At 29.8% G+C, this 144179-nt stretch overlaps 6 protein-coding genes across 6 annotated transcripts; 4 read left to right on the top strand and 2 right to left on the bottom strand.

The window, feature by feature from the left end:
- The first annotated feature begins 39622 nt into the window (after positions 1–39622).
- Moe (Moesin) lies at positions 39623–59367 on the top strand. The gene is made up of 6 exons (XM_065510461.1): positions 39623–39737; positions 51298–51477; positions 53579–54345; positions 54409–54796; positions 57363–57575; positions 57650–59367. Exons 1-6 carry the CDS (start codon positions 39723–39725, stop codon positions 57812–57814), a joined length of 1728 nt encoding a protein of 575 aa, XP_065366533.1. The 5' UTR covers positions 39623–39722; the 3' UTR covers positions 57815–59367.
- Positions 59368–61970: 2603 nt separating this feature from the next.
- Positions 61971–63301, top strand: Uros1 (Uroporphyrinogen III synthase 1). The gene has a single exon (XM_065508502.1). It carries the CDS (start codon positions 62218–62220, stop codon positions 63025–63027), a length of 810 nt encoding a protein of 269 aa, XP_065364574.1. The 5' UTR covers positions 61971–62217; the 3' UTR covers positions 63028–63301.
- A 3195-nt stretch (positions 63302–66496) lies between these two features.
- LOC135957937 (uncharacterized) lies at positions 66497–70193 on the bottom strand. The gene is made up of 4 exons (XM_065508784.1): positions 69974–70193; positions 69507–69842; positions 68224–68869; positions 66497–68070 (listed from the first exon to the last, which is right to left on the bottom strand). The coding sequence occupies exons 1-4, from the start codon at positions 70075–70077 to the stop codon at positions 66754–66756; spliced, it is 2403 nt and encodes an 800-aa protein (XP_065364856.1). The 5' UTR covers positions 70078–70193; the 3' UTR covers positions 66497–66753.
- Positions 70194–71970: 1777 nt separating this feature from the next.
- On the top strand, positions 71971–76390 carry Rbm13 (RNA-binding motif protein 13). The gene is made up of 4 exons (XM_065509067.1): positions 71971–72107; positions 72178–72224; positions 72305–73088; positions 75898–76390. Exons 1-4 carry the CDS (start codon positions 72093–72095, stop codon positions 76114–76116), a joined length of 1065 nt encoding a protein of 354 aa, XP_065365139.1. The 5' UTR covers positions 71971–72092; the 3' UTR covers positions 76117–76390.
- A 7199-nt stretch (positions 76391–83589) lies between these two features.
- e(r) (enhancer of rudimentary) lies at positions 83590–84817 on the bottom strand. Its single transcript, XM_065509145.1, has 2 exons — positions 84674–84817; positions 83590–84607 (listed from the first exon to the last, which is right to left on the bottom strand). The coding sequence occupies exon 2, from the start codon at positions 84471–84473 to the stop codon at positions 84162–84164; it is 312 nt and encodes a 103-aa protein (XP_065365217.1). The 5' UTR covers positions 84474–84607; positions 84674–84817; the 3' UTR covers positions 83590–84161.
- Positions 84818–87664: 2847 nt separating this feature from the next.
- On the top strand, positions 87665–117359 carry LOC135959065 (uncharacterized). The gene is made up of 3 exons (XM_065510067.1): positions 87665–87807; positions 89642–89871; positions 117240–117359. Exons 1-3 carry the CDS (start codon positions 87754–87756, stop codon positions 117247–117249), a joined length of 294 nt encoding a protein of 97 aa, XP_065366139.1. The 5' UTR covers positions 87665–87753; the 3' UTR covers positions 117250–117359.
- The last annotated feature ends 26820 nt before the right edge of the window (positions 117360–144179 follow it).

Here is a 144179-nt window from a genome sequence, read left to right on the forward strand (position 1 = left end):
ATATCTAATGATAGATATTTCAAAGACATTTGCAACGCCGTATATAAGACCATAGTAAGTTGGACCTACAATGGGTCAAAATCGGGAAAAAAATGTTTAACCCGAATTTTTTTTTTCAAAAACAAAAAAAATTTAAAAACAAAAAAAAAATTTTTTTTTTAAATTTAAAAAAAAAATTTAAAATAACAATCAAAAAATTTTTTTCCAAAAAATTAAAAAAACAACTGGAAAAAAAATTAAATTTTGTTTACCTAAAAATATTTAAAATTTTGAAGTATAATTTGGTGAAGGGTATATAAGATTCGGCACAACCGAATATAACACTCTTACTTGTTTTAATTTATCATAGTTTGAAATAGAAAAATAATAAGATGCTAAATCTATAGAATATGGTAGATTTCGCAGCAATTAATCCAATTATCTCTTGCATAGAAGAATAAAGTAGAAATGCATTATCGTGACACAGCATTACGTGATACATTTAACTTTATCTTGAACATATGATGGGGATATTTAACTTTCTCTTGAACATATGACGGGGATATTTTGTAACTTTGTCTCAGCCTAGTAGAAATTTGAAGTTAATTTCAATTTAATTTTTAAACATAGAAATTTTATCCATCGAACTCGAATCGACGCAACATTTCTTGTAAGGATCTTTACATTAAGTTGCAATGTGATTGATCTCATGCTGGACTGATCTGGTGAACTTGTGTAGTAGAAATGTTTATTGAAATTTGCTGAACTCCGTGGCGAAATCACGGAAAGGGTTATATTGTTCGAAAATGTTTCCTTTTTAATATATTTACTGAGTAAAACTGCAAATTATACAACTAGTTTTCACCTTAGTTGCTCAGATTATATTCTAACCGGGACAGAGTAGAAACTCTAGCAGGACTCGATCCTGGCGGCGTACAACCAATGGCAAATGTGTGCGACATTTGATGGTTTGTTGACCCCTATATTCCAACCTTAGCGTGTGGGCCAGAATCCACATTACAAATTGCTAAATAGTAATAGAAATGTGTTGATATTAATACAAACAAGCTGAATAGATTGTTAGATTATAAGAACTGTGACTTGAGTACAGGCGATTCTATGTTGTTGTATATGGTCTGCTCTCTCTCCATCCTAATAAGATTTCTCAAAAAAACGAGGAAAGCCTTCAGAGACGCAGTATGTTCTTAAGGTACAAAAAAAAAAATGAAGAAGATGGAAGTACTGGGTGCTATGTTGTAATCTATGGTCTGTTAAATATTTGTATCTTAGAAAAGAAGGATCATAATTTTGACATCTTGTTAATTTTTTATTAAGCAACCAGAGATAATTTGCACTGCTTTTCAGACCTACTAAAGTTGTAGCAATCATAAAATTAGTGCAGTCTTCATAGGCAGATGTGTATATGACTACATAGATTAATATATAAGCACCTTGTTAAAGAGGTCCGGCTATCTAATCTCTACCATCCATATCTAGTCAATCAGCCAAGCCTTGGAAAATTTTCGAAACTGCAGCGTACGGCTAGACAATCCCGTCCGATATGTAATCTGCGACTTCAAAGACTCCCAGCCGATATAAGTCAGACAATTGACTTCTAACAATAGCCAAGCCCCACAACCAATATGACACGAACATCACCACCACAATGCATTTCTCAATTGTTTTTGCAATAGCTCTGTTGTTTCAGCAAAATAACCTAATAAGATTTGTTTGATTGTCCAATATTTGGCACCAGCACAAACATCACTTAACTAACAATCTTCGTCCCGCTGTGGGTTTCAAAATTCAGCCACTGTGAACTCCTTGATGAACCAGACAGTAGAAATCAACTAGTCAACTAGTTCTCCACAATTCCAGACAACTCTCTCGTTAGCTGTGAGTACCAGATTTAGGTTCCGTACAACACCAATGTGTGGGACATCACCAAGGTAAAACATTACACGTCTTCATTGGCTACGTGTCTAAGATTAACTTGGATAACTTCCTCGAAGGCCTAAACTCACGGTGGTCTTAACACCAGATAGAATCAATGCGTATTCACCGCCATTGTTTTACTTGCAAGGAACTATCAATTGGCAACTTTTCGCATATTGGCTGCATAGATCAATATGCAAGCACCTTGCTCGAGAGCTCGGGTTATCTAGTCCCTGCCATCGTAGCAGTGTAAACCAGTTCGATATATTATTTCTGATTTCAAAAGCTCCCGGTCGATAAAAGTCAAAGTGTGTGGTTCGGACTCCACACACAATAAACCTCGACCGAGAACCAGACAGGACAAAGTCTCTGTCTGGATCCCCGCTTTACTAGATGAGTCTCTAGTCAGTCGAATTTAAATTAAACTATTAGTCCCATATTTACCTTTGGAACATAACATCAAGGTGTGAGTATTCACCAAGATGTACAACCATGCCCCAAATGTGTGACAACGGTTTTGAAACTATCACTTTGAAGACTTTGGATAAAATGTATAGATTGATGTCGCTGTTGAAACCCGCCACATCACACATTATTAAACGACATTGCCCGTCATGGTTTAGCTCATTACTTGAAACAATAAATGCCATAGTCAAGCCGAAAAATCTGCGGTCGATAAGTTATCGCACTCTTGTCGCATTCTCTCTAAGAGAGCTTTCAGAGTATGTACCTTCCTCAAATATAACCGTGAAGTGAAAAAGGCAGCAGAGAGTAAAGTCTGAAGCTGTCAAATTCGGTGATCTATACGGCCACTGCAAATGGCCAATACGAAACATTACCATTAAAACATCATTCAAGATATCCGTGGAAATCGAGTTCCTTCTCGTTCTGAATAAGTTCTCCCACTATTGTTGGATATTCTCAGAGCTTTCATAGTCTGTATCTTTCTCACATATGGCCGTGGAGTGAAAAAAGAATAAGGTCAAATTAGTCAATTTTTCGGTCCACTGCAAGTGGCCAATACGAGACATTAGAAGACCCGAAAATCAATTCAGATTTTGCGGCACAACCATCTCTTGTCTGTATTGGCCAGTATACATTAATGATTCAGTTGGCCTAACACTTCGAGACGACTTAGCTGAGATGCATTTGATGAATGTATATTTACAGGGTAGGTCGATCTGGCAGAACTTCCACATATTCAAAAGTCCGGTCAAATCTGGTTCTCTACTAATAGAGAATTAAAGCAATATCATAACTTCGACCTCCAGAGGTACTTTGTTTAAATTTTGATATTCATCAAATATTTTACACTTCACTGTAAGCTTACAGCAAATATAGAATATACAATGATCACTATGAGAAAATTATCCACATTAAGCTCACTCTCTCTCTTGCTCTCTCTGATGTCACAACTACACTACTATTATTGTGTTTGTACAAAATCTTCATTATTATTATCATCATTATAATTTTATATTAAGTGCACAATCAATGATGGATATTGTAAGTATCTATGTGAGTGAGTACAACAACAACACAGATGATGAGAAGAGTAAATATTAAAAATTAAAGTAAGAAGAAGAAAACAAATTGGGAAAAATAACAAGTTGCGTGTAATTTTGTTGGGTGTTGCATACAATTCATTTTGTATTTAACTTTCGTTACGAGCAGACAGACGACGGTACCCCAAAACGTTTAATGTGCTGCTCTGCTGCTGCTGGTCGTGATAATTTTCATGTCATTGTTAATTTTTATTTCGTTTAATCAAAAAGAAACACGGTGTGTTTAAAAAATACAACAACAACAACAAAAAAACAATAAAAAAATAAATTGTTATTAAGTTGCAAAACACAGACATTAAAGTTTGTGTAAATCTGTTTTATTTAGTTTTATTTTTCGTGTGAGTTCTAAAGAAAAACGTACAACTTACAATTTAATTTAACAATATTACATACATTTGTGTTAAAAAATAATGTTAGATGTTTAAATTAAAATCTACTGCAAAGAAAAAAAATGAAAAACGATCTTGTTTAATTTAGCTGTCATTTTGTATTTTTTTCGTTTTAACTACTCATGTGTTATGTGTGTGTGTCAGTCAGTGAGTGAGTTTTCTATGTTTGACTAGAGAGTTTTCATAATTTCCGGTTTGTCATAAAAAAAACAGAGTTACACTTTATTAGTGTTGACAATTATCCGTTTTTTTTAGAGTTTAATCTATACGTGTCTTCAAAAGCAAGTACATAATTTTTAATTTGTGTTTGATTTTTTTTTAATTTCAGTGTGATTTATATGTTTCAAACTTTTTTATTAAAAATTGTTGTTGATTAATTCAACTGTGATAAATGACGAAATAGTTGTTATTAAATTAAATTTTACACTATAAAATTCATAAAATATTTAAATAAAATCACCTCAAGTGTTCCCCGATCTAAATAATCATATCCTCTTTTTAAAAAAAGTAAGTTATTTATTTAATTCTTTATTTAATTCTTAAGCTAATATTCAAACTTATTCAAAAAATTTAACAAGGTTGGATACCTTTACCGCTAAGCTATCGTTAGCCCTGAAATACCATTTCAGCTTAACTACTGTTACCGCTAAGCTACCATTACCAATATTCTATAAATAATTTGAATTATCTTAATTAAAATTTTTGATTTCAATAATTGAGTGTATTGAAATCTACAAAATTTAAGATATGCATTGGTGTATGACTAAAAAATTCGGCATTTTTTAAAAATTTTAACTTTTATTTTGAAACATTTGTACACAGAGAAAACAGATTCGTGATAGCAACCGAATTTGTTGCCAATCGAATGATTCTATCTTAGTGACCGAATTTTACAATTGTAGCTACAAAAATTTAGAAGTGGTAACAATATTTTGGTTGCTTTAAGCGAAATTCTTCATTAACAACTGACTTTCTGTTGACAGAACCGAAAAATTCTATGTGTGCAACCTAATCATTCTATTGGCAACAAATTCGGTTGCTACTACGAATCTGTATTCTCTGTGTACAATATAAATTAATTCAATACAATGGCTAATACCATTGTTAGCTACGACCTTTTCCCATCTTTCTTGCAACATATGCGTTCCGAGCCAAAAGAACTAACTGCTCATCTTTTGAGGCCAAACACGAATCAAGCCTATTCAAAGGAAGAGTATCCCACAGAGTGCATTCTGCGTCGATCGAAGGAAATAATAGTCGGAAGGGGCAAGGTATGGACTATAAAGCAAAGGTGAGGTAAAACTTTCCAACCAATTCTTTCTAAATAGTTTTTAACAGGTATTGCACCATGTGGTCCAGCGTTGTCATGATGGAATATTACGGTTTCATGTCTTGCTGCATATTCTGGGCGTTTTTCGGTCAATACTCTCTTCAAACGAATCAGTTGCGTTCATCACTGATTCCCTGTGATGATCTGTTCAGATTTCAGCAGCTCATAATAGATAGGACCCTTTTGCTCCCACCAAAAACAGAGCATTACCTTAACGCCATGGATATTTGGCTTTGGTGTTGCTTTACGGTCAATGGAGATTGTTACCGCTCCACGATCAATGATCTTTTGTTTGAATATATGGATCACATTAATCACTGGCTTATGCAGATATACCAGCAACAATTGACGCCTTGAAGGCCAACATTGTTCGTGTTATTCGTGACGTACAGCCAGCAATGGTCAAAAAATTGGCCCAAAATTGGACGTCCAGAATGCACTTCGTCAAGAACAGCCGCGAAATCATTTTCAAATGTTAATGCCATGATGCATTGATCTTTCGAATAAAAAATTGGTTTTTATTAAATTTTTTTATGTTATTTTTTAAAATTTCAAGTTCTATCGGACTTAAAAAACATCCTTTATATCGCTTTTTCAACTTAAAACAAGTAAGAGAGCTATATTCGGCTGTGCCGAATTTTATATACCCTTCACCAAAATATCCTTTAAAATAAAAATTTTAAATATTTTTAGGTAAACAAAATTTAATTTTTTTCCAGTTGTTTTTTCGAAATTGTTTTTTAAAACATTTTTTATTTTTTTTTTAAATTTAAATTTTTTTAATTTAAAAATTTTTTTTTTTAGTTTTAAATTTTTTTTTTAATATTTAGTGAAAAAAAATTTTGGTGAAAAAAAAAATTTGGGTTAAAAAATATTTTTCCGATTTTGACCCATTGTAGGTCCAACTTACTATGGTCTTATATACGTCGTTGCACAGGTCTTTGAAATATCTATCATTAGATATTAATGATTTAGTAATCCAGTTATGGGTCAAAAATAGGTCAAAAATCGAGGTTGTCCTGGTTTTTTCCTTATATCTCAGCCATTTGTGGACCGATTTTCTCAATTTTAAATAGCAACCGAGCCGGAAGAATTTCGGAGATATTGATGTATCTATCATTCGTGTATGTAAGTTATTTGGGGGCTTCAGAAAGTTGATTTCAACACACAGACGGACATGGCTATATCTATGGGGTCGCAAATGAAAAATGTAGAAATTACAAACGGAATGACAAACTTATATATACCCTTGCCACTCATGGTGAAGGGTATAAAAAAACAATTGGGTTAGGTTGAGTAGAGTGGCGGTTAAATGAAACATACCAGTTTCAGATATACAAATATTCGGCATGTTGTGCGCTCTTAGGAAAGTGTTATTTTTCATATCTAAAAGCCTATGAATCAAGTCCTCTCGATATAGTTTATCAGTGAATTCCAATTTGAATTCATAAGATATCTTTTTTTTCTTAGTTTCCATAAAAAAACACTATTATTTCAAATCAATATTTTTTTTCTTATTCTGAAATTATTTCAGATATTGCTGATATAAATTTGTTTATTACAATTGAAGTATTATGACTGTTAAGTGATTAAGTTAAGTTCTCTGTTAACTGCAAAATGGACTGTGCTAAAAAATGTGGTTTATGTCTGTGCTAGTGCTAAATTTAAAGTTATTTTCACACGTGGCATAATTATCTGCATTTTCATTTTAAAATTTCAATAATGTTTGTATTTCGCAAGAAATATCTATGTGTAAACAAATCATTAAGTAATTGTTATCGAAATAGTCAAACAATAACAGGGGAGTAATTAAAAAATGTTTAAAATATTATTTTACAACCAAAAAAAAACATATTAACGGAATGTGAACTGATAAATAAAATTATTAGTGAATAAAAGATAAAAATACAATATGAAAACTATAACAATTTGAGTGAAATCAACACAAAACTCGATGGCATAATTAAAAAAATGTAACGTTTTTTTTAATTGTTTGTATACATTCATACACTCTGAGTAATCGAATATCCACCACAAAACTATATATTCAAATTTAACGATATTTTGCAAGCAAAAAAAAAACACAAATAAATATTTACTTTGAAGGTTAAGAAAAGAAAAATGATATGAATTAATAGAAGAAGAAAAATAATAAAATAAAACTACAAAGATTAGATATGTATGTAGGCAGGTAGAATCCGAAATTGTGTATTTGAAGTTGTACAAGTATTGGGTCGACATAATTTAATGATTAAACACACAAAATGCTAAAGCTAACTTATAAAAAAAAACGTTACGTAGTGTATTTTTTGTTAGCTTTTATTATTCCCCGAACAGGATGATGATGATGACGAAGATATATAAAAATAAACAAAACTTATAAAATGTATGCATATAAATTTTACGGGGCCACATTAAGTAATCAAGGTGTTATTAGTAGATGGGGAAGAAGAGATAAAAAAAACTAAGTAAAATTTAAATAAATATTAATAAATAAATAACGAAAAAAAAAATAACGCTGTTCAAATAAAGAGAAACTATTATGAATAAGAAAACAAAATGACGTAAAATTATAAAAATTTGTTAGCTGAGCCACAAATTATGAAGAAAATTAAATGAAATACAAGCATTGCTTAAGTCTGAAAATATTGCTGGTTTATGTGTTTGATATTCTGTAAGATTGCTTGATTTTTAATTTGAATAGTTAATGCCTGAGAATCCCACAATATTTTTTTCTGTAAAAAATTTGCCACATTTTTTTTTAACAGCTGAGTAATTTGACTGTTCCATAGGGGTCTATACAGGCCTATCACACATTTTGTTCGAAATGGTTCCAATTCTTCAGATTAGGTTTAGGTTCTTCAGATTCCGTGTAATTTATTAATTCCAAAAATATTTAATAATTCTATATTTCTGATTTAAATTTGACAGCGTTTTTTATATTCACCCCTATCGTGAAAAACATGTGAAATTTATGTTCCCATGAAATATCCATTTCCCTCGAAGGGAAAATTGCTATCGTGATATTCCCCTAAACTTTTCATTCACAATAGTTGATTTTGTTCGTAGCAGCTGTTTATTGTTTACAAAATTTCATCTAAAAATTTCACAACATGGGAAATTTTTTCACATGAACAAAGTTTATGAACGAAAAATGGGAAATGGGAATATATTTCATGTGAAATAATGATTCGCGATAAGGGTGATTAAAACAAAAAAGGGGGGAAGCTTTTGTCAGAAATTGGTTAAACATTTTAGAAAAACAAATAATTACAAAGAAATAAATATCAATTCCATTTTGAAAACTGAAAGTGGTTTCATTCCGAAAGATATTTTCGTTTTACTTTTTCTGAAGAAGCAACCTACGAAATTAATTCCACTTTCGATCGGAATGGAATTCTGTGACAGGCCTGATAGTTGAAACAAAAAGTTTACCTTTTGAATTTCGAGTTTTAAAAAGTCGACTTTCCGACTTTTTTAAATAGTCGACTTTTTGACTTTTGCTAAGTCAATTTTATCGATTTTTTTCTACTACAGGGTGGCGAAGAATGAGCTAGACATATGGTTTAAGTGGTTTATAACTTTTTTTTATTTATGCGATTATTATTAAATACAGTATATTATTGGGAACGTTTTTTCGATTAGCTTTGAAGTGATGACCATTTTCTGCTTTGCAAATACTTCCTCTTTTTAACATATTTTCCATAACTTTTCACAAAATTTCGGGTGTAATAGCCATGATTTCATTTGTAATTGTAGTTTTTAGTTGGTTAATACATCTTGGCTTGTTAAAATACACTCTATCTTTCAAATATCCCCAAAGAAAACTGTCAGGATCTAATGAATCTGGTGAACGTGGAGGCCAGTTAAAATCGATTGTTCGTTCGCCGAATATGTCCCTTACCAAAGCCATTGAGGCACCTGCAGTATGTTCTGTGGCTTCATCTTGTTGAAACCACTAGTTTTGATGGTTTTCCACAGCTGGCCTAACAACATTTTTCAACATCGTCCGATATGCACCGGTATTGACAGAAATTGAAACACCAATGTCATTTCCAAAAAAATATGGGCCAGTTATCCTTTCGGACGATACACCGCAACAAACAAACAGTACACTAAAGTGGGTGTAATTGTCGCTGATCAACTGGTCTTGGATTCTCCGTAGCCCAAATCCACGCAGTTTTGCGAATCCACCATCTGCTGCCTCAAAATAACTTCCAAAACTTTCGAGAATACTGGGAGAATACTTACTGTTCGTATCCTTAATCTGACGTATCCTTTGGATATTTAACTTTGGAAATTGTTATAACTCTATTAACTTTCCAAATGTCAGGTCTTGATATTGCGCGGGAATATTAACTTAAACAATTTAAGAGAAATTCCATCTGCCCCAATTCATTCTTAGTAACATTACTGAAGGAAAAGCAAACCTTCAACGTTGTGCTGAGTCATATAGGAAAAGTCATTGAAATCATCCTACTTCTTTCTATTTAGAGTAATTTTTGGAGTAAACAACTGGAAGTTTTGCTTTACTTCTTTAATTTGAACAAAAATGTGCCGCTAAGTACACCGATCGCTTTCCAATGCTTATGGTAAATGTGTTCTACCTGATTCAACGTGCAAGAGGTGGTTTTTGAGGTTCAGAAGTGGTGATTTTGACACGGAACACAAATATCGCCCAGGTCAGCCAAAAAGTTTGAAGACCAAGTATTGGAGGCAGATTGAAGATTGTTGTCACGCTCAACAAAACCTTGCAAAATCATTGGGAACTACACAATCAGCAAGCAGCAGGATTTATCCAAAAGCAGGGAAATTGGGTACCATACGAATTAAAGCTGAGTGGATCCATTTTTCACCGCAAGTAATGATTCGGTGCAGAATTTTTTATTATTTTTTTTATACCCTTCGCCATGAGTGGCATGGAGTCGTATATATAAGTTTGTAATTTCTACATTTTTCATTTGCGACCCCACAAAGTATGTGTATATAATCTGGATCGTTTAGATAGCGGAGTCGATTAAGCCATGTCCGTCTGTATGTTGAAATCAACTTTCCGTAGCCCCTAAATAACTTACATACATGATTCATACATCAATATGTCTTCCAGCTCGGTTGCTATTTAAAATCGGCCCACACTGAGATATAAGGAAAAAACCGGGAAAACCTCGATTTTTGGCATATTTTTGATCTATATCTGGATTATTAAGTCATTAATATAGACAATATGGATATTTTAAAGTCCATTACAACGACGTACTATATAAAGCTATAGTAAGTTGGACCTACAATGGGTCAACATCGGGAACAATATTTTTTAACCCGAATTTTTTTTTTTCATCAAAAATTTTTTTTGTTATACATTTTTTTTCCAAAAAAAATTTAAAAAAACCTTTTTATAAAAAAAATTAAATTTTGTTTACCTAAAAATATTTTAAAAAAAAATATTTTTAAGTATAATTTGGTGATCTAAGATTCGGCACAGACGAATATAGCTCTCTTACGTGTTTTCATTAGTTTTTCAATAAAATCGTATCACCTTAACCGGCAACAATGCCATGAGGCACTCTTCACCTTTTTGCAGCTGGTTCTTAAACTTAATTTGCACCTTAGTTTCTGATGGTTTATTGTTTATTGGGTCATAATTACCCTAAAAAAGATTATTCGACTACTTTTTTTTAGCTTTTTAAAGTTTGCGGGTTAGAGGGTTAAAAAAAACACAAACACATCTGGCAAGGCTGATGAGTATAGAGAGATGGGAGAAAGAGAGAATGTAAATAAATATCTGTGTTAATAATAATTGTACTATATTTTAACTATTTATTATACATATGATATGCGTTTATATCGCTTCATAAGTAAGCGATATTTATACACATTTTTTTTACACTTATTTATTTTTTTGCAATCATATGTATTCAATATAAACTTTTTGCCGATTGTGAACAGCGGCAGCAACACTGATGTTTGTTTGGTAGCAGCAACCTCAGCTACAAATATTGCCGTTGACGATAAAGCGACTGGCGATGATGTTTATTATTGTTGTTTTTGTGCTATTGTAGTTACTGTGGAATGTTTTAGTAGGTACCATACATACAGACAAACGCAAGTACATATAACAATAACAACAACAACTCAACTCCTCTTCTCTATTTACCTACTACTACTTTATTCAGTACATCCATACATATATCGGGTATGTGTGTTACTGGTTAAAGCTCAATGTTGTTGGGCCAGCTAGCTAGTCAGTCAGCCAGCCAGCCATACCCGATCAACAGTAACAACAACAACAGAGGCATTAAAATACACAATACTACGACAATCTAACTTTTTTTTTACGAGCAGCAGCAGCAACAAGCAGTTAGTAAAACGACCGTCATTGTGTCAGGCTGGCAGAGGGAGGGTGTGAGGCAGACACAGACGGCAATAAAGTCACAATTTTAGCGGCAGTAACTTTGAATTTTAAAATATTTTGCCATTTAGTTGGCAGAGAACTTGCTTTCGCGTATGATCGTCAACCATAAAGTACGGGCGGTATAAAAACATATTGAAAGCGTCGTTAACTTTAGAGAAAATAAAACTCGGTCAACAATTTCGGTGCAATTTTGACAACGACGGGTTGTGATTATTTTCGCAAACTAGAAAAAAGTGGAAAATTTAATAATAAAAAAGGTGTGTGTGTGCTAGTGGTTTAAAACAGTTTTATTAAATTTTATATTCCAAAAAACTTCACCTTAAACTAAATCTTATTGTCAATTCATTTAATATTTCATGGAATTATTATTTTGTTTACCTCGCCTTTCGGCCCTTCCCCCGGTCATATTTATTTTGGTGTGCTAAATTTATTAAGGTTTCAAATGATGATTGAATGAAGAGGTTGGGAATTCTTTTTTCCTATTAAATTTCCGGCAAAATTTCTTGGGAATTTTTAATTTTTATTAAAATTCCGGGAACAAATACATACTTAATGATCAAAGATTAGCTTTAAAAATAAATAGATTATTGGAGAGTCTTTAAAATTTTGAATTAGTTTTTTTTAAATAGAATTTGACGGCACAGAGAAAACACCGATCGGAAGTTTGGTGACCAGTGGTGTTGCCAGTTTGGTGGATTTTCCCCGATATTTGGATTTGCTAAATCTACTTGAGATTTTAAGGCAATTGAATAAATATAAACGTTTAGAACGATCACAATAGAACAAAAATCATTACCATTTATGCAATTTTCTTGTATGTAGCTGCTAATTATTCTAAAACTTTTAATCAAAAAATACAAAAACTTTTTTATTAACACAAGCGAACTTCAAAAATAATTAAAATAAAAGATGTTTAAAAAGTGGTGCCTTTCTAACCCTTTGATAGCATATTTTCGGGGTTTGAAAATAATACATTATTAAAGGGTAAATAAAGGCAGAATAAAGGCACCATTTATGCCAGAAAAGAAAAATTGAGAAAAGGGAAAAAACTCCCAGGGAATATTTTTTTCATAATTGAGCTGTAAATAACCGATATATATAAAAAAACGGTTTTAAAAACATCTGAGATTTAGGCTTTAGTGACATTTTTCAACAAAAACTTGCATTACAAACTAGTGATTTAAAATGCTAATATAATTACTCTTGACTAATTATACATTGACAGTTTTAACACAATAATTACATTGAAGGTAAATACTTACCACAAACGCTTATAAATAAGCGGACATGGAAATAAGTCATTCCATGTCCGCTTATAAATAGGGACTTAAATATTTTATTCCTATGGAATCTATTACAAATTATTCTCATTTATTTTCATACCGATATTTTATTTTATATTTTTCTCGATTTTGACCTATTGTAGGTCCGACTTACTATCGCCTTGTATATGTCGCAAAAGGCTTTGAAATATCTATCATTAGATATCCATATTGCCTATATTAATGACTTAGTAATCCAGATATAGATCCAAAATCCAGGTTGTCTTGAATTTCTCCTTATATCTCAGCCATTTGTGGGCCGATTTTCTGGATTTTAAGTAGCAACCGAACCGGGTCTATAGTGGATATACTGATGTATGAATCATGTATATATGTAAGTTATTTGGGGGCTATGGAAAGGTGATGAAATGAAATGACAAACTTTCAGTCATGGGAAAGGGTATAAAATATTTCAAATCAATTTGGTTTAGATTTGACTTAACAAAAAAATAATCATTCAAAGATTCAATAAATTTTATTACGATTTAATTCTAAATTTAGTAAGCAAGTAATTTATATATCAGATTATAAGATAACCATTACCAAACTACTCCTAAGTAACGATGTAATGAAGTAATCATTGATATATAAGTTGAGTTGCTGGTTTATTATATGGCATTTTAAATTGTAACTTAAATAAAGGCCGCACTACAAAATGTTTGCCTATATCTCGGATAGTAAGTTCTGTATATATGTAGATAATTGGGGTATTCACACGGTGTGCTATCAAGTCATATTGTCATAAAGTACTAAAGTTTTATAATTGTTTTAAAAAACTTTTGTGTTTATTGTTTTGTTATAACTAAACAGTGTAAATCTAAGTCGACTACCATAGTAAGTCGGACCTACAATGAGTCAAAATCGGAAAATTATTTTTTAAATTTTTCACCAAAATAATTTTTATACCCTTCACCATGAGTGGCAAGGGTATGGGCCTTTTCGGAAATGCATCACTGCGCTGCATTTAATGCGCATCTGTGATTAGTTTGCGATGCTCATGCAAATCAGCTGATGCTGATGCGCAGACAATGCATCAGCCATTTTTGTGATGCTTGTTTGATGGGTTTTTGCGCATCATATGTTTCACTGTTGCTTTTTAGAACTCATGACATTTGCAGTGTTGGCAACTTATGCATTTTAGAATGTACTGCGCATCAGATGCAGCGCAGTGATGCATTTCCGAAAAGGCCCTATATATAAGTTTGTCATTCCGTTTGTAATTTCTACATTTTTCATTTGCGACCCCACAAAGTATATACATATATTCTGAATCGTTATATATAGCGGAGTCGATATAGCCATGTCCGTCTGTGTGTTGAAATTAACTTTCTGAAGCCCCCAAATAACTTACATACACGAATGATACATCAATATCTCCGAAATTCTTCCGGCTCAGTTGCTATTTAATATAGACAATATGGATATCTAATGATAGATATTTCAAAGACCTGTGCAACGACTTTTATAAGACCATAGTAAGTTGGACCTACAATGGGTCAAAATCGGAAAAAATATTTTTTAACCCGAATTTTTTTTTTCACCAAAATTTTTTTTCACTAAATATTAAAAAAAAAATTTAAAAACTAAAAAAAAAATTTTAAAATTAAAAAAAAAATTATTAAATTTAAAAAAAAAAATTATTAAATTAAAAAAAAAAAAATTATTAAATTTAAAAAAAAAAATTTAAAATTTAAAAAAAAAATTAAAAAAAAATTTTAAAAAACAATTTCAAAAAAACAACTGGAAAAAAAATTAAATTTTGTTTACCTAAAAATATTTAAAAATTTTATTTTAAACTATATTTTGGTGAAGGGTATATAAAATTCGGCATAGCCGAATATAGCTCTCTTACTTTTTTATTAAAATTAAAAAAAATCTTTTTAAAGATTTAGAATTTTTTAAATTTAGATAAAAAAAATTATATTTCTGGAAAAATATTTGTAAAGTCGAAATTCTGAAAAACCTATATCGACAAATCTAGATAAAGGCAGTGTATAGCCAGCATTTGCTCAAATTCAAGAGATATTAGCCGATTTTTTTACAAAAAACTGCACTATTTTGCTTTCACATTAAATCTGGGTCACCAGATATTTTTAAGAAAAATGTGTAGCTAATTTATTTTTATTAAGGTGAAGAATATGTAAGATTCGGATCAACGACATAAAGCAATCTGACATGTTTAAATTTAAAAAGGGTGATGTCCTTATATGAAAACCCTGTAGTAAAATCTTTATGTTTGTATGCACAAATTTAACTTTATTATCTTCAGATCAAGATTAGGTTTGGCTATCGATTTATAATACATTAAAAAATATTTTTATTATCACCTTATGGCCATGCAACCATAAAAAACGTCACTTGCTCTAATTTTTTTTTTTTTTTTGAATTTTATAAATTTATCTTGATTATTCAATGTTTATGAAGGGGCGGTAATTTCAAAGTGCATAGTTTTTTTTATGTAATTTGAATAAATAAACCAAAGTTCTTAATAAATACGAGGGTAAAACAATAATAATGAAAAAATAATACATGCAGCAAATTATGTTTAATTAATTTCACTGGAACTTATATTTTACATTATTCTCAATTATTTATTATTTTAAAGAGAGATTTATGTGCTGTTTTTCTATAGCGAATGAGCGTTTTGAGTGGACGTTTTACATGTGTTTTGTTATTGTAACAAAAACAAAATACATGTAAAACGTCCACTCAAAGCACTCGTTCGCTATAGAAAAACAGCACATTAATTTAGAAAATAAACTTGTTGGCATCCCTTCTCTTTTGTCATCCTATGTCCTATGCATGATACATCATGATAAACGTCAAAATGGTTGTCAAGATAAAAAAATTATCAGGTATAGTCTCCATTTATTAGAATTATTGCTACGTTATGAGTAAATTGTTAGTGCTTTTGCTCAGACAACTTTGTCTTGACAACAAACGTCATTAATTGTTATGATAAATATTTGTCAAGTATAGACAGGTGGTAAGGCAATGATGCCAAACATAACCTAACCTAGTTTTTTTTACAGAAAATTCATGAAATATCATCTTATGCTTCAAATTATTTATAACTTATGGTTTCACCCTCGTATACACATTTTTTAACTATAAATAGCAACCAGCTTTAATTGCAACAAATATTTAAGATTTTCTTGAAATCAATGATGCGTCCGTCATCGTTTTCAATACTTTGTGATTTTTATTTTGTTTTTTTTATTAAAACAAGATGAGACAACATTAATGCCAATAATATTAATAATAATAAAAAAAAACTAAAATAAAAATAGACTTTGTTTAATAAACGGTTACTTTATAGTTTCATTGTTGACTTGTGCAATTGCACTTTGTATTTTTGTTGCTGCTTTGTTGTTCTCTCTCTTTTTGTTTTTCCTTTTATATTTTTATTCACATTTTTGTTGTTGTTCTTTTGTTTTTTTTTTCATACCAACATGACATACTTTCTCAGTAATCTTTTTTTTTTTTCTTCAACAGAATATCTACAAACATACATAGTTTGTAAATATTTCTTAGTTTTAATTTTATTTTTTTTTTTTCATTATATTGTACAATACATACATTCTACATTTATTAATGTACTATTTACTGGTTTACTATATACATTTTGTTGTATATAGTTAAGACATGTTGTTTTTTTTTTTTGCTTTCATAGAGAAATAAAACAACAAACTAACTTGTCTCAAAGTTAGAACTTGATGGTGTTTCGGTTCTTATAGAGAGTTGGTGTTAGAAAAGCAACAGCAACAACTATTACTAGTGGAACCATCAAACTAAACAACAATTCAAACTCAACTTATTAGAACTATGTATGTTTTTCTTCTTAAAACACGTATATTTACATCCAATGAATGTTCGCACAACTGATCAGGGCTGCCTTATAATTGGGGGGAAATATGACATTCGATTATTATGACGCTTGAGATCGTATTCTAAAAATTGGAATTAAATCGAATATCTGAAATTTGTAAATGTATTCACAAGGCCCAAAATGTTTATTTAAATATTATAAATTCTTACTTATTCACCAAATTATACTTTAAAATACAAATTTTAAATATTTTTAGGTAAACAAAATTTAAAATTTTTTTGTTTTCATTTTTATACCCTTCAACTTCATGAGAAGGGGCCCAAATAACTTACATACATACACAATATCATACATCAATATCTCCGGAATTCTTCCGGCTCGAGAAAATCGGTCTACAAGTGGCTGAGATATAAGGAAAAAACCAGGAAAACCTAGTTTTTTTACCTATTTTTTGACCTATATCTGGATTACTAAGTCATTAATATAGACAATATGTATATTTAATGATAGATATTTCAAAGACCTTTGCAACGACGTATATAAGACCAGAGTAAGTTGGACCTACAATTGGTCAAAATCGAAAAAAATATTTTTTAACCCGAATTTTTTTCACAAAATTTTTTTTTTCGCTAAAGACTATTTAAAAACACTGAAAAAACAAACAAATAATTTAAAAAAAGAAAATTTTTAAAATTTAAAAAATTCGAAAAATTGGTTTTTCAAAAAAAATTGGATAAAAAATAAATTTTGTTTAACTAAAAATATTTAAAATTTTTATTTTGAAGTATAATTTGGTGAAGGATATATAAGATTTTTTTTAAATTTTTTTATTGAAAAAAATGTTAGGCAAAAAAAATTTTATTGAAAAAAATATTTGGTTAAAAAATATTTTTCCCGATTTTGACCCATTGTAGGTCCATTTACTATGGCGTTTTACAATGTCTTTAAAATATCTATCATTAGATATCCATATTGTCTATATTAATGACTTAGTTATCCAGATATAGGTTAAAAATTGAGGTTGTCCTGGTTTTTCATATATTTCAGCCATATGTGGGACGATTTTCTCGATTTTAAATAGCAACCGAATCGGGTCTATAGCGGATATCTTGATGTATGAATCATTGACATGGCTATATCGACTCCGCTATCTATAACGATCCAGCAGATGTATACTTTGTGGGGTCGCAAATGAAAAATATAGAAATTACAAACGGAATGACAATTCTAATGGTGAATGGTATAATTTATCATGTTTTACTTTTACTTCAGTATTTATTTTATTTCAAATTTTTTTTTAAATATAGTTTAAGAAATTCCCAAAAAAATACTCCCCGAGAGGCTATCAATAATATAAAATTGGAAATTAGTTCTCGATGGGCAAATGAGGATCGCTCCGCAAATAAACCTATTCGCCCTTAACGGCAATAACATGCGACATTTATGTTTCCATGAAATATCCATTTCCCTAGAAAGGACAATTGCTATCGTGATATACCCATGAACTTTTCATTCACAATAGTTGATTTGGTTCGTAACAGCTGTTTATTGTTTACAAAATTCCATCTAAAAATTTCACAACATCAGGCATTTTTTTTGCGATTGGTGAAAAACCGTACTGCTCGTCTACAATTGTCAAAGAAATAAATTATTGTTGTATTTTCGGATGAATCCAAAGACAATTGAGAGAACATTTGTAAGACTCCCAAGACTGGCAAAGAGACTGCACGTTTAACGATATCAATATTATAGTATACAGATCCATACCCCTTGTTTGGAGATTCCAGCTCGACAATGATCTTAAACATACCTCTAGTATTGTAATCGAGTGGTTTCAATTCAATAAGTTACGTATTTTGAAGTGCCCTGCCCAATCGCCAGATCTCAATCACATAGAGAATCTCTCGGAAATTGTAGATCGGAAAATACTGTCACAAAATTATACCACGACGGAAGCTTTATCATATGCGGTCATAAGAGAATGGCAAAATATTTAAAAGGAGACAATAGATTGTTTAATTAGTCCAATTCATGGTCTCTGTAAAGCAGTAATAAAAAACAAGGGATATCCATAACATTTTTGTAAAAAGTTTCTATTGTTTTGTCAAATACCATAATAATGAATACTTTTTAGTTGGTTTTCTATTTTCCAAATTGAATTAATTATTTTATTATTTTTTGTTGTTAATATAAGTAAATAATGGTATATATAAATAACATATTAAACAAATAAAAAATCCTTAAGAATTTTTTGGATTGTGGCTCATTATTTAATATTTGAAAAAGTTTACATTTCTCTATTTATTTGTTTACTTTTAAGTTAATGGTTACCACTAGGCAGAACTACCGGATTTATAATCTGGCATCTCTAATTCTGTTACCAAAACAGAGAGCCTCATTTTTCTTCTTCTACTTAATCTTGTTGTTGTTTTTTTTGGGAAAACAGAGACGTCATTGTATGCCATCTTATATATTTATATGAGTTTGTATGTATGAATGTTTTTTGTGTTCATGAATGTTGCTTTGGGAGATCGCATGTCATATTATAACAACAACAACAATATCAACATTCATTTAATTCACACACTGGAAGAAAAAAACTAGTAGTCATCATCATATGGCTAAAATAATGACTAAACCAGTTGAATACAACAAGTGGTTCCCAGTTTTTTGTGTTACTTCTTTGTAAACTTGACAAAAAAAAAAAAACAACAATGAAATTTAACATAGTTTTTTTGTATTTTTTTTGTTTGTTGGTGATTTTCTTTTAAAGTGATCATATGTTGGTTGGCTTTTAATTTTTTTCTTAACGTTATTTGAGTTTAAACTCAAAAAGTGTTTAGTTTTTTTTTTTATTTTTTTTTTTTTGTTTGTTGTATATTCTCTTTTTAACCAACTTTACCGGTTTACTTAAATGAAAATTTTTCCAAAAACAAAATGTGTCAACTTAATTTATTGTTTTAATTTCAAAGAAATTTTTTTTTTATTTTGGTAACAGGATTTTGGTGTTAAGAACTAACAAGGTTACAAATGTGAAAACAAACGGTAGAATGTTATTTCAAAAGTAAAATATTTCGTAAGAACTAAGCTGGGTAAATGTTTGAAAGAATGAAATGTATAAAAATAATAAAAGGAAACATATTTTCTTTAAATTGAATACATAAATTATTTATTATATTCATTTCTAAATCAACATTCAAATTAATTATTATTTTTTAATTATTTATTTAGCAAACTTAAAATATGATATTTTCTATTAATGAGTTAATTATAAAATAAACTTAACTTTACCAATCAACTGTCATAATTAACACAGTTAACAAATGAAATTAATAAAAACAAATAGTACAGAATTACTCCATAATTTATGTACACTTGAAAAACACACGGACATTTTTTAAAACATTAACAATTTAAAATAACTTTACTTAAAAGTGTCTTTGCACCTTCTCTTGAAATATAATACATTAATTTGCCAACAGCCATCTTTAAACAAATTTCTCTCAGTGTTTCTCTGCTGCTGTACTCGCATGTGAAGTTGACAATCCATATGAAAAAGTACATTTAATAATAACTAAATAAGTAAATAAATATTTCTGGACTTGTGTTGTCGTGTTTGTTAAAAAAAAAACGTTGTCTAAAGTTCAAGGCATGATAAAATTTTTATTTAAAAAAAAAACATTATTTTTAAGATATGATTTTATTTGTATGTACATCAAAAAAGAAAACACATGTCTATTTGTACAATTATGATGAAACTTAAGAAAATAATAAAATTATTATTTTACTATTATTGTATATTCGTGTTTTTTTTCTATTTATATGTTTTCTATAAATTTAAAATAACATTGCGTGTCTTGAACGTTTTTTACATTAACTATTTTTAAACTCTTATTTTTTAACTACTATTTCTTTTCTACATAACAATTAATAAACAATAATCATTATCATTATTGTTTTATAAAATTTATAAATTGCATTTGAAAAACCTTTGGTTTCATATTAAAATGTATTTATTTATATTATTTCTATAAATGCAATGAATTCTCGTGGTTTTACCCAGGAAAATTTAAAACATTTGTTGAATATAAACTAAATAAAGTGTTTCGAGGTTAGATGGAGCAATAAGTTGTAAATAATATGAGCAATTGTTAGTATTCTATAAAATTTGACAAGAAAATTAGAAATGTCATAATTAAGCTTGTGATGCATTTGCTTACCCCTGTCCATACTTGACAAATATTTATCATAACAATGAATGACTTTTAACAGTAATGCCAAGTTTTAAATTTATGTAAACAAATGTTAATGCAACACTGCAAAAAATGCATTTAGAGTTATTGCTCACACAACTTTGTCTTGACAACAAACGTCATTAATTGTTATGATAAATATTTGTCAAGTATAGACATATAGAGTTAGAATCCCTGTTGTCTTGAGTAATTCATCATTTGAAATTGCCCACTTGCCGGCTTTTTATTATTTCAAATAGTTTTTTTTTTTAATTATTTATTTGTTTTTAGTTATTTCAACAAATGAAACACACAAACATGAATTTAATTAAGCAAACAAATTAACCACATTTATTCAAGGTAGCAATTTTTGTCGGTGTGTCGGTTTTATTATATTTCCAATGAATCACATTTTAACGGGCAATAGCTGTTGCTGCTCCAACTACTTATTCAATAAACTTTGATTTTTTTTTATAAAATTTAAGTAAATATTTTATTTTTTTATTCAAAGTCAAAATTGCATTTTCATACGTTTTTTGTTTTAATTTATTAACTTTGCGCACGTCTTTTTTTGCGCTTTCTGAGAATTTATGTTATTTTTAAATATACGTCAAGCTATTTTTTTAAACGGTTTAACACGTTTTCAAAATAGTTAAATTTATTATAATTGTCATAACTTGGCGGCAGCTTATTTAAACAATATTTTTTGTTTGTTAATATTTTCATAAATAAATTTGTTTTAATAATAGTTATAGTGTCATGCTTTTGTTACAATTTTAAATAAATACCCATTCCCCCTAGAAAAAAAAAACCTAGTAATGGGACACGTATATTAGTTTGTAATATAAATACTTTAATTTTTAATGACGTGGGAAGCTAAATTTATTTTGACTTTGTTTTAGGGAAAAATACCAAATTTCTTCAATTAGTTTTATAAATATAATAAATATTGTTTATTTAAAGAATTTTATTTAATTGAGCCTTTCAACGTAGGCTAAATTAAATAAATTAAAAAGAAACTAACCTATAAATTACTAAATTTTGATGTTATGCTTATGCACAAAAAAAGCCTAGTAATTCAGTTGTTGCAACCGAATTTTTCGAATTACCGTATTCGGTATTGAGAAAAATTTATCGTAATTTTCTTATTCGATCGATTAAGAAATTTATTTAATTTTTCACTCATTCGAATTTTAAATTTTTCATCACGATAAAAACATGAAATTTTAAGTTTTTATGGTAAATGTTTTTCTGAAAATTGGTAGGATTCATTATTGTCTTTCAAAATGTTAATCCTCTATTCCATAGAATTTCAATAATACCAAATATTTGTATATAATGCTTATATATATTATTTAGGAGACTCACAAACCTGCTTTCTTAGTTTTTAACCAATTTACGTCTTAACCTCAAACTTCAGCACACCCTTTGCGTGTGGTAACTCTGTAAACAGGGTTGTATGTAAACAATAGTGCTGCCAAGTCTTATTAACAATGATGCCATATTAATGATGACAAAAATAAAGTTAAGAACTAGAAAATATTGCAATTTTGTTCGTGGAATATAAACATTTTGCTTTTGCTTTACTGGCTTGTGAAATACTTATAATTCAACGAAAATACAATAATTTATTTATTATTTAGTAATTTATTCTCTATTTAATGAAATTATACTAATATATTTTTATTTATTTCTTTTCAGGTATGTTTTGTTTTGAACATTTTCACATATTACATAAGGTATTTATAAAAAGTAACTGCAATTAAGAATTAAACTGGATATCTTATTAAATTTTCATTAAAATTTTTAATTTTGTAAAACAGTAATCAAGAGAACATAATGTAGTTTTAATTGGAATAGAACAGAATATATATAGGAAGCTAGGGTGGTTAAATTGCTTGAGTATGTAGCTTTCTAATAAGGTATCATTGAAGTATAACCTAGATAAATACAATTATATGGGAACTATTTCGAAAAATGACCTAAAATTACCTAACTTTTCAACTCCCGCAATTCCAAAAGCCCTAAGACAACTGGATCTTAGATATTGTATAGCTTGATTATATAATATAGCTTTCTAATAAGGTATATTTGAAGTGTGTACGAAAAATTCCCTTAAAATTTACAATTCTTTGCTAAATTAAGACACGTGCCTCGCAATTTCATTATTTTATCATTTGAATTTATTTAATAATTGCTATTTTTATTTAACCTTATTTTTTCTGCTCTGATTTAATTTATATAGTTTTTCATCATTTTCTACTACAACTAGTTTTTTTTCAGTTTTAATGAATTCATAATGATGACACAGCTTGAATTGTTTATTTTATTTTGGCATTTTTGACATGTATTTGACATTTGCTTGTTAATTGCTTTAGTAAATTGATAGTTTTTTCTATTAGTAAATTGTTAGTTAGTCAGTCAGTTAGTTTGTTTTTTCATTTAAAGGGCGAGAATTATTTGCTACTAGTTTTTTTTTTTAGTTTTTGAAAATTTATGAAAATTTTCCATTATCAAAGCTAAATAGACATTTAAATAAGTGATTTGTTTAAATTAGAAATTTAGATATTTCTATAAACTATTTTTCTGGGAAATTTGAAGAGCTAAATTGAAATGAAACTCCTTATTCGGAACTTTAAACATTGATAAAATTATAACAAAATTGAAAATTATAATAGAATTTGAAGTACAAAGGAGTTAAGCCAATGAATTAATTTATAATGAACGGAATTAACGAAAATGTAATTAAGAATTAATTTTTTCGAACCTTTGGTTAGGAGTCCTTTTCATCTGGTATTATAAAAGCTACATATTTAATATTTCTATGAATTCTCGTGGTTTTATCCATTAAAATTTAAAACATTTCTTGAATATAAACTATTTAAAGAGTTTTTCTAATAATGCGAGGTTAAGTGGAACAATAAGTTGTAAATAATATGAACAATTGTTAGTATTTTTAATTAAGCTTGTGATGCATTTACTTACCCCATGTCTATACTTGACAAATATTTATCATAACATTTAATGACGTTTAACAGTACTGCCAAGTTTTAAATTTATGTAAACAAATGTTAATGCAACACTGCAAATAATACAGTTAGTGTTATTGTTCATACAACTTTGTCTTGACAACAAACTTTATTAAATGTTATGATAAATAGTTGTCAAGTATAGACATAGGATTATAATCTGCCCTCTTGGCTTGCCTTCCCGGATTTTTATTCTTATTTCAAATAGTTTTTTAAATATTATTTATTTGTTTTTAGTTATTTCAACAAATGAAATTCTAAAAATGCTGGTGGTTTCTAACTGACATTTAAAACTAAGAGGGCACAAGCCAAAGTTAATAAAACTGTCCCCCTCGACTGCTTTTATGCTTTTATTGTGTGAACCCAAACAAAAAAACAGTATAAAAAAAAAACTTCAAAGAAAAAAGACTACAAACTCATAATTGTAGTTAATGGTTTTTAAGTATTTAACAAATATTTAAAGCATTTAACCATAAAATAAAACAATAGAAGTAACAAAACTAAATAGACAATAGAATAAAGTAGATTACTATTTGGTTAATAAAATAAAAACAATTTACAAACAAAAGCAAGAAAAACAAGATTGCCTAATGAAGGTTTTCATTAACGCTTCGAAATAACTAAAATTACAGAAAATGTTTATTAATAAAGCACGCACGTGCATGTTATTTGAGTGGTTTAATTTAATGGATAAATTAAATCTTAATTAAAATATGAAAATACTTAAATAGCCCAATTATGAATAAAAAATTCCCCTGGAGTTTTTCCCCATTGAATTTGAATAGGAATAAAAATGGGGAAAGGGAAAAAACTGCCGGGGAATTTGTATTCATAATGGGGCTGAAAGAGATTTGAGAAATTGTATAAATAACAATTCGTGATGGCTTTAAAATGGTTCTATCTCCAAATTGTTAATTTAACGAAAAGCTCTTGTTCAACTCGTAACAAGTTTGACCATCAGTCAAAACACTGCTGTCAAAATTTCAGTTAAAAACCCTCCTATTCATCATCTATCTCAAGGGCCTGCCTGAAAATTAATTTAATTTGTAGCAAAATTTTGATTAGTTAAAACAAATTTTCCTTTATATATTAATTGTTTAAAAAAAAAGTGAAATTAATCATGTTTTTTTCAGAATTTGCCACATAAACACTTTTATGCAGAAGTATTTTTATTGTGTGTTTTTTTATAAACAGTTTATTTCAACATACTTATGTACTAGAAATAAAGACAAATTATTTCATACATTCACGATAATTGTTTCCTGATAAGATAAACTCAAACTCTAGTTTTATTTATAGTTCGGCAAATACATACACTCACAATACTTTTATAGAAAAAAAAATACGAAATTGTTTATGTATTTAAAAACAATAATGACAACTTAGTGTTTGTTTTTTTTTTGAAACACAAAAACAAAAACAACTGAAAAATTACGAAATCTTAAATTTAGGATTTTCAAAAATGTTTTACATATGAAAATCTTGAGCTAATTTTGTTTTATTTCAATATTTTGTTTTTAATCTATTTAATACTTTAAATTTAATGTAATTTCCAGACATTTACCCATTTTTTTAAATCAATTTCCGCGTTTTACTTTAAACTGATTGTTATCACTATTGACTAGATAAAATATACATTTATGTATAAGAAGTGTCATTTAAGTGTCACAACATAATAATACAACCAAAACAACAAAACGTCAAAAATATCTGCATGCATGTATGTACATAGGTATGTATGTGTTTAACATTTTTGCACGTTTTTCAAGGTTTGTGTGTTTTTTGTCGTTGTTTATTGTTTTGACAAATATGTGAGAATAAACAATGTTTTTCTTCTTCATGTTTATTTTATAGAAAAAAAGAAACCACAAGAATTTATTTAATATTAATTTTTCGTATAATTTATGTTTGTTTTTCTTTTATTTATAAATTCATTGTTGTAGAAAACTAGAGCAAAGTAATTTAGAAATAATTTACTTTTATACGAGTAATAAATAATTAATTTTTGGCCACTTTTTTTATCGCTTTTTCCCCATTGCATAATTTTTGACCAGTCAGTAGTCGCCAGTTATCAGTTAAATTATTTATATTTAGATAAGTTTTATTACATACAATATTTGAAGCATTTTAAAGAATTTAACTTTGTATTTAATAATATAATTTAAAAACTATAAACATTTTAACCAAAAATTTAAAGAGAATGAAAATGAATTTTCACTCTCTGAATGTAACTATCTATTTGTCAGGTTTTATAACGTTTTTTAGCAGATTGTGACAAACATTGTCAATACAATGGAAACTTTATATAAAACTATTGGGTGTATGATTTTTTAGCTTTTGTTTTGAAAAAATTGTACAATATAAATTTATTCAAAGTATTGACCATTGTTAGCTATGACCTTTTCCCATCTTTCTGGCAACATAATGATTCCGGGCCAAAAGAACTGATCATCTTTTGAGGCCAAGAATGAATCAAGCCAACTTCTGGTCTAAGGTGAAGCGTATCCCATGTCTGGCTGCATATTTCAGCAGCTCATGATAGAACCCTTTTGGTCCCACCAAATACAGAGAATTACCTTAGCGTCAAGTTTTCAATAATAAAGTGAGAATAAATAAATATAAGTTATTAAAAACAAACAAACGCGTTCAAAATCCCGCATTTTGAAGTCATACACTCAATATAAATATAAAATTCGAAGGACTTTAACAGAAATACTTTAAAACAAAATAAATAAAAATAAAATTCTGATTAATAAAAAAAATCCCAAAAATTTGCGAATAATGAATAAATCTCAATTAAATTTCATAAGACAAATTGAAAAAAATATTCATTGATTTTAATCAAAACACGTAAATGTGTCAAGTTCATGTTATAGAAGAAGAGCATGACAATAAGAGACAAACAAAAGAGAGAGAGCAAGAAAAAAACCCATAAAATTAAAGTTATAAACAAATCACTTGTCTAAGCTGCAGTAAGGTTTTTTGTTGATAAAGCTAACGTAATAGATTAATAATAAATTTAACACAACACATTTAATTAATGATTAAATTTTAAAGAATTTCCCATTTATATTAATTTCTCACACGCATTTGCTATTTAACTGGAATTAATTATGAAGAAATTATTAAAAATAAATAACTGTTAACTTTCTAAGATAAAATTGTGATCTCATAATTGTTGGTAAAGTAAAAAATAGAGCCCAATTGAAAGGGAGAGAGAGAGAGTGTTAGAGATAAGAGAAAGACAGTTAGGGAGTAGCATAAGTATAAATAAATAAACCCCAAATGATTTTTTTTTTCTTACGTTTGCACTTATAGTACGTTTTTTTTCTTTAAATATTTTTTTATATTTTTATTTAATTTTATATTAAGTGTGTGTGTGCTTAAGTGAGTGTCGGTGTTTGTTGAGCAAAATAATAAATAAAAAAAAACAGTAAAACTTAATGAAAAAGCGATAATATTTACTTTTTTTTTATTCAGAATCCATTGAAATGACATCATTTGAGTTTCATTTTTAAATGTTAACATTTATTTTTGAAATTTGGTTAGAAAATTTTTTGATAAATTGTGTAAAGGATAAAAACCATAATTTGGAATTAATTGAAGTGAATCATTTTTATTTTTTTTTTTATAAATACTTATGATAAAATTAAAGAATAATAAAAAAATTGCTACTATGGATTTAATATAAATAAGTTCAGCAGCATTAGTGTTTTTATTATAATTATAGGCATAACATAAGTAACGTCAGTGAGGTTTTTGCCATTTTCATGACACTCTTCTATGAAAGTTATCGCTATAACTTCCAAAATCGTTGCCGTTAGCTTTTACTGCAAGGCACTCGTAGCTATAATAGAAATATCCAAATCCAAATGTTTTTTTTTTTGATTGATTGAATATGATTGATTTTCTTACTTACTTTATTATCAAAATCATTATGTCTTGTTATTCTGTCCTACTGCTCAGAGAGTGCTTCAACCAATATCATCACTCTGGCAACGCCTTGTAATTTGACATTGTTTTGGCAACTCTTGCAGCGATGCCAACCAACTTTTTGGCAGCAAGCAAATCGTGCACAATGAAATGCAAGCTTTAACATGAAAACAAGCTTAAATTTCAAATCAATGTATGAAAATAAATCAATTCGCATAGTTTTTAAACCATATTAAGCTCTTCTTTTAATCCTCTATGGAAATGCCAAAAGATTTCATTTACTATTTATTATTTATATCCACATATTAAAAAGTTAAATAAAAACTTCTAATAAACTAATTCTTCATTCCATTTTTAAAATCAAAATAAATATTATCTCTTAACCAATGCTTTAATGAATTCATTATGAATTAATTCATTGACTTAATTCCATTGTACGTCAAATGTATTCAATTGATTCCCTTGATAATTCATTCTTTGTAGAATTAATTCCTTATTGAATCATTATAATTTTTCTTGTAATCAAATCCATTACAAAATAGCTTTAAGTTCAAATCAATTACAAAATAGTCGATTATTTTTTTCAATACATTTTGTAACCGAATAAAAGCAAAAGAAAAACAAAACTGAATAAAGTGAAAATATTTTAATTCAATTTGTATTAGATTTAAATTAACAAAAAAATAATCATTTAATATTTCGGTAGCTCGTGAACGATTTTACACAGTCAGAGCTGAAGTGTTTCTGAGTTCATTCGGGAATAAACAGTTAAAAAAATCACAAACAATTCGGTTCTTATCCGAATATCAAGATAGTACTTGAAATGTCTACAAAAATAGGGGTTATGTCTTTTAGTTTAAGAGATATTTAGGTTGAGAAATTTTTTTTTTATTTTTTTAGGGTTTTTTTATGTGATTTTTTTTAAAACTATCGGTTATATTTCTGAAAAAATTTCAAATAAAATAGAAAAAGTTCGATACAGATATCTGTTTTGCTCCGTTTTAGGAATTTCATAACTGTCAAAAGTTATCAACACATTGATTAAAAGATCAATCGATCTTTATCCGTTATTTATATTTATCAAAACTATTTTATATCTAACTTTCCGGAGACTCACTAACCCAGCCTTCTTTTGAAATTTTTAGGCGTAAAAATTGTCTAAATTAGCCTAGTATATAAATTACACAAATAAAAGCTTTTTCTTACAAGTTCAATAATATTTATGTATGTATGATCATTTTATTTTAAAAAATATAAAATTTTAATTTATTTGAATAAAAATGTTTTTAAAGGCAACCATTTGATACTACATTTCACATAAAAACAAACAAAATGGCAACAACAACATCCATCAAAACAAAAGCTCTGACAAATTACCGTAATACGTCAATTGAAATGTAAATGATGGGAAGAAATAGAAACATCTTACTCTCCTCCCTTTCTATCTCTCGCTATAATTTGTATTTTCCTTTTAATATTTACTAAAAAAAAGGGGGCCTTTTCATGTCATAAAATGATATATTCAAAATAGTCAATTGTTTCGAAAAACAAATTAAAATTTATTATAAAAAGCAACAGAAAATTACAAGCAGTTGATTTTTTTGTTGTTTTAATTGCTGTAGTAGGAGGGGGAGTGAGGAGCAGAGGGTTGAGTAACAAAACAATTATGAATGAAACAAAACTAAAATATACAAAACAAAACTTTGATAAATAAACAAAAATTGAAAAGAGAAAATGAATAAATAAACTATTAATAAAATATGGCAATGACCAAAATAGACACATCATCTGGTTTATGCATTTTAAGTGGTTTTTGGAAACATGTCATAAAATTTATAAATTTATTTTGAAAACCTACTTTAGAAAACAAAAATTTGTAATAGAAATATTGTGCATTTTGCAAGTGATTGATTCAGAAAATATATAAATAACTTACAGACTTTTAAAGAACCATTAGATAATTATAAATTTAGTAAAATGGAAACTTTTTTCAAATATTCTGGCCTGACTCAGTATTTTTTTTATTACTGCTTCACATCAATGCTGCATTGAACCAATTAAAGATTCAATCGTCACCTTTGAAATATTTTGCCATTCCCTTATAACAACAACTGATAGAGCTTCTTTATTTTGCGATCTATAATTTCCCATAGGTTTTATATGGAATTGAGATGTGACGAGTGGGCAAGCCACGTACCTCATTGGATTGTTGCAACCCTAATAGTTTGTTTGGGGTCATGGTCATGCTGGATTCTCCATGCTAGTGGCGACGTTTCTAAATTTATTCGTTAAATTTTATTTAATGCATTTATCAATTTTTCTTTCTAACACCCACTTTACGGTATTTTTGCGAAAAAAAATTCTGATAAAAAATGATAAAATATTGAAATTTTGACAACCTTAACATTGCGTGTGTTTATTTCTTTTATTATTTAAAAACCAATTAATAGAGGTATTTTTATTAAACACTTGTTATGCAAAATATTAAATACATACAAAATTGTTTATTACGAAACCTACAATTATTTGTTTTTTTGTATGATCATAAAAAATTTTGTGTATAACAAACTAATGTATGTACATGATAATGTCTATGTGCTGTTAAATTATCCGTAAGTTTGTAGTGTTTTTTTATTATTTATATGAATATTAGAATTAACCCATTTTGGGCTACAATAAGTATATAAAATAAAGCTTTTTAAACCTTTATAAGAGGTAAATAAATAATGGTTTAGAGCATAGCTGTAACTTGTGAATAAAATACAAAATATAAATATTTTTTATATTATTTTAGTTTTTGTTTCCAATTATAAATATTTATATTCCAAATTATTTATTAGTTAAATAAAGTATTTGTCTAATTTATTAATAATATTTACAGTTAAATTTAGCCATATTTATATTTTTTAAAACCAAATAAATTATAAATATAATCATTTTATATTAGTTTAATTAAATTATATTGATATTTTTTTAGAAAATAGTAAAATTTTATATATTCAAATAAAACAAAGTTGAATAAAATATAAATTTATTTTATTTAGATACAAAAAAATCAACTAATTTCTTTGGAATATTTATTCAAACAAAACACAAAAAACTAAAATTATTCAAACAAAAAATGATTGAATAGAAATACTTCTTATAAAACTTTAGAAATATTTTTATTTCTCACAAATTTGAAACAAATAAATTTATTTTTCCAAAAATTACTGAATAGAAATAATTCTAATAAATGTTAAAGAATATTTTTATTTCACAATACTACTGATGTAAAATGTCTTCTGATTGCATTCTGAGTTGAAAAAGTTATTTTCAAAACGAATTACAAATTTTTTTCAGACCCTAATTCTCTGATATCTAATATTCAATTTTTAAAAACTACTACTTAATCATTGATTATCACTAGAATATGAACACAGATTTATGGAGGTTTATTATTAATTTAAATTGTGAAGAACAAAATTCATGAATAAAAACTGTTTTTAAAGTAACTAGTTGTTCAAAATGATCGTCTGACATTCCTCCTAGGGCTATTTATCGTTGAATTATTTTTGAGTATTGTTTTTGTTTTTTCATAATCATCGGATGAAAAATCTTCATCGTCCGAGCCAATTTTCACACACAAAAATATTTATAAAATTGTTCAAAAATTTGTTGTTAAAATATTTGACGTTATTTTCAGAAATAAAATTATTCAAAAAAAATTTCTATGAATAAAAGTATTCTAGATTTTTTTGTTGAATATTTAAATATTTTTCTTTTTTTTTGGAGAAATAAAATTATTCAAAGAAAATTGCTTTGAATAAAATCTATCAACAAATTTTCGAATAAGTAAAATAATATTTCATTTACAACTAATTGAATAAACTAAATTAATATTTAATTTTTACTATAAAAATATAATTTGAAAATAATTACATGTTTTTATATTGATTAAAATATTTTAAAATCTATTCATTATATATTGCATAAAATACAACTTATTGTTACTAAAATACAAATAATATTAGTATAATTTTATGATTGTTTATTCAAAACTTTTAAGTATAATTAATTTAATATCGTATTCTATTTAAATCAAATAATATTTATTGCTTTATATTCTAAATAGATATATGATAATTAGTATCCTATTTTGAATAATACAGAATGATTTCAATATAAATTTATTTTTCCAAATATAACTAAAATTCAAAAATAATTAAATTTTTGGAAATATTTTGAATGAAAATATTCACAATTTACAGCTATGGTTTAGAGTCTGATACGGAAAATCAATTGAAAAACATTTATAACATTTTTGTATAAAAAAAACCTCAAACATTATTTGAATTCCGTCATATTTCTTATTTTGGGCCTTCGTAATGGTCACAAAAATATAGAATTTTATTATGAATTCTTCTCTTTAAAAGAGAAGCTAAATAAGCAGTTTATTATATTTTCCGCTTTGCTAAATACATGGTCCTTCGAACCGTATCCAACATCTAGTGTTTCAGCTTAGCCTCTGAATGGGTTAATTAAACATATTCATGTTTATTAATTATTTTTTTTTTCGTTTTTGTTTTTCTTCTGTCCATTATTCAAACAAACATGTGAATTAATATTTTTTGTGAATGATTCAACAAATTCATTGATTCAAAACAACAACTACTACTACTACAATAACAACAAGCATGTATAATTATTAATAGCATTTATTAAATATTGTTTGTCTAATAGTGCAAAAAAGCAAATACAACCATTATACACAAGTTATTCACAGTATATGTATTTGAATTTAATTGGTTTTTTGTTTAAAATGGAATCTATTTACAAAAATTATTGGCTGCCACACCGCACAACCGTAGCAAAACGAAGGGGTTAATAAAGGGTATTTCATTAAGTGCTTCCTATCTTTAAATTGTGTGAGATATCAACGAAATTTTGTATTCGTTTCAAAGTCTTACCGGCCCAGCTTATCTTCGAGCAACTGGCGATCAAACATCTGCAGGAAGAGATTTGGGGAAATCTAAATCTTGTGAATGCGTCCAAAAGGCATCCTCTAACAAAGTACGCAAGTTTAATAGCAGCAAGGTGCTTTGAACTTCAATTCAAGCACTTCTAAAGCTGCCTTGACCCGTACCGACAAAGAATCGGTAAAAACCCCTGTTTTGGGAAGTGCTAGCATCAGGCTACAGCAAACCCAGTGCCGATTATGAGCAAAGGAACTGCGAACCATATTTCGGGAACCTATGCTTCACCTCTCCCTGTTAGTGAAGGAACTGCTAACAAATCTTGGGTTCCCTAACTGTGTATCATGCCCAAAAGGTCGAAAAGAAACCCACCAGGCACGTGACACCAGCCAGAAAGGCATTTTATTTGGAGTGAATATCCGAATTTGTACTGACTGCAAATCTGCTAGCAAATCCCTCTCTGATGTCTATTCAATATGCAGATTGGTACATGAATGCAGGGTGTCTCTTAATGAGATGGCGAGACATTCTAACATGGAGTTATTATAATAACCGTGGAGTTATTCTGATAACCGTGCTTATAGGGCACTGCTTAATTGGTGCGCATGCTAGGAGACTGAACACTCCTTACCATGACTGCTGTAGAAGTTGTCATGATGAAGACGAGGAGGAAACGGTTGAACATTTCCTCTGTCTTTGCCATGCTCTATCGAGGATACGGACTACTACAATGGGTAATCCTTTCTTGCACGGCCTTGCGAATCTATCGAGTGTAGATGTTAGGAAGGTCGTGCGTCAGGTTGGTTCGACATCGAATCCCTTTCCGTCATGTGAAGGACCTCTTGAGGACCTGAACATGATCATTTAGGGTATTACAAAGGGACCAATTCATGCACCCAAATGAGCTGGTAATACTGGCTGCTTTATAACCTAACCTAAGGCCTAACGATTCCATTATGCTGGGTGGCGCGCATCCGAAATGTCCAATTTTCCATGACTCTGGCGCTTAAATCAGGCTTAAATTTTGCCGATGGCATGGTTTTTGTTGGCTTTGAGGGCCGCGACTCAAGAAAACCCAACAAAAAAAAGTTGGTGTCCACTGCCGACCTGTCGAAAACACATGTCGTCCTGTCCTATTGAAACCTGATGAAAAGAACACCCATATCTATCCGTCCCTGGTGATTTGGCAAAACAAACTGAATAAATGATATCCAATTTGACAGATGTAGCTTCAACAATATGGCCGCTATAAGCTGTCACAGTTCAGAATTCCCTATTGGATGGCCCTTTAGTTTAATAAATATTTAAGAAAATTATTATTTAATTTTAAATATGAGGCTATCAGCGCAAAAGTGGTGTAACATCAAACTATTTACATAGGGGTAATTTACCCCACTTTTGCTCTATTACTTTGTTAGATTATGCTCTGTGCAAAAACGATTTTTTCAGCTCCATTTGCTTTTGAATACCAAAAGGTGGCTAACTCCACTTTGTATTGATAGTTGCAACAACAACTAACAAAAATTTTGGGTTACACCACTTTTACACTGATGGCATCATATAACAGTTTAGTTACACGCCTCTGTTTCATTTCGTTCATTCATGAAATTGCTGTAAATAAAATAATTAACAATTATTATTTTAGCAATAACTCATTAATTGAACAGATAGTTATAAATGGATGAGCTTAACATTGAAGTTTTTTTAAATTTAAAAAAAAATTAATTTATTAGTAAATTTTAAAGCAAAAAATAAAAAGTTTTAATTTTTTTTTTCATTAAATGTTTAAATTAATGAAAAAATGTTACGAAAAATTTTTTTTTATGATGAAAAAAAAATAGGGTTTAAAAATATTTTGACCTATTGTAGGTCCGACTTACTATGGTCTTATATACACCGTTGCAAAGGTCTTTCAAATATCTATTAGATATCCATATTGTCTATATTAATGACTTAGTAATACAGATATAGATAAAAACTATGTAAAAAACCGAGGTTGTCCTGGGTTTTTCTCAGCCATTTGTGGGCCATTTTTTGCCACTCATGGTGAAGAGTATAATTAAGGATAACTGGAGAACACTTAGACCGAAATGCTATTAAATAAATTATTACTATTATTTATCCAATAATTAAATAATGTTTAATTTTGCAAACGAAAAAAATATTAATAATTATATGTTAAATAAAATTGCTATTGCTAAAATATATTTTAATACAGTTAAACCAAAATTAAAACAAAATCTTCAAAAACTGGTTGCCAAAAACCTGATAGCAGACTTTTTTCATTAAATAAATAAATCGCTTTATTTTTTATTTTTTTCTCAAAAACATTTTGTTAAAACTCAAATTTATAATTATTAATATGAAACTGATGAAATGTAATTTGCCTTGAACTTGATTTTACTTTGAAAATAACAACAAAATCGTAAAAATATTGAAAAAAACACACACACACTAACACACATTTAAACAACTACAGCAGCGATTATTGTCTGGCATTTAAAATATGTACATACAAACATACATATATTTTTCTCGCTTATGATTTGTACTTGTGTTGTTATTGTACAACAAACAGACTATTATTATTTTTGAAAATGAAAGAGCGAAAAAAAAACTGAATATAAAATAAGAAAATAAAAGTATAGCAATAAAATAACAAAAGACACATACTATTCACTCACAAAAGATGAAGATCATGAACAGAGCAAAAAAAAATAATAAAAATAAAAAAGCTATAAAAAGATATTTAACGAAAAAACTGCAATTCAAAAAAGTATATATTTGAAAAGAAGAAGATACAGACGATTTTTAAACGTTGTTGTTTGTAGCATGTGTATGTATTCATATATAGGAAGGACGGTTAAACGATGTGAGATGAGGTTAATGGTACTTCATCATCATTTTAAATATTTTTGTGTAGATTTTTTTATTAAATATTATTTTTCACACATATATTCTTCTTCTTCTTGATTTTATACCCACCATCAAAAAAGATTGGAGGTATATTGATATTGTCATTCCGTTTGTAACACATCGAAATATTTGTTGATAAGATTTGTTTGGTATAGAAAATGGGCAACACCGGTGTATAATTTCACCTAGCACCCATTCAAATGTCGCCCCGGATTATTGTTTGAGCAGTCATAAATATGTTGATTATGCGGCAATTCTGACAAGATTTTGCACAAATATTGACTAAGTAGCCTGAAATTATACTTGTCAACATTTGTCCCTAGTCCCCATAAAAGGCCCCCCTCAGAAAATGACTTGAACTTTTTAATTGCTTCATGATAATTAATATCATGATGAAATTGGGGGTCACAAACAAGTTAATATTAAACTAAATCGTTCTACCAACTTTTGTGAGGATGGGTCCATAATTGACTCTATTCCCCATATAATCCCTATATCAGAAAAAATTGTTATTGTCTCATATTGATAAATGGGTATACAAGTTTCTACACAGACGAATATAACACTCTTACTTGTTTTTATTGATGTTTTCTGTGTTTTTTTTATTTTATTGACTTAGTTGGCCTGAGGGTTACATTTTAATACCTTAATTAACTATAAGTTTATTTATAAAGCTTTTAAAATAGAAAAAATAAGTTTGTATTGACATTTAACCCAAACGTTTTTCTGTTGATATGTATGTGTTTTGAAGTAAATGACAAAACCGCTAAGTGGTCAACATTTTTTGTGCGGAAAATAAAAGTGCTGCCCAGTTTTATATTTGATGTAACACAGTGCACATTGGTTTAGAAAGTTTTTATTTAGGAAATAATTTGGTAGCTCGTGAACTATAGAAGATATCTTAATGAAATTTCATATAGTCAGTACAGAGGTGTTTTTTAGTTGATTTGTCACATCGGTCCTACTAATTTTAAAAAAAAATTTTCGAGGCAAAAAAAAACTTTGTTGTTTACACTGCAGCCACACGATCAAGTTTTTCTTGATAGTCTTTTACATATACTGTTTGTCAAAATTTATAAAAATTGAAAGCGGTGACGTAGGCAGCACGCAACTTGAAAACAATTTTAGTACAAATTGGACATAAAAATGTAATCAGCTGTTTTCTTGAATGAAAAATTGAACACCAACTTGAATGTGAAATTGAATGCAAGTTCGTTTCAATTCTTAAAAGTGTGAGTGTATTAGTAAAAAAGTGTGAGTGTATTAAAACTTGAAAGGCAAAACTTGATCGTGTAACCCCCAAGTAACACTATACTGTTCAATAACTAAGTGAGAATAAATGATAGATATAAACTCTTCAAAATGACATGCAAGTTAGTAAAGACAAAAACCGCGTTCAAAAGTTACGTCATCTATTGTAAATCCCGCATTTTACAAACTATCACAATGTATTATTATTATTATTTTGTTTGCTCTTATAAAAGTCATGTAAGATCAAATAAACATTTGCTGAAAATAGTGGTTACGTTTTTATCGTCAAATATTTTATCAAGGTTACAAATTTTGGGGGCCACCCACTAATTCCAACCATTCCAACTACGATCCCATGTAAATGCAAATCAAATCGGAAACACCTCAATTTTTTTTGTATATAAATTCAATGATTATGAACCACTATGTGCTGTAATTAATAGAAATATAGTAAAAATAACTGATCTCTTTTATTCCAGTAAATGAAAAACGTTAAACAAAACAAATAAATCTATTTACATGGCAACATTGTTACCTTGGTACTTTAAAAAGTGCTGCCAAATCAAACTTCAAATCAATAACGGTTAGTTACAGCACAATGTAACCTGACTTTGACAAAGTTTTCAGCAATTTTATTTTTGTTTAACAAAAAATAACCTTTAATTTACTAAGAATTGCATAGCAATAGATTTATTTTGAAATTTTGTTTACTGTAAAATATAATGATTAATTATACACTACTAGTTAAAAGATTTATTTATAAATCACGTGTTTATTATTATTTTTTTTTTGCAAAAACAGCAGCAAACCATTTGTTAGTCATGAATTTTGAGTCATATTTGAGATTAGAAATATAAGAGCAAAAAATAAAAATAAAAGATTTCCTGTGGGCATGAATATGAATTAAAAAAAAACAATATTATACAAAAAAACGTCATAATGTTTGAAATACAAACATATTTGTTTTTATTTATGATGGTTTTTATTAAAATGCTGAGAACAATTCGTTTTCATACCATCACTATATTTTACACTTGGCCGGCGTAACGGACGTTTGATTTTAAGAATTTTTTTTTGGATTTTTCGTATTCATCAGAAAGGAAATGACGTAGTCTTTTCAATCTTTTATTTATTCATTCAATTCACTTGTAGTTTTAAGACATTTAACAAAAATTGTTGTTGAAATTGTTATTTCTTTTGATATCAATTTTACACCATAAATTAAAAAAAAATGCTGCTCTGCTGTGTGTCTGACACGAACAATAGCAAGTAAGTGATTTTATTTTAAGATATTGTCATTGCCAATTAACTATTGTCTGACTAAATGTCTGTTTGCCGCTGTTGCCTCCCTGCCTGCAGTATTCAGCCATCCATCCAGCTGTCTGTATCGTCTGCATTACATGATTAAATTGTAAGAAAATCCAGACAGTTTATAGACACATACTCGCTGGCATTCGCACTGTGATGCTATTTTTAAGCGATTTTGTGTCTTAATTTAGTTTGATGTCAAAAATGTTTTTCCTTTTACAATGTATTGAAATTAATGTGGGTGTTTTGTGTGTTGCTGTTTGTTTTCTTTCAAGCACCAGACTTGCTAATAGACCCCAGTGGAAAATTATTGTTGAAATTTCAGTATTTAGCAATAAGGAGTGCGGTACTAAAAAGGGAACTATGTAGTTACTTTTGGCATCAGAAATTATTACCCCCTGTTTATACTTGACAAATGTTTATCATAACAATTAATGACGTTTGTTGTCAAGACAAAGTTGTCTGTGCAAAAGCACTAACAATTTTGTCAAAACGAAGCAATAATACTAATAAATGGAGGCAACCATTTTGAAATTTATCATGATAAAATTTGATCAGGTATAGACAGGGGGTTAAGAAAAAACATTGTCACCATTTTTATGGCAGCACTCCTTATGAACAGTAATTTTGGGAGATATAAATTTATAACAAAATAAATCCACTTAAATTTCAATTTTTATTAATTAATTGATGCATTATTCCTTACCATATTTGTGTGTTTTGATTTTTTTTTATTAATAAATGCAAAATTTAACATTTATATTTTCCAATTTACCTTAAATATCATATAAAAACAATATATTTTTTATTAAGAACTTTCAATAACAAGATCTCACCAAATAAGGAGAAAAATCTCATTGAACGTTTTATTTTTTTTTTAATTATTTTTCCGTAACACATATTACAATAATGATGACGGCAACAATCATTTTGAAAAACAATTAAACCTGTTCAGTCTGTCAGTCACATAAAACATCATTTGTTTATTATTTACAAACTGTCAAATTTAACCTCAAACTTTAGATAAAAAAATAACAATGAATCATTTAGCTTGTTGTTTCAATATTATTGAAAACTTTAAATTGTTTTCGTTTGTGAATAAGATAAACTTGATTATTTTTAAGATATGTTTAAATCATTGTTTTTTTATACACTGTTTTTTATTGCATGACATTTCCTATTATGTTTATCTAATACTAATCTCTTGTTTTTTGTTCGTTTTTGTTGTTTTCTTTACAGATATTTTTCCACTAGTGTAAATAAACAAACATTTTGTATTTGTTGAGTTTTTTTTATATAAATATTTATATAATTAATTGTAAAGGATTTGACACAAAATGTCACGCAAAGCGGTAAGTTAATTTAAATGCTTAACTTTTATTTAATTATTTTTACGAATTTATCGGTCATTTTAAAGACAGAGAGATTGTGTGTGTGTGGGTGAGTAAGTGGAGAATGTGCTGTCATTATTGACAAGTCAATGGTAATTAAAACGGTGTTGCCAAAACTTCTTCAGTTAAAAGTGAAGATAAAAAATGCTATATTCTAACAAAATTGTGAAGATTTTTGCACAATTTTGCCAAATAAAATTTCTTTCCATTACTTCAAATGTCAATATGACAATTTTGCAATAAATGTTAATTCCCTTACAAACCAACTTTTCAATACCCTTATGTTTAAACAATTCATTTGCCATGCAATTCATATCATTAAGCAACAATTTCTTATGTAATTGTTTATTTTAAAACAAAATCCATTAAATACCTACTTATTTTATCATTGATTTGGCGCGTGTCTAACAAAACGCACGTAAAATACAAATCAAATAATATCAGCCATATATTTAAATTGTTGTAATAATAGCACTTGTAGACTTGATTTTTAAAAAACCCCCAACAAAAATACGATAAAGTTTATGACGACAATTGTTTCAGTAAATAAAAAATATATACTAACCAACACCAACTCTTCTTTTAATAAATATTAAAACCAAAGACTTTCAAATGACGCTAATATAAATTGCATAGGAGTATAAAAATGTCTAGCGATTTTGATCCTCTAAAATATTATCTTTAAATATTTTGAAAATGTCATTAACATTTATCAATTCCTTATAAATTGTTTTTTATTAATTTATTTAAATTCTTGGAATGGTTTGTTCAAATCATCAAACGTCATAGCATTGACGTCATAAAGATAGATTTGATTAATTTTATATTTCTATTTCTATAATTTTTTTAATTGTCAAGCACTTGTAGCCGTGTTTCTAGTTAAATTTGGTTTTATTTAACGATAAATTATATTTTATTTTGTATTTACGGCTTCTAATAATAAATTTTATACGCCTAATTAATATAATTACAAACACATATAATTTTTAATAATATTACAATAAGAACAGTTTTGTTAAGATCGTTTTCATTTTCAAATGACACTACAAAATTAACAGCAGTTTTTTTGCAGTGTGACATTTACAGTTGTTTACATAAATGTGCAACTTGGCTGCACTATTTCATGTAGACAACAATGCTAACAAGTTGTTTTCCATGGTTGCCGGAAGTAAAATATAACAAATTGTTCCAAGTGCAAATAAAAAAAATTATTGAAAAGAACTAACCTCATTGGATTGTAGAGGTATGTTCGGGGACATTGTGATCCCCAAACTAGGGGAATATTTTCCTCAGCATATTGATACAAAATGTCGTTTAATATGGATCTGTATTCGATTACAATCATAGTATATTTTATGATAAGAATTAGACCCATACCTTGCCCTGAAAAATAGCTCCACACCATAATATTGCCACTGCCAATCTCGACTATCTTATTTGTGTATTTGGACTCCAGACTCTTTCAGTTCTCCACTTACTGCCTCTTAAATTGTATGTGGATTCATCCGAAAAGAAAACATTATTCCATTTCTTTCTCGACCAGTTTAAACGTTCTTTGGCAAATTGTATACGAGCATTAATTTATTCAAAGTACTGTTGTTATTGACATTTTCCCATCTTTTTGGCAACATGTGGAATCCGCGCCAAAAGAACTGCTCATTTTTTGAGGCCAACAACGAATCAAGCCAATATTGGTTATTATGTTCTAAAGTAAAGCGTATCCCAGAGGGAGCATTCTGCACGGATCGAAATAAATAGTAGTCGGACGGGGCACGTTCTAGACTATAAAGCGGGTGAGGCAAAACTTCTCAACCACTTCATTCGAAATACTTTTTAACGGGTATTGCAATATGTGGCTGTGCGTTGCCATGATGGAATATTACGGTTTCATGTCTGGCCGCATATTATGGGCGTTTTTCGGCAAATGATCGCTTTCAACGAATCAGTTGCGTTCGGTATAGGTTCATTGTGATGAATAGGAACATGTTTGCTCCTACCAAATACAGAGCATTTTGCTATAGTGTCGATTCGGCTGGTTGGCCGGGCTTCCAATACGATCTCTTACTATTCTGGTTATCGTAATGGATTTAGTTTTCATTGCAAGTAATGATTCGGTGACAAAATAATTTTCATTCATAGCGTTAAAGCAGCTTTTCAGACATACAACATTGTATTTAAAGGTCTCTCAGCTTCAATTCGTATGGTACCCAATTTCCCAGCCTGGTCGATCAATGTCTTCCGTGTTAAAATCACCACTTCATTGAAATGACACTTGATATTTACAGTTGTTTACACTAATTTACAACTTGGCAGCACTGGCATTTCATATTAAAACAATGCTGACAAGTCTTTTTCTAAGGCTGACTATATGGGCTTTCTAACTTTTTGGTTACATTTTTATAAAAAAATTGTTATGGATAAATACATTCCGCTATATACATAGGTCTTTCCTGGTCACATGTGCCTCTATTGAAATTTGTATAACTATAACTCCATTTCAGATAATAGTTTAACATTTTCTTTTGCACTTGTCTTATGATCAAAACCAAACAAATATTTTGAGTTCCACGTAGTTTGGTTAAATTCCAATATCAAACATTAACTAATTAAATCAATAAACTACTTACTAAACAACCAAATAAAATATATTTGAAATTACTTAAATTCTCTTGAAATAAATCATGACTAAAACAACAAACAATTAACACTAAACAGCACCACCACCACCCATCTACAAGTATAAACATACGTCCACCTTTTATCCATAACCACCCCCACCTAAACTACAATACTTACTTAAAATAATGAGTCATTTCTTTATTGGTTTTATTTTACCTTACCTTAAGTGGAGTGGAATGAATCAATGAATGAATAAATGTAAGAATGAATATAAGTGAGTAGTAGTACGTACCTTGCACCTAAAACAAGGTGATCGAATCGACGACAGTTAAGTCAACAACAAATTTCGCATGTAAACAATTGTGGGTAGTCAGTCAGTCAGTCATGAATTGGCCAATAAATGTTGCATAAACTAGGAGCAGCAAATACTAAAAAAAATAATACATAGAAAAAACTTTAAGGTAAAAGTGATATTGACCTATAAAGATAAGACAGTAGAAATTAATTGTTTAAACAATGTAGGAGTAATTTCTTATTAGTTTATTTAATTAATTTTTAGGATTTTTTCTATGTCATCTTTATAGCTGTAGCTATAGTTATTGTTATGTTAAGTTTGTTATTAAGTTGGTAACAAATTTAATTATGGGTGCGTTTGTAACTGCAGTCACTATAATCTCTTTATTTCATGGTCTTTTCCATTCGCGGAAAATAATTATCAAATCTTTGCATAACTGGGAAATTGCAGAAGTATAAAGAAATTTCGGAAATGTTATAACCAAAATTTTCCGGAAATTTCCAAAAAATAATCCCGATAACATTTAGAGATTTTAATTGCTCGCAATTAGAGATAATAAATGGACGACCTTCGTCTCATTGTGATCCCCCTGCAAATGTTTACGTTTAATTCTAAAATTCGTATGCCAATCCTTGCGACTTTATAAATCTTGTGAACCTAGTGAAGAACCAACCGATATATCTGTCAAAATTTTATTTGATTCTTCAGCGACGCATCTTTGAGACAGTTCAAGTTTCTTCTTTGTCTTGACAACCTCTTCAATAGTTATTACGTGGACAACGCATACGTTCCGATATAGTATGTCTAATCATATAGTTCCCAGAAAATATACCTGTAAGAAGACAAGAGAGTCTTGGTACTTTCCTGTGTCAGAGAGCCAGAGCATTTTATATTTTCTACAAGTGGTAATCGTTGACCACCTGAGTTCCTTCTCTTGTCTTGTTCTTAACCAACGGGATATGGATGTCACTTTGTGGCCACAGTTTCGTCCAAGAACGACCGTTTTTTGCAATTTCATTAGCAATTTAATTTCCTCAAATGCCCAGGACATAGAATCCAGACCCACTATACGAGGTCCGTGAATAAATACAATAGAGAAGACATTTCGCCCTTATTATGTTGAAGACCTTGGTTGATGCAAGACTGTCCTCGTTGATATCAATGGTCCACGCCTCTAGATAATTTTGGAATGTATCCTGATTCCAGATAAAAAACCAAAGCATAATTTCCAATTCCGGTCGTTGTAATAACGATGGGACAGTAGAGAAATTTAAATTGTTTTAATTGACTTTTTGAATTTCCCGGCTCTTAACTGAAAGGGTAACGCTGCTCATGTCAATGGTATCTGTCAGTCGACTCCTGTCAAACTTTTAACAAGCTCAGTCATTTAGTTTGTGGTGTTTGACAGCCATTGATAACAGACTACCTCGTGACTTGAGGAGAAATTTGAAAAAAGTGAATTTTGTCCTCTCATTAAGCATTATCTTTTGCGGAAAAAAACATCACTCAAATTAAGGCTAAGGAACTCCGTCAATTTCAATGGTAAAAAAGTTGTTTACTGCCCAGTTATGATCTTGGCCTATCGGAGATTGAAAGTGCGGGAGATTGTGGAAGCCATAGGCATCTCACATAGCTCAGAGGTTTCAATTTTGAATAATCACTTGGGTATGAAAAAGCTTTCCGCTAGATGGCTACCACGTTTGCTCACAACCGATTGCACAAAAGGATACAAACTAGGGATGCCAATCCCGAAATCCCGATCCCGAAAATCCCGGGATTTTTCGGGATCGGGATTTCCCGAATCCCGGGATTTGTGAAAAAGAATCCCGGGATTTTTCGGGATTAACAAATCCCGAAATATTATGAGATTTTTGATATTTTAGGAAGATTTTTGAAGCACCCAAAATACTTAGAAAGCTAAATTTCAGCATATTTATAATACTAATCTCGCTTCAAATCCAAACGCAGCCAGATTTTTTCATTTGAATCATTTACACAATTTACAGTTTTACGAAATTTATGTTCAAGTTATTTTCTGAAGCGGACTAGGGGCAAATGCAGCCCGATTTCCGCAGTATTCTACAGTATAATTTCAGAGTACTTACAACTTATTTTGTGCAAAATTTTATAAGGATTGCCGCATAATCAAGATATTTATGACTGCTCAAACAGTACTCCGGGGGACAATTGTATGGAGCTAGCGGAAATCATGGACCATTTATTTTAATTTAATGCATTAGTTTTTGATTTGTTATATTTTTACTTAAATATATTAATGAAATTAATTGTTTTTATTGTTGAATTTGATGTTTTTGACGTTTAAGTAAAATCCCGAAGTCCCGAAAAATCCCGAAATCCCGAAAAATCCCGGGATCCCGAAAAATCCCGGGGTCCCGAAAAATCCCGGGATCCCGGGATTTACATTTCTAAAATCCCGAATCCCGGGATTTGTAAAACCCAGTCCCGTTTGGCATCCCTAATACAAACATGTGCAGTTTTCATGGCTACGAAAAGATCCCTCTTCCGAATTTAGCCCCGAGTGACTACATCTTGTTTCAAAACCTGTAGAAATGTCTCGGCGGAAACAGATTTGACTCTAACGATGAAATCATCTCACAAACATTTTCTATTTTGATGACCTCGACAAATTTTAGTTTTTGGAAAGGATAAAAAAATGGAGAAACGTTTGCCATGGAAGAGACTGTGTTTATTTTGAAACTTGATTTTGGAAATCTATAAAACTTGAATAATTTTTTCGGCTTTGGTATTTTCAATTCCTTGCAATAATTGTTTTAGTTCGGTTGCTCGAAATGTTTTATAAAACCGAATACTGAAAAAATCAAACCGAACTGTTCGGTGGGACACTACAGCACTTACTGTATTTTAAAATGTTCTTTTTTTGTTGTCGTTGCTTGTGTGTGATTTTTAGTACAACATTTTGATGTATTTGATTTGACGACTGACTGCACGCTCTGCTTTACTCAGGCGTCAATCAATTTGTTTATAATAGTTAATATTGCTGTTGTTTTTGCTATTTTGTTTAACTATTTTTGTTACCTATATTTTCCATGTTTAATTTATTTTGTGTACATTTTTCATATGAGCGCTCTCTAATGGACGTTAGTCAGTGGTGGCAGCAGAGTTCCTCATATAGACTTACGCTACTCTTGTTGTTATTTTGTTTTGTTTTTCCGATGTTATTTATTTCTAGTAGTTGTTGTTGTTATTTCTGTTGTACTAATTGTAGGTGTGGTATGTGTCCTATTGTTGTTGTGCATTTTCAGTTGTTTTTTTTTTAGTTAAAAAAAAACATTGTTATTTTTGTGAAAAGCGGAGGCATCTACTACAACAAACAGTAAACTGACGCAGGAATTAAATAAAAGTGGAAATTGTAACTATTTTGTTTTTTTTTTGTTTTTGCTTGTTGTTATTGTTGTTTGTTTGTTATTTGTCTTTCTTGTTGTGAAATTACTGCGGCAGGGAAATTATTGTAGTGGCTCAAACTAAAACAAAATGAGTTTCGGTTTAGTTGCTTTCCAACCATCGTTTAATACAAATCAAAGCCGCCCATTTTATAAATTAAAATACTAGTTTAACGATTATTATTTTTTAATTGTAGCGGGTGAAACGTAACAATAGTGACCATTAAGAAATTATTCAAAAATTCTATATCCAGCCAAAAAATGGTTGTGTCGGATAGTCGCTTACGTCTGCGACGTTACAGTGGCAGTCTAAAGACAAAAACGGTTGGTGGCACAAAATAATTATTAAATAAAATCAAGTGAATTTTTATAAAATGTTTTATTAAGAATTTAAAAAAAAAATATAAAAACTAAATTAAAAAATTCAATTTATGTGAAAAATTTGTAATAGAAGCTGAAAACAGGATTTTAAACATTTATTTTAATTTGCTAAGCATTTTAAGAATATAAGTATTTATTAAAAAGTTACTTTTTTTAAATTTCAAATAGACAATGACAAAATGTTAATGTTTAATTTTGTTAAATTTTTATAATACTGTGTTTAAAAAAAATCACTGTAATTTGGAATTTTCAAAAAATAAAAAAATGTGTTTAGTCAGTTTTAAAATATGTTAACGTATCAAGGAAAAGTAGGGAAATTTGTATGGTATTTTTGTTTGAGATCATTAAGTAAAATTAACTCGACATTTTGCATGACGCTCCCCCGAAGAGGAGCAACACAAAACTGCAGTTACAGAACCGTAAATTATTTCAAATTTAACGACGTCCTAAAAATGCTTTTTCAGAAGATAATTCTCCTTTGAAGCCGGATCTCCCTTCTCCATCTTAGCCAAATAAGCTAGAGATTTCCGGATTCCGCTTCTAGCGTTGAGGGGCACTTGGCAACTACTGCCTTCTGACTGTTAGTAGATATCACAATGGCATCTAGCTCCACGTCAGAGAGCAGAGCCATCTCCTTGAACTTTTGAGCGGTACTAGATTCACCAAGAGAGTTTCTCGACAATCCTAGAAGCCCGTCCACATCCAAGACCCTTAGGTAATACCTCCCTCTAAATTACCATCATCCCCCACGGATTCCCCTTCATCAGTACTCACTACCGTATCAGATACTCCTACCACATCCAGTCCTTCGGCACTGCTACCAACCACATTGCCCTTAAAAGTGCATATATAACGTACCACCCATCGGTAAAGCCCCTACGAAACAAGGAGCGAACCTAGTTTGATGGACGAAAGAATATTCTATGTCTTAATAGTAGGGCAGACAACGAATGATATCACGTCCGTCCCAATATCTTGACAAGAAGAGTAACCTTTGGTCGCACATTCTTTTAAAATTTTATGAACTCTTGTGGATATGTACTAAAGAAAAGCTGTACATAAATAAAGGAGATCAGAACCACGAATGCATTAACTTTTGGGTTATTGAAAAGCGCTAAATTGACCCTATGTCTATACCTGATAAATTGTTGTCATAATAAACCTCAAAATTGTTGTCAAGATAAAAAATTATCAGGTATAGTCACCATTTATTAGTATTATTTCTTTGTTATGACAAAATTGTTAGAGCTTTTTCTCGGACAACTTTGTCTTGACAACAAACATCATTAATTGTTATGATAAATATTTGTCAAGTATAGACAGGGGATAAATAACATTTGACGTAAAGCAGTGATGCTAAATATGCTTTTTACACATAAAACTTTCACTATGTTGTAGTGTGGTACGTATCTGCAGCTTAAAAACAATATATCTGTTTTAAAAACCTTATTTATTAAAATAAGGTCTTAAAATCATTTATTTTTAATAAAGGATTCTCTGCAAATATTTTTTTTCCAAAATCTTTTCGAGAAACATTTTAACCACCAAAAAAATGTTTAAAAAATTCTACACTTTTCTAGTCATATTAAATGCCAAACAAATACGTGTAATTAAAAAAACATTATGAGGGTGCATGATTGTAGAATAAATAAGCAAAACAAAATGTGAACTGACAACAACAAATTTGTAAAATAAATAAAATCCAATTATAATTTTTAGGTTAAATGCAGTCAGTCAACAGTCAGGCACAATATAGTATGCACAATGTACAATAAATATGATGAATGTACTACTATTAAAACAACAAAAAACTATTTGTTTATAACGAATTGTGTAATGCCCTTCACCATGATCTTGTTAGTTGTAATAATAAACAGGAACATGGGCTATTTGTTTTTCAATAATTGTGCCCGGTTATAGACACAGTTTAACTATTTAGTTTGTATTACATTTCTAAGAACTATTATCACAATGTCTGGTTATTTTTTAACTTAAACTTTTAGTAAAAATTTAATTTGGAAAATAATTTAATCATCTTCATACATTTTATTTAAGTGCCAATAATTTAACCGGCCAAACTTGTTGCCTGCGGATCTTCTCCTTATTTGTCAAAATGTCTTATAATTTGTAAATGCAGAGCATCACTAAAGCACTGATCTGCAACTTTTTGCATTACCCCTGGCAATTATTGACGTTTGTTATCAAGACAAAGTTGTCCGATTAAAAGCACTACCAATTTTGTCTTAACGAAGCAATAATTCTAATAAATGGAGACTATACCAGATAATATTTTATGTTGGCAACCATTTTGACGTTTATCACGACAAATATTTATCAGGTATAGACAAAGCTGTGATGCCAAGTATGCGATTTCTCTAAATTGTTTATCGGTTAATTGTTACATTTATTTATATGAAAACAAGAGGTTTATCTGTTTTCTCTGAGTTGAGCCCCTTTGTAAGGAGTAAAGACAAATCTGTTAAATTTTAAGGCTTTTGGACATTCAAATTTTTAAAATGAATCTCTTATAGTTCAACTGAGATAAGATCTCAGATTGTAAAAAAGAAGCTTGCTTAAAAATAAAAAGAGTTTTTTAAGATTTTATTTTTATAATCTAGCCTTTATAGAACATTCTTGTATGTGTCATTTCTATTTATTTTTCACTGTAAAATTAACTAAATAATGAATGAAATAAAATCACGTAGTACAGTTACAAAGATGACAGTAGAAATAACACTTTTAATGGCAGAACATAAATGGGTGAAGCCATATTTTAGTTTGAAAATAAAAATAAAACTAAAACCTAAACATTATGAGAGAAGAATTATAATGAAAGAAAAAAAGGCGCATAATCCATCCATGTTGTTCCAATTAAACTTCCGTTTTCTTGTGAATTTCCAGTTTTGCATAAAATTCTCTAGAAAAAGGCAAGAAATATTAAAAAAAAATTTTTGATATACGAAATCTCAATTTGAAGACTAGTTTTGTTTTAATAAAATTTGAAGAGAGATGGAAATTATTTAGAATTTTTTTTAATTATGTTATTTTAGAACTAGTATTATAATCCCCTGTCTATACTTGACGAATATTTATCATAACTGTTTATGATGTTTATTGTCAAGACAACAATTTTGTCATAACGAAGCAATAATACTTGACAACCCTTTTGAAGTTTATCAGGTATAGACATAGAGTAATACTCTTTATTAATTACTCTTCAGTATCAAAACTAATTTTGTATTTATCTTTTGTTTGTTTTTGTTGTCACTTCAAACATTCACCCCTAAACTCACTGTTGCATTTATAGCAACAGTTGCATTATATCGGTTATTTTGTTGTTATTGTTATATATTTACAAACAACAATAATGAAACATGAAATAATCTAACAAGTGAACTATAATATACGGCGGTTGACATAACAATAGAAACTTTTATAAATATGCAATAAATAGGTTAAAATCAAAAGAAAATCTTATGAAATTTGTATTTTTTTTATTATTTCCAAAAATAAGAACATAATTTTGAATATAAACAACAAACTGAAGAGTTCTTATTATGGTATTGACAAAACATTGGAAACTTGGGTAAATTTTTACAAAAACTTTCTGGCCCATTTAGTGATTCAGTATTTTCTTATATAGACCTTGTAATTTATTGAATCAATTAAAGAGTTAATCGTCTCCTTTGAAATATTCTAACATTCCATAACCGCATCTTATAAAGGTTTCTTCGTGGTATTATTTTGAATCCATATTTTGCTCCATGGATATTTGGCTTTGTTGTCGATTCGGCTGGTTGGCAGGGCTTCGCATACGATCTCTTAGGCTTCGGGTTATCGTAATGGATCCATTCCATGATTCAGTGCATAAATTATTTTCTTTTATAGCTTTTCTTCGGAAATACAAAATCCTCTTTCAAGGTCTTTCAGCTTCAATTCGCATGGAACCCAATTTCCATGCTTTTGGATGAATCCTGCTGCATGCAAACATTTTAAAATTGCTGACTGAGTAGCTCCAAATGATTTTGCAAGGTCTTGTTGAGGTTTACAACAATCTTCATGGAGTAATTCCTTAAATTTTTGGTCTTCAAACTTGTTTGGCTGGACTGGGCGATCTTTCTCAAAGTTAATAGCAGTTATAGACGCTGTGCAAAAAAAGTTTGACATAAAGCAGTGATGCTAATTATACTTTTTCTAACGGTAAACTTTTATAATGATGCAATGAAATTTATAAGTTCTTTATGCATACATATCTATTTCTTAACCAGTTAATTTATAAAATTGGTCCCACTGTGCAACACATATAATGCGTACATGTGACACACGATTTGTTTGTAATTTTAGCAAATAAAAACTATTTTAAATAATGATACTACTCTGGCAGTAACAAATAGTTATTGTAAAGTGTTTGTTGACAAACTACCCAACAATAAAAATCAGTAACAACGAATAAAAACGATATTGTCTGTTGCTTCCCTAAAATACAAAAAAAAAGAGACCCACTACCCCACGTGCATGTAAGCGTGACAATGTCCAACTTTCTAATAAAATTCATAGTATGTATGTATTTGTTTTTGTTTAACTTTTTGTTGTTGCTGTGTTTATTTATTTATATGACCAACCATGCAATCAATAATCCAATTCCAAGTCAATCTAATAATCAGCGCCATATCTACACTCAGACACACTTACAAAAACTCGTGCAAACACTGCATACATTATTTTATACAAATTGAGTCTTAACAAATTTCAATTAATTGTTGACTAAATTTAATTTATTTTCTTTTTTTTTCTTAAATTTTAGCTAAATGTCCGTGTTACCACTATGGATGCCGAACTGGAGTTTGCTATCCAGCAAACTACCACCGGCAAACAGCTTTTCGATCAGGTTGTCAAGACAATCGGTCTACGTGAAGTCTGGTTCTTTGGTTTACAATATACCGATTCTAAAGGTGATTCCACATGGATTAAATTATACAAAAAGGTAAATATGCTAAATAATTAATTATAAAGAAGATTATCATACTAGTTAATTATATGTTAGAAAAATATTAACGAATTTATGTGTTGATATTAGTAATTCTAAAGTTATGGGGTTTTTAAAAAAGGGAAGAAAAACGCTGGGATTTTAAATTATTTAAAATATATTGGGGTCCGACCGAAACCGTTTTTTTTTTGGTCGAAACCAAACCAAATTAATATATGGTCGAATATAAGACGATATCGTTACCTTAATATAGAAACTCCCTAACTCGAGTTTTTTTTGTAAGACCAGATTTTCGTTTATTACGATAAATGGTCCGCTAATATACCATATTTAACCAAAATATCTCGACTTAAAAAAAACACGAGTTAGGGTCTTTCTATATTAAGGTTACGATATATTCACCCTTATCGTGGTTGGCGTAAACGTCATACGCCTACGACTGTTCCGTACTAGATTAAAGATAAAATGCAAACTGTTTCTTTAATCTAGTACGAAACTGTCGTTGGCGTATGACGTTTACGCCAACCACGATAAGGTGGATTAAACAAAAAAAAACAAAAAAAAATTATTTTAATTTTAGAGCTTTCTTCAGCTCAATTTTATCTGGATTATTAATTAATGACTTAATAATCCAGATAGATATAGGTCCAAAATCGAGGTTGTCCTGTTTTTTTCCTCATATCTCATCTGTTTGTGGACCGATTTTGCTGATTTTAAACAGGAAACTTCTCGAAAGCATGTCTGAGAGAATTATTGAAGATTTAGATCCCGAATCTGGGGTCTTCAGAAAATTGATTTCAACAGACAGACGGACATGGCTTAATCGACTGCGCTATCTATAAGGATCCAGAATATATATACTTTATAGGGTCGGAAAATGTTGATGAAAATAAATTCGGGTTAAAAAATACTTTTCATGAATGTCGGTACAAATTTTTATCATTAGATATCCATATTGTCTCTGTCAATGACTTAATAATCCAAATATTGATAAAAAAAAAAATTAACTGAAAGGACAATACTGCTCCTATAAACATGCATCTGTCAGTTGACTCCTGTCAAAATTTTAACAAGTTGCGTCATTTAGTTTGTGTTTGACAGCCATTAATGGAGGAGAAAATGGAAAAAGTGAATTTCGTCCGCTCATTGTATGCATTCAATTCTGAAACATATACATAATTTAAATCTCCTATTCGCAACACAATTTTAAAATAAGGAAATATATAGTAGTAATTAATTAAAAAAATTATTCTATATGTTAATAATCATGTTAATTTGTCTTTCCCCAAAAAAAAATCCACAAATATACATGAATAATATAAACCTAAACGAATAATGTCATGTACTTTTATCTATAAATAACATATTCTGACACTTATTAGCCCGAGTCACCGGCCATAAAAACAATAAAATATTTAAAACGTGTTAAAAAGTATGTGGATAAGAAAACAGCCGATGGGCATCAACATCAAAATGATGAAAGTGATGATAGCGATGGTGAAGACATGGTGGGTGGCAAAAAATCTAAAAACAAAAACTCATAAGAAATCAGAAAAATATGAAACAAAATTGCAGCCAGTTTAATAAAGCTATGAAATACATATATAAATGTAGAAAAAGTAGAATATTTTTTTTTAAAAAAAAGTAATAAATTTGTTTTAATGTAATTTCCCCTGTAGCAGCTTCCTTCCTAACTTTTTTTAAATTAATAGGATAATTAAAAACCATAATATCTTATATTTATACATAAATAATAATAAATTTTTTGTATAAATTTTTAATGCAAACAGACTGGATCAATGCCATTTTCAACATGGGTAAATGAAACGATTAAAAATATTTTAATTTCGAATATGATTTTGGTTGTTTTTAAATTTTTATTTATTTTTAATTTGTTTTAAGTATTTTTTTCCAATATTTCTGATCATAAGTTGGCATCTCATAACTGGCAATTTAACCAAATTTTAGCAAAGAAATTGTTAAATGTCTTCGACTTATATTTGAAGTCATTATCTCCATTTGTCAAGAGTTGTCCACATAATGATCATCTTTAGTATTATCTTAATTATCTTATTTTTTTTATTATTTTCCTCAACAGGTTATGAACCAAGATGTTAAAAAGGAAAATCCCTTACAATTCAGATTCCGTGCTAAATTCTATCCTGAAGATGTGGCCGAAGAATTGATTCAGGATATCACACTACGTCTCTTCTACTTACAAGTTAAGAATGCCATACTATCAGATGAAATCTATTGTCCTCCTGAAACCTCAGTCCTACTGGCCTCGTATGCCGTGCAGGCTCGTCACGGCGATCACAATAAATCCCTACACACAGCCGGTTTCTTGGCCAATGATCGCCTATTGCCTCAACGTGTCATCGATCAGCACAAAATGTCCAAGGAGGAATGGGAACAATCGATAATGACCTGGTGGCAGGAACACCGTGGTATGTTGCGCGAGGATGCCATGATGGAATATTTGAAAATTGCTCAGGATCTGGAAATGTATGGTGTCAATTACTTTGAAATCAAAAACAAAAAGGGCACCGATTTGTGGTTGGGTGTCGATGCTCTCGGCTTGAATATCTACGAGCAAGAGGATAAGCTGACACCGAAAATCGGTTTCCCCTGGTCTGAAATTCGTAATATTTCGTTTTCGGACAAGAAGTTCATCATTAAGCCCATCGATAAGAAAGCACCCGACTTTGTGTTCTTTGCACCACGTGTGAGGATCAACAAACGTATCTTGGCCTTGTGCATGGGTAACCATGAGTTGTATATGCGCCGCCGTAAGCCCGACACCATTGATGTGCAACAAATGAAGGCCCAGGCTCGTGAGGAAAAGAATGCCAAGCAACAAGAGCGGTAGGACATTTAAAATTTATTTCTTTTTCGCTTTTTTTTATTAATTTATTTTTATCTTTCCAGTGAAAAACTCCAATTGGCTTTAGCTGCCCGTGAACGTGCCGAAAAGAAACAACAGGAGTACGAAGATCGCCTCAAGCAAATGCAAGAGGAAATGGAACGTTCTCAAAAGGACTTAATGGAAGCCCAAGAGATGATCCGTCGTCTCGAAGAGCAATTGAAACAATTGCAAGCCGCCAAGGATGAATTGGAATTGCGCCAAAAGGAATTGCAAGCCATGTTGAATCGTCTCGAAGAGGCCAAACACATGGAAGCCGCCGAAAAGGCTAAACTCGAAGAGGAAATTATGGCCAAACAAATGGAAGTGCAACGCATCCAAGATGAGGTCAATGCCAAGGATGAAGAAACCAAACGTCTGCAAGATGAAGTTGAAGAAGCCAGACGTAAACAGGCAAGTGTTTATTTATATTTTACATATATTTTTTTTCAATATTTCCCTGGAGATTTTTAATAATGTTGTAAGATACATAATGAGTTATAAAATATTATACAATATCTGACATTCAGTGTACCGTTTGAACGCACTGAGAGTGAATTTTGTTGAACATTTTTTACATTAAAAATCACTGGGGTGCATTGGGTGCCCCGATAGACTAGACGATAGTGTGCTGGACTATCAATCCAAGCGTTGCGGCTTCGATTCGTGCCTTAGACTCAGGGTGTTTCTGCAGACAAGCAAAACGATACGCAGTTTGTGTTTTTTTTTTAAAAAAAACTTATTGAAAAAGTTTATTTCTGCAAACGTTTAAGTTTACATCCATTATACGATTTTCAAATTATCCGATTTTTTATAATGTTTCAATCGCCCTAGTTTATTAAACTGTGTATTATTTAAATTACACTTAATTTGCAAAAACTGTGAGAACAAATGCAGCTTCATTTAATGTACAATATGTTCTATAAAAAGAACTAATTAGATCATCGTCAACATTATGTATAGAAACATTTAAATTAAGGTGATATTTATATGCCCAATGGGTAAAAAATAAATGATGATTCAGTGTTGAATGGTACTTAAATAAAATGTATGGAATGGTACAGAAATCTTCAAGTAATAATTACTTTTTATATTGGGCGTCATATGAGGGAAGTTTTGCTTTACATCTTTAATTTGAAAAAAGTACCTCTGAAGCGCACCGATTGCACGAAGATTATGGTGAATGTGTTCCATGTTGTTGTTATAGCAACAGTGATTGTTGAGTTGACAGCCCTTGGCCGAGTGAACTTTGTTCCATCATTTTCAACGGTTTATGCGATTTAGTGGTGGTGATTTTGATACGGACTACAAAGATCGCAGGTCAACCAAAAAAGTTTGAAGAACAAGAATTGGAGACATTACTCCATGAAGATTGTTGTAAAACTCAACAAGAACTTTGGGAACTACTCAAGCAGCAATTTCAAAACGTTTGCGAGCAGCAGAATTCATCCAAAAGCAGGTGAATTTGTACAAGACGAGTTGAAAGACGATTTAGCATGTCCGAAATTATGCTTGAACTCTATAAAAGAAAACAAATTTTGCACCGAATCATTACATTCGATTAGAAATGGATCCATTACGATAATTTGAAGCATACGAGATCGTATGTGATGCACGGCCAAACCAGCCGAATCGACACCAAAGCCAAATATCCATGGTAAGGTGGGAATATTTGGTCCTATCAGTTATGAGCTGCTGATATCTGACTAAACCATCACAGCGAACCTGTACTGAACGCAACCGATTCGTTTGAAGCGAGCATTGGCCGAAAAACGCCCAGAATATGCGGCCAGACATGAAACCGTAATATTAGATCATGACAACGCTCGGCCACATGTTGCAATACCTATTAAAAACTATTTATAATGAATTAGTTAGCCTCACCCGCCTTATAGTCCAGACCGTGCCCCGTCCGACTACTATTTGTTTCGATCGATGCAGAACGGTCTCTCTGGGGTACGCTACACTTCAGAACAGAGTATTCGAAATTGGCTTGAATCGTTCTTGGCCTCAAAAGATGAGCAGTTCTTTTGACTCAGAATCCATATATTGCCAGAAAGATGTGAAAAGGTCAAAATAAATGCTAAAAATTTTAAAAAATCTGGTATTTTTATGTTATACACCCAAAAGTTTTCACAACCATTGGACTTTGGCTTTGGAAACATACGATGCACTCAATATTTTTTTAGTATTTTGTGTAACAGGACAACTTTACACATTTCTATAGACTTCAAATGATTTTTTTCTACAGCTTCCATTAAATATCGTATGTATAGCAGTATTTTCTATAGAAAATCTTGTATTTTTAATAGAAAGTCTTTATATGACAGTGTTTTCATAGAAAACTCCAGTATAATAGTATTTGCTATATAAATTTTTCATTATAACAGTAGTTTCTGTGGTTATTCTTCAATATATCTATAATTTCTATAGAAAACCTTTAATATAACAATAACTTCTATAGAAGATCTTTAGTATAACAGTACATTATATAGAAATTCTTCTGTTTTACAGTATTTTTATAAACTATTGGAATGGAAAAAAGTACTATTTCAGTATTACTATGATACCAATTTCAGAAACAAAGATGGTTTAGTTCTCTCTCTTCTTAAAACCACAAAAAAATAAGCATTTTTTGTGTTGAGGTCTAAATTTAACAATGTTTTTGCCAAACCAAAAGTACTTATTTAAAAAAGTATTTCCCAGAACTATACAACAATTAAAAATAAAAAAATCATCATCTCTTGCATAGAAACCACCAATAAGCTAGAGCTTTTGAAAAAAAGTATGATTTAGTATAACATGAACTGTTTTAATTGAAAAAGCCTCAATAAAAATGTCAATGTATTCTCTGAAAGAATTGTTTTGTGCTAAAGCGGTAAAGTGAAATGCAAACAATATTATTTTTAAACAAATTACATAAATATTTATTATAAAAATATAACTAATAAGCTTTTTCTATATTTCTTTTCATTTGCAGGCTGAAGCTGCTGCCGCTTTATTGGCTGCCTCCACTACACCCCAACATCATCATGTGGCCGAAGATGAAAACGAAAATGAGGAAGAGCTTACAAATGGTGATGCTGGCGGTGATGTATCACGTGATTTAGATACTGATGAACATATCAAAGACCCCATCGAGGATAGACGTACATTGGCCGAGCGCAACGAACGTTTACACGATCAATTGAAGGTAAGTTGTTAGATTTGTTGAAATTTTAATGACATTTCAAATTCATGTTATAAATGTATTAATTAATATTGCAGGCCTTAAAACAAGATTTGGCTCAATCCCGGGATGAAACAAAAGAAACCCAAAATGATAAGATTCATCGTGAAAATGTGCGCCAAGGACGTGATAAATACAAGACATTACGTGAAATTCGTAAAGGCAATACAAAACGTCGTGTTGATCAATTCGAAAACATGTAAATTGTTCATCCTGCTTCGCGTATTAACAACAATTTAAGCTTGTTCATTAACAACAAAAAAAAACACCTAATTTGAAAATTAACATAATAGGTCAGCCAATTTAAATTAAAAAATCAAAACAAACAAGTCTTAAACAACATGAAAATTATAAAAAAAAGAAAACAAAAACAAATCCCCAACACTACCATGTTTATTATTATTATTTTTTAAATAATTTTTTTTTTCAGTTTTAAATAATAAAATATTAAAAAAAAAACAAAATGAAATATGAATTATTATAAAATTCATCATTTCTTTATTCGTAAACTTATGAAAACTATTATAAAAATATAACAAAAACAACAACAACAACATCAATTAAGACCATTTATTATTTTTAAATTAAAATATTTAAAAAAGAGCATAATTAGTAAAACAACAGGAAAAGCTTAAAATTAAACTGAAAATTTAAGTCTTCAAAACATAAAATGTCGCAAAAGAAACGCTTAAATTTATATAAAAATTATAATATAATTTAAACATTATTTTGTTTTATATATTTTTGCATTTCATTTTTATAAAACTTTCTATTATTTTTAAATTTTTTTCCATCATCAAAAAAAAATCAACTAAAAGTAATTTTAAGAAAGTTTTTAAACATCCCTAAAAAAAAGAAAACAAAACAAACAACTTAATTTAATAAAATATTATTTTTTTTGTTTAAAATTTATTTTTTCTCTTTCCTCCCTGTACTAACATAACAACTGTTTCATCCTGCCTTGATTAATTAACAAGAAAATTCCTATAAAAAAAAAATAATTTACATGAACTGCAACTTTCTTCATGTAAAATTTCATTTTCTCTGGACCATTGAATTATAAAATCCGTCTGTAACTCTTCTCTGTATTGAAACAAACAAAGAAAAATAACAAACAACATTTAACTACTACTATTTTTATTATTATTATATTATTATTATTAATAAATTCATCTTAATTATGTTTATTAATTATAATTATTAAATATAAATAGATTTTTTTGTGAGAAGTTAAATTTAAAAAACGAAGAAAATATTAATTATTTATACTTTAAGGTATAGTTGATGCTTCTTTTTAATAATTATATTATTTTTTTTTTTCTTTATATTAAATTAAACAACAAAAACCCTTTAAATAAAGTTTATTAAAACAAAATAATAATAAAAAAAACCATTACTTTTTATAAATTTGACTCCTTGCTTCATGTATTTTTTTTTTTTTTAATTTATGAAAATCCTTCAAAATTATCTTTTTTATATATTTGTAAAGCATTTTTTACATTTTCCCTTATTAAGTAATTAATCTTTTTTCCAAAATTTTATTTTTCTTAAAATAAAACCAAGTATTTAATAATTTTAAATTTTTTAAATATACATTTCTTGTCGTCTTATTTTTTTTATTAATTATAGCAACGAGTTTTTAATTAAATTAAATTGAATATACATAGAAATATATATAAAAATAAAAAAAAAACAAAAAAAAATAATATAAAAATATATATATTTTGTAAAACTACAAAACAAACAAAAAAAATAATGTTTTATTTATGGAAAAGATAGGAATTAAGGTTATTTCTTAGATGGCCGTTAGTGTTTTTTATTGGGAGTATGACTTAAAAATGCGGGAAGCTAAACATTAAACAAAAAATATAAATTTATTCAAAGTATTGGCCATTGTTAGTTATGGCCTTTTTCCATCTTTCTGGCAACATATGCACCCCTATCGGCAATAACATGTGAAATTTTGTTCCCATGAAATATTCATTTCCGTCGAAGGGAAAATTGCTATCGGGAATATCATGATGAACTTTACATTCACAATAGTTGATTTTGTTCGTAACAGCTGTTTATTGTTTACAAAATTCCATCTAAAAATTTCACAAGGGGAATTTTTTTCACGTGAACAAAGTTGATGAACGAAAAAAGGAAAAGGGAAAATATTTCATGTGAAATGTTGATTCGCGATAGGGGTGATGGATTCCGCGCCAAAAGAACTACTCATCTTTTGAGGCCAAGAACGAATCAAGCCAATTTCGAATACTCAGTTCTGAAGTAAAGCGTATCCCAGAGAGAGTCTTCTGCATCAATCGAAACAAATAGTAGTCGGACAGGACAATTCATTCTAAATACTTCTTACAGGCAAATATTCGCTTCAAACGAATCAGTTGCGTTCGGTACAGGGGCCAAATTAACGCATTCGATAACGATTAAAATTTATCGAAATTTTCTTATTTAAAAATTCGATATCGAGCAAGAAATTTATTTATATTATAATTTCGATATCGTAATCATTTTTCGGTGCGATATTGTAAAATGTTGTAAACTCGTTTATTTTAGTTTTTACTCCAGCAAACTACACGTAGAATTGAAATAAATAAGTATACAATTAGATTAATCATATCGAATAAAATCAGGGCCAAATTACGGCATTCGTGATCGAATGAGCTATCGTATCGAAAAATGATGTTCAATTTTACTCGATACCGAATGCGGTAATTCAGCCCGTGTTTAAATTTTGGCGACACCAAAATCATTGCAGACCTGTGTAATCGATAGGACTTTAGTAGGAGTTAGTCCTATGCCGCAGTGGTTTAGAATTTTGGAAATAATTCGGTAGCTCGAGAGCGATCGGACATATCTTAATGAAATTTCACATAGTCAGTACTGAGGTGTTTTTGAGTTGATTTGTATTTACATGGGTTCGTAGTTAGAATGGCGTCTACTGACACATTTTTTTAAAAAAAATTGTTGGACGATGTTTTTTGTAGTCTAGCTATGGTAGAAACAATTTTTAAAAATACCAGGGGAGTTATTATGTAATTCGAAACGAAACATTTTCGAAATACAATGTATAAAGCATACAAATTCGAACGAATTTCTTTTCGAAAGGAATTACATTCCGAATAAAATAGAACAATGTTCCATCCAGTTATCTGATCCCTATTTTTGGTCTCCTTCAGGAGACTCACAAACTTTGCCTTCTCTTGAAATATGTAAAGTTTTTAATAATTAATTTAAACATACTTCATGTACCCAAACGTAAACTAATTGAAATAAACATACTCACAAAATAAATACATTTACACAATCGTTAAAAATACCAATTTAATCCACTAATTACACTTTTCAAAATGTAACGGTCACCTTTTCATACTAATGGAAAAGGTATTAAAATTCTATGTTTTTAGTACAAAATTTTACAACCATGTCGGTAAATACTCTTTGACAGTGGCGCAGTGTTGCCATGTCTTAGAATTATTTCCTTTTGAAAGATTTTGAGATTTTTTTTGTTTTGCAAAAGCAAATTTAACTTTAAAATACATTAAATACAAGTGAGCAAAAGTAAGAAAATAAATTAAATATTAATGTAAATTAAAATAATTAAATTACCTTAAACTTTAACCTTTAAGGCTTAAAGGTTCGAGATTTCATCCAGTAGTTGAATTCATCATTAAACCATTTATCTTATTTTTGATTTTATTCCACACAATTTAAATTTTTGTTCTAATTAAGAAAAAGAAATTAATGTTATTAGATTTTTCATCTACTAATGATGCTGGTTATATTTCTACGGAAGGAGAGGAGCTGTCCTTATCATATTTTTGCACCAGGTTGTTAAAACTAATTATTGTTCGGACGTAATAAGTTAGTAAGTTTTTTGAAATCCTACATTTTTAACAAAAATAAGCTAACCAATGTGGTTACATATACTAGGGCGCCACCTAGGCACAGACTATAACCTAGGTTTCCAGGCAGCCACGAAATGAAGAAAAGAAAAGCAGCTCACGTGGGATAGTGCGGCTCTTATTTCCCGATTTATGAATCTGTTAAATTTAGGATTTTTTTTAGTATTATTTCTTTATTGATGTCCTTCAGGCTGATTGTAATGGTTTTAATCTTTAGGGAGTGTCTAAAACCGGTCATAGTCCAGCGGGATTTAGTAACATGTTGAGGATTTTTCGGAATACAACAATGTTAACTGGGGATGAGGACAGAAAAAAATACTGACAACACTGAACCCAACCAAAAACAAAAATATCAGCTACACACTTGTTGTGGCACCTCATTACTACTAGTGGTTGTTGTAAGTAGCCCCTGTAATAATTTAATACAAAAATAAAATAAATTAGCAAAACAAATACATACATAGATAATTTTTTTTGCTGCCAAAATCAAAACATTAACATCTGTTCAATCAAACCAACCAACCCACCACTCGCATCATTGGGACCGCAGAGACAGCAACAATAATTTATAAAAATTTTGTTTTCATCTTCTAGTATTTGATTAACGAGCAATAACGTCGCGTTACAAACGTTTGTGAACACAAGAATAACAAATTAATAAATCAATTTGTAATATAAAATAGAAACAACAGCAACAAAGAATGCATCGTCGTACAGTAATTATATTTAAATCAGAATCGGAAAGTACCGATGTATACGCAGCTGAATTGCAACATCACTACTTCAATCCCATATTCGTGCCGACACTAACGTTTGCCTTTAAGAATTTGGAGAAATTGCGTGCCAAACTCCAACATCCCGACGACTATGAGGGTATGATCTTCACCAGTCCCCGTTGTGTCGAGGCTGTGGTGAAGGCGTTGGATACGCAAGAGTTGCCGGGCGGTTGGAAAATGTTGCATAATTATGCGGTTGGTGAGGTCACTCACAATTTTGCACTAACAGAATTACAACAACTATTTACCCACGGCAAAACAACCGGAAATGCACGCAATTTGGCCGAATTTATAATAGACAATCATGACGGCACAAAAGATCTACCCTTCCTACTGCCTTGCAGTAATATAGCCCTAGACACTTTAAACATTAGGCTGCGTGAAGATGGCTATCGTGTAGATGCCTGTGAAGTGTATGAAACGAAATGCAGTCCCGATTTGGCCGAAAAAATGGATATAGCCTTGAAGGCTGAAAATGTTGAATTTTTAGCATTCTTTTCGCCTTCTGGAGTCAATTGTGCGTATGAATATTTCAATGCTAGAAATATAAGCATGGATAAGTATCGTCTAGTGGCCATAGGTCCCAGTACTAGACGTGCCATAGAGAACAAGGGTTTAAAGGTGTATTGTACCGCTGAGCGTCCCACTGTCGAGCATCTCATTAGAGTTTTAATAAATCCTGAGGAGTGTAGAGAAAATTTGATACGCGATTCTCAGGCTTCATTGCTGGATTGAGGAAGCAGTGTAAAAACTAAGGCTGTTGTGATGTATTTTGTTAATTTTTATTTTATTTATACCTACTACTTACTACTGGTATAGTAACAAGCAAATTGAGTTAAATGTATTTAATAATGTGGTACAAATTATATTTTTTTTTTGTAAATTTCGTAACGAATAAAAGACAAACAAAATTTTTATAAATTTTATTTTAAGAAAAACCAAAAAAATTGTTAATGGAAAATAAATTTTTAAATAAATATTTTTTTTATTTCGCCATTTCAAGTGAAAATTCTTTTTTTTTTAATTTTTAAACAAATAATATATTAAATAAATCAAATTAGAAATGGTAAACAACATACAGCAAGAAATTTAAAAATTATTTTTTCCAAATTTGATTTATATTTACATATACAGTGGGTGACAATAGAAAGCAAACTTTTTTTGAAAACTATATGCCAAAAAGACGACCTTTTACAAATATAAATATACATTTCTAAGATCATTCTATTAAAATATAGTAAATTTTAGCGCTTTTATGCAAACTGAATGTATAGAACGAGGTTATACTTCTTAGCATTTGTTAAATGCATCCTCGCTTGGAAGGAGTAATAAAAAACAAAGGATATTCAAAAAAAATACTCAGTGATTAAAATGTTTATAAAAATTAAACCTAAGTTTCCATGGTTTTGTCAATAATTTGTTTTCTATTTTCTGAATTTAATTACGATTTTAATTTTTCTTAATACATATAAGTAAAAAAGTATATGTACAGTGGTGGCCACCAATTTAAGACAAATACTTGAATTTTTTTCATCAACTGAATTTTAAGTGCGATAGAGCCAAAATAAAAGGACCTCTAAGGGTATGAAATTTATTATTAGTGTTTCTAGTTTCTGAAAAATGTTTGGAAAAATCGGTAAAACATATATGGACAAAGATATGTGGAAATACGTTGACCCACCTCAGCGAACATCCGCTGTTAATAACATGATATGACCGAAACTAATGGAACTAAAAATACGAAATTTGGTCCGAATATTTTATAATAATAAAAATATAATGATATAAATGTGAGAAAATATGTTTATTTAAAAAAAAAATTTTTTGGTCAAGCTGTAGAAAAATTTTATGTGTTCGTGGTGAATATGTATGAATTGACACAGTCGAATAAAACACACTTGTGTGTTAAAACAGTCCTCATGCATACATATGTGTGGAAATATTTGAAAAAATAATTGACAATCACGTGGAATTTAGCAAACAATTTTTGTCTTAAATTCGTGGCCACCACTGTATATTAATGAAATATATTCTAAAAAAATCAAATTTCTTAAAAATGTTTTTGGATTGTGACCTATTGAATATTTGTTTATATTGTTTTGTCAACTACTGTATATGAATATATACATATATATTTTTTTTATTAATATAATTTTTACTTAAATCTTTGTTATTGTTGTGGTAGCAGCAGTTGTTGCTGAGTTGACAGCCCTTGAACTCGGGTTATTTCGGTGCGTAGAACCGGCTGTCGTGGGAATTTCAGTACTATTTCGAAATAAATGTCGAAAAAATCTAAAATACATACATACACACATACATATTTTGAATTCTGTGTGTTTTTCATAAAAATTTATTTTAGTCTTTCACAATGGAAGAACTGGCAGTTTTAATTTCAATTTAAAATAATTCCTAAACTTTGAAAATCGAATTTCATCTCTAACCTCAATTTTTAGTATTAAGTTATACTAACGAGTTTGCATACAAAAATTGTTTTAACAGACAGTATAATTTGAAGTTAAGAAATAACCAGACGCCGTGAAAATAGGGCTAAGAGTATCTTAATATGACATTATAATTTCATAATATAATTTAAATTTAATTTCTTACATTATTATCTTGAAATGACTCAGTTTAAATGTTGTAATTCCCCATTAATATTTGTAAATATTTATTTTACAATTAAAAAACAACTTTTATTGCTAGAAATCACGTAATCCTATTTATGGCACGTCACTAGGGTTCCTAAAAGGGGAAAATTTTTATTTAAAGCATAAAAATTAACTAACATATCTAATATATCGACTTAATGTATTAAGTTCTTAAAGAAATAATTGAGATGTTTATTCATATGCATGATTAGCATGTCCAAATTATTAAAAAAACATATTTTGCAAGTGAAAATTATACAAAATATGTAATTTAATTTAAAAAAAAGTAAGAGAGCTGTGCCGAATCGTATATACACTTCTCCAAATTATACTTTAAAATAAAAATTTTAAATATTTTTAGGTAAACAAAAATTTAAAAAAATAAATTTTTTCAAAAAATTTTTTTTAAAATTTTCTTTTAAATTTTTTTTTTCAAAATTTGTGTTATAATTTATTATTGTGCCGAATCTTATATACCCTTCACCAAATACTTTAATTTAAAATATTTTTAGATAAAAAAATTTAAAATTTTTTTTTTTAATTTTCATTTCAAAATTTTGTGAAAAAAAAAAATGGTGAAAAAAAATTCGGGTAAAATTTTGTTCCCGACTAACTATGGCGCTATTATACGTCGTTGCAAAGGTCTTTGAAATATTTATCATTAGATATCCATATTGTTTATACATATTAATGACTACATAATCCAGATATAGATCTAAAATCGGTAAAAAATCGAGGTTGTCCTGGGAGGTTAACCCCTAATTCGATTCGAAAGGAAATCTTTTCGAATTACAATGTATTTAGCACACATTTTTAGATTAAGTTACGCAGTAACCGCCCTTGTATCTCAGAAATTTGTGGGCCGATTTTATCGATTTTAAATAGCATCCGAACCGGGTCTATAGCGGATATATTGATGTATGAATCATGTAAGTTATTTGGGGACTATGGAAAGTTGAATTCACCATACATTCCGCTATCTATAACGATCCATAATATATATTCTTTGTGGGGTAGCAAATGAAAAATGTAGAAATTACAAACAGAATGTCAAAATTATATATACCCCTGCCACTTATGGTGTAGGGTATAATTATTCTATGAAAGTTCAAGTCCTAGTTTAGTGTTAAACAATAACATTATAAATATAATAGCATACTTTAGGGAGTCATTGAAATATATTCCAGGGGCAGTTAAAAATCTTAAAAATTGTTTTAAACAAATAAAATTCATACCTTTTGTTTTTTTTTATAAAAATCTTTATTTTTGTAAATTTTTTCTTTTAGATTAATTTTTTTTAAATAAGTTTTACAAAAAATAATATTAGTCTTTTTTATTAACCTGGGCAGTGTTATTATATTTTTTTTGTTAATAAATCTTATATTTTTTCTTTTAACATTAACAAATACAAAAAATGAAAAATTTTACTAAAGTTTATACAATAAAAACTTATTAATAATTGTGTGTGTTTTTTTAAATATATAAAACTAAAGACTTAAATTAAGTAGAAATATTTAACTAGTCCAAAAATTAAATAACACACATATTTCTAACCAGCAAAAATTGGCTAAATATGCAAATGTATGAACAAAATATATATTAAAGTAAAGGAAATAATAAAATAATATATTTAACAATTGTATATGTAGTGTTATAGCCTTGCTTTTTTGCCTTAAAAACTAGTAAATAAAAATAGGAAATTGTTATTAAATTAAAAAAAAATTAAAGGAAAAAAAGAAAAAATCATAATGTAATAAAAAAAAAATAATAGTCTTAAAGAGGTAATAGTGGTTGTGTACAAAGACTAGAGAGATTATGAAATGGTTTGACCTTCCTTCCATTTTTGCAGCAAATCACCCCTTTTAATGGAGGGCAATTCCTCATTGATTTTGCGTAAATTAAATGAATCTATAGAATTTCTTGTGAAGTTGGTGGTATTTTGTGATCTACGGCTAAAATTAGGTTGTTTCCATATATCAGAATGCTCCAAGGGGAAACTATTTAAGGCGGGGTTGCTTAAAAGAGAAGGCCTAGGTGAAAATGCACCCAAACTGGGAGAATCTATGGGCTGAAAACTGTTGATATTATCGTGGGTTAATGTTCTTTGATGATAGTCCAAGTTAAAGTCAGGACACAAGGAATTTTCGCGCGACATGTTGCCATTGATTCTACCATTTTGTGACTCAAACCCCGATGAGTGGGAAGATGACCTCGATAAAGATTCTTCCATGGGAGTAATCAGAGATTGAGTTTGTGCTGTGGGTATAATTAAGCCTGTGCGTGGAATTTCAGCCATTGACGACTGTCTTTGATTGAAGTAACCTCCCGACAACCAAGAGGCATGGCAGGATGATAAATTATTTGTACTAAATCTGGTGGGAGAAAGTAATTTATGATGAGTATTGGCCATTGGCGGCTGATGTTGCTGATGCTGGTAGACAGCACTGCTGGAGACAGAAAAGGGTGAGTGTAAGCCTGACTGGCTGCTGGGTGCTACAAAAGTATGATTATTATTAACAAACATTGAGGTGTTGCCAGTATTATTGGCGGCTGTATAAAATGAGGACTCATTGTCACGCGGGTTATGCCCAAAATGAGATTTGTTGGTCTCTGTAAAAGAATTATTAAACATGGCGGTATTGGCCACCGAAGCATTCATACCAAACACCGACGATTGTGGTCTTTCCCTACAATTCAACTCCAAATTGGAGGCAAACAAACCTTGACGTCCCGTAATTGGCATGGCCATGGGTGTGGCAAAGGTGGGCCTTAAAGTTTGATTCTCCTCGCCGGCATAACTGCGGAAACTGGTATTGGGCGATATGTGTTTGCGTGGCAGCTGATGTAAAGAAAAAACCGAAGAAGTTAGGGGAGATTTGCTTAGACGTGGCGAAACATTGTTACGCATTAAAGGTGAGGGAGCACGTAAAGATTTGTTAGAGCGTACACTGCGCATAGAAACACTACTAACGTTTAATTGTTGACTTAACATGCTCATGGTCTCATCATCGCTGAGATAGTCTTCTGAATAGATTTTATGAAAACTATTGGCAGTGGTGTCATGCAATTTAGGTGAAGGTTCTGGCTTTGAGCTGTAAGCCATTACAAACGTAAGCAATGAAGTAAAAATCTGCAAAATAATAAAAAAAAAATATAAACAATTAATAACAAGTAAGATATATATTCGTCTGTAGCGTATATTATAACGATCCAGAGTATATAAACTCATGGTGCAGGGAATACAAAAAATTATAAATTTAATTTATGTAAACACAAAACTTACCATCAACATTTGCGGTGTCACAGACAACCATGTTTCTTCAACTAAGCCGCCCGCAAACAAACTCCAAATCACCATCATACCCGTATATCTGGTCAAACGGAAACCATCTACAACATTATGCATAAAGGCCATAGCCAATAACGCAAATGGACAAATGCTTACATATAGAGAGGAAAAATTAAAATGATTGACTTTCAAACCCAACGAATACATGAGCATCATGAAGAGAGTACGTGAAAATAATGAAATTTTGGTTACCACCGCATGCTGTTTGATGGTATCCAAATAGGAACCCATTACTTTTGCGAGTGCCATAATATGAGATGCAATTAAAAATACTGGATGACCTAGAGATGCTCCTAACAATTGGGTTAAATGCTCTTTGTTAAGTGATGGCAGTGAACTTAAAAGACAACATAGGTTAGTAAGTGTTAGTAGGGTGATAAGTGTACGTAATCTTTGTTTCCTCTGCTGCTGTTTGGCATGTTGAATTTGATTTAGATGTGGTTGTTTTAGAGTCTCGGCTCCTTTGATGATAAAATCCAAGAATTTCGAACCCAAAACCATTTTCTTTTTCTCCCGGAGAACTTTATTGAGATGACGATCACAGGTGGAGCACAGACGATATTGATCTTCCAATTGGGCTCTGGAAATAAAAAAAGAATTTAAATAATTGATTTATATTTGTTGGAACAATTGAAAAATACATTTATTGATAGATATTTGGCATTCATAACCTTGGCAATATTATGTTCGAAATTAAATTCGAAGTTATGTTCGAAAAATTGTTAAAGCTGTTAAAATAATCTCTAGATCATATACAAACCTGATAACAATGTAATATTATGTTCGAAAATTATAAATTAAGTTCGAAAATTCGATGCTAAATGAAAAGTAAATTATTCTCTACATTATAGAATCACTCTTTCAAAATCAATTATATATTTGCTTATCATAATCAAATTTGTATCCAATATTTTTCAAAAATTGTAGATTATGTTTCGAAAAATTAGTGCACTTCTATCTTGGCAAATTTTTAACACATATGCGATGATCAATAATGTAAATACAATAATCTGATTGTGTTTTTCTATTTTGAAAACATATTCTCAACAGATGTAAAAATACACAAAAGAAAACCTTCAGCAGGTATAAAGTCCAAAACAATGAAATAATGCATGACAATCAAAATAAGCAGGTAACAAATTTAAAACCAAACAGCTGGCAGTTCAGCGCCAAAAACAGTTCTTAACACAAACTAAACAAATAAATTCCATACTTACTTATAAACTTTTAATTCTTCATCCCAATGCGATTCATTTTTGGGCTCAAACTGAGCCAACTTTTCCACCTTCAAGCGTTGAGCCTCATTGCATAACTCGCAAAAACCATTCTGGGAAGGCTGCTGCAATAAGCTAGTGGCAGGTTGGGATACATTAAAACGTTCCGAATTGCCGCTACAATCTAATTGTTCATATATTTCACGATTATAGTCGCCATCCTTAGCGAAACCATTGTATTGTTCACATGATGGGCAGGTCCAACTATTGCCTTCTAAGTAGGGCACTTTAGTGTTTTGATTACAAAACCAACAGTTGACAGTGACGTTAAAACGTGAACTATAAATAGATAAATAAGAAAATAAGTGGAAAATAAATAAAAAGGCGCGAATGAAGTCACTATATTTGCATTAACACTTTAATATAACTGGTTTATTTGCTTAACACTCTAGACAGCCACATATTCTTACCGTATTTTAATATAAATTTTATAAATTACTAATAATACCACAAAGCCAATGGCCAGCATTGGTATTATGCTCATGGCCAATGATAGCAATACATTGTTATTCATTTTCTTTCCACACGTTTAAAAACAATAAAGTTTTCTTTAACACTTTATTCACTATTGCTTTATTACACGTTTTTAATTTTTTGTTTAAAGTTTAGTTAATTAATTTTTATAAAATATGTATAAAAAATGCCGCCGCACGCTTGTCACTTGTAGTTTTTTTCAACAAGCACGCTGTTTGACGTTTATTGAGTGAGTGAAAATAAAACTCACCTCAACCGGTAGTTTTATACAAATTTTACACAGTTGCAGAACAATAGTAGCAAGCAGTTACAATAACAATTTTAAAACACAGGTAGAATTTGAATTTCTTTTGTTTTCGTTACTTTTTTTTGGTTTTGTTGACAAACATGACAACATATGTTGGGAAAATCATAAACATTAAATAGTGATTAAGTAATGTCTTGTCTTAAATGATGAAAAAACATTCATTCTAAAAACTAATTTAAATGTTTAAATTAATTTTAGAGCCAAAACAACCCAAAGAGAAAATTTTTTCAATACTAAAGGTAGGGTCACACATGGCAAATATTTGCTCAAAAAAGCGTAACTACTGTTTTTAGCACAAATTTGTTTGACGTGTTTACTCTTACAAGTGTTTTGTAAGATCAAACAGCATCAAATAAAATAAAACTAAATTTTTAGTTTTGAATCATTGTAAGTAAAATAAGTTTTTGAAATAAATAATAGTATTTAAATGTATTTTATTTAGTGGTTACGTCTTTTTCGTCAAATATTTGTCATGTGTGACCCTACCTTAAGTATCCGATCATTAAAATACAAGCAAAACATTTTTAAAAATGCATTTTTTAGTATTTTTGCAGAAGATTAAAAAAATAATTTAAACATTATATACAAAATGAGGATCATGGTTTAATGTAAACGCATATTTAATAATATTATTTACGTTTCAGATTTTATTGATTCATCTTAAAACATTAGTCAATATAGGTCAAGAACTAAATCATTATAATAAAATATCCCAAAATTTACGTAAAACAATTTACAATTTTTTAATATTTATGAACATGTTCTTATTCTGAATGAAAAAAGATTGGAGAAAAATGTCATGTTCGATTTATAATATTTATGTATTCAAAAATTCAATTACAGAGTCAATCGTCTCCTTTGAAATATTTTGACATTCCCTTATAAAAGCATCTGATAAAGCTTTCTTTGAGGTACAATTTTGAGTCCCTAAGGGACTGAGATCTAGCGATTGTGCAGGCCATTTCAAAACATGATTTTAACTATTCGGTTACAACACTAGAGGTGTGTTTGTGGTCATATTCTTCCCAGCGTATTGATACATAACTTCGTTTAAAATAGATAATAATGGAATCGCTATATTTCTCTCAATGCCTCTTCAATTGTATTTGGATTCATCCGAAAAGAGAACAGTATTACATTTGTCTCGACCAGTTAAAACGTTCTTTGGCAAATTGTGAACGAGCAATTTTTTTAAGAATAAGACGCTTTTTCGCGTTACTATATTAACCATGACTAGCCTCATTTACCCTGCGGCTAACAGTTTCAGAACTAATTTCCAACTTTCGATTATTGATAACAAGCTGGGGAGTCATTTTAGGAATTTTTCAATTAATAATTTTAATTATTTTGTCATTGTTAAAAAGTATAACCACATTCTATAAATGTAACTTTCATTAAACTTTAATATATGTCAATAATTTATATTCAGTAATACGGTAAAAATATTCCGTATAAAAATGAATATCTGAATGTTTCAATTTAGTATCGATATAGCAGAATAATATGAAATAACCATTTTAAATGTCTGAACCAAAAAACACACTACTCTTTCAAATAGTAGTATTTTTCAGAATGCAACCATGTTAACAAAAATAAAATTACGAGAGAACACTCAAACAACTGTCAAAGTGGGAAGAAAAATAAACTCATTTCAAAACATCGCTATTGCACGTGTTCCAAAAGTAGATTTTATTTCGGATTTTACGCTTATTTTAACAGAAAATTTTAATAAAATTAAATAAATCAAAATGCAGCACGATGATGTGAGTTATAAACAATAAAATCTTAACATCATTGTATAAGTTTAAGTTAATAATTTCTATTAAATTATAGGTTGTTTGGAGCATCATCAATAAAACATTTTGCTCACACAAAGTCAAGTAAGTATTTTGTTTGTTGTTTTTGTAGCTGTTCCCAACACTAACTAGAATTCCTGAAATTTCTATTTCCCTAATTGTAGAACTGATACCCGTACCTTTTGTCGCCATGAATACAACATAACGGGTATGTGCACCAGACGTACCTGTCCTCTGGCCAATTCACAATATGCTACTGTGCGCGAGGAGAAGGGTATCATCTATTTGTACATGAAAACAGCCGAAAGAGCTCACATGCCTAGCAAAATGTGGGAACGTGTTAAACTGTCGAGAAACTTTGAAAAGGCCATACAACAGATCAATGAAAATCTAGTATTTTGGCCCAAATATATGATAGCCAAAAATAAACAGAGATTTTTGAAAATCACCCAATACTTGATACGTATGCGTAAATTGAAGCTGAGACGTCAAAAGTTAATAGTTCCCTTGTCAACTAAGATCGAACGCAGAGAGACGAGAAGAGAACAAAAGGCTTTGGTGGCGGCCAAGATTGAAAATCATATTGAAAAGGAACTTATGGAACGTTTGAAGCGTGGCACCTATCAAGATATTTACAATTTCTCTCAAACCGCTTTCAACAAGGCTTTGGCGGCCGAAGAAATCGAAGACGAGGAGGATGAAGAAGATATGGAAGAGGAGCAAGAGTTGGAACACGAAATGGATGATGAAAGTGAAGCTAAGGAGTTGAGAAGAGAACTTCTGGATGAAGAATTTGTGGAGGCTGATTCGGAGGAGGAGATCGAAGACGATGATGAGGAGGGTGATTATGATGGTGCCTCAAGTGATTCGGGTGAAAGAGAAGAAGTGGAAGTTGATAGTGATTTTGAGGCATCAGATAATGAGGAAGGTGATGGCTCTGACATTGAGGTAAGTGCAAATATTTGGTTTGTTTTTTTTTTGTTCTTATAAACATGAAGTGCAAAACTAAGTATGATGTAGTTAATTCTTAAAGGATTTTAGGGAAGGTTAATTAGTGGCAAACATAATACTTATAAATTAAGGTGGTTGTGAATTAGAAAATGCAATACATTTTATTTATGTTTTAGAAATAAATTTAAAATTTAGGTGGAATTCAAATTTTTATAGCTATAAGAAATAATACAATACATTTTGTTTGTAGTATTTTCTCATAATAAAGATATGTTTTGGAGCAAGATTTTTTCAAATTTAAGTGCAAGTGCATTATTTATCTTTCTTAAATACTTTTAAGTTATTTCTTTAAAAAAAAATATTTATTAGCAAACTTGATAAAAATTACACAGTTATGACGTTTTTACTTGTTAGCTTTTTTTTATTTTATTACTTCTCTAATTTCCTCACAATAATAACAAATTTAACACATAATTTATGTATTTCTTACTTTAAAAAACAATTTGACAGACACGCTACTTAATTTCAAAAGAATGAACGTTTTTCTGACCATAAAACAATTTTTTATAATAATTACTTTCTGAGTTAACTTTTAAATGGCTCATTGGAGGATTTAATTACTGTTGTGTACTGTTTTCTTTCGGCCCAACTTCAGCTAAACTAGTTGCACTACACCATTTCCTATAATAAAAAAATTTTGCAATTGTATTTGAGAAATTTTTAATTAATTTTAATTATTTTTTCGAAAGTTTTTAAAATTCATTTGTTTTATAATTTGCAATTTGAATTTTAAAATTTCTTTTTATATAAACCCTTCACAATGAGTGGAAAGGGCCATTCCGTTTTTAATTTCTACTTTTTCATTTGCGACCCTATAAAGACTTTGGGAACTTTCCGAAGTCCCCAAATATCTTACAAACATGATTGATATATAAGTATATCGGGTATAGTCCTGGGGCTGAATTACCGCATTCGTGATCGAATGAGCTGTCGTATCGTAAAATGATTTCGATATCGAAATAATGATAAAATGTTCTAAATTTCTATAAGAAAATTACGGAATGCGGAAATTCGGCCCCTGGTTAGGTGCAATTTAAAATCGGCCCAGGAATGGCAAAAAACTACTACTACCTAAACAGACCAGAACCGGCGATTTTTTACCTTTCAACAAAAATTAGTTTTCACCAAAAAAATTTGTGGTTTCAAAAATCGTTTTCACCCAAAATAATTTTTTCACCAAAAATAAAATGTTTTCAACCACCTTTTTTTTCATAATTTTTTTGGTGAATTGAATTGTGTGGTTTCAAAAATTGTTTTCACCTAAAAATTATTTTTCACCCAAAAAAAAATGTTTTCAACCAACTTTTTTTTCACAATTTTTTTTTTGGTGAATTGACATTGAAAAAATTATTTAAATAAAATATAAAGTTTTTGTTACTTCTCATCGTTACTTTAAACAGAACACTTGTTTTATTTTCATCAATCAAATTAATAGTTTCAGGATACTCAACTTTCAACAGACATTTTTAAATTTTTGAAATTTTTTATTTTTAAATTTTACAAAATGTTCAAAATATTTCAATACAATTTATTTCTGAAATTTAAAATTGAAGAATCTTTTTACACAATTTTAAATTTTAGAACATTCTAATTTTTATTAGAAATTTACCAAGTGTATTTCAGAAATTTTATTTAAATTTTAGATTCTCCAAAGATATTGAAATAATATTGAATTGAAATATTTTGAACATTTTGCAAAATTCAAAAATAAAATAAAAAATTTCCAAAATCCAAAAATGTTGATACATAAAGTCCAAAATGAACGAATTCTTTCTAAATGCTGCTTTCAAATATTTAAAACTTTGAAACTTTCAAGACATTGCTGTATCATCATGCATTAAGCTTAAGGGGGTAAATTTATGTTGAACAAAATAACAAACGAACAAATAAAAAAAAAACTAAATAAAATAAATGTTTATTTTGGCATATCAAACAAATCATGATTGTGCTGCTGTTGCTGCCACTACAAGTACAACAACTAGTACTATTATATAGTAATTTACTTCAACTCGTACTACTTGACTGACTGAATGACTGACTAACCGACTATTATCTCTCCACAGAAAACTTCTCCACTGTTAATATTGTATTATTATTATTGTTATTTGCCACTTAGATTAGTATCTATGTGTGTGTAGTGTTTTTTTTATAGGTACATACATATATGTATGTATAGTTAACAATAAATTTCAGATCTTTTTTTTTATAAATATTGTTTTTAATTGAGACTTGCAAAGAATTTCATTCAACAATACAGAAACAGTTAGTCTGGCGCGTTCGACAATGTAAAGCCCACTGTATAAAAACGTTTATAATTTTCGGTATTAAATAATTTTTGAACGGGTGTTTGAAATCAACGATAAAGATAAAATACAATAACCAAAATAAAAAAAGTAGATTAAATCTAATAAGATAACAAGTGTTTGAGCAGATAATTAAACAAATTCCATACCAAAAAAAAAGGAAATAAAAAAGTTCAAATTAGTACTTAAATTATTAAATCTTTTAAAAAACGTGTTTATTTGTTTACTGCAATTCTCTATAATAAGAAAAAAAAGATCACATTAAACACAAACTCACGGTCAGGTGTTAAAAATTATTAAAGAAATCCAGTTTTTTGCGATAAATTCTCAATTGAAACAAATTAACAAGAAAATTATTTGAAAAGTTTTGCATGAATTGTGTTAAGAAAGAAGACTTTCAAATAAAAAAAAAGTGTTTTATAAACTTTGTAATTTTGTAACAGGATACCGCTGCTGGAGCATTTGTACGAGCTCCCCTCAAAGCACCTAGCAAAACGAAATCATCAGCCACCACCGCTGCAGCCGGCTCTAAGAGTAAATCCAAATCAAATGGTGTTGCTGCCGTGTCCGCTGGTAAAACGAAAAGACGTGTTAAAAAACCTAAAGTCGAAATTGAATATGAAATGGAAACCGAAACAGACCGGCAAAGGCTACATAACTGAGGTAGTAGTTATTAAATATTTTATCACTAACGTTTGTATAATATATATAAAATTAAAGCAATTAAAACATCAACAACAATCCAAACATTTAATTATTTACTTGTTTTCTTTTTTTATATGATTTAATTTGAATTATTACAAAACGTGTATGCATTCAAAATAGATTTTTATTATACTCTTAATTTTTTTTTATTTTAACTAGAAAGAATAAAATTACCAACAAAAAACTACAATAAACAATAAAAAAAAAATCACAAAACTCATAAAATAATAACGATTGTTTATTAATTACTTATCTTGTAAGAACATTATTAATTGTAGTAATTCATAAAAATAGAGGTTTAACCCTTTGTGTTAAGGTAAGAGTGAGTGTGGGGAAAGTGGTTTGAAATAAATTTGAGAGATGGTAAATTAGTTAACAGTTATAATTAATTAATGGTTATTTAACTAAATTATAAATTTTCGTACCAAAAAACTGAGATTTTCCCTGTCGTTACTTTTTATACAAAAGCTGAATGTTGAGAATATTAAACTAAAAGTATCTGTCAACTTGGTCGAAATGTCCCAAACTTGGAAATGTTGTTTCCAAGTTGATCCAACTAGATTCTCTGATGATGGAATTGATGCGTCTCAGATTCATCCTTGATAACTCATCTAAACGAGAGAGGAAGGGGGTTCCAAGGATACGTTCCCTCAGGTTTGTCAGAGCCGGACAATGACAGAAGAGGTGAGACACAGTCTCCTCATCTTTGTTTCGACAGATTCTACAGTAGTTGTTAAATCGTATGCTCATTATTCTAGCATGTGTCCTGTAATAAAATAAACAATTAGCCTTATTTGCTCACGACGTAATTCTAAAAATAGATTCGTCCTGCCGGCATCGGGCCAGGTAGACCTCGCGATAACCTCATTAGTTCACCTCTTCTGTGCAGTCTCATATAGTTTCAGTTTTTACATTTTGCAAAGAAAAGGGATCAATGGCCTCCTCAGCCATCATCGTTCTCCTTCTGGTCAATTCGTCAGCTATACAATTACCCTTACTTCCATCGTGTCCAGGGACCCATACAAGATAACGCTTATATGAATGTCTAGCTATCTTGAAGACACACACTATTCCGTTAACCGCAAATATCTCCAGATATTCGATAATACCTCAGCCAGTTGGATACACGTTTTATGACAGTAATTTGCGCCTGAAGAGCAGTGCAGAAGTTAGGTAGCCTAAAGTAGGATTTTATCCCTACAGTTTTTTTCCCACGGAAGAACTCTCGACAACAGTGACAATGTTACAACAACAATGACAACGAAATTATACAATATCCAGCGGGAAAAATATGAAGTAAAGAGGCCTTCCTAAAGGACTTCTAGCCGCATTGCAAAATCATTTCAAGGCTTCGCTGCTGTTAGAGGGCTGAGAGTAGGCCTACTTAGGAAGGGAAAATAAATAAGAAGCCAACAAGCAATGTATTGTTGTAAATTTGTAAAGAGAGTTAATCATGCAAAATATTTTATTTTTTGATGTAGGCTCATTCATAGGGCTTGAACACCTTCTAAGAGGAGGCAGAGTGGAATGAGTATCGGATCTTTTATAATGTGCCTTTTAGAAGTCCTATCATTTTTTCCGCTGGGTATAGCCCAAAATCAATAAATCATAAATACAAATGGAAAGCCTTATATGCAGGATATTTCCAATTATTTTGTAAGTGTTTAGTAAGCCCCTAAACCTCTCAACCGGTTAATAGTTAACAACAAAAAATATAAAAAACCGTAACAAACAAAAAACATCATGTAATAATAATTATTTCAATTAAATTTGCTTTAGCCTGATTCACGATGCGTCATTTAATCATTATATGGTACTCCATAAAAATTATCTCGTTTGGCAATATGCATGCATTTAAAACCCAACCGGTTTAGTTTTTTATTTAACAACCGCAACAACAATTGAACCATTCGAATCAATTGTGTCAGTCACCACAAACTAAAAAGTCATGAAATAAAATATTTTGCACAGTAAAATTTGTTGTTAACAGCATCACCATAATAATGTACAGTGGGAAAAGAAATAAAATTTAAATTCGGCTATCTAGGTTAATAAACTATGAAATAAATTAATACTTATAGTGGGTGACAGAAGTCAACATGCGAATCTAAAACAATAAATAACAATGGGTTTCAAAATTGACATTTCTTTAGATCATATCCGAATTGATCATAATATAGTGTAGTCGTTGTCTAGCTTCTTTTCCGTCACAAAACATGTTGTTAGTATTCTCCGGGCCATATGTTATCTCCATCTCACTTCGATAGACTGGAAGAAAGATTGTCATAAAAGCAAAACATTCGAAACTTTCTGTTTTTAAAGTGTCACCAGGAAGTCACTATGTCCAATCGTCTGAGAATAGCTGAGGGTTACAGGTCTGTAGAGCATTTATGATCTTCCTTAACTTGGATAGTGCGATGGAGATTTGAGCGATAGAAATTCAATTGGAATTCAGAAAAGGATACCAAGTCTAACCTCAACAATACTTGAGCACCAAGTTCATAAAGTTTATTTTCGATCGTTTGAATAAGGAACCTTCTAACATTTTATTTGCTTTAGTCCCACTGTTTAGCAGTTAGCGCTATGATTAATGATAAAGTTAGTTTATTTTACTATAAAACTTAGTTTGATCATATGTATGTTATAAACTTGACACTGATTATTTGTTGTTCGATAGTTTTAGAATGATTTTTTCCATAAAATAAAATATAAATAAATAGATTGACCTTAAACAAAAAGTAATTTAAAATATAAACAAATGAAATAAATAAAAACAAAATGTAATTTGAGAAACACTTAACTATAAATTGTATATTGCAAATATATATTTAATAATACCTATAGTGGCATGATGATAACTGCACTATTCAGTATTTACCAGTCTAGGTAAATGTTTGTATTTCGCTTAAGTGTTTAGAATGATGTTTAATTATAAACATCAATAAATCAAATAGTTAGAACTTTCAAAGATTGTTGTAAATGTTATAAACTAAATAACATATAAAATCACTTTCAATGTCATTTTATTATTCTTTAAGAACAATTTTCAGGAGATTTTTTTTGGTAAACATTTAAAAAATATTTAAATTTGAAGTTGTGACGGCCTTCCTTTGATCAATATGAATATTCAGAAATTAAATATCGTCTCTAAAGATAGGATGTTTGTGGAAACATACAATTTATGACCCTTAACCTCGAATAAAGATAGAGCCAAAACTTTTAATTTACTTTACTATCTTTAACAATTAATAAACAATCTACGTTTCCTAATAATATCTAGAAATGTTAATTCAGGGGTACCGCAAGACTCCGTTCTATCTCCTACTACATTCCTTATTTTTCTAAATGACATACGACAAACATTTGTCATTCATATTCATTCAGTTATAGACCAAGCCTGTTGGTGATGGGGGCAATGAGGCAAAACATGAATGATTCCCTGATTAAGAGATTGTGACAATCTCTGAATGTTGAACAAACTTCCCTCTGAAGTCTTTCCTGTCATTTTCAATGTTGAAAAGTTCAAATCGAATGCCCACAAACACTACTCCCCCTTTCCCCCCTGCCATAACCTATTTACAATGCTTTACATGAGTAGGGTTCATCTTCTGACTCCGGACCGGATTTCCACATACATATATATCCGATATCACAACTGATTTAAGATATACAAATGTATATAACATCATTTTATATATTTTTTTTAAAATAAATCTTTTAATATTTAATTTAATGAATTCATTCTTTAAAACGTCACTTTGTAATAGAGCAACTGCTTAAATATCTTAACTATTAAATAGTTTCGTAAATTCGTTAGTAAATATATTTTTTTTATTATACATATTGTTAATATCTAATTAAAAATAAATACTTATGTATGCAAGTAAATATGCATAGTCACTAAACAATTACAAAGTAGTAAATATGTATATTGAATTAAATTAAAAAAAAGTTATATTAACACGAGAGTCTAACATTGCAACGGCTTTTATTATATATAAATAAATTGAAATGATAATGACCTTTTCAAAAAAATAAGTACTTAATCATTTAAAAACTAACAATAATACTATTAATTCAATGGAAGTTAAAGTCAATATTTTGCTGGCTAAAACCAAACTCAATTATTAATCCAATAAAAGTTTGGATTATTTCGCTAACGGTGACTTAACGGTAATTGTTTTTTGGCTTATTTCGGTAACGGTACCTTTGCGGTAAAGCTAATTTCATCCTGAATTAAATTACATATTAATAAAATTTAACAAAATTAAAAATAAGTCGACAAAGTTGATATTCTTTTATATTTTAATTTCCGTTGATTTTATTAAATCAACGGAAATTGGTATTTTAATATCCATCATCATAGATGACAACTAGATAGGTAACTGAGAGCAAATATTCTGAGTCCTCATAAGATTCTAAGACGATCTTTCTATGTCCGTCCGTCTGTCTGTTGAAAACACGATAGGGCCCTAACGAAAGGAGTTAGCTAGCTGAAATTTCACACAAATACTATATGTTTGTTTGTTTTTGAAAAATCATTCTATGATGTCATCTGGCCTCCATACAAATGTCCACCCGGAATACTGTTTGAGCAGTCATAAATATGTTTGGCACAAATTAGTACTAAATACTCTGAAATTATAATGAAAATCAAGCTACATTTGTCCCTATTCTCCATACAGAAAATGATTTGAACATTCATAATTGTCATATCGTAATAAAATTGGTCACAAACAAGTTTTATGTGAACCTAAATCTATCTACCAACTTTTTTTTTGGGATCGGTCCATATTGTTGTAACATCATATATAATTTTGAAATATTATTTCATGGGTTTCTGCATGTTGTTCAAGTTCAAGGAATTGTTCTGCATTGACTGGATGAATCCATAATTCAACTGGAAGTAGTGAAGTAGGTTAATGTCAAAAGCCTCCATCCTGATCTTAGTTGTGCTTGAAGGACTCTTGTTTTACGCTGCAGAATCTTGTCGGCGTCTATTATCGGTGATGGGCGACCTCCAAGTACGACATTCATACGGTATCCTGCTACCGCGGAATTGATGGTGTCTCTATGATGTCATTCAAAGCCGTCATATACGAGCTGCGATCAAATGGATCCTGCACATACCTCTCCTCGTATTTACATAGGTGCTGTCTGACATAGTTGACCATTGATCGTCTTCTAAGTAGCTAGCTAGATTTCTTTGTCCATACCCCAAATGATGCCGGCTAGTGCCTTGAGGACCTTGTTCCTATTTCACAGTTTACGAGTGATTGCAGTGGCGTGTGATGAGGAGGTAAAAAGGCTACAAAAAGTGACACCCAAGATTTTCGGGTGGTTCACTGTCGGAATTTGTACGCCGTCGACCATTAGTTGAGTTTTACCTCTTTCGTCCAGGTGGTGAAGAGTGTTACCGATTACTTCGTTGGTGATAACTGCAGGTTACGTGCAGTGAAGAAATTGTGGATTTCGTTGAGATAACCATTTACCATACCGCAAAGCTTATCAACGTTGTGACCTGTCGCCAAGATAGTGCAGACGTCCGCATAAGTGATTACCTCCGCACCCTGTGGGTGCACTGGAAGTTAAACAGGAGCGGTGACAGTACCCCGCCTTGTTTAACTCTACGGAGTTTTAAGCATTTATCCCTAAACTCCACGAACTACTGTCTGCCACTCAGATAGTTCACTAACCATCTCTTCGTATTGTTGGGCATTGTGGACTGCAGGATGTTCTGGAAGAGTGTGGCATGGCAGGTAAAGGTAACGGTAGCCAACCTCGATTAAAATAAAAAAATCTTTGTGTACGTTAATTCCCTTAAGTGAAACTTTGCCACTGGTTTGTTCATCGATATATATGAAGTAACATTTATAACTCAAATCGGAAATTGGTGGAGAACCATTTACAACTTAACATATGAACTGGTGGAACACCATTATAACTCTTGATTTAAATTATGAAAATGTAGGTCGACTATGGACGTACTTCAATCAAAGTGGGATGATAGCATGGCAATTTGTGAGTCATTATACTCAGCCAACAAACTAAAAATTTACAAAAAAAATCGAATTTTCCCAATTTTAATTTTCTGAAAATTAATTTCGATTTCTGAATTCATTTGGATTTTTCTAAATATTAAATTGGATTTCTTAATTTCTATTTGTATTTTTTTAATATCACATTTTTTTTTAATTTCCATTACATAACATTAATTTGGATTTCTTGATGTCAATTTGTATTTACCTCAATATAAATTGATATTTTCTAAACTTCGACTTGAAATGGTGTAGTATTTATACTAAGGACCTCATTTTATAAAACGCAACGACAAACGTTAAACAAATTTTGAATGAAAAAAATTCAAGTTTAAAGCTTACGTTTCTGAACGATTCGTTTTATAAAAGGAGGCCCTAAATATTTTTGAATTTTTATTACGACATAAAAAAATGCATAAAAGTAGTTCGTTTTTATGAATTTTATTATTAATTTTTATTGGAAATGTTCTTCATAGCCAAAGCAAATGATGGATGCTGCATATCATTGTATAGTTACCTTTAAAATTATGCATATGAAGTAAACTAGAGAGTGCGGTCAATCCGTATTGAAATTTTAAAAAGTATTGAATACTATTTATTTTCATTGTTATATAATTTATTAAATAATAACTAGTAATAGCAGTACTTGTTATTGCGCATATTATTAAAAATTGTTTCATGTTGCAAATGAAAAATTTATTTTTTGTTGTTTTGTATAATTATTTATAGTTTATATATAATAAATAGCTAATTTTTAAATTACATACGTACATGCAAATTAAACAATATTAAAATTAGATTTTTAAATGACGTAGGTACATATTTTTATTTAACATTTTGGAAAACCAGTTGACAGTTGTTATCATGTAAGATCAAAACAAGTAGTAGTAGTAAAATTTTAATTGGATGTTTATTATATGAAAATAAATTTCAAAGTCTAAAATATATACAAGTTCACTTGGAATTCTTGTTTTATCTTATAGTTCAGGGAACTTGACACTGAACTTTTCATGTTACTGGTTGTTCGTATATTTTTCGGTATATTTTTTCCACTTTATATGAAAAAGACCTGTAACTGTAATAAGACGTTGACTTAAATATTTCTGCGGCAGTTTACGGTTTTGGCTATTATACAATAATGGCAACACTACGCTTAGGTTAGTAATAGTAATTGCAGAGGTAATCCGAAATTTTTTTTATAAAGGATGTGAGATAATTAAATAATATATAATCGATTTCTATTATTTTTTTTATAAAAATTTAATTAATGCCCATTTCCAAATCCACATGGACCGGCTGTAAAATAACGGTATACAAAATTCATTCTAACCCAACATTTTTCTGACCTCAAAAACCACACTGGCGCCAATTATTAAAACATCAACAATATCATTAATTTTATATTAAATTTATTAGATTTTTATTTTAATTGTCTAAAAAAAGAAAGAGAAGATTCTTACAAGCTAAAATATTTGATAAATATTTTGATCAGGAAAAGAAAATTAAACTTCCACGAGAAATCATAACCAATTCAAAAAACACATTTTACAATATGTAACAAAAACACAATTTATTGTTATTGTTAGTTTATTGCGAAAAGAAAAGCACACAATACTTTTGTTTTCCATATATTTTAATTAACAATTAAAAAAAAAATTAAATAAAAAATTCATACTTATTTCAAAAAGAAAAGTTTACAATGAAAATAATAGGAGGAAAAAAAATATCTTTAGTAACTAACTCCACTGCACACCAGTTTAGTTTTCATTTCTACATGACGAGACTACTACCGTACGTACTATTACTTCTAAAATCTATTAAAGATTATTTTTTTTTATTTTGTTTAAAAAAAAAACATTTGGACTTGATGCTGTTGATGTTCTTAAGAGATGTTAATGCTGTTTTGTTGTTGTAGTTGGGGGGCTAATGTTAATTTTATTGCTGCTGTTTTAAACATTATGACATCAGACTGTGCTACCGGCAGCTTGTCTTAGCAATACATAGATTTTCTCCTTGATCCATTCTTTGTTATAGGGCGCATAGGTGTTTGTTGATTTTTGGTATACCAAACAGCTAATGTCGGCCAATTGATCTAGGAAGTCAAACAGTTGACTGATATCGTAGGTGATGGTGGGTGTATTGGGGTTAATACGTTTCAAATGTTCTTCGTAAATGCGACAAACACCTTCCATGCAGTCGTTGACACTGTCGTAGTCACTGTAGGTGCGTGTTTCTGGTCGTGTACCAGGTTGTACTAGCAGAATTGTGTGAGACATGTTTGTTGGTTGTTTTGTTCTACTCCTCACAATTGGAAATAAAAAAATGTCAGACTGTTTTTTTCAGCGTTTAACTTTTTTCACAAGACTTTTCTGGCAAGGTTTTTTTTCATTTGTTTTTCCGCTTTTTTTGTCTACAAATTTTGTTAGAATTTTAATTTAGCTGGGTGTTAACTTTGTGCTTAAACTTGTTTATTTACCTTTAATCTGTTGTTTATTTGTTTAATTAGACGAAGAATTAGAAAAATTTTAAGAAAATATAAAAAAAAGAGTTTGTATAAAATTTTTTGCTTATTCTTGTTAATAGCTGTCAATTTGTATACGGCATTTTTTCTATGACAGCATTGCCAGTTTGAAGTTGGTTTGTTCTATGGAAGAGTTGTATTTTGTTAGTAGTAGCAGTTGTGGTTGGTTACATAGAGTTGCCAGTCGAAATGTAATTTGCTTGTTTAACCTCATAGAAAAATGTTAGTAAATACTAGTTAATTTTAACAAAACAATTGGATTTTTGGCAGCAGTAAGTAATAGCAGTTTGTATTTCTATATTACATTGATTTTTTTGATTAAATTAATAAGAATTTAACATCAATTTCAATAGATAATATTTTGTATCCAGTTCTTTGTTTGGGAGATTTATTTTAAAAAATATTTTCTGTTAAAATATAGTAAATTTAATAATTTTTAATCATTCGAGTTTATCAAAAAAAAAACATTTTTAGAATGTGATTATACTTCATACCAATGGAATCTTTAAAACTTCTACAAACAAGAAAACTAAAACAAAAATAATATTTAAGAAAACTATGCCAGAAGCATAATATTTTACCGTTATTTCAATATTTTATTTAAGTTTTTTAAAATAATTTGTAAATTTTAAAACCAAAATAAATCTGAGGTCATGAGGTCAAAAACTACATTGATAAATATTCAATTAATAAATCAGCAGTTTCAAAAATTTTAACCAAATTATAAAAACTCAGCAATTGCGAGGAAATAATTTAATTGCAAGAGAATTTTAGCAATTAACAGAAATAATCTAAAATTAATAACACTGTGCACGAAATTGACATTATTTTTTTGTCAAGAGGATCACTCAGCGGCTTAAACTAATTCGGGTACGCAGAATTCAGTGGTGCTAACCGTTTTTTTTTTGTTCAGCTCGTATTTTCGAGATATACCGTTATATTCAAAATGGAGGAGCTTGCACAACATATATTCACGTAACTCAAAAACGGTTTAGTATATTGAATAAACTGAAAAAAAATTAAATTCCGCAATAAAATTATCTTTAAGTAAGGCTTAACATGTTTTTAATCTTCGCAGTCGTTTTAGAAATATTTTTTTTTTGACAGGAAAAATTTACATTTACAATTAAAATTTTATTAATAATTTATATCAAGTCAAAATTTCTCTTAAATTAAGCCTAAATACCTTTACCAGTTATCACCAACTATAGGTAATAATTTCTAAAATTATGATTTAAAAATTTAACAAAAAAAAAAAATTCTGGTTTAATTTAACACCACTTAGTGGTAGCAAACATATTGTAACATATTTCAGTCAAAATGTTCAATATTAAAATGTTCCCATTAACAATAAAAACATAACTTATTGTTAGCACTAACTATAGGTAACACTTTCTAAAATTATGAATTGAAAATTTAAAAGGTAGCTAAAATAATGTAACAACATATTTCATTCAATATTATTCAAATTAGGACCTTAATTAAACTTTTAAAAATTACGCCACTTTAATTCTCACTTAAAAGGAGGATACAGTATATAAAAACGACATTAAATAATATTTAAATTTATTTAAACGTTATTTAATTTCAATTAGTCTTACACTACTTGGCAACTCTCCCCATTTAATAAAGATCCCCAAACACATGGTGAAGTTTATGATCTCATAATAAACGAGGTAAATTCAATATAAACAACAATAACAAGTACACACATAAACAAAAACAACGAACACTTAATCTACCACTATTCTCTCACAAAACACTCTCAAATAAAACAGCAACAACAACAACCAGGTGAATTAACTACGCTAAACAGCTGATGGGCTTTTTTTAACTTGCTGACATACTGGACCAGCAAGCAGCACTAGTAAATATTAAGAAAAAGCAACAAAAACAAGACGAACATTGGAAACATAAAATGTGTGACTACTTTAGTACCGCACTAACTATGACAACTACTACAACTCTAAATTAAAATTTGACCACCATTTAAATAATAAGCAAAAGAAGCAAATAATAAAAAATAAAATAAAAAAACAACGTGAAGTGAAGCTAGTAGCAATTGTGAAAAAAGTGTTTAAAGTGAAAATATCAAATCTTAAAATCTATAGAAATCTAAGAAATAATTCAATTAATAATGAAAATCATAATGGAGGCCATTAAGAAAAGCCAATAAAAATAGCAATGAAAATTAAAGTTTATGAGAAAGAAGAAATAAAAGTAAAGAATTTGCCTTGGCATGAATAAAGTTGTGGCAAATTAAAAAAAAGTAATTGTTTGTTCTTGTGTTGTCTTTTTTATAACAAATAAAGAAGAGGAAGTAAAATAAATAAATAGTTTGTTTAAAAAAAGAATTAAAATAAAAATTGCTTATTGCAACTAGTAAATAAATAATTGCTCCATCATCTAACAAGGCACATTTAAAAAATTTCGTAATTCTTAATAAAACCCAAATAATAAAACAAAAACAATTGTACAAAAGTAAAAAAAGTGCTTTATAATTCTCTCATCATACATTGTTGTGGTTTTTGTTGTTTTTCTTTTTATTAACAAAACAAACAGGTGGTTGTCGGCATTCTCGGTTGCCCTCGTACGTAGTAGTTGTCGTGTTGTTGTTGTTATATTGACGGTTGTTTATACTCGTTCCAAGTGGTCAATAGCTTTAATTAAGTACCAGCCGGAGTAGTGATTAGTTTTTAGTAAAATATTTTAATTTTAATTAAATTTTTTCTATCTCGTTCCGCCAAGTTCAATAATTATAGTAACGGTCGCTTAGTATAGTTCGTGTGTGTGCGCTTTTAATTATTTTGCATAAACCTCCCCTTATTTTGGGCAATAACAATAACAAAAACACAAATCTCGTGCTACTTTTGTCGGTCGGTCGTCACTGCATTTGTTGTGTTTACTTTCGCGTGTGTTTGTTTATTTTGTTTTCTTTAAGCAAAAAAGTAAACAAAATCAAAAGGTTTTAGTGAAAATTATTTTCCCGCCTATTTTATATTATTGATTCCTGTTTTTTTTATTTGGAAAATTAAATGAAATTTTCTATGTTTTCCTCATCGTCGACGAGCAATAAAATCAAAGTTAAGGTAAATTAATATTTTAAAGAGTTTTTTAGAAAAACAATTTAATAAAATTACGATTTTAAGTAGAATTAAGTCGCCTTTAGACGATAAGACTTTATGAAGAGAAAATAAAATGAAAATTCATCATTATGTCAAAAAAAAACAAGTAGGAAAGTATGGTCATGCCCGACCATATTGTACCCTACAATGAGTAAATTAAGCCATGCCCGTCTGTCTGTCTGTTGAAATCAATTTTCTAAAGACCCCAGATATCTTCGGGAACCAAATCTACAATAATTCTGTCAGAAATGCTTTCGAGAAGTTTCCTATTTAAAATCAGCAAAATCGGTCCACAAATGGCTGAGATATTTTTGACCTATATCTGGATTACTAAGTCAATATGGATATCTAATGATAGATATTTCAAAGACCTTTGCAACGACGTATATAAGACCATAGTAAGTTGGACCTACAAAGGGTCAAAATGTTAAAATATTTTTTAACACGAATTCTTTTTTCACAAAAAAAAAAAAATTAAAAAATTAATTTTTTTAAATTTAAAAAACAAAAAAAATTAAAATAACAATTCGAAAATTTTGTTTACCTAAAAATATTTAAAATTTGTATTTTAAAGTATGATTTGGTGAAGGGTATATAAGATTCGTCACAGCCTAATATAGCTCTATTCCTATTCAAATTCAATTTAAAAAAAAAGAAGAGGGAAAAAACTCCAGGGGCATTTTTATTCATAATAGGGCTGATATTCACATTGAAGTGAGTTTCGGAAGTCAGTCTTATATGGAGCTTTGACTAATTATGGACCAATTGTCCCAAAATTAGCTTATAATTAGCTTATATAAAACTAATTTGCGCTAAATTTGGTATATAATTAAGATATTTATGAGAGCTTAATTATTTTAAGATAGGGTAGTTGTATGGGGTCTAAGAGAAATAATGGACGAATTCTAATTTTATTAAATATGCTTTGTCCTTGGATCAATATAAAAGTTTATGTAAATTTGTCGAAGTATCTTTGAAATTTAGACCTATAGTTTGATTACAAGGTTTACATGGACTGACGGACATCGCAGTCTTATATAGCCATCATCAAATAATAATTTAAAATAAAAATTAAAAATATTTTTAGGTAAAAAAAATTTTATGTATTAATTTTTTTTTAAAATTACTTTTTAAATTTATAAGGACAACAAATTTTTTTTTGTGAAAAAATATTTTTCCCGATTTCGACCCATTGTAGTTCCGACTTACTATGGCGTTATATTGTACAACGCTACAAAGGTCTTTGAAATATTTATCATTAGATATCCATATTGTCTATATTAATGACTGTAATCCAGATATAGATCAAAAATTTGCCGAGCTTGTCGTTTTTCTTTTCTTTATATATCAGCTATTTGTGGGCCGATTTTCTCGATTTTTAATAACAACCGAACCGGGGCTATAGCGGACATATTGATGTATGAATCATGAATATATGTCAGTTATTTAGGGGCTACGGAAAGTAGATTTCAACATACAGATGGACAGACGGACATGACTATATCCATTCCGCTATCTATAACGATCCAGAATATATATACTTTGTGGGGTAGCAAATGAAAAATGTAGAAATTACAAACGCAATTACGAACTTATATACATATACCATTGCCACCCATGGTAAAGGGTATAATAATCAGCTGTGATATCGACACCTTTAATAAATTCGCCTTGATATTATGTTTAAACGATCTCATTCGAACTCTTTGACGGATTATATTACTTGTGATACAATGTAACTTTCTTTTCTCTTTTAAAAAAAATTACATTAAAAATAATTAATTTCCTTACTTTTCAGCTCCCGGAAGAGCCTAACACACCAACGTTGCGTTGCCTCCTCAATGGCCCCTTTAAAGATTTACATTTTACCGTTTCCGAGCATCGTATCACACCCGTTCATGATGTAGTATTTTTGGATGATGTTGATAATCCCACAGTTACACCTCTAATATATCGACCTAAACGTTCAACGAGTCCTGTGAATGCTGATGAAACAACAAATGACACGAATGGATTATATTTTGAAAGGTAAGTGTTGTCAGTTAATTGTTAAAAAAATGTTAGCAGGATTAAAAATCTGTAGGTTTTTTGACAAAACATATTTGTGTATAAATTGCTTTGGAGAGGCCTTTGAAATGCCTTTCATTTGATATACTTATGTACATATTGGGCCTGGCTCACTAAATGCGAACGAAAATTTTTTAAATTTGAATTTTTTTTTATTGTTTTCAATATAAAATAAGTGAACCAGGCCCATTGTCTATCTACAAAACATACACCCCTATCGTGAAAAACATGTGAAATTTATGTTCCCATGAAATATCCATTTCCCTCGAAGGGAAAATTACTATCGTGATATTCCCCTAAACTTTTCATTCACAATAGTTGATTTTGTTCGTAGCAGCTGTTTATTGTTTACAAAATTCCATCTAAAAATTTCACAACATGGGGAATTTTTTCACGTGAACAAAGTTGATGAACGAGAAATGGGAAAAGCGAACATATTTCAGTATCCCAGATATCACAAAAAATTGGGGTTGTCGGGGTATTCTTGTCATATCTCAGATACAAGATTTGGGTCCAAAAGATATCTGGTTCCTTCTTCTATAAAGATCCTGAATATATGGGTTTTTATATAGAGTGGGAAATTAGTAATGCAAATTTAATGATAAACTTACCAATCGTGGTGAAGAGTATACAAATTCTTTTTAAATAGAAAGACTTAATTTTCTTTAATTTGGTCTTTATAATGGATGTATATATTATGGGAATTCTAATAAAGAATCATTTATGTTATATCTACTCTTCTATTGACCTTTACGCTTACAACAATTTTTATAAAAAAATCCCTTTTTAATAGTTAATAATTAATTGTCAACAATTTGCCTAATAATGCTCAAATAATTATTAACATTTTTGCTTGGGTAATCATTAATTAAACAATTACTAATTACTTAGTAATTTATAAATAACTAAAACCACATTGACATTTTTTTAAACTAAATACTTATAGCATTTTTCTCACCATTAAATATTTATATATTAGTTAATTGTCATGATAATTACGTTTTTTTTATCGTCATATTTGTCACCTGTTAATCTTTTAAATAATTTTCAAACGCGAGTATGATAAATTATTTATAAATCACTAAACACCATTTGCAAATGTTAGTAGGAAAATACTATAAGTATTTAAACATTTGTAATATTTTAAGAGAATTTAAAATTTTGTAGTTATTTAGTTAACCACCGATGATAAGAATTAAATTGGAGGTCTTTAAATATTCACTCGTATGTCCCTGTTTGATCTTTATTTAGTTAAGCTTCAATTGTAGATCTTCTTTAAGTCAGTTAAGCTTTAACCCTAGATCTTTATTTAGTCCCAGTTAAGGTCCAATCATAGATCTTTAGTTAGTCCTAGTTAAGCTTTAATCGTAGATCTTTATTTAGTTCTAGTTAAGCTTTAATCATAGATCTTGATTTAGTCCCAGTTAAGCTTCATTTGTAAATCTTCATTAAGCCCCACTTAAACTTCAATGGAGATCTTTAGTTAGCCCCAGTTAAGCTTCAATGGAGTTCTTAATTTAGTCCCAGTTAAGCTTCAGTCGTAGATATTTAAGCTTCAATCGCAGATCTTTATTCAGTCCCAGTTAAGCTTCAATCGTAGATCTTTATTTTTGTCCTAGTTAAGCTTCAATCATAGATCTTTATTTAGTCACAGTTAATCTTTAATTGTAGATCTTCATTTATTCAAAGTTTAGCTTCAATCGTAGATATTTATTTACTCCCAGTTAAGCTTCATTCGTATTTCTTTATTTACTCCCAGTTTAGCTTCATCCGTAGATCTTTATTTAGTCCCAGTTAAGCTTCAATCGTAGATCTTTTTTAAGTCCCAGTTAAGCTTCAATCATAGATCTTTATTTAGTCACAGTTAAGCTTTAACCGTAGATCTTTAGTTAGTCAATCGTAGATATTTTTTAAGTCCCAGTTAAGCTTCAATCATGGATCTTTAGTTAGTCACAGTTAAGCTTTAATTGTAGATTTTTATTTATTCAAAGTTTTGCTTCAATCGTAGATCTTTATTTACTCCCAGTTAAGCTTCATTCGTATTTCTTTATTTACTCCCAGTTTAGCTTCATCCGTAGATCTTTATTTAGTCCCAGTTAAGCTTCAATCGTGGATCTTTTTTAAGTCCCAGTTAAGCTTCAATCGTAGATCTTTATTTACTCCCAGTTAAGCTTCATTCGTAGATCTTTATTTAGTTCCAGTTAATCTTCAATCATAGTTTTTTTTTTAGTTCGAGTTAAGCTTTAATCGTAGATCTTTATTTAGACCCAGTTAAGGTTCATTCGTAGATCTTTTTTAAGTCCCTGTTAAGCTTCAATCGTATATCTTGTTTAAGTCCCAGTTAAGCTTTAATCGTAGATTTTTAGTTAGTCCTAGTTAAGTTACAATTGTAGATGTTTTTTAAGTCCCAGTTAAGCTTTAATCGTAGATCTTTAGTTAGTCCTCAATCTTAGATCTTTATTTAGTCCCAGTTAATCTTCAATTATAGATCTTTATTTAGTTACAGTTAAGCTTTATTTGTAGATTTTTATTTATTCAAAATTTAGCTTCAATCGTAGATCTTTATTTACACCCAGTTAAGCTTCATTCGTATATCTTTATTTACTCCCAGTTTAGCTTCATTCGTAGATCTTTATTTAGTCCCAGTTAAGCTTCAATCGTAGATCTTTTTTAAGTTCCAGTTAAGCTTTAATCGTAGATCTTTAGTTAGTCCTAGTTAGGCCTCAATCTCAGATCTTTATGTAGTCCCAGCTAAGCTTTAATCGTAGATCTTTATTTAGTCTCAGTTAAGCAGTAATCGTAGATCTTTATTTAGTCCCAGTTAAGCAGTAAACGTAGATCTTTATTTAGTCCCAGTTAAGCAGTAAACGTAGATCTTTATTTAGTCCCATTTAAGCTACAATCATGGAAATGGTGTAAAAATAGCAGAGAAGTAGATAGCTACAGGTGCTACATATGCAAGTGCATTGACCGTAGTGTATTTAAAGGTGCATACTAAAATATAATGGATATAAATTGTATAAAAAAAATTCGTAATAATCGTACTTATATGACAGTTAGTTGGTGGAACTCATACATCAAATATAAGCGTGAGAACTTTTGAAAATAAAATGTATATTGGAATAGTTCCAATTAAATTTGAAAATACCATTAATGTGACGTTTTATACGTTCGTAAATAAACACAAGTCACTGATAAGAAAATGCTGCTGAGTAATTTGGTTGTGTTTAGACAACCAAACCTATGAAATTTACTAAAAATAAGGAATAAAACTGAATTGATAATGACGTCGTAAGACTTTTTGATACTAAATTTATTTGTTTAAAATCTTTTGGTTTACGGTCGACGACTCTAATTTTACTTATATTTCAAATCACGTTTCATTTGGCGGTCTTTGTTTGCATATTTTACATTTTAGCTTTTTTTGATTGTTTTAAATACACAATAGAATTTATTTTGTGGTGCTGTTTAAGAATAGGATACAATTTTGGTTTTCCATTCATTTGTGTTGTTATTCTTTGTTGCTGATTGTTTGCAATAAAATGCAGCCATTAATAAATAAAATCATGTTTTGCTTATCAATTATACTTTAATAAATGATTTGAATTTACTACTCTTTGTAATAAAGTAGGGTGTGAGAGGTAGTTGAGAGCAAGTGCAACATTATGAAGTGGTATCGACTGATTCGAACGGTACAAATATTTATATATGTATCATGAGATAAGCTTTAAAATTGTTTATGGCATCTCTACTATAAACAATTTTAAATTAACACCAAAGAATTGCCAGAGTATATCAAAGTTTGTAGTCCCAGTTAAGCTTCAATATTAGATCTTTATAAAATCTTAGTTAAGCTTCAATCATTGACGTTAATAAAGTTCAAGCTTCAATCGTAGATTTATATTTAGTCCCAATTCAGCTTAAATGGATGTCTTGTTTTAGTCCCAGTTAAGCTTTAATCGTAGATCTTTATTTAATCCCAGTTAAGCTTCAATCATAGATTTGTATCTAGTACCAGTTAAGCTTTAATCGTAGATCTATATTTAGTGCAAGTTACGCTTTAATCGTAGATCTTTATTTAGTCCCAGTTAAGCTTTATTTAGTCACAGTTATGCTTTAATCATAGATCTTTATTTAGTCCCAGTTAAGCTTTAATCGTAGATCTTTATTTAATCCCAGTTAAGCTTCAATCATAGATTTGTATCTAGTACCAGTTAAGCTTTAACCATAGATCTATATTTAGTGCAAGTTAAGCTTTAATCGTAGATCTTTATTTAGTCCCAGTTAAGCTTTAATCGTAGATCTTTATTTAGTCACAATTAAGCTTTAATCATAGATTTGTATCTAGTACCAGTTAAGCTTTAATCATAGATCTATATTTAGTGCAAGTTAAGCTTTAATCGTAGATCTTTATTTAGTCCCAGTTTAGCTTTAATCGTAGATCTTTATTTAGTCCCAGTTAAGCTTTTATCGTAGATCTTTATTTATTACTTTAGCTTTAATCTTGAATCGTTATTTTCTTCGAAATTAGCTTTATCTTTTTCTACTCCCTCTTTTAATATTTTTTAAATTTGTTATGCAAAAATAAAAGCCTAATTTAAAATGCGTCAATTGATATTAACAGCCTAAAACAGGTTTTGCTATTGTTGCTGCTTTTTTTTTACTTATTGTTGCTGCTTTTTTTTACTTATGTAAATCAAAATTCCAATAAATACCTATTACTCAGTTAATACATATTAAAACTGTTGAATTTTTCTGCTTTATAACAAGGTCATTTTAATAAACGTAAACTTAACATTTATTTTGTAAGATGTGCTAATTGACAACTAAAATATGTATATGCATAAATCACTAAGCAAGTTTTACTGTACTTTCAAAGTACATGATATTGGAAATAGCTAGTTTTTTTTAGCCAGGGCTAATTTGAAAGTTATAAGATAATAAAATCAGAAACTATGCAAATTAAAAAAAAAGATTTTGAAATCATGATTTTTTCACTTTTTGTATAAAGGAGTAAAATTTAAGCCATGAAAATTAAGTGAAATAGTTAAAATTTATTACATTACTGTCAGTGCATTAATCAGTGGCTATGATATCATTCATTGACTCATATTATTAACGTCATCGCTATAATTATGTTTATATACTCCATATTTACATATTGAAGAATTACCGTTACACAGGACTCTCTCTATTGAATTTAGTCTACATTGCTTGTTCCCCCTCAACCAAAACAAACCAGTTGTTGGGAGAAAAGCACAAAGAAATCATACATATGTACATTTTTTATAATGTTGTTGTTTCATTAATTTCTGTTTTGTTTTAATATGTTTGTTATTATTAGTGTTGTGTTATTATTGTTGTTGTTTTATCGGTTGTCTGACCTTGTGCTTTGAATTGTAAATTAGTTTTTAAATCAATTTTTTTTTGTGTTTTTAAATTGAAGTTCAATGTCAAGTTTAAGCGTGTTTCTTTTTTGTTTAAAGTTAACTTAACTTAAAATTGTTGCTGTTATAGTTGTTGCCGCCTAAAGCTTCAATTAATAAATACGAGCATAAAGTAGTTGTAGAAAATATACTAACTAATTAATATTAATTAAATTTATAAGTTACTAACTTGTTGTTTGTTCTTTGTAGATTTAGATTTACTAAGTGGTGCTAGGTCGCTGTTTAGTGTTGTTTTGTCTACTTGAAATGTTGTTGTTGTTTCTTTCTTTAACACTCTCACTCTGTCTAGACAAGATATCTCAACAAAAAAATTAATATGTTTACACATATCAATGGGTTAAAAATGTCAACAATGTGTAAAAGTTCTATATGATCTCCTTAGGCGTAATTTTCTTCGACAATTTATGTCGTTTAACTTGAGCCATAAAAACCAGCGTATCTTCAGTCGTAGATTTTTATAAAGTCACATTTAAACTTCAATCGAGGGGTTTATAACGTTCAAGTTAAGCTTTAATCGTAGATATTAATTAAGTCACAAGTAAGCTTTAATCGTAGATCTATATTTAATTCCAGTTAAGCTTTAATCGTAGATTTGTATCTAGTCCCAGTTAAGCTTTAATCGTAGATCTTTATTTAATCCCAGTTAAGCTTTAATCGTAGATCTTTATTTAGTCCCAGTTAAGCTTTAATCGTAGATTTGTATCTAGTCCCAGTTAAGCTTTAATCGTAGATCTTTATTTAATCCCAGTTAAGCTTTAATCGTAGATATTTATTTAGTCCCAGTTAAGCTTCAATTATAGATCTTTATTTAGTCCCAGTTAAGCTTCAATCGTAGATATTTATTTAGTCCCAGTTAAGCTTCAATTATAGATCTTTATTTAATCCCAGTTAAGCTTTAATCGTAGATATTTATTTAGTCCCAGTTAAGCTTCAATTATAGATCTTTATTTAGTCCCAGTTAAGCTTTAATTATAGATCTTTATTTAGTCCCAGTTAAGCTTCAATCGTAGATATTTGTTTACTCCCAGTTATGCTTTAATTGTAGATCTTTATTTAATCCTAGTTAAGCTTTAATCGTAAATATTTATTTAGTCCCACTTAAGCTTTAATCGTCGATCTTTATTTAGTCCCAGTTAAGCTCTAATCGTAGATCTTTATTTAGTCCCAGTTAAGCTTCACTCGTATATCTTTATTAAGTCCCAGTTATGCTTCACTCGTATATCTTTATTTATTTCCAGTTAAGCTTTAATCGTAAATCTTTATTTAGTCCAAGTTAAGCTTTAATCGTAGATTTGTATCTAGTCCCAGTTAAGCTTTAATAGTAGATCTTTATTTTGTCCCAGTTAAGCTTCAATCATAGATATTTATTTATTCCCAGTTATGCTTTAACTGTATATCTTTATTTAGTCCCAGTTAACCTTTAATCGTAGATCTTTATTTAGTCCCAGTTAAGCTTCAATCGTAGATCTTTATCTAGTCCCAGTTAAGCTTTAATCGTAGATCTTTATTTAGTCCCAGTAAAGCTTTAATTGTAGATCTTTCTTTAGTATCAGTTAAGCTTAAATCGAAAATCTTTAATTAGTCCCAGTTAAGCTTCAATCGTTATTTAATCTCAGTTAAAATTCTATTGTAGATCATTATATAGTCATAGTTAAGCTTCAATCCAAGACCTTAATTTCGTACCAGTAAGATTAAATCGTAGATCTTTATGTAGTCCCAAGTTCGCTTTAGCCGTAGATATTTATCCCAGTATCTCATCATATAACTTTATTAAATTCCTTTAATATTTTGAAATAACAAAAACAACATTTTTTCCTGAAGATGCTACACATTGATGTAGCGAAATATTGAAATAAAAATTAAATATTTTTATAAAAAAGACCTCACGCTTAAATAATTATTATATTAAAGTAAATTAAAAGGTCAAATAAAATTAAATTAAATAACTATTTATTAAATTCCAGTATCTTCAATCGTAGATCTGAATAAAGTCTCAGTATTTTCAATCGTAGATCTTTTTAAAGTTCCAGTATCTATAATCCTAGATCTTTATTTACTCTCAGTTAAGCTTCAATCGAAGATTTTAATTAATTAAATATTTAGTTATTGTTTGTAGCTTCATTCTTAGATCTTAATTATCTCCCAGTTAAACTCCAGTCTTAACTCTTGGACTACACTCGGTATAGGTTCAATCAGAGATATTTGTTAACTCCCAGTTAAGCTTCAGTCTTAGATCTCTAGTTACTTTGAAACTTTCAAACATCTTTTTGAATTTCCAGCTTCAGCTTCAATCATAGATTTTAATATAGTTTAGCTTCAGTCATTGATATTTTATAAATCTCAGCTAAAATTCAATAGTAGATGTTTATTTAATTGCATTTTAGCTGTAGATGTGTTTTAAGATGTTTATTAACCTCCAGTTTTGATAAAGAGTATTTAAATTAACTACTCTTGAGTGGAAAGTATGATGATTGTTAATACTTTACATCCATATCTCTGGATTTTATAATTCCCAAGAAACAACTTGAAAATTATTAAATGAAAATATATCTACCTATTTGTTGTGTATTTTGGCATTAGTCATTTTAATGGTCATTGGCACTAATGGCTCATAATAAGATTATTTTATTTCTGTGCTGTGCTGTTCTTTCTTTATTATGTTTGTTCGACTATTTAAAAACAATATTTATCTTTTCAATTTAAATCCTTGAAAAATAATATAAATATTACCTACATTAGCTAGACGATTCACGTGCCAAGAGCGAGAGTGGAATTAAAAATATAGAAATGAATACGAATATGACAACAATTGTTTGGGGGAAAATAAATCCTAGCTGGCAAACAATTAACCACAAATAAATTCACAGTTATTAGAGATGAAAAAGTTGCCACAATTTTATATTTTTCTTGGTACTAAAATTAAATTATCTTTAGGATAGATAGGATAAATAGTACAGAAAATATTGAAGTCATATTAGGAAGTCCATTATTTTTTCCTCAGACTATTTGAATACAAAATTCTATAACATGTTTTTTATACAATAATCTATGAAATCGTCACTTTCATTCTGTTAAGACCTCTTAGTCGTTTGAAATTACTTTACCGCTATAGTAATTCATCAGATCTGGCTCACTGAGACTACTATTTCCAAAGTTGTAAAGATCGTATCGGGGAAAGAGAATTTTACATGAATGAAGACTTCATATCTAAAAGGTATTCTTATATTGTAGAGTTTAAAAAATTGTACTTTTGCAAGAGTTTAGAGATTTGCGGAGGCCTTGGCAACAAAACATTATTGTTTTCATCAATTTATTGAGCTTTTAAACAATTTGGTACCTTAACTGTATACTGGTACATTTAATAAGTACCCAATGAATTTCCAATATTATTAGAAAACTGTGTAATTCTGTGGCCTGCTACAGACATAAATTCAATTCATATGTAGACAGAAAATGCATGTCATTGTTGTAGAAGCCTTAAAACGGAAAGAATGACAAAAAAAAAAATGATTTAGGTTTTCAATACCTTTATCTCTGTATGTGGATAAGTGTGGGTGATATGTCTCCGATGTTGGTATACCCTTCATAATGGTGATATGTTTGTCATTTAGCTTGTTATATTCTTTTGAAACTTATAAACTTACAGCTTAGATTTGATCTTAAATTTTTTTATACTACCAGTTTTATTTACAACCAGTTAAGCTTCAATTTAAGATCTTTATGTGTTTCCAGTTAAACTTTAGTCATTTTTATACCCTTCACCTTCGTGAGAGATATATAAGTTTGTCATTCCGTTTGTAATTTCTACATTTTTCATTTTCGACCCTATAAAGTATATATATTCTGGATCCTTATAGATAGCGAAGTCGATTAAGCCATGTCCGTATGTCTGTCTGTTGAAATCAATTTTTAAAAAAATTTGAAAAAAACTTTTTTTAAAAAAAATTAAAAAACAATTTTGAAAAACAATTAAAAAAAATTAAAAAACAATTTTGAAAAACAATTAAAAAAAATTAAATTTTGTTTACCTAAAAATATTTAAAAAATTTATTTTAAAGTCGAATATAGCTCTCTTACTTGTTTTTTTTCTCCATTACCCCTCTTGGGAGCATGTGGCTTCGACAATACATCTCCATCTTACACGATTTGTTGCAGTTATTTTCGCGTCTTCGCATGTTTTCCATGATTGCACTGTCCTAGATCTTTTAGTATAGTGCGTCTCCATGTACTCTTTGGTCGATTATAGCTTCTTGAACCTTGAGGGTTACACTCTGGCGCCATTCTTGCTATACTGTTAGGATTTAGCAATCCACCTCCATTTCCTACGTTTTATTTGTATTAGTATGGGTTCCTTGTTGGCAAGGTTCCAGAGATCCGTGTTGCTGATGTTGTTATGCAAGAATATTCTGTATATGATTCTGAGGCACTTGTTACTAACCAAGTTTCACTTCCGTACAACTGAGTAGACTTACACATGCATTGAATATTCTAAGCTTGGTTCTTCTGGATATTTGTAAGTTTCTCCATACTGGTAGTAGTCTTCCTAATGCCGCTCTCGCTTTATATAGCAGAAGCTTTCTACGTATTCAACTGGTTGGCCTTGTAGCATGATGTTATCGGTGTTAACGTTGTTAATTCTCATAGCTTTGGTTTTTAAGTCCAATATTGCGTGCTAATCTTTCCAAATCTTCTATTTATGCTTGTATATTGGAGATCTTATGCGAGAGTAGACAAATATCATCCGCCTAATCCAAATCCTCGAGTTGACGTGAGAGGCTTCATGATATTCCTCTTCTCAGCACTATAGTGAATAGCAGAGGTGATAGGGGACATCGTTGATTTACTCCAGCGTTTGTGTGAAATGGTTGACTTATATTCCCGTTGTGAAGAACTGATAGTTCTGCATCTTCGTACATAGTTCAGATGATTCGAGTTATTTTCTGGCAGTCCGTCTGATGGTATCGAAGGCTTTCTTGAAATCTACGAACAGTAGATACAGGGCGGTACGCCATTCTAGAGATTGTTTTATTATAATGCGTAGAGTGTTGACCTGGTCTATGCAGCTCCTGTTTGGCCGAAGCCTTCCCTGTATTATGACTGCTTGTATTTTGTATATGGTGTTAAGCAGAGTAATTCCTCTCTAGTTCTGGTAATCTTCAAAGTCGCCACTTTTCGGTAACTTAACGATGATGCCATACTTCCAAGTTGGAGGTAGCCTTTCCTCCTCCCAGACTGATGTGATGTGTGTTCGTAGAAGTTCAGCTGTAGTTTCGATATCAACCCGAAGAATTTCAATTGTTTTTTCATCTTCGCCTGCAGCATTTCTTAACTTCCCGATGGCCTCATTTAACTCACTTGATATTCTTAGGATATTTTCTGCAGGACTGTTGTTTTCAATTTCGTTGTCATTAGTAGTTGCATCCGAGGTGACGTTACTAATTTCTTCGAAATGTTCTCTCCATCTTTGTGTCTGCGCATCATTGTTTGTTAATAGCGCACCACTGCGATCAGCGACTGGTTGGTTGCTGTTACACTTTCGATTGGTGAGACATTGTTCTGACTAGCCGCTTCTTCTGCCGACATTGCAAGCCGTTCTAGGAACTTTCTTTTGTCTCTTCTTGCAGCTTTATTTACTTGTTTTGCCAGTAGTTGTTACTGCTGTCTCAAAGTGTTGTTGTTGTTGTTTAACTGCAGTTTGAGTTCCCTTCTTTGAGAAACCAGGTTCCAAGTGTCGTCTGATATCCAAGCCTTTCTTTGTGGTTGCTCTATACCCAATGTTTCTTCTGTTACTCGGTTATATGTTGCTGATATCTTCCCATGATTTCCCATGGTAGCTGTTCACGAATTATCGCCGCTAATGTGTTCTTAGTATCGTTATTCTGGAGTTGTTGCCATTTCAGTTCTATCTTGATTTCGCCTGTGATGAGCTCATGATCACTGCCGATGTCAGCAGTTCTTCTGTGTCTGACTTCCATTAAGGAGCTTCTCTATTTTCTGCTCACGCATATATGATCAATCTCTGATTGCGTGTGTTTCCATTAGGTGATGTCCACGTATATTTGTGTATCTCCTTATGCGGGAAGATGGAGCCACCTATGACGAGTTGAAATATCTGGCATAGTTCAATTAACCGCTCTCCATTATTGTTTCTAACTCCATAGCCGTGCTTATCAATGGTAGTGCTGATGTTGGTGGTGTCACTTCCTATCTTCGCGTTGAAATCACCCATGAGTATTATAATATCTCCTCTTCGAATCTAATTGAGCAAAGAATTCATCCTTCTTAGTATCATCAGCGTCTTCTGTCGGGGCGTAACATTGTATCATGGTGATATGTCTTATTCTGTTCTTGATGCGAGCCATTGGGAAGGATTTTTTGGAGCCACTTAATTTTAAAAATTCGAAAAACCATGGTGAAAATTTGTTGTCCTCTACCAGGGATCGAACCTGGGGCGCTTCAGTCATTACATTTACAAATGCAAAGGTAAACTTTAGTCGTTAATCTTTATAAAGTCCCAGTTAAGCTTTAATCTTAGATCATTATTTATTACTAGTTGACAGCCCCGGCTTCGCCCGGTAGCATTTACTAATGTCAGTTCTTCAAGTTTCTCCATCCCATATACACCTGCCTGTTCTTAATTATTTGCAAATAAAATATCTAAATTTGTACTGCATACTTTAGGGAGCTTTTTTGTTACAGTTGACTGGATTCAAAAAAAAAATTCCGAGTTTTACCCGGAAATTTTTAATTTTTTTTCTTTACAAGCCATCTCCTGAAAATTTCGAATCGAATAAAAAAATCTGCCAAATCGCTCCAGCCGTTCTCACGCGATGCCATTACATACATGGACCATTTCATCTTTATATACATATAGATTAGGAGGGTTACATCGTAGATCTTTATTTAGTCCCAGATAAGCTTCAATCGTTTTTGCTTATTGTCGATTTTCATTACAGGTTGTCCTCAGTCTCCCAGTATATTTTTATTTACTTAGCTTAGGGTACATACAATTCACCACTGCCGGATATAACACTCTCACTTGTTGTGTTTTAAGTTAGTGAAGGTGATTTTTAAAATACTATTACAACAAGCATTTAAGTATGACAATCTATTACGCATTCATAGGCAATAATTTACAGAAACGAGCGAAAAAAAAATCAATCAATCAATAATAAAGAAAATACCATAAAAAACTAGAGCTTCAATCAACATGAACATCATCATGAACTGACAGTTAAATGGATTAATTTATTTCAGTTTTTCGTCTGTCTTCCTTGTTTTTTTTTTACTCTTTACTGATGAATGGAAACAATAATTGATAGAACTTTTAATTGCTATTTTAAATCACTAGATGACAAATCATTTTAGCAAGAATTAAATTTTATTGGAGCATGTGGATGTTGAAACATAATCTTATGTAATTTGTTTTTTTGTTTATCAATTAGGTATTTATTTTTGCTTACAATAAAATGTTTATAGCCCATTTGATGGCCTCTCTTAATTACAAATAAAGCCCTTGTTATTTCTCCTTGTTCTTGGTAAATAATTCTCTTTATTGTTACAAATATTTCCTTGATTTTCTTGACTACAGTTTCACCTTTTATTGTCTTTATAATGATTCTTTCTAATTTCCTGATTATATTGTTTTTTTTTAACCTTCTTATTTTTTTCCTCTTTAACACTTGTTTTGACACTTCTCCCTGATGGTTTGCTAGCAAAACATGACCCACAAAACAAACTGTCACATTCTTTTCTAATTAAATTAGGTAGTTCAAAATTCACCACTGTGTGAAAAAGCCATAGAAATGCAAGTGGTTTGTTACCCGGCTACAAGCCATAATGGGAGCATTTTACCTGTTAGAAAGGCAGTCAACATTCTTGCGTGTCTACAAACGTTTCGTATTAAATTTTTATTCTATTAAAACACATTTATATCAAAATAAATTTTCAATTAACAAATTTGATAAAAACTGGTTTTAGAAAACTAGCTGGGAGTTTGAATTTTCAATGAAAGTCTTGTTTAAATCCGGTTATTTGTATTATAAAACGATTTGAAAGTGTTTATGAAAATCAGTGCTATTTAAATTACAAATCAAAGATAAAATCGATTTTGAATCAATAAATAATAAAAAAACATAAACCGAAGATTTAATTTCAAATGCTAAAAAAAAATTTCAAAGCATTAATTAAACAAAATTTAAGAAAATATAAAGTTTTAAGACACTCCAGTCTTTAAATTAAAAAATAATCCAAATTTAATTACTTAGCACACATTCTTTGTGCCTTCGTGACCTTGATATCAGTGAAACCTTAGAAAATACTTTAAATCCACCACCAAAATGCCTGAAGGAAGTCGTTATCAACGCGAGGCCGAAGAAATCGAATTTGAAAGTGACGATGAGGACGACGAATTGCAAGGTGTCGGCGTACGTGTTCAACCAAGTACCAGTCGTCGTCCCAGCACCGCTCGTGATTATAATCGTGAAAATCGATACTATTACGAAGATGATGAGGAGGTGGACGAAGACGAATTGGATGATGATGTGGAACTAGATGTTTCGGAGTTGTAAGTGAATTGAAAAGATTTTCAAGATAAACAATTTATAATTAAAAGACGTTCTAGTTCAGGTTCTAGTTCAGGTTCTAGTTCAGGTTCTAGCTCAGGTTCTAGTTCAGGTTCTAGTTCAGGTTCTAGTTCAGGTTCTAGTTCAGGTTCTAGTTCAGGTTCTAGTTCAGGTTCTAGTTCAGTTCTAGTTCAGTTCTAGTTCAGTTCTAGTTCAGTTCTAGTTCAGTTCTAGTTCAGTTCTAGTTCAGTTCTAGTTCAGTTCTAGTTCAGTTCTAGTTCAGTTCTAGTTCAGTTCTAGTTCAGTTCTAGTTCAGTTCTAGTTCAGTTCTAGTTCAGTTCTAGTTCAGTTCTAGTTCAGTTCTAGTTCAGTTCTAGTTCAGTTCTAGTTCAGTTCTAGTTCAGTTCTAGTTCAGTTCTAGTTCAGTTCTAGTTCAGTTCTAGTTCAGTTCTAGTTCAGTTCTAGTTCAGTTCTAGTTCAGTTCTAGTTCAGTTCTAGTTCAGTTCTAGTTCAGTTCTAGTTCAGTTCTAGTTCAGTTCTAGTTCAGTTCTAGTTCAGTTCTAGTTCAGTTCTAGTTCAGTTCTAGTTCAGTTCTAGTTCAGTTCTAGTTCAGTTCTAGTTCAGTTCTAGTTCAGTTCTAGTTCAGTTCTAGTTCAGTTCTAGTTCAGTTCTAGTTCAGTTCTAGTTCAGTTCTAGTTCAGTTCTAGTTCAGTTCTAGTTCAGTTCTAGTTCAGTTCTAGTTCAGTTCTAGTTCAGTTCTAGTTCAGTTCTAGTTCAGTTCTAGTTCAGTTCTAGTTCAGTTCTAGTTCAGTTCTAGTTCAGTTCTAGTTCAGTTCTAGTTCAGTTCTAGTTCAGTTCTAGTTCAGTTCTAGTTCAGTTCTAGTTCAGTTCTAGTTCAGTTCTAGTTCAGTTCTAGTTCAGTTCTAGTTCAGTTCTAGTTCAGTTCTAGTTCAGTTCTAGTTCAGTTCTAGTTCAGTTCTAGTTCAGTTCTAGTTCAGTTCTAGTTCAGTTCTAGTTCAGTTCTAGTTCAGTTCTAGTTCAGTTCTAGTTCAGGTTCTAGTTCTGTTCTAATTCAGTAAAGGAAGTGTCTTCCACGTTCTATGCCAGATCAAAATGACTTTATTTGTATCCGAACCACTGTTGTTGTTTGCATTAGTTTCCATTACTAATTATTATTTCTTTAACACTTGGTCTCCCAAAGATTGGTTTTGGTTAAAATTTGTTCTTAAATTTTATCTCCTTTTAACAATTTCCATTTGTTTTAAGCATCGCGAAAACCCATTAATTAAGCAACTAAAGAATGTCACCGCCATGAAACAAAATGTTTCTTTCTCACGTTGGTAAATTTTTAATTCCACTTTATTTGTTTTACTGCATATTTTTGTTCTTCTATTTTCCACATTCTTTGTGTTCTGCAAAAAATGACTAACACATTTAACTTTGCAGGTTTCTCTGGTGGCCTATTACTTCCCAGCAGTTCATCGAACTATGTAGTTTCGGTTTGAGAAAAGAGTTTGCCACTAAAAATCAAACATTTTTATAATTACTTACTATCTAGGTTGGGGTTAAATGACAACCTTCGCATTACCATTCGCTAGTAAAATCTGTAGTAAAATAGTTCTTTATTAGTGGCATCTAAGGTGTGCTGCAGGGTGATACTTACTTGGGGTATTTGGTGTGAACAGTTTGTCGACAACACTTTCGTGGTTCTTAATTAAAATTAATGAATCCTGTGACAGAATATTTCGTTTAATTGTGTTTTTTTTCTTTTTTGGAACTTTTGTTTGCGTTTGTTTATTTTGTCCAGCATTTTTAGGTTTCATCCATTCTCCACAATGCGGGTTGGTAAATATTTTTAGGTATTTTTTTTTAAATAATTTTTTCCTTTAGAATCTTGGTGTTGTTTCTTGGAGTTTTTCGTGTACACATTTCTGGGACTTTTGTTCACTCCTTTTCTTAATTACGGAAGCCATGATGTCTGTCAACAATTAAGGTCACACACGTGTAAGAAGAGTTTGGTGTTCTGAATTATAGTTTTGGGATAATTGAATTCAGAATATTTATAGTTCATGAATGGATAGAAGATTTTATATATATTTGGTAAAATGTTTGTTTTTGGATCTATTCAAGGATGTAAAATTTAATTTTCTGCTCTTAAAAATTACATGTTTATATGTAGAACTAATTAAACATTTAATTGATTTCTTAAGGCAGCAAACTAATTAAATTGTTTACCCAGAAATATCTTACACAAAAATGCTGCTCTTTCAGAAAATAAATTCAGATTCACAATAGTTACATACTTCTTGATTTTTTGTATTACTCAATTGCAAATAAATCCTTAAACAAAAAGGGATTCCTTACTTTGTTTATATTTCTTCAAAGTGGAGTAGCATACAACAAAAATGTATTTTAATTCAACTCAATTAAAAGAGAGAAATAAAGAAAAGAAAAATACTTAAATATTTTTGCATGCAGCCTTGAAAGGTTAAAATATTTGATTTCCGTTTGTTTCAAAAAAGAAGAACAAAAAAAAACATTACTACAGTATTTTTTTTTGTTAAACTTTGTTGTTTGATGGTTATTTATCATTGAATTTAAAATTCTCTTTTGTGTACAATTTTTTGGTCAACCTTGACTTTGGGATTTTGCCAAATGGATTTGAAATTCTCCAACATTTTGTTGGGGGGTCTTAATTTGTTAATTGTAACTAGAAATGTAACATTTGGTATCGTTGCTATACATTTTGAAATTAATTTGAATAATAGATGACCATAGATAGACTACCAAGAGACAGTGTGGTAGCTAGACCATAGTCATTAGTATAAAGAGTCAGTTACCTTTCTATCATACTCAAGGATTACTTGAAGTGTTACTTAACACGTCGATTAGTTCTAGGAGTGAACTAATCGACCCCTAATAGTCCATCTACTCAACACGGATACTAGCTTCAGTCCAATAGTTCGATCTTTGTTGCTAATACATTCTCTGGCCACACATGTTTTAGGTATGAAAATAAAAATTTATTAGATTAGACGAACTGAAGGAGGGTATGATAATTAAGATTCCAAAGATAGAAGGCCTCACCGACTGCAAGAACTGTATCTGTATAACTCTCCTTAGTATGGTGAATAAGGATATTGCGAATACTAAACAAACTACTGGCAGATGGCTTCACACACGACATCCGCAAGGAACAAGCCTATTTCCGTCCCAACAAATCTGGTGTTGACCCTGTCACTTTACTTAATTAAGCTATTTGGAATTTTCTTTGTTGCAAGGGAATACCATAGAAACTCATATCTCTCATAGAGGCCCAGCTACTTGTCACATCTTATACGAATATACAATTCGCAATCCTATAAGTATCAGTACAGGAGTTTGCCAAAGATGCCCACCAACCACCTTTGATAATCATCGATATCATTGATAACATCAAGATACCTGTACTACGCCAACGACAATGAGGGACATAGAAGTCGAAGCAGCTTTACGTGGTCGAAGCAGCTTTACAGGATAAACATATCTAAATTTCACGCTACAACACGTCCAGTCTTTCCATTAATTGGGCAGTATAATAACAACGAATGGAGGTTTTAAAAAGGCATAAGCCAACTAAATCAAGTGTGAAATTTCCAACAAATCTCCAGACGATCCAAGCTGAACATCTTCAACACTCGTGTGAAATCACTTACCTTGTGAATCATGAAATTCAGCTCACTATGATCTCAAACCGTTGCCGATTTCTAATAGTAAGTATGAGCAACGAATAGCTCAAATGCGAAAGCAGAAGGCGAAAATGGTGATGGATCGGGAATACTTACATAGATCATAAACCGACAGCATGGAATGTAGCTCGCTGAGATCTCAATGCAATTGAAGCTTTCATCAATCGTTGCTTCCACCGAATTCTAACAGTTTTTTTTGCCAAATCAGCAACGAACAACTTGGGAACAAACCGGTCAGACACCAGCTGAATGCGAAAATCGTGATGGATCGGGCATGCTTTGTGTAGACCTCAATCCGAAATCACCAGAAACGCAAACAAAGTAGCCTTAGGGCCGCCCAAGCCATAAATGGCGTCGAAAGTTGGATATGGAAACAGCAAAAGCCAACATATCGTTTAACGAGCTAAATATCATAGCAACAGATAAACGGGAATGAAACGCTATCGTTAAGGCCCTATGCTTCTTATAGGAACAACAGGAATTACATATAATGGCGAAATGTAAAAAAAATTTAAACTGACTACATTCTAGATTACTAAGGGACACTAAAGTTATAGGAGTGTCTTTGCTAGATTACCAGGGATGTGAAAAGTAAGCAATTTAAATTTGTTTTACATTACAAAGGTCACATAAGTGACAGAAAAATTAACCCTAAATATGAATGGTTCGCATAGACCTGCGACCATGAGTAGACTTTCTCTTGTAAAATTGCACGATCTCGGTGATCCCACGATCCTAGTTCCTATCACCTTCACATGAGATGACCATGCCCTCAAATCGCTCGTGCAGAATGTTCAAGGTTGTAGGAGCTGTGTGTCACGTAGCGCTGTACTTTTGAAACTACATGTCAATATCATCCAATTCAGGCAAAAACAAGTTGTTAATCATCGATCTGTAGCACCGTTCTCAAAGAAATATGGACCGACGACACCACCTGCCAAAAATCCACACCAAACAGTGACTTATTCAGGATGCATTGGACGCTCTTGAATCTCATGTGGATTAGTATTGACCCAAATTCCACAATTTTGTTTGTCATCCAGAAATCACGTAAAATAGTGGAAGAGTGGGGAACGTTGCCCGAACAGAACACCCATTTTGATAAAACTATTTTATCGTGTTGTTGAACACTATATCCGTCCATGGTGAATACAATACAAACTCAATAAATGAATGGCAATCTGACAGATGTAGCTTCTCCTGTTGGAAGAACCCTTTATAAGTATTGCAAATGAAGGCAGTTTTATTTTGATATTGGTAAACGAATACAGACAAGCAATAGAACTCTATATTCCTCAAAATGTGGAATATTTGCACTTCTGTACCTCAATGGACGATTTTCTGTTGGAACTTATCATAAGCATCCATTCAAAGTCATTGCCGCATTCATGGCGGAGGTGTCATTAGGATTTAATCTTCCTAGGATGACGTGGGCATTAACTTTACTCTGATGGTTGAGTATTGAATTGTACCCCTTGGGGAATGTTAGGACATCTTGGTGAAACTCCACACCATATCTCAAGGGAAAATATGGAGCTACACCGGGGCTTCAGAGGTGCATGGACTTCATTCCTGGTAAGAATTTATTTTTTTAAATTCGCATCTGACTAGAGTCTTTATCTAAAGCCACGGATGATCCATTAAGCCCCATGATATGTCCTGTTGGATACAGACAAGCAATAGAACTCTATATTCTTCAAAATGAGGAATATTTGCACTTCTGAGCCTCAATGGACGATTTTCTGTCGAAACTTATCATAAGCATCTATTCAAAGTCATTGGGACTTAATCTTCCTAAGATGACGTAGGCATTAAGGTTACTGTGACTGTTGAATTGTACCCCTTGGGGCATGTTTGGACATCTTGGTGAAACTCCACATTTCGAATGCCTCAAGGGAAAATATGGAGCGACACCAGGGCTACAGAGGTGCACGGACTTCATTAAATTTGGGACAACCGAATCCCACTAAGTGCTGTTGCTGAACTCAACAGAGCCATGTAGAAAGGTTGGTTGGCTTAGTTTGAGAAATTTGTTGATTTGGATGCTAGGCTCTCGGATGTTGTTGTTGTTACAAGAAGTTCATTCCTGGGAATAAATACAGCTGTTGCTAAATTGACAATCTTTGGTCGATTGCAAATCGGGTCATTCCGGAGCGTATATCCAATTATCGTTACAACGGTGTGTTGTAGGGGCGCACCTTAAAAATAAATGCTTGAAAGTTATAGGTCGCTGGTAGTGTGCTCGCTGGTCTTAACCAGAGCGTGCGCAGCTCAACTCCTATCTTGTTGACTAGCTGAGCTATAAAACGGCGGGGATTAAATAGTCCGAGCTCTCGAGCAAGGTGCTTGTTCATTGATTCGTTCAGTCAATGTAAATTGTGTGTACATTAAGTCACACAATGGCGGTGATAGGAGCATTGACTTCTATCCGGTATTGGAAGCACCGTGTGATTTGGCCTTTAACTTTAACACACTTTAATCTTGTACACTTTGTCTCAAATTGATGAGATGGGACTGAAAGACAGATGGTTCCAACGGGACACTGAACATGCAGCTTGTTTAACAATGGACATCTTGGTTACATCTGGGTCGCCCAATGGCTCGTTTTGAATTTTCGCTCTTCTGAAAATTAACGACGCAGTGGAAGATTATTTGGTCTAAATTTATCATTAAACTTAAACAAACTTAATTTGTATTTCTAGGGAACTAAGAATTCACTATTTTTTTTTTCGAATATCACGTAGTCAACACGGCTACTGTGGCTGGTGAGCAAATCAAAATCATTATTAACGAGTTTTTATTGTCTCGAAATGATGATGAGTTGGAATTGGATGATTTGGGGTTCTGACAGGACGGTGCAAATGTATATGGACACTTTGAAGGATGTGTAGCTACCTCGTTTTGTTTTTTATGAGCCCAGCTGAGGAATTCAGCAGGCAACATATGAGTATTTCACTAAATTGAAACATATAACAGAAAATATTCGTAAAGAATTTATATCCAAGAGTTCAAATATAAGGGACATTTGTTTCTATTAAAATATTATCATTTATCTAATAATATAAACTAATTACTGTTACTAACACTTTAAATTATAACTTAAATATAATTATTAATTCAATAGAAATAGAAAAGTAAGATAAAACTATCAAATGGAAAACAACAAACTGAGCAATTGAAAAGAAACGTCATTCGTATTGCATTGAAAACTGCTTGACACTGCTCTCATTCGTACTGCTAACAACACATAATAGTAATTGGCGTTCCCCTGGTAAAAGTCACTGCTTTTGGTGGTAGGAGTCTCTAATATCCGCTTCCATGTTTGTCATGTTCTAACAAGAAATGCTGCAGCTAAAGATACTCGTTTACTGTCTGTCGCACTACTAGAGACGGCTGTATGCAAATGGCTGCTGTATAAATATAAACTAAATAAAAGAGTTGAATTGCATTTGTTGCAAGTTTAGCTGTTTGCTCATTCAGTCATCTTTGTTTAAAAAGGGATCAGGGGTAAATGGGGGGTATTTAATGGGTTTAACTGGGTATCAAATATTAACATTAACAAACTGCAACAACAAAACTAAGTAAATAATCTACATTTGCTAACTATTTTGCATAAAACAACAACAACATTGTACTACTGCTGCTGTTAATGCTGCAACGTATATTTGTTTAGTCACTGAGCCAGCCAGTCAGTCACTCAGTCATTCATTCATTTACTCACGATGTCTTTGATTGTTTGTACGAGTATTTCTATTTCTATTTGCATTTGAATTAGCATTCGCATTTAATTTTATTTTTGTTTAACTAATAAGTGAAATCTATCTGTGCTGTATTTTAATATAAATTTCCTGAATATACAAAATCCTTGTGAAATGCGGTTGCAAACATCTTGAGCCAGATGCGTTAACGCAGAGTTAGACGTATTTAAATAATAAATATTTGTTTAAAAACTTGAAGAAGACGGAGTGAGTGAGTGAGGAGGAATGGTAGGGAGAATTCAAAATTATGTATTTGTGTTCGTTTTATTTGTTTAATAATTCAACTAATTGCCTCTATAGAATATAAACTTTGAATGTCAAGTCAACTTAAATATGAATTGAAGCTTCTGATGTTTCAATACACCCAAATTGCAAGTGAAGTTACCATCAGCTAGGATATATTGTTCACTTCTATTTCAGTTCCTAACTGCCGATGGAAGATCAAAGTCCTAGATCAACTGCTAGCTAACTATTTAAGTCAGGGATAAGTGTGCTAGTCCATCTTCCTTTTGTGGTAGCAGATTTCTATAGTTTTCGATCGAGCTTGAACCTTTGTAATACCGTCTATATGTATGAACATGCTCTCTTTCGGTAACAGGACCTTTTGCGTTTTACTACTCCTGCTAATATCATCCTTCTATGGTATTTAGAATCTCTCGTTTTTGGCATTATCCTACAAAGAGATACAGCAGATCTTCTTACTCTTTTATATATAGATAGATTGAAAAACATTGAGCTCTATATACTTTGTCCAACATATCTCCAATTTTATTATCCCTTACAAAAAATAAGATTTCCGATGTCATCAAAATAGGCATTTGATGACCGATTCACCTCGAGAAACCCACTGTTTTGACTGTTGTTTGGTCTCTGGTGTTTTGTGGTGGATTCACTTTACGAAACAGCGCAAATAATTTTCCCTTATTGCCTATGAAAAACGCCAAACACTCCTGCGAAGTTGTCAAATGATTGCACAAATGCAGACGATTGTGAGCAAGCGCGGCACCCATCTTGCGGAAAGCTTTCTCATGCACAAGTGACAACTGAGCCATGTGAGCTGCCTATGTCTTCCGAAATCTCTTTCAATCTCAGATTGGCGACACGGCAATATATCGTTTTATTTTTTCCATTGTTTCGGGTGTAGAGACCTCAACTGGGCATCCAGAACGTTCGGCATCTACAATGGCAAAAAACACTTTTTCACCATTGAAATTGATGGTGCAGAGTTCCCATAGTATTTATCAAGCTTAGCCTTGGTTTGAGTGATGGTTCTTTTCCTCAAAAAATAATACTTAATGAGGACACGAAATTCCGTAGTCTGCTACAATTACTAGTACTAGGTCTTGACTGCAGCTCGTAGATTAAGCTTTAGAAGTCCATTGTACCTATACATTACATACCATAGAATTTACCAAACCACCGATCCTCTGGCAGTTTGTTACTCAATGGCAGCAGGACAAGCTTTTGTCTTTTACATAGTGATGGAAATGTTGAATAGTCAAAGAAGCTACTGCCCTTCAACTTAGATGTGGACTGTTCAATTGCAACACTGGAAACATGGTTAAAATATTCAAATAGATAGAGTGACGATCTGTTCTATGTGGTTATATACTGTGGCGATCGATCTAATGATCTTGACTGCAGCTGGTAGATTAAGCTTTAGAATTCCGGCGGTTTTTTACTCATTGACAGCAGGACAAGCTTTTGTCTTTTCCATATTGATGGAAACCTTGAATACTCGAAGAAGCTATTAGGTATTCTAGCCCTGGCATGTTTCTGTCCCTCAAGCTAGATTGTGGACTGTCCAATTATAATACTGGAAACAGGAGGAAAATATTCAGTTACTTTGAGTGGTGATCTTTTCCATGTGGTTGTGTACTGTGGCGGAAAGCGGTGAGATTGCTCTAGGCGCGACAATATCCATTGGTGCTATCATATTGCATTATTTTGAATTCTTCTTAACGAGAATATGAACTAAATCTTACATTCAATGTTGTGAAACAAGCTATTATTGTCAAGATCATCGCATGTACTACATTTTTAGCTACTTCGTTCTTAGTTTAAGAGTTTCGTGGAACTCGACGTTTCCAGGACGACCTCTAGATTATTTATACCCTTCACCTTCGTGAGAAGGGTATATATATGTTTGTTATTCCGTTTGTAATTTCCCAAGTAAGAGAGCTATATTCGGCTGTGCCGAATCTTATATACCCTTCACCAAATTATACTTAAAAATATTTTTATTTAAACAAAATCAAAATTTTTTAATGTTTTAAAATTTAAAAAAAAAAAATTTTTTCCAAATTGTTTTTTATATTTTTTTTAAAAAAGCTTTTTCAAAATTTTTTTTTAAATTTCTTTAATTAATTTTTTTGGAAAAAGAATTTATGACAAAAAAAAATTTATTGATGAAAAAAAATTCGGGTTAAAAAATATTTTTTTCCGATTTTGACACATTGTATGTCCAACTTACTATGGTCTCATATACGTCGTTGCAAAGGTCTTTGAAATATCTATCATTAGATATCCATATTGTCTATATTAATGACTTAGTAATCCAGATATAGGTAACAAATCTAGGTTGTCCTAGTTTATTCCTTATATCTCAGCCATTTGTGGACCGATTTTAAATAGCGACCGAGCCGGAAGAATTTCGGAGATATTGATGTATGAATCGTGTATGTATGTTATTTGGGGGCTTCGGAAAGTTGATTTCAACACACAGACGAACATAGGGACATGGCTATATCGATTCCGCTATCTATAACGATCCAGAATACATATACATTATGGGGTCGCAAATGAAAAATGTGGAAATTACAAACGGAATGCCAAACTTATACATATATACCCTTGCCACTCATAGTGAAGGGTATAAAAATATAATTTTCCGACCCTATCAAGTAAATATATTCTGGATCCATATAGATATCGTAGTCGATTATTCCTGTCTGTCTGTTGAAATCAACTTTCCAAAGCGCCCAAATAACTTACATACACGATTCATACATCAATATCTCCGGAATTCTTCTGGCTCGGTTGCTATTTAAAATCGGTCCACAAATCGCTGAGATATAAGGAAAAAACCAAGACAACCTCGATTTTTGACCTATGTATGTCAGGATTACTAAGTCATTAATATAGACAATAAGGATATCTAATGATCAGGGAAACCGAAAATATGCTCTAAAAAAAGTGTTTTAAGCGCTTTAAATATGCAGTAAAAACTTTAAAATATGCTCTTAAAATTTAAAAAATATGCTTTTAAAAACAAACTTTTACATAATTTTTAACCAAAAAATATACTTTTCTTTAAAAAATAAACAAAATTAACATGAACTAAAACAAGTCTAACAAAAAATTTAATAAAAATATACATCAAGTAAATGAGTAAAAATAGTTTTCTTTTAAAATATCAATAATTTATATTCGTGAGTGATTTTCGGAAGTGGGCCTTATATGGGAGCTATGACCAATTATGGACCGATCACCATGAAATTAGGTCGTGTGATTTATGTCTATATTAAAGTTAACTACGTTGAATTTTGTGTATATACCAACATTTTTAAGAGATTTATGCATGTTAAAGTGATTTTCGGAAGCGGGTCTATATGGGAGCTATGACTAATTATGGACCGATTTGGTGACATGAATTTTGTACATATAAAACTTATTTGGAGCGAAATTTGTGTAGAAACATAGATAAATTAAACATTTATGACCGATAAAGTCCAATTTCGAGAGGACATTTGTATGAGAGCTAGGTGAAATAATGGACCCATTTTAGCCAGTTTCAATGGGCTTGGTCCTTGGGCCGAAAAAGTAATTGTACCAAACATGATCGAAATATCTTAAAATTGCGACCTATACTCTGCGCACAAGGTTTACATGGACAGCCAACCAGACGGACATCTTTTAATCGTCTCAGAAAGTGATTCTAAGTCGCTCGGTATACTTTAACGTGGGTATTAGACTAATATTTTTGGGCGTTACAAACATCTGCACAAATGCATAATACCCTCCCCACTATGGTGGTGTAGGGTATAACAATAGGAACTTAAGCTATGAAAAGGCCTCGAAAGGTATTTTTTGATGATATTTTATATAAATATAAAGTCACATCTTCAATTAAGGTTACTATTGCAATAAATTACAAAATATTGACTTAAATTTTCAAATAAAAATCGCTGTCTATTGGATCTGAAAACATTTTTATACATAGAAAATGTTCTTTCGACATCAACTGATGTTACAGGAGGAAATTTAAAAGACAATATTTCTTTAACACTTAGAACGGTTAAGTTTGAATTAGAACTAAAATTTGATATTTAGATGGCGCTATTATGAAAATAGTGCTTATTTTATATTAAAAAAAGCCATCTATTTTTCAATTTTGAATTTTAAACAAAGGAAGTAAAAACCTGTAACAGAACAGCGAAAAATAAGTAAGACAAAATTTGTTTTTAATAAAGTCAAAATATGCTATTAAACAGTAAAATATGCTCTAAAAACACAAAATATGACATAAATATGCTCTTAAAACAAATATATGCAAAAATATGCATTTAAGGGTAAAATATGCAAAAATATGCACTAACAAATCGATGCCAAAATTCTTAAATATTTCTGAAACGTGTAAATATCTTATCCATGTGCTCATTAGACTCACTCAACATGCATTTGCATATTTTGGTTTCCCTGCTAATGATATATATTTCAAAGACATTTGCAACGACGTATATAAGACCATAGTAAGTTGGACCTACATGCGTCAAAATCGGAAAAAAAAATGTTTAACCCGAATTTTTTTTCATCAAAAGTTTTTTTTTGCGCTAAATAATAAAAAAATTAAAAAAAAAACAATAAAAAAATTTAAAAATTTAAAAAAAAAATATTTTAAAATTTAAAAATTAAAAAAAAACAATTTTTTTTTTACCTAAAAATATTTTAAATTTTTATTTTGAAGTATAATTAGGTGAAGGGTATATAGCTAGCTCTCTTGTTGTGGACATATGCCTTTCCTTTCAAGAATTCCACTATCGCCTAGTTTGATAAAGTTAGACAAAGCTTTAGGATCTTTATATTCTATTATTGTAGTTCCAATCTCCGATTTTACGTCTACTTTCGTAGCTTCGCTATTTTTTCCGAGGGGGTACTTTGAAAATTCTTTAAAAAAGTGATCATTCCGCTGAGTTCATCATTGTTGTAGCAACTTGTGCTTCTTTAGCTAAGCTTCTGAATTAACATTACTGTCATTGGATATCAACGACTTGTAGCCGACACTGGGGTCATTACCCCCTGGACCGTAACTAAATTCATTTCATCAGATCTTTGCATTTTCGCTTCATTATTCCGATATGGTGTCAGTAGCGACAAAAGTTTTGTTGACAGTCGCTCCTTAAATGGAGTACAGACACTAACCAAGGAGCCATCCAATATGAGACAGACGCTAATGCGAATGGGAATCATTACTAAATGGCGGCATAATCGCCATGTCGTCTTCAGGCCTACATATCAGTAGGTCGTTCACATATCAGCCACCCGCTGACCTGATTCCGGTGCTTTAAATATGTCTGGCCTATGTCAAGTCTATGCCAAGTCTATGTAAAGTCTATATCAAGTCTATGTGAAGTATATATCAAGTCTATGTGAAGTCTATGTCAAGTCTATTTCAAGTTTATTTCAAGATTATGTGAAGTCTATGTCAAGTCTATGTCAGGTCTATGTCAAGTCTATGCCAAGTCCAGTATATGTCTAGTCCTAATTTTTTTTAACTATGTATCTGCATACAATTATATTAACATTTTCATTTATTTCCAATTTTCATTACAGTGAAGAGTAAGTACAAAACAATATTTTAGAGTTGGAGGAAAACATCTACAAAACCACCAAAATGAACCACAAAATGGACCACATAACTTCAGGGATCTGCAATTCTACGCGGGAATACAGCTCAACAGAAATTCCTACAACATGGTGATTATGGGATTAAAAACGTAAGTGATTTTATGTATTCTTTTGCAATAGATTTAAGTAATCGAGTTATTAAAAAACAATCAAAATCGAAATTCATTTCTAACAAAGCCTTAAAGCAATTTATAACATAACAACAGCTCCCTTTGCTTAGAAAATTATTTATTTATTACAAAATAAATCAAGTTGAAAATTACACATAATTGCAGAGATTTCGTTTAAAACCAATTCAATCATTTCGTTTTAACAAAAATTGATTTTTAACACCAACGAAAATAACGTTTGTGTTTCGATATTTCGTTCTTTTTTTTTTGTTAAGCGATTTGAAATTACATTTAATAGAATAGAAAGAAGGAAATAGATAAAAAAAAGTAAACAATTATATTAAATGTCATCATTATATAGGACACAAACATACCCACTCACATCTGTAAATGTTTCTAGGTTCGTATCTAAGGATAGACAAAACATATCGAAATTCATACTTAATGGCTGCCACAAAACAAAAAATAAATAAAAAAATAAATAAAGAAAATGATAGATATGAATTTATGCACCTGTAGTGGTGGGATTACATACCTATTATTGTTAGATGTGTGTGTAATTGTGGTATTATTAATACAGGATATAAGTTCATATACACTTTGACTCTTAGCTTACACTCAAAGGCAAAAGTTTTCCTCTTAAATTAAACATTTAGATTTAAGGATTCATGTTTGAACATAGCACGAATACTTTTCTTTACAACTGTCTAAATCGTTTTTATTTTTTTCCATTATTGTTAGATATTATTCAATTCTATTTTCATTGTTTCCAATAATTTTCAGTATTAGTGTCTCTTTGTATGTCTGTTCATGTAGTTTAGCAGTTGAATTGCTAAACGAAAAAATTCAATTTTATTCGATTCTCTTTAATGTACGGAAATTGTAAGTGCGTGCAGAAAATTGTATATGGATGCCGCCGCCTGCCTTTAAGGCTTCTTACCAAAAAAAACAGAAAAATTAAACAACGTTTTTATGTGATTAGATCCAAAATTTCTCTTGTACACGTTTCACAAAACCACAGACACAGGGAAAAATGCCACTCATGTACAAAGACTGTTTAAATAAACATGAGCAGCTATTTGGAAAAGGAAAAGGGCAACCTAATTTCCTAAGTGGCGCACAGGATTTAAGCAAAGTAAAAGGAATTTAATTAGAAAAAAAATGTATACGAGTAACTGTTTAAAAATATAGGTAACTAGAGTAACCACTTAAAATTATTACTAGTAATCGTTTTTGTTAACAAAAAAGTATTGGAATTTTTTTAAAAATACAAAACAAAGGTAATACCATTACAATTTTCCTCTAAATATGCATTTTGACAAAAAGTAACCACATTGAAAATTACTCGTTACTTTGTCCAAACAAGTCTAAATTATTTTTAAATTGTTCTACATAAACAGTTTTCTTGAAATTATTAGTTTTTAAACGAGTAACCGTTTGAAATCATTATTCGTAATCGTTATTTTCAACAAAAATGTCTTATAAAGTTTATAAAAATACGTAACAAAGCTAATGCCATTAAAATTTTTCTCGAAAAATTAATTTTCACAAAAAGTAACCACATTGAAAATTACTCGTTACTTTGCCCAAACAACTTTAAATTATTATTAAATTGTTTTACATAAACAGTTTTCTTGAAATTATTAGTTTTAAAGCGGGTAACCGTTTGAAATGATTATAAGTAATCGTTATTTCCAACAAAAAAGTATTGATTTTTTTTTAGAAATACGAAACAAAACTAATTCCATTAAAATTTTTCTCTAAAATTGCATTTTAGCCAAAAGTAACCACTTTGGAAATTACTCGTTACTTTGGCCAAACAACTTAAAATTATTATTAAATTGTTTTACATAAACAATTTTCCTGAAATTTTTATTTTTAAAGTGGGTAACCGTTTGAAATGATTATAAGTAATCGTTATTTCCAACAAAAAAGTATTGATTTTTTTTAGAAATACGAAACAAAACTAATGCCATTAAAATTTTTCTTTAAAATTACATTTTAGCCAAAAGTAACCACTTTCGAAATTACTCGTTACTTTGCCCAAATAACTTTAAATTATTATTAAATTGTTTTATATAAACAGTTTTCTTGAAATTTTTAGTTTTAAAGCGGGTAACCGTTTGAAATGATTATAAGTAATCGTTATTTCCAACAAAAAAGCATTGAATTTTTTTTAGAAATATGAAACAAACCTAATGCCATTAAAATTTTGCTCTAAAAATTAATTTTAACAAAAAGTAACCACTTTGGAAATTACTCGTTACTTTGCCCAAACAACTTTAAATTATTATTAAATTGTTTTACATAAACAGTTTTCTTGAAATTATTAGTTTTAAAGCGGGTAACCGTTTGAAATGATTATAAGTAATCGTTATTTCCAACAAAAAAGTATTGAATTTTTTAGAAATACGAAACAAAACAAGTGCCATTAAAATTTATCTCTAAAATTACATTTTAGCCAAAAGTAACCACTTTGGAAATTACTCATTACTTTGGCCAAACAACTTTAAATTATTATTAAATTTTTTTACATAAACAATTTTCCTGAAATTTTTAGTTTTAAAGCGGGTAACCGTTTGAAATGATTATAAGTAATCGTTATTTCCAACAAAAAAGCATTGAAATTTTTTTTAGAAATATGAAACAAAACTAATGTCATTAAAATTTTGTTCTAAAAATTAATTTTAACATAAAGTAACCACTTTGAAAATTACTCGTTACTTTGGCCAAACAAGTCTAAATGTTTTTTAAACTGTTCTACATAAACAGTTTTCTTGAAATTATTAGTTTTAAAGCGGGTAACCGTTATTTCCAACAAAAAAGTATTTAAATTTCTCTAGAAATACGAAAGAAAACTAATGCTACTAAAATTTTTCTTTAAAAATTAATTTTGACAAAAAGTAACCACTTTTAAAATCACTCGTTACTTTGCCCAAACAACTTTAAATTGTTTTACATAAACAGTTTTCTTGAAATTATTAGTTTTAAAGCGGGTAACCGTTTGAAATGACTATAAGTAATCGTTATTTCCAAAAAAAAGCATTGCATTTTTTTAGAAATACGAAACAAAACTAATGCCATTAAAATTTTTCTCTAAAATTGCATTTTAGCCAAAAGTAACCACTTTGGAAATTACTCGTTACTTTGGCCAAACAAGTCTAAATTATGTTTAAAATGTTGTGCCTAAACAACTTTCCTTAAATTATGAATTTTTATAAAAGTAACCGCTTGATTTGATTATTACTAATGGTTATTTCCAACAAAAAAGTATTGGAATTTTTATAAAAATATAACACAATACCAACGCCATTAAAATTTTTCACTAAAATAGGATTTTAACAAAAAGTAACCACTTTAATAATTATTCGTTACTTACGCAAAACAATTCCAAATGGTTTTTAAAATGTTCTACATAAAATGTTTTATTGAAATTATTAGTTTTTAAACGAGTAACCGTTTGAAATGATTATTAGTAATCGTTATTTGCAACAAAAAAGCATTGAATTTTTTTTAGAAATATGAAACAAAACTAATGCCATTAAAATTTTGCTCTAAAAATTAATTTTAACAAAAAGTAACCACTTTGGAAATTACTCGTTACTTTGCCCAAACAAATTTAAATTATTATTAAATTGTTTTACATAAACAGTTTTCTTGAAATTTTTAGTTTTAAAGCGGGTAACCGTTTGAAATGATTATAAGTAATCGTTATTTCCAACAAAAAAGCATTGAATTTTTTTTAGAAATATGAAACAAAACTAATGCCATTAAAATTTTGCTCTAAAAATTAATTTTAACAAAAAGTAACCACTTTGAAAATTACTCGCTACTTTGGCCAAACAAGTCTAAATGTTTTTTAAACTGTTCTACATAAACAGTTTTCTTGAAATTATTAGTTTTTAAGCGGGTAACCGTTTGAAATTATAATAAGTAATCGTTATTTCCTTCAAAAAAGTATTTAAATTTCTCTAGAAATACGAAACAAAACTAATGCCAATAAAATTTTGCTCTAAAAATTAATTTTAACAAAAAGTAACCACTTTGAAAATTACTCGTTACTTAAGCCAAACAAGTCTAGATGTTTTTTAAACTGTTCTACATAAACAGTTTTCTTGAAATTATTAGTTTTAAAGCGGGTAACCGTTTGAAATGATTATAAGTAATCGTTATTTCCAACAAAAAAGCATTGAATTTTTTAAATAAATACGAAACAAAACTAATGCCTTTAAAATTTTTCTCTAAAATTACATTTTAGCCAAAAGTAACCACTTTGGAAATTACTCGTTACTTTGGCCAAATAAGTCTAAATTATGTTTAAAATGTTGTGCCTAAACAACTTTCCTTAAATTATGATTTTTTATAAAAGTAACCGCTTGATTTGATTATTACTAATGGTTATTTCCAACAAAAAAGTATTGGAATTTTTATAAAAATATAACACAATACCAACGCCATTAAAATTTTTCACTAAAATAGGATTTTTACAAAAAGTAACCACTTTAATAATTATTCGTTACTTAAGCAAAACAATTCCAAATGGTTTTTAAATTGTTCTACATAAAATGTTTTATTGAAATTATTAGTTTTTAAACGAGTAACCGTTTGAAATGATTATTATAACCGTTATTTGCAACAAAACAGTATTGGAATGTTTATAAAAATATGAAACAAAACTAATGCCATTAAAAGTTTTTGCTAAAATTGCATTTTGGCAAAAAGTAACCACTTTGAAAATTATTCGTTACTTAAGCAAAACAATTCCAAATGGTTTTTAAATTATCCTACATAAACATTTTTCTTGAAATTATTAGTTTTAAAGCGAGTAACCGCTTAAAATTAAAGCAAGTAATCGTTATTTCAACATAAAATATTTAAAAATTTTTACAGAAACATACAATATAACAATATCATTGATTGTAAAATTAATGGCAAATAATCTCAATTATTCAAAAGTAAGTTTTTTATCCAATAACTCATTATTATTTTTGATTATATGTATGTATATAAATCGAATACTTATTAGAAAGTGTGCCGTGCTTTATATTGTTGCTCTCAGTTGTCTAATTCCAAATCATTGCATGTACTCATTATTTCTGAATTGATATTACAAATATTCATGTATTGCAGCCCTTTTCTGGCATTTATCTAGGGCAAAATAATGTATAACAACAGACATAACTTCCCTTATTACAACAACAATAAGCGAATATGTATATCAAATAAAATGAAATGAATGTATGAATGAAAATCATAATCGTCCTCATCATCGTAGACGTGTGTGTGTTCCTAATATTATGATAACAGTCAAACAGGAAACGGAAATAAAAACAAGCGAAAAAAATATTGTTGTAGCAGAAAAACTACACATACGAACACTCAGTCAAGCACATACGTTTCACATACATTTGACATCCATTTAAACAGTGTTGATCATGAGGGTACAATTTTTACCTGAAAAATACAAATTACTTTAGCAAAACTCCAATAAATTAAAAAAAAACAATGTTCAAGATAAATATTTTGAATAATTTTTTAAAATAATTATTTAAAAGTAACCATATAAAATAATGATTCGTTACTTTTATCAAAAGTCTTCGAATTTAATATAAAACACTTTGCAGTTGGTATTTTTTAAAAATTATTAAATTTTAAGCGAGTAATCGGTATTCAAAGTAGAAATATCTCAAAATTTATATAAAAAATTGTAAATAAATCATTGCTGATCAAATTTGTTGAGAAAAATCAAAAATACCCAGAAGTAACCAAATTGGAAAGTACTCGTTACTACTTTTAAAAGTCTCAAAAATAATGTTTTCCAGAAATTATTAAATTTAAAGCGTGTGAAATTACAGGAAATAATTGGTATTTTTTAAAAAATCCAAAATTATGAAAAGTAACCATATTAAAAATGATTTGTTATTTTTATCAAGAGTTTAAGAATTTGTTATAAAACACTTTTCAGTTGCTAATTATTCAAAATTATAAAATTTTAAGCGAGTAACCGTTTGAAATTCTTTCAAGTAATCGGTATTCCAAATGGAAATATCTCAAAATTGATGTAAAAATGTGTGACTAAATCATTGCAAATAAAATTTATAAAGAAAAATCAAAATTACCCAAAAGTAACCACACTGCAAATTACTGGTTACTACTGCTAAAAGTCTCAAAATTAATTAACAAATGTTTTCCAGAAATTATTAAAATTAAAGCGTGTGAAATTACAGGTAATAATCGGTATGTTTTAAAAAAAAATCAATATTATGCAAAAGTAACCATTTTAAAAATGATTCGTTATTTTTATTAAACGTTTTAGAATTTATTACAAAACACTTTGCAGTTGGTACTTTTTCAAAAATATTAAATTTTAAGTGAGTAACCGTTTAAAATTGCAGCAAGTAATCGGTATTCAAGGTGGAAATATCTTAAAATTGATGTAAAAATGTGTAACTAAATCATTGCAAATAAAATTTATAAAGAAAAATCAAAATTACCCAAAAGTAACCACACTGGAAATACTCGTTACTACTGCTAAAAGTCTCAAAATTAATTAACAAATGTTTTCCAGAAATTATTAAATTTAAAGCGTGTGAAATTACAGGAAATAATCGGTATTTTTTTAAAAAAAATCAATATTATGCAAAAGTAACCATATTAAAAATTATTCGTTACTTTTATCAAAAGTTTTAGAATTTATCATAAAACACTTCGCAGTTGGTACTTTTTCAAAATTATAAAATTTTAAGCGAGTAACCGTTTGAAATTTTAGCAAGTAATCGGTATTCCAAGTGAAAATATCTCAAACTTGATGTAAAAATGTGTAACTAAATCATTGCTGATAAAATTTGTTGAGAAAACTCAAAATTACCCAAAAGTAACCATATTGAAAATTACTCGTTACTACTGCCAAAAACCTTAAGATTAATTTACAACTGTTTTAAAGAAGCTCTTTTCCAAGAATTATTAAATTTAACGCAAGTAACCGTTTGAAATTACAGCAAGTAATCGGTATTTTGTGTGGAAATCTAGTAAATCATTGTTACATACATTTTTGGATTAAATCGCTTTAAAATTATTGAATTCCAGGCGAGTAACCGTTTGAAACTCCAACAAGTAATCGGTATTTCAGGTGAAAATATCTCTGAATTTTATTTTATAAAATTTGTTTGGAAATATCAAAATAGCCAATGGTTAGGCTATTGCTGCAAATAACCGTTTTTTTCATCCGTAAATATCTCAAAACTTTAATAGAAGGTGCGATTAAAATTTTGGTACAATTAAATGCAAAACAGTTTTGTACTAGCAATTTGCAATCCTGATTCAACCACAGACCCACTAACATTCAAAATATATGCTAAAGAAGGAAGGGAAAATTGAACAAAAAGCCACAAATAAAAATTTCAAAAATTTTGCTAACCATTTACATACTGTATGTATCTCATTTCATTCTACAGAAAGAACTCCTGCAACATTATTTGTTTATTGTTGTATCTATGCAAGTGCCACATTACACGTACCTACGTTCAATGGATTCGCATCCGTATGCTGGTGGTATGACTGTATATTTGTAAGAGACAATGTATCTGTGCGTATGTGGTATGAAAATATTTTGACGGTTGTTCATTTTACATTTCAATCTAAACGATTATTATTCTTTTTTTTTTTCATTATTTGCCACAGAATTGGCAACAGACGTTTTCGCACGTACTCGTTTCTACAACTGACAGTTGTGACTTGGTTTTCTGGGCATTGTGTCATGCCAGAGTGCGTGTGTGGGTGTCTGTTTGAGAAGAAAATATTTAAAATTTTGAAAAATTCATAAAGCCTTATACTATGTATGAAACCTTACACTTTTAAAATTATGTCTGTCTGTCTTTCTGTATTTGTTTTAAAGAGTTTTTCCAATGCACTTGTCATATGTTCAAGACAAGCTTGATTTTGTGAATTCATAAATTCATAACTTTTGGCATTTTAAAAGAAACTGAAAACATGCCTAAAATATGTATGTTGCCTTAGTTCTAGGGAATTTTAATTTGTTTTGTGGCATAAATTGGCTTTTGTTTGTTAACAAACACTTGAACTCGTTGGGGAAATAAAACTTGTTCATTTCCAGGAATTATTTTTGCTGACGCCTGTGAAACAAGTTCAAAAAATTTAATTTAAATAATTTTTTCTGGAAATAAGAAATTTGAAGTGAGTAACCATACCCGTTACTTATGACAAACACCTTTAAATTAAATTAAAACTGCCCAACATGGATTTTTTTTATTGAAAGCGAGTAAACATTTGAAATTGCAGTTAATTGCAAGTAACCACTTGGAATATTACAGGTTGCTTATGCTAAATTACTTTTTCTTTAATCTTTTCTAAAAAATCATTAAATTTCAGGCGAGTAACCGTTTCTATTTCAGGGGAATAATCAATATTTCAAGTGTAAATAATTTAGGATTTGTATAAAATGCTGTAGTAAATTCACAGCGAATAAAATTTTTTGATTAAAATCAAAATTGGCAAAAAGTAACCACTTCAGAAAACATACGTTACTTCTGTCAAAAGACCACAAAATTTAATTTAGATTGTTTTAAATAATAGTTTTGCTATAAATAAACAGATACTTAGTAAATAATTGAGTTTTTTCGAAAAGAATCTAAAATGTCCAAAAGTAACCACTTTTAAAATTACTCTTTAATTAATTTAATTTGAATTTCAAGCAAGTAATCGTTATTTCATTTGTTAATAACTTGGGATTTGTATAGAATTCTGTAGTTGAACTATTTCGAATCAAATTTTTTGATAAAAATAACAAATGGCTAAAAGTAACCATTTTGATATATTTTTTAATTAAAAATGACAATTAAAAAAAGTAACCATTTTGAAAATATCTCGTTACTTATGCCAAACGTTTTAAAATTAAGTTGAAACACCATTATGGATGTTGTTTTTATGATATTATTAAATTTCAAGCGAGTAACCGTTTGAATTTCAAGCAAGTAATCGTTATTTCATTTGTCAATAACTTGGGATTTATATAGAATTGTGTAGATGAACTATTTCCAATCAAAATTGTTGATAAAAATCACAAATGGCCAAAAGTAACCATTTTGAAAATTACTCGTTACTTGTGTTAAAACTCATGAAATTAAGTTAAAATTGCTCTAAATAACATTTTTGTTAGGTATAAACGAATTTCATTAAATTTCAAGCGAGTAACCGTTTGAATTTTAAGCAAGTAATCGTTATTTCATTTGTCAGTAACTTGGGATTTGTATAGAATTGTGTAGTTGATCTATTTCGAATCAAATTTTTTGATAAAAATCACAAATGGCTAAAAGTAACCATTTTGGAAATTACTCGTTACTTGTGTTAAAACTCATGATATTAAGTTAAAATTGCTCTAAATAACATTTCTGTTAGGTATAAATGTATTTAATTAAATTTCAAGCGAGTAACCGTTTGAATTTCAAGCAAGTAATCGTTATTTCATTTGTCAATAACTTGGGATTTGTATAGAATTGTGTAGTGAACTATTTCGTATAAAATTTTTTGATAAAAATCACAAATGGCTAAAAGTAACCATTTTGGAAATTACTCGTTACTTGTGTCAAAACTCATTAAATTTAGTTTTAATTGCTGTAATTAACATATCTGTTAGATATGAACAGATTTCAAGGAGTAACCATTTAAAATTATAGCAAGTAACCAGTATTTCATGAAGTAAAAGTTTAGAATTGGAATAATTTTGAACATTCTTTGTTATATTTTAAAGTTGTTTTCTTTTAATTCTAAATTTTCTTTTAAATTTTTTTTGTACGATTTAAGTTTTCCTCTCCTATCTTTTGCCTTCGTTTTTTTTTATTTTTAATTTCCCAGCATAAATAAATATAACAATAATAATAAAAATAAAATACCACCAACGACAGCCAACCACCATTACGGTTTTACCATTGTCAGACGGAAAATTATAACATTAAAATGTCAGTCAAAGGCTTAACGAACATTTATGAGTCTTGAAAAATGAGGAACACGACGAACGAAAGGATGATGATGAATATGACAATGTAGATAAAAAAGAAAACGAAAAATGAATCCTTTTTATGCACACCTACACCCAAGTATGCCATGACGATGTTGGTAACTTAGAATAAAAAAAAGAACATATTAAAATAAATACTACAACATAAATTAAGGACAGTGTTTGAAAGGAACGAAGTCATGGTTAGAGAAAATTTTAAAGATTTAAGTTAAGGTTTTAAAAGGGATTTAAACAAAAAATATTTGACCTAGACTGAGATCCAGATTTTTTTTTTGAAATAGACAAGGCGCACGTGCAAAGTAATTGAATACTAATAGTAATCCAGTATCAAGTGGAAGTAAATATCCTGTGGAAAATCAGTTTGTTTCTTATATTCTTGAAGACTTTAAACTTTTTCCCCTCTGCATCCTGAATTTTCTTCTTATGACGACAATAAAATGAACATAAAGTATCTACGCTTGCATTACATTCCTGCGTAATAAAACTGGGAAGAGTAACAGGAAGTCCAGGAAACGAAACACAAAGCACTATAAGACACTTTACAAATTCCAATAAACACATGTACAGCTGGCACAAGGACACAATACAATAGTTGCTATATCGAATGATTTCTAAAGAAAAATCATACAAAAGACTCAAGAAAAGTCAGTTGAGATGACAGAAGTTTAAAATTTTGCAAAACTACAAGTGACACGTAAAAGTTTTGCCACCACCTACTGTTACTATTTAGAGCCGCCAGCATAAATTGTAGCAACAAAATAGATCACAAATGGGTGAATACTCCTCTGACATGTAGACGGATATAATAATAATAAAAAAATAACATAGTCCCACATACTTTCAGCAAAGAATGCATACGATGCATAAAAGACAGTTTTGTGAGGTTAAGGAAAATTATAAAGAACCCCTACTAACCTCTCGACTTACAACTTAAAAATTTACCTTTAGCAAGGTATACATTATTTAATTGTTTATATTCAAGTCATTTATAAAGCTATTTTTGGCGAAAAGCCCAATAATTATATGCACAAGATCTTTTCTGAAATTTATTATATTTCTGGCGTGTATTTCAAACACTTTCAATTAAATTTTTGCGAATAAAATGTTTGGCAAAAAATCACTTGTGGTGAAAAGTAAACATTTTTAAAATTACTCGTTACTTTATCCAAACATCTCTAAATTAGTTTAAATATTATTTGGAAAATTATTTTTTGAAATTTATTAAATTTCAGGCGAGTAACCGTTTGTATTTCAGGAAAATAATCAATATTTCAACTGTAAATAACTCAGAATTTATACAGATGTTTTTAATTCATTCATTTCTAATAAAATTTTTGACTAAAAATCGCAATTGGTGAAAAGTAACCATTTTGAGAATTATTCGTTACTTATGCCAAACTCCTCCTAATTACTTGAAAAATCATTTGCATAAGATATTTTCAGAAATTCTTTAAATTTCAGACGAGTAACCGTTTGTATTTCAAGGAAATAATCAATGTTTCAGCTGTAAATAATTCCGGATTTATTCAAACACTTTCAATTAAATATTTGCGAATAAAATTTTTGGCAAAAAATCACTAGTGGTGAAACGTAACCATTTTTAAAATTACTCGTTAATTTATCCAAACGTCTCTAAATTAGTTTAAAAATTATTTGGAAAATTATTTTTTTGAAATTTATTAAATTTCAGGCGAGTAACCGTTTGTATTTCAGGAAAGTAATCTATATTTCAACTGTAAATAACGCAGAATTTATACAGAAATTTTTAATTCATTCATTTCGAATAAAATTTTTGGCTAAAAATCACTATTGGTGAAAAGTAACCATTTTGAAAATTACTCGTTACTTATGTCAAACTTCTCCTAATTACTTGAAAAATCATTTGCACAAGATATTTTCAGAAATTTATTAAATTTCAAACGAGTAACTGTTTGTATTTCATGAAAGTAATCAATATTTCAACTGTAACTAACTCAGAATTTATACAGAAATTTTTAATTCATTGACTGAGTATACAATTTTTAGCTAAAAATCACAATTGACCAAAAGTAACCATTTTGAAAATTACTCGTTACTTATGCCAAACATCTCTAAATAAGTTTAAAAACCATATGCATAAGATATTATTCGAAATTTATTAAATTTCAGACGAGTAACCGTTTGTATTTCAAGGAAATAATCATTGTTTCGCTTTAAGTAATTCGAGATTTCAACAGATTGTTTTAATTAAATCTTTGCGAATACAATTTTTAGCTAAAAATCACAAATGGTGAAAAGTAACCTTTTTTTTAAATTACTCGTTACTTATGCCAAACGTTTCTAAATTGGTTTAAAAATTATTTGGAAAATATTTTTTTTGAAATTTATTAAATTTTAGACGAGTAACCGTTTGTATTTCAGGAAAGTAATCATTATTTTAAATGTAAATAACTCAGAATTTATACAGAAGTTTTTAATTCATTCATTTCGAATAAAATTTTTGGCTAACAATCACTATTGGTGAAAAGTAACCATTTTGAAAATTACTCGTTACTTATGCCAAACTCCTCCTAATTACTTGAAAAATCATTTGCACAAGATTTTTTCAGAAATTTATTAAATTTCAGACGAGTAACCATTTGTATTTCATGAAAGTAACCAATATTTGAACAGTAAATAATTCCGGATTTATACAAAAATGTTCAATTAAATCTTTGCGAATAAAATTTTTGGCTAAAAATCAGAATTGGCCAAAAGTAACCATTTTGAAAATTATTCGTTACTTATGCCAAACTCCTCCTAATTCCTAGAAAAATCATTTGCACAACATTTTTTCAGAAATTTATTAAATTTCAGACGAGTAACCATTTGTATTTTAGGAAAGTAATCAAAGTTTCAACTGTAAATAATTCCGGATTTATACAAAAATGTTCGATTAAATCTTTGCGAATTAAATTTTTGTTTAAAATTTACAATTGGTGAAAAGTAATCATTTTTAAATTATTCATTACTTATGCCAAACATCTCTAAATTAGATCAGAAATCATTTGTAAAATAATTTGTTTGAAATTTATTAAATTTCAGGCGAGTAACCGTTTGTATTTCAGACAAGTAATCAATATTTTAACTGTAAATAACTCATTATTTATACAGTCATTTTTAATTCACTGACTGAGTATAAATAAAATTGTTGTCTAAAAATCACAATTGGTGAAAAGTAACCATTTTGAAAATTACTCGTTACTTTTGCCAAACGCCTTTAAATTAGTTCAAAAATTAGTTGCAAAAGAATTTTTATGAAAATTATTAAATTTCAGACGAGTAACCGTTTGTATTTCAGGAAAGTAATCAATGTATCAACTGTATATAACTCATTATTTATACAGATGTTTTTAATTCACTCACTGAGTATAAAATTTTTGGTTAAAAATCACAATTGGCGAAAAGTAACCATTTTGAAAATTACTCGTTACTTTTGCCAAATGCCTCTAAATTAGTTTAAAAATCATTTGTACAATATCTTTTCAGAAATTTATTAAATTTCAGGCGAGTAACCATTTGTATTTCAAGAAAATAATAGAAATTTTAATTGAAAATAACTCATAATTTATACAGAAATTTTTAATTCACTGACTGAGTATAAAATTTTTGGTTAAAAATCACAATTGGCGAAAAGTAACCATTTTTAAAATTACTCGTTACTTGTGATATATTATAGAAAATTTATACAAAAATTTGTATTTAAGTCTCTGTATTGCAAAACAACAAAAATATTGGTTTAAAGTTCAACAAAATACTTCCTTTCACACGGCTGTCTTTAAAAACTTTCATTACCAGCAGTCAGAAAAATTGTATAGACCCCCCCATCCGTACAATGAGTAAAAAACTTTAAATTCTTTTCGCAAGAATGTTGTCACACTACAACAAAATATTACACTACGACCGCAACAAAAGATACGGAAATTCCTGCTACAACTAAATAATAAAAAAATTAAGACAAAAATGAATTCCTTAAAGCATAAATACTCAATCTCAAATACTCCCATCCTTCAAAAATGCATGTCTAAGATCATATGTGCTAAGGAATGTTAAGATATATTAAGAGGAGGGTTTAGAAAGACAAAAAATCTTTGAAATAAAATAGCACGCATATCAAAGTGCTGGTGGTAATCTTCAATGAAATTTAAGTTTTATAAAAGTTTAAGAATGTTTTAATAATTACAAAAACTTAAAGAGTATTTTTGCGGAAGAGAGGTGAGAGCTGCCTTTTCTGTATTTCAATAAACTAATCCATGATTTTAAAATTACCTCACAAAAAGCCTCCTTAGCCCTTTAAATATGTAGTAGATTTCTAAAAAACTTAAATATATTCCAACTTAAATACCCATTAAGCAACTCTCTGCTGTGGTAATCATCTAAATAACATGTGAGATGTGAGAAAAATAAACAAACTTCGTTGTCCTTTTCACACCCGCTTACTTGACCAGAAACGTTCAAGTTTTCCTTTTCAGTTTTGCCACACAACTGGCTTTATTAAACGGACAACGGACCGGAAAAAAAGTGTAACACAAAAAAATTACAGCAAACGTGTAGAGAAAATCCTTTGAAAATACAAACATCCTTTAAATAATACAATCACTGACACAGTTACACACTTAAACTTAACCCAGCAGTTCTGGCAGATTGTCGGGAACTAGGGATTTTACTCATTCATCATTGGGGTCACTATTATTCACCAAGTAGGTGTCCTTGGCGGAAATCAATTGATCCTGCATAAAATATAGAGTAAATTGCACATTACAAAAGGATACTTAGTGATATAATGGACTCTCCAATAGATTACTTTTGTTGGTTAAAATAACTACTATCTAGACTACTTAGGGACACTAAAGTGGCAATTGACTGCATGCTAGATTACCGGGGATGTATAAAGTAACTAGTAACCAATTGATTTCTCTCTGTAATACAAATTTTTGTTCATTTAACATGTATGTGATAAAATATTTAAAATGAAGCATTATTGAAAATTACTGTCTAAAAGGAATACATTTCACACCAGTTCTAGGAGACTGTCCCGAACTAGTGACTTTAACTATCACTTAGGGTGACAACTAATTACATAACTAGCTACGTATTTTAACACGTGCATGTTCTAAGCAGGGGGTTAATAAATACCCTAAACTAAACAATGGAAACTTTTCCAAATATTCCATATGTAGCCGAAAATTTAAAATATTTTTTTAAAATAATTTTTTTTTTTTTGTATTTTACTTGTATAGTTTTATTTATATAAATTAACTGAAAAACAAACAACATTAATTAATTGCTTTTTATACCCTACACCACCATATTAGTCTAACACCCACCTTAAAGTATACCGATCGACTTAGAATCACTTTCTGAGTCGATTAAGCGATGTCCGTCCGTCCGTCCGTCTGGTCGGCTGGCTGGCTGGCTGTCCATGTAAACCTTGTGCGCAGAGTACAGGTCGCAATTTTGAAGATATTTCGATCAAATTTGGTACATATTATTTTTTCGGCTCAAGGACCATGCCTATTGCAACTGGCTGAAATTTGTCCACTATTTCACCTAGCCCCCATACGAATGTCCTCCCGAAATTGGACTTTATCGGTCATAAATGTTTAATTTATATATGTATCTCCACAAATTCCGCTCCAAATAAGTTTTATATACACAAAATTCATGTCACCAAATTTTGTTACGATCGGTCCATAATTAGTCATAGCTCCCATATAGACCCGCTTCCGAAAATCACTTTAACGTGCATAAATCGCTTAAAAATGTTGGTAAACACACAAAATTCAACATAATTAACTTTAATATAGACATAAATCACACGACCTAATTTCATGGTGATCGGTCCATAATTGGTCATAGCCCCCATATAACCCCACTTTCGATAATCACTCAAAAATATAAATTATTGAAATTTTAAAAGAAAAATTTGTTTGCTCTTTTACTTAGTGTAGGGTATTATATGGTCGGGCTTGACCGACCACACTTTCTTACTTGTTTTTTTTTCAAAGTTAACGAAAATGGCTAAAGTTAAGATTTGTGAAGACTTAAAAAATAAAATAATTAACGATTTTAAAGTTGGTTTAAAACAAAAAAGTATCTGTGACAAATATTCAATAAATAAATCAGCAGTTTCAAAAATTATAAAGAAATTTCGTGAGACCGGTTCTGTAAAAACTCAACATTTAGGTGGAAGACCTCGTAAGACTACTTCTAGACAAGATAATTTAATAGCGAGAGAGTTCAAGAAATTCCCAAAAATAACTCCTCGAGAGGTTGTTAATAGCCTAAAATTTGAAATAAATACCCGAACAGTTAGTCGCAGGGCCAATGAGGCTGGTCTTGGTTGCTATCGTCCTGTGAAAAAACCACTAATTTCTAAAGAGAACCGTTCTGATCGTCTACAATTTGCCAGGGATCATTTAAACTGGTCGTTACAGAAATGGAATACTGTCCTCTTTTCCGACGAATCCAAATACAATTTAAGAGGCAGTGATGGGAGAACATTTGTAAGACGACCAAAGGGAAAAATATTAGATCCAAAGTACACAAATAAGACTGTAAAGTTTGGCGGTGGCAATATTATCTTATGGGGATGTTTTTCAGGGCAAGGTATGGACCCAATTCATATTATAAAAGATACCATGACAGGTATAGGATATAGAACCATATTAAACGATGTTATGTATCCATACGATGAGGAAAATATGCCCCTAGTTTGGAGATTCCAACACGACAACGACCCGAAACACACCTCTAGGGTTGTAATCGAGTGGTTACAATCCAACGAGGTACGTGTTTTGAAGTGGGCTGCCCAATCGCCAGCTCTCAATCCCATAGAAAATCTATGGGAAATTGTAGATCGTAAAATAAGGACCCAAAATTACACCAGGAAGGAAGATTTATCGTAGGCGGTTATAAGGGAATGGCAAAATATTTCAAAGGAGACCATTGACTCTGTCTGTCTGTTGAAATCAATTTTCTGAAGACTCCAGATATCTTCGGGATCCAAATCTTCAATAATTCTGTCAGATATGCTTTCGAGAAGTTTCCTATTTAAAATCAGCAAAATCGGTCCACAAATGGCTGAGATATGAGGAAAAAACCAGGACAACCTTGATTTTTGACCTATTTTTGACCTATATCTGGATTACTAAGTCATTAATATAGACAATATGGATATCTAATGATAGATATTTCAAAGACCTTTGCAACGACGCACAGTGGTTTAGAAACTTTTTTTTTTTAGGATATAATTCGGTATCTTGGGAACTATTGGAGATATTGTTACGAAATTTCACATGGTATGAGCTGAGGTGTTTTCGAGTTGATTTAGCTTCCTTGGGCCAATGGGGGCCAGTGCCTAGCCCCTAAAAGTTGGTCACCTCGGGTCTCAAATTTATTAAAAAAATCGACAAAAATCCATTTATGACCCGAATGAGCTGAAATTTTGAGAAGATCTACAAAAACAATGCTTACAAGTGTAGATTATTTCTATTAGTTGAAGAGATATTCAGGTTTATTGATTTATTTTTTTTAATTTTTCTCGATCTTTTAATGGTTTTTTAGATATGGCGGGCCTACGGAGTGTTGAAATTTATTTTTAAAATATCAGCTATATTGTCGATAAAATTTTAAGTAAAATAAAAACAACTTGCTAACAGTTATCTCTATCCTATAAAAAATTATACGCATCCAAAGTTGGAACTTGTAAAAAGGGTCGTATTTTTTACGTTTTTTCCCAAAAAATACCCATATATTTTTTCTTTTATAGAAAACAAATTTCTTCGGGACTGTATACAATTTTTATATTATCCGGAAAGATAACGTAATGCAAAAGCGTGTAAGGAAAAAATTGGCTCACTTAAGCGGACATACCACCCCCCCAGTGCTATCCAAACTTGGCCAATTTTAAAAGAAAAATTTCGGTTTGAGTAAAAAAGTCTAAAAAGGCAAAGCACCGATCCACGAAAAAGCTTCATATTTGTATAACCCCATATGTTTCTTAAATACCTACTAAGTATTTTTACTATCATACAGTAAATAACTTCACAGTAGGCACTTTTCTAAATAAACTCAGTTTTTGGAATACATTTTCCCCGTTTTAGGAATTTCAGTATTTGAAAATAAAAAATTTCAAAAATTCTAATGCCATTGATTTAAGGACATTTTAGTCTATATTGGTTCCAAATTTTGTTATGTTATCTTTAATTGTTAAAATTTTACATTAATTCAAATTTTTATTCGTGGAAAATCACCATATGAATTTTTTTTTAGTTTTTAAGGTAAATGAAGTCCCAAAATTTTATAAAATTATTTAATTTTACTAAAATATCAATCCACAAGTCATAATGTTCTTAACAATATCAAATACTTATATAAAAAGCCTTTATTTACTCCTCAGAAGTTCCACAAAACATGGCCCCTTTGAAAAAATTTGTACGTTTTTTCGGGAAAATATTTTTTAACCCCAATTTTTTTTCCACCAAAAATAATTTAAAAAACAAAAATTTTTTAGCTGGTCCAAAGTAGTCAACGCATTGGATTCACATTAGATTAAAGTGACTACACTATAGATTACTTGGAGACACTAAAGTGACAATTGACTTCATGCTAGATTACCTGGGTTGTATAAAGTAACAAATTGACTTCTCTCTGCATTACAAGGGGCACATACATGTCTAATGGCCCAAAATATATAAATTGGAGTCAGGCAAGTGGTCAAACATTGACTACTTGCTTATTTGCTGGGTAACTACTTTTGTATGAAAAACTGCCGGGACTTATGTGCTCCCATGAACAACTGGAAACATCTCAGAGCCAGAAATTCCTTTTGGATGCTGTTGTTGGTGCTGCTGCAAAAACAAGCTGATGATGTGATGGTTTAATAAAGCAAAAAAATCTAGAAAAAATGCTAAAACTATGTAGGAAAATGAGGGGATTTTCTTTAAAGGATGTTTTTGTTGTTTTGTTCTTAGTACAGGATTCACATGACATGTTTTGAGTTTTTGTCTTAAACATGTTGTTGTTAAAGTTTTGTTGTTTTATTTTTTTTTATTATTTTGTTGTATTCACACTTCATTCTAAGTAGAAGAAAAACAAAAAAAAACTAAAACTTTATGTCTGCAACAGACTTATAATGTCGTGTTTATCCTGAACTTATCATTTAAAACACACACACTTATGAAGAGACTCTGTGAAAGAGAGAGAGCGAGATAGAGGGAGGAACATAACTAAACACTTTCACACATAAACACCCATCTATGCATGCATACGTTAAGGAATTTCACATACATGTTTGTTGGCTTTATTTCCTCTATGTAAGTTTCCAGGCTACCACTAAAAGCAGCTTTTGCTTTTGGAGTAAGGACATGATAATATTTTCCTTGTTCTTTCCTGTATTTCTACACTTTATAGTGGCACTACACACATAGTTTACTACACTTTCTCTTTAAACTCTTTAAGACTTAAAGGATATTTTGTTTTTTATTCTTCCTACTTTTATCATGTTTAAGAAAATATCTCCGTTTTGTGTATTAAATGGAAGAAACTGAATGAATTTAACCTAGTTAGCAGCCATGACATTATCAGTAGTCGCAAGTTGTTAAGAAAAAGTGTCATTTCATACAGCCTTGTTGTGTGTTTTTTTATAGAGTTTTACCAAGTTATGGCATTTTTGATGGGATTGTCGTAGACATACCTGGTCTCTGGTTGGCAGGGAACTTAAGTTTGTAACATTCTTAAGGTAGGGTCGGTCACACACGGCAAATATTTGCTCAAAAAAGCGTAACCACTTTTTTTAGCACAAATTTGTTTGACGTGTTTAGTCTTACAAGTGTTTCGTAAAATCAAACAGCATCAAATAAAATAAAACTAAATTTTTTGTTTTGAATCTTCCTAAGTAAAATTAGTTTTTGAAATAAATAAAAGAATTCAAATGTATTTTATTTAGTGTTTACGTCATTTTCGTCAAATATTTGTCATGTGTGAGATTTAAGATATTTAAGTAAGCAGAAGAATTGGTTGCTAGCGATACATATGAGCAGGAGAAGAGCTCTATTTTTGTTAGTTTAATGAGAGTTGTGCAAATTCGGAGTATTGGTAACTTAGCTCAAAATGTTGATCAGTAAATTAATCAGCTAAAACTTGGCAGTAGTTAATTTATAGTCATCAATTAACTACTACATACCATTTGCATTACTTAGAATAACTCGAATAAGGACTTATTTATTATCTGTTATATAACTGCTAATTGACTTTACTCTTATTTATAAAAGCTGTCACAAATATTTCTTTCATTCTTATATTTTCCGAATTGCTTTATTAGCCACAGACATATCTTACTGACACTTCAAATTATCTATTGTTACGTTTTAACCTTTTTAAAACGTTGGTTTATTTCCTTTAAATAAACCGGATACTTTTGATTGCAAATAAAAACCGTTTAGTAGTTTGAAAATTGTAACAACTCTTTATTTATTTAAAATGTACAACAACCACAGAATTAAATAGTCACTCAATGTTTTTTTTATACACGTTTATAAATTCTCAGAAATACAGACACTTTATAATGTATATGAATTCACTTGAAAAATATAGCACACTTTAAGGCACTCAGTTGATGTTTATTCAAATAGCGTCTCTGATAAACTGACTCACGACTGCAACCTCTGCCACTATTTATAACACTGCCATCTGCATTCTAGATTGTTCTTTAACTGTCAAAATTCGAATATTCTAGATCTTACTAATACATACGCCATCTGTGGTGTACTTTCTACAATGTTCTTTAACTGAATATTCCAATATACAGCGTTGCCAACTTACGATCAATGGTCAACTGAAAGCTTTTATTTAATAATGCCCACAGATATATTACAGTTTGCTATTACAGCACTGTTATTTGAAAGCATTATGCTACTTTTAAATCAGCCCTTAAAATCGTTATATTTGAATTCAAGTACAATTTCATAACACTATCCTTTATATTAGACATTTTCCGTTTTATTGAAAAACAAGTAACAAAGCTATATTTGGCTGTGCCGAATCTTATTTACTCTTCACCAAATTTACTTCAAAATAAAAATTTTAAATATTTTTTTTTTCCAAATTTGATTTTTTCATTTTTTGGAAAAAAAAATTTTCGAATTTTTTTGAAAAAATTTTATTTTTGTATTTTAAATTTTTTTTTCCAAAGTAGTTTTTTTCATTTTTTGGAAAAAAAATTTTGCGAATTGTTTTTTTTTTAAATTTTTTGGAAATTTTTTTTTTTCGAATTGTTTTTTTGAAATTAATTTTTTTTTTGAAATTTTTTAATTTTTTTTAATATTTAGCGAAAAACAAACTTTTGGTTAAAAAAATATTTTTCCCGATTTTGACCGATTGTAGGTACAACTTATATATAGTAAGCCTTATATACATCGTAAATACAAATTTTTCTTTCAAAGTAGTTTTTTTCATTTTTTGGAAAAATAAATTTTTCGATTTGTTTTTTTTTTTTAATTTTTTTTTTTGAAATTTTAAAATTTTTTTTTGTTGAAATTTAATTTTTTTTAATATTTAGCGAAAAAAAAACTTTTGGTGAAAAAAAAAATTCGGGTTAAAAATATTTTTTACGATCTTGACCCATTGTAGGTCCAACTTACTATGGTCTTATTTACGTCGTTGCAATGGTGAAATATTTATCATTAGATATCCATATTGTCTATATTAATGACTTAGTAATCCAGATATAGATAAAAAATGGGCCAAAAATCGAGGTTGTCCCGGTTTTTTCCTTTTCCTTATATATCAGCCATTTGTGGACCGATTTTCTCGATTTTAAATAGCAACCGAGCCGGAAGAATTCCGGAGATATTGATGTATGAACCGTGTATGTAAGTTATTTGGAAGCTACGGAAAGTTGATTTCAACATACAGAAGGTCAGACGGACATGGCTTTATCGACTTCGCTATCTATAACGATGAAAAATTTATAAATTACAAACTTACCCTTGCCACTCATGGTGAATGGTATAAAAAATATTGTATACCCTTCATCTTCGTGAGAAGCGTATATATAAGCTTGTCATTCCTTTTGTAATTTCTACAATATAATTTTCCGACCCTATAAAGTATATATATTCTGGATCCTTATAGATAGCGGAGTCGATTAAGCCATGTCCGTTTTGATATCAACTTTCCGAAGCCCCCAAACAACTTACATACACGATTCATACATCAATTCCGGCTCAGTTGCTAAATAAAATCGGCCCACAAATGGCTGAGATATAAGGAAAAACCCAGGACAACCTCGATTTTTGACCTATATCTGGATTACTAAGTCATTAATATAGACAATATGGATATCTAATGATAGATATTTCAAAAACCATTGCAACGATGTATATAAGACCATAGTAATTTGGACCTACAATGGGTCAAAATCGGAAAAAATATTTTTTAACCCGAATTTTTTTTCACCAAAAGTTTTTTTTCGCTAAATAAAAAAAAAATTAAATTTAAAAAAAAAAAAAATTAATCAAATAATTCGAAATTTTTTTTCCAAAAATTAAAAAAAAACAACTTTGGAAAAAGAAATAAATTTTGTTTACCTAAAAATATTTAAAATTTTTATTTTGAAGTATAATTTGGTGAAGGGTATATAAGATTTGGCACAGCCGAAACATTTCAAAATAAAAGCTAAAAATTTAAAAAAATATCGCATTTTTAAAGAGTGTTTATAATTCGTTTTAAGCCATGTCTTTTAATATATTATGTTGATACATGCATGTTAAGACAATAAACTTTATGAATATCTCATAAAATTTAATGTTTAAGTTCTGTACTGTTTTTTCTTAATCAAAGTTTTATTTTTTAACCCGTAAATATTGACTTTTCTATTAGAATTTTGTTTTCTTTTTAATTTTTTATGTCACTTCGGGTTTTGCAATCATCTTTTTTTACTGTTTATTGTATTTTAAGCCTTAAAAATTCCTCGAAACACTTTGAAACATCCAGCCAGCAGAATTCACTTAAATATTCGTTTTGTTCATTGAAATATAAACCACTGGAATTCAGTTTTCTCTAGAACAACAATCTGGGATGACAAGTTAATATACTGATATGTTTATCCTTCCTTCTCCTTTACTACAGTTAGCTTAGATTTTACTTTTCCTTTCTCTTGTATGTTTTTTGTTTTTCATTTGCCAGGAAACATGTGCTACCAAAATCAACCAGGACATATTGCTGCATGTTTCTTATGTTTGTAGCATGATTTTTGTAGATTAGCAAATGTTTTTCCCGAGATGAGTTGGCATTGAATTGCTAAGTCTGCTTTTACACAGGGCAAGTTTACTTGAAGCAAGTCTCGTCGATTCCCTTTTAAACTTGCTCGTCTGTTTACACACAGCAAGTCTGTGAGCAATTTTGTATGTTAAAACCTAATAGACGCCATATTGAAAATGAGAAAACAAAAGAAATTTGAAGAGACTTGCCAGTACAAGCAAGTGTGTACCCCTCTTCTTTCTTCTTGCCTCTCTCTACTATAAACTCTAGACTTGCGCAAGAAAAATTGCCCTGTGTAAAAGCAGACTAATTCACCATGTTTTTCTGTATGTGGGTTACAATAAATTAAATACACATACGTCTCTTTTATTTCATCTTATATTTCACTCACATTTTCTTTCTACATTTCAAATCGCCCCTGGCTCAATCTCATTTACTTCACTGGGCAAATGTTTATTGATGTTTGAAATAAAAACCATGTTAAAGATCAAACAGAATACAAGTACAATTCATATGTGAACAAAAAATAGATTAAGGCCTAAATACTTTCTTGTATGATGAGTAGAGAAGTACATGTGAGTATCATGTACTAATTTAATTGCTAATTACACATGGGTTTTTTTTAATTAAGACTTTAGGCGATAAAGCGACACATTTGTATACTTAATTAAGCAACTGTTTCAACAAAGCTTTAAGCTCTTAAGCATTTGGAATACTCATGAAGCTTAAAATAAATTAAAGCTGACTAGACTCGGTAATGGACTGTTCCATTATCTTAATCGGCATAATAATATTAACTAGAGATGTCATTCGAATAAAAATTATTCGTATAATAGAGGGAAAAAATTGTATTTGAATTTTTCAGTTTAAGAAAAAAAAATTATTCGATTAACAATTGTCGAATAAATTATTAGAATAAAATTATTCTAATAATCGATAATTCTAATTATTCGATCAATAATTGTCGAATAATCGAATACATACTGGATTAAATTATTCGAATAATCGAAAAAAAATAACTTTTATTTGAATGAATAAAATGTTTCAGTTTAGAATAAAAAAATGATTCGATCAATAATTTCCGAATAATGTAATAATAACTCGAATAAATTATTGAAATAAAATTATTCGAATGAATAAAATTTTTCAGTTTAATATAAAAAATTATTCGATCAATAATTGTCGAATAATCGAATAAATTATTCGAATAATCGAATAAATTATTCGAATAATCGAGTAAATTATTCGAATAATCGGAAAAAAAAACAATTTTTATTGGAATGAATAACATTAGTCAATTTAGAATAACAAATTTGTCCATCAATAATTTCCGAACAATCGAAAACTCGAATAAATTATTCGAATAATCGAGAAACAACTTATTTTTATTCGAATGAATAAGATTTTTCAGTTTAGAATAAAAAATGATTCGATCATTAAATTTTTGAACAATCGAGGAGAAAACTAAATTTTATTGGAACGAATAAATTATTTGAGTTTAGAATAATCGAACAAATTATTCGAACAATCGAGAAAAAAAAAATTTTAGGAATGAATAACATTTTTCAGTTTAGAATAAAAAATTATTTGATCAGAAATTACCGAATAATTGAAATAATTCGAATAAATTATTCGAATAATCGAGAAGAAACTAATTTTCGAGTAAATTATTCGAATAATCGAGTAAATTATTCGAATAATCGGAAAAAAAACAATTTTTATTGGAATGAATAAAATTTGTCAGTTTAGAATAAAAAATCAGTCCATCCATAATTTCCGAACAATCGAATACTCGAATAAATTATTCGAATAACAAAAAAAAAAAAAAGTTATTGCAGTGAATAAAATTTTTCAGTTTAGAATAAAAAATTATTGGATAAATATTTGTCGAATAATCGAATACCCGAATATATTATTCGAATAAACGAGAAAAAAAAATAATTTTCTTTGAAATCAATAAAATTTTTCAGTTTAGAATAAAAAATCTGTCCATCAATAATTGCCGAACAATTGAAAACTTTAATAAATTATTCAAATAATCGAGGAAAAAACACATTTTTATTCGAATGAATAAAATTTTTCAATTTAGAATAAAAAATTATTCGATCAATAATTTCCGAATAATCGAAAACTCGAATAAATTATTCGAATAATCCAGGAAAAAGCTAATTTTTATTAGAATGAATAATTTTTTTTAGTTTAGAATAAAAAATTTATTCGATTAATAATTTCCGAATAATGGAATACTCGAATAATGTATTAGAATAATAGAGGAAAACAACAACAAACTAACCATCAATAGTTGTCGAATAAAATTATTCGAATAATCGAGGGAATAAAAATTTCAGTTTAGCTGTTTAGAATAAAAAATTATTCGATCAATAATTGTTGAATATGTACTCAAATAAATTATTCGAATAATCGAGGAAAAAAACAATTTTTTATTCGAATGAATAAAATATTTCAGTTTAGAATTAAAAATAATTTGATCATTAATTGTCGAATAATCGAATATTCGAATAAATTATTCGATAATCGAGAAAAAAAAACAAATTTTTATTGGAATGAATAACATTTTTCAGTTTAGAATAAAAAATCGAATGTCGAATAATCGAATAATCGAATAAAAATATTCGAATAATCGAGGAAAAACTAATTTTTATTGGAATGAATAAGATTTTTCAGTTTAGAATAAAAAATTATTCGATCAATAATTGTCGAATACTCGAATAAATTAATAGAATAATCGAGAATAAAAAACTAATTTTTAATGGAATGAATATAATTTTTCAGTTTGAAATAAAAAAATATTCGATCAATAATTATGGAATAATCAAATACTCGAATAAATTATTCGAATTATCGAGGAAAAAAATTTTATTCTAATGAATAAAATTTTTCAGTATAGATTAAAAAATGATTCGTTTATTAATTGTCGAATAATCGAATAAATTATTCGAATAAACGAGAAAAAAAATTTTATTGGAATAAATAAAATTTTTCAGTTTGAAATAAAAAATTATTCGATCAATAATTGTCATGTAATCGAATAAATTATTCCAATAATAGGGGAAACAATTTTTAATCAAATGAATAAAGTATTTCAGTTTCGAATATAAAATTATTCGAGCAATAATTGTAGAATAATCAAAAACTCGAATAATTTATTGCAATAATCGAGGAATAAATAAAATAATTTTTATTCGAATAAATAAAATTTTTCAGTTTAGAATAAAAAATGAGTCCGTCAATAATTGCCGAATAATCGAAAACGCGAATAATCGAGGAATAAAACAAATTTTTATTGGAATGAAAAAATTTCACTTCAGTTTAGAATAAAAAATAATTTTTATTCGAGAGATACAATTTTTTGGAATAAACGAAAAAAAAAAAATAATTTTCATTGAAATGAATAAAATTTTTCAGTTTAGATTAAAAAAT

Source organism: Calliphora vicina, chromosome 4 (genome assembly GCF_958450345.1).
Source record: "Calliphora vicina chromosome 4, idCalVici1.1, whole genome shotgun sequence".
NCBI lineage: Eukaryota > Metazoa > Arthropoda > Insecta > Diptera > Calliphoridae > Calliphora > Calliphora vicina.

Coding starts and splice junctions, on each gene's coding strand:
- Moe (XM_065510461.1), top strand. Junction 54,346..54,408: donor AATGCCAAGCAACAAGAGCG/GTAGGACATTTA, acceptor TTATCTTTCCAG/TGAAAAACTCCAATTGGCTT. Junction 54,797..57,362: donor AAGAAGCCAGACGTAAACAG/GCAAGTGTTTAT, acceptor TTTCATTTGCAG/GCTGAAGCTGCTGCCGCTTT.
- Uros1 (XM_065508502.1), top strand. CDS start 62,218: ATGCATCGTCGTACAGTAATTATATTTAAATCAGAATCGGAAAGTACC.
- LOC135957937 (XM_065508784.1), bottom strand. CDS start 70,077: ATGAATAACAATGTATTGCTATCATTGGCCATGAGCATAATACCAATG. Junction 68,870..69,506: donor GAAGAATTAAAAGTTTATAA/GTAAGTATGGAA, acceptor TTTTATTTCCAG/AGCCCAATTGGAAGATCAAT. Junction 68,071..68,223: donor TGACACCGCAAATGTTGATG/GTAAGTTTTGTG, acceptor ATTATTTTGCAG/ATTTTTACTTCATTGCTTAC.
- Rbm13 (XM_065509067.1), top strand. Junction 72,225..72,304: donor TTTTGCTCACACAAAGTCAA/GTAAGTATTTTG, acceptor CCCTAATTGTAG/AACTGATACCCGTACCTTTT. Junction 73,089..75,897: donor GTGATGGCTCTGACATTGAG/GTAAGTGCAAAT, acceptor ATTTTGTAACAG/GATACCGCTGCTGGAGCATT.
- LOC135959065 (XM_065510067.1), top strand. CDS start 87,754: ATGAAATTTTCTATGTTTTCCTCATCGTCGACGAGCAATAAAATCAAA. Junction 87,808..89,641: donor GCAATAAAATCAAAGTTAAG/GTAAATTAATAT, acceptor CTTACTTTTCAG/CTCCCGGAAGAGCCTAACAC.